This window comes from Mus caroli, unplaced genomic scaffold (assembly GCF_978045245.1).
Source record: "Mus caroli unplaced genomic scaffold, Mus_caroli_1 scaffold_4, whole genome shotgun sequence".
Taxonomy (NCBI): domain Eukaryota; kingdom Metazoa; phylum Chordata; class Mammalia; order Rodentia; family Muridae; genus Mus; species Mus caroli.
The window spans coordinates 45,504,400-45,621,518 of record NW_028227259.1 but is presented as its reverse complement, the minus strand read 5'-3'; the positions used below and the strand labels follow the sequence as shown (position 1 = coordinate 45,621,518).

The following is a 117,119-nucleotide window of genomic DNA, read 5'->3' as shown; positions in this document are numbered from 1 at the left end:
AATGTTACACTATTGCCAGAGTTCACCTCTGAACACTCCAACCACAACCAATCTGGTCCAGGGCACCACTCTTTTTCCCCTAGATTGGTATTCTCATCTTCTAAGTCTCCAGTTGGAAGAATGTGATTGAGTGAGCTGCAGTGTATACTAGTCCCAATACTCTAAAATTATAATCCCACTGTAAACATTAGTCGAAATGCCCTTTTCAAGATGGAAAACATCATGTCAATCCCATTAAATATACTTTCTCAGAATAAGTGAATGCTTTTAATAACCAAAGGTTCCTCCTGATTCCCCTTACCTCCTCCTGACCTAGAATGGGGTGATTATTTTAAACAAATCAGGCCAAGTCCTCATTGACCTTGCAGTCTCCATTGTCTAGAGTATCAGCCCCCTAATACCAACAGGTTCACTCTGTCTTTTCCAAGCCTCTCTTTCACTTATTATAAGTCTCTGCTTGTGATGATTAATCTTGGTTGTCAACTTGATTGGACCTCGAATCAATGAAGAGACAGAGCTCTGAACAAGCTTAGCAGAGTATTTCCTAGAAGGCTTAAATGAGGGCAAAGACCCTTTCCCAGAGTAGGCAGTACCTTCTAGAAGTGTCCTATATATAAAGAGTTCAAGAGCAGTGAAGGGTGCTTTCCACCTGCCCCCTATGCTTGTGCATGTATCTGCCCTGCTCCCGCCATGAGACTACTGTTCTGTCTTTCACAAACCCTATCCCAGTGTCTTCAGACTTCCCACAAGCACAGGGCCTAGCAACTCTCCAGGATTCTCTCACCTTCAGCAAGTAGATTAGGCATGCTGAGGTGGCACCTCACCTTGTGTACCAAACAGCTAACTACCAGGTTCTCAGCATCTCCAGACGGCAAACAGCCATTATTGAACTACCCATCCCATATCAGGGAAGCTAATCTAACCATCCCCTCTGTTAACCATGTTTACTCTATCCTTCCTGGCTCTCTAGAGGATTCTGACTACTGCTCAGGTTCATTACTCAGCACTAGCCTCTCTGCCCCCTCACCCCAACATGATGTAAAATTATATCCCCTTTCAGGCTCCCTGTTCCTCATAGGCTGTGTGATTTGTTTTTTCTATGCCTGACAAACTACTTACTAACATACATTTCTGCCCTTTACATTAGACCTGAAACCCACAGGGAAAATACACTATCAGGTATGTTTACTCCAGCATCCTCATTTCCTAAACAAGGCCCTGATACATTGAGAACATGCATTGAAGAAAGGGTCCCTTGCTTTGATGAAGACCCGCATAGGAAATAACAGTGGTAGGTAGAGACGGTGGACTATGTACCTCTCAATTCCTCATTTGCTTGTAAGCAGCTTCCCAAATGCCGCACTAATGCTACTTAGGATCCCAAAGCAAGCGAAGATAATTCTAGGCATCAGTAGGATCAAGAACAACTAGATAAGACATCTTAGGATTTTTAAGCAGAGAAAAGATAACCGTGAATCCTAGGAACCCAGAGCTGGAACATCAGCCTTCAGTCATAGGAATATTGAGATGCTTGAGCAAGAGGAGGAGTTGAACCTAACTCCCAGAGTCCGTGAGCCAGTTCAGGAAGAATGGCACATGCCGGCTCAGTGCCTTGTCTCCACATGCTTGTTTCTCATTATAAGGTGTCCAGCAGCCAGGTTCATCCTTTACATGAGCCCGATTATTTCTGTTTTGGGATTAAATAAGCGTCAAATGACCACAAACAGCTTCTGCTCTACTGACAGTCTCCAGACTTTCTCTCTCCAACTGTAAGTTCTGATCTCCTCTCACGTTTTAGCCCTTTCTTTGATTTATACCGTCTGCCTTTTTCTCTGTGCATCTTTTCAGGCTGGAATTCCGTGCTGTTTCTCTTACCTCTGTGTACTTTAAATGATCCCATCAATGCTCCTGTTTTAAAATATCTACAGGCTAATATTTTCCAATCTGTTTAGCCTTGAGATTAAAGACATATTTTCCACCTTCCTGTTTGAATTTAGTTTATTTCGTTTTCTGGGACATTTATGTTCTGGGACACAGAAATGCAATGTGTGTCCATGCCTACACTAACATCTTCCCTCAACCCTGACACTCTTCAGTTGGTCTGGGAGGTCTGGGCATATGTCATCATCACAGCACCAGTTTCCCAAGGTGGAAGCATGACTCATCCTCTTCCACCCGCCTCTCTCTTACCCTCGAGGTTGGTTCTGCTCCAGACATGTTTCTCAGACAAGGCTGTCGCAGCTCATCTCTGCTCTTTGCCTTCACATTTTTTCCTCTGCCCCACCATCTCAGCCTTTCCTTCCACTTCCTATCCTCAAACCATTTCCTTTTATTGCTCTAGAAAAATAACTGCATTCTTGCCAGCTTGTCCTTGTCTGTAACCACCTGTCTGGGGATCTGAACAATAGTTACTTCTTAGTCCTTTGTGATTCTTCTCAGTACCACATTTAAGTTTGTGAAGTGTAGTAGAGCCTTAAGAACTTATTTGCAATTTGTGTCTTTACGCTAACCACTTGTCCCTGTCCATCCTTTGAGTCAGTCGTGGCTTCCACCGTTCTGCTTCTGCACATGGTTGGCACTCTCAGAAATGCCCCTGCTTCCTTTAAGTAGCTAACATTGTCTTACCTTCTGGGACTGGCTCAGGTGCCTTACGCTTCTTGAATCCATGTAGTAGGGTTGAGCCTCTTTCTATGTTCTGACATTGTATAAAAATTATTTTTCTAACAGTTGACGCATGAACAGTAATATTAGCTGTCACAGTACCTGAATCACAAGTGCTTAATAAGTTCTTACTGGTTAGTAATTGCCTAAAGAAACCTAATGAAAGAAGGATGAAAGTAAGAAAAGGAAGAAAGCAAGGTAGGAAGGAAAGAATCCCAAAGCACACTTGCAGAATGATGCATGGCATTACTAGCATACCTCTGATGGAGGAAAACAGAATATCCAGCAGTCCATACAAGCCAGAAGAACAATCAAAGCTCAATAGGATACGTTTTCTTGCTGATCCGAAACAAATGCTTTATTCTAATTGTTGCACCATCCAAATATAAGCTCATTGACAGAATAATCTAGAATCCTTCCCATATTAGAACGTGTAGCTCTCAAACACGATACAAGATCCTTGAAGGTAGGTTGGACATTTAGCTCTGATGCTCACACCCAGGTAACAGGCCTTCAAACCCCTGCAGCAGTTCTGCCAGACCCTGACTAGACCCTCCTCCTCTGTAACTGTCTTGCTATAGTGTTCTCTCTTTAAGTAAGGTCTGGCCATCTGGATTAGGTTGTACATAGTTGAGGTGGTGGGCATGTTTTACATAGTCCTTTGTTTTCATTCACTTATGGATTCATTTTTGTTTTCAGAAACTAGTAACTTAGTTAAGTCAAGTACCTACTCTCTATCAGACATCCTAGTCCCAGAAGTACTCTTGGGGATAGAACTGAAAATGCATGCATTACAGAGCTGTGCATAAGTGTTGTCATTGAAAGAATTATGACAATCCTCACCCCTAATTGTATAGAGAGAGTCATTAACAGTGAGATTCTAGACTGAAACTGGCCTAATAAACTGGAATAGGCTTGATGCAACACAGTCCTGCTTGGCTGGTCATGGGTGGAGTCCATGGTGAATGCAGAATACTGAGTAAAACAGAGCTGCAGGAAGACTGAATGTACCCAGATATGTCTCAATCCTAACCTAAATGAGATGGGATTTCCATCTTTATTCCCTTCTCTTTTGGTAAAATCTTTTGAGTAGATGGAGCAAATAACAGTTCTGTCATTACAGCATGGAGACCCAAAGCTCTGAAACAAATTTGGTTTTTCAGGAAGTTTTCACAGACCAGGCTTATGCCACCTGCTTCCCCTTTGTACTGCTCCCTTAAGTGGTCCTTTGGGTAGAACTCAGGTAGAGTCAAAGAAACGACTATTTCTTAGCAAGAATGAGCCACAGTAATGGGCCTGCACTTAGAAACAATGGTTAGGATGTTTTGTTTTGTTTTGTTTTGTTTTGTTTTGTTTTGTTTTGTTTTGTTTTGTTTTGTTTTTGTGATCAAACCCAGAGCCTTGTGCATACCAGCCAAGCATCCTCCCACTGAGCTATGCAGGTACAGTCCCCACTATCCTAAGGACTTGAAGTCAGAATGTTGAAGACATAGCCACACTCTTAACATTCATTACAGCTTTATATCAGTGCTAAGCCAGGGAATCACCCTAAGTTTCCATCAGTGAACACATGGATGAAGAGGGAAAATGTAGTTAGATATCCACAATGGTATGCTATTGAGCCTTTAAAAGAGATTATTCTAGATGAGACAAGCAGTAGACATAAAAATTAGACACCACATGACCTCAACTGTCCATCTAAATCAGCTGAAGTCATAAAAGCAGAGAACAGAATGTGAGTTCAGGAGGCTAGGTGCTAGGGAAAGATGAAGAGCTGATGGGTAAAGGGTAAAAGTTGCAGGTCAACTTGAAATGATAATCAAATAGGGGGACTGCAGGGTTAACTATCCTGATTGACTCATTCTATTGTGTATATATCATTGTGTCTGATAGTCTCCTTAGTGTAATGAGAACACCTGATATAAACAATTTAAGGGAGGAAGGACTTATTTTGGCTCATGCTTTCAGATAGTTCAGGCCCCATGTGCTTCACAGAGAATATCAGAATGGCATGAATATGTGGCGAGGAACCCCTTTTCAGCTCTCAGTGGCTAAGAAGTGGAGGGCAGGGATGCTGTCATTCAGCTGTCTTTCTCTTCTTATTCTGGGCTCACAGCTTATGGGAGGGCACCATCTGCATTCAGAGAATATCTCGTACCCTCGATTAATCTTTTCTGGAAATGACCACATAGATGTACCCAAAGGTACAGCCCCTCTCCCAGATAAATCTAAATCCAGTCAACTTGACAATGATTAACTAATGCAATAACATCACTGTGTGCCCATAAATATTACATGATTATAATTGTAAAGTAGCAAATGCTTTCAAAACCTTGAAAGGAGAAAATAAAATAACAGTTATTTCTACAATAAAATAAAGATAGAAAGACTAATACTTCAAGCCTTCACAGTGACAACTGACTAAAGAACAGTTGGCACTAGTGACTTTCAAGAGAGCATTTTATTTTCAAAATGTGTATTCCACAACAACTCAGTGATATTCATCAAATGTGCCTTTCCGTTTCTCTCTTGTCTTATTAGCAGAATGAGCCCTGGCAGTATATATTAGATAAATTTCATTTAGTTCTCATTTCTCCCTACATTCTGCAAAGCATTCTCCTTCAATTGTTAAATTATTCTATGCAGAGAAAAATAAAGGTTCATTTTTACTAAATACTCAATATTTAGACTCTATATGGATGAAAGCATTGCATCTATTAGATTTGATCTTAATATCTGAGGAAACCCAGAAGATGGAAATTCCTGCTTATTTTGGAAGCTATGAATAGTCAATAAAAAGGAAGGACATACCACATGTTTAGCAGAGAGCATCGCTAACTGGCATTTGTATAAAGATTGATTATGTACGGTAGAGAGAAAACATTCTGAGCAAAGACTGATGCTGGACCTTGTCCTGGTGAATGTGTGTCCTCATCACTGTCAACTCCAGTTTACTCCCCACCTCTCCTGTGGAATCCTAGAGGGCCCTTCAGGAACGTCTGAAGGCACCTATTGGACATCTAAAATTCATACTCGTGAATCATTCTAAATATGAAGACTATAACCTATAACAATAAGAAATGACTGATTTTCAAGAAGGATAACAGCAAGCTTATATAGAAAAATCATGTAAGCTATTTTCATAATGACATAAATTGTACATAGGAGCATTTCGTTGTTTCTGAAGTCTATGTTTAGCTCATATCCAAAGCAATGTTGTAGATTGTCCAGTAGGATGTAGAACGAAAAATACAACTCAATTGCCATACACTCTATTAATTATACATTTATAATAAATGACAAACCTCAGGGTTGTCCATGGGAGAGTAGTAACAATCTCAACTTAAATGGGAATAATTATGAATATTTAAATAAAGAATGGTCTATATTATCTGACAAGTCTAAATGTTCACATAAGAGAACCAAAGAAAACGACATATGTATCACCTGCCACATAGTTTGTGAAGTGGGGGGTGGTCTAGAAAACCACCTGGGTGAACGCAGTGGTAGGAAACTGAGAAATGAAAATAAAAACAGTCACTAAACAGGATGCGGGTAGATGGTGATCTTGGTAGCAGTGCAGCTACTGTAAATGGTTGAAGGATGAGTCCAAATGAAAACAGACACTAAATTCTTCAGATATTCCAAAATCAAGGAAAACAATTTGAAAAGTTAAATATATCGATGCAATACTTAATCCGATCAGTGATGTAAGTAGGGGAAATTTTATCTATAAAGTCAGATGCAGTCCAGTGACAGTGATATCACCTATATGGTGTTACTGGTTAATCTAGGCCGCTTAACCATTATCTGTCTCTCATAAATAACAGAGGAAAACGTGTGAAAATGCTTCATACAGATGGAACATAGGTCCTTAAAGTAGGAAACTTCTACACCATCATAGTTTGCTAGATATATAATACAAACCACAAGCTGAACCACATATGTAGTGCGAAATTTTCAAGTAACAGCATTTTGAATGTCGTGATATGTTTTGTTAATCTTGTATATAAAATATTATTATACAATGGCTATACAATTTATCACTTCTTCATTGCTTGTAAGTCTATGGAGATGAGTGTGGGCTACTAAATCACCATGTGGTAACAGTATGTTTTGTTTGTTTGGTTGGTTGGTTTGGTTTGGTTTTGGTTTCTCCAGACAGGGTTTCTCTGTGTAGCCTGGCTGTCCTGGAACTCACTCTGTAGACCAGGCTGGCCTCGAACTCAGAAATTCGCCTGCCTCTGCCTCCCGAGTGCTGGGATTAAAGGCATGCACCACCACTGCCCGGCCACAGTATGTTTTAGATTTGAAACCAACCTTGTCTTCCTGGGATAAATCCCATTTGGTCATTAGATTTAAACTGCTATATTTTGTTGGGGATCCTTGTATCTAATTATGAGAGTTCTTCTGATAAAGACACTGTTAAGTGGTTGTGTCATTAGGCAGCCTAGTTGTTTAACCATCAAAGCACATATTTACACAAACTGAAGATGTCCACCCTGTTGCTATGTGACATAGCCTTATGGGATCACTGTTGTACATAGAGTACACAGATGTCTGAATTATCATTACAGATCACATGAATGTACACTCATAAGACCACTGACTTGTTATGGTGTTTCTTTCTTGCGATGTTTTTGTCTGATTGTAGTATCAGGGATATAATACTGACCTCAAAGAATGAGAAGTATTACCATTTTGTAATTTATTTATAAGAATGTTTGAAACATTAATAACCATCCTTAAAGTTTGTGGTAAGATTCAGCAGTTAAGCTACACAGGACAGGGCTCTTCTCAACAAAATATTTTAATTGCTTTATGTCATTTCCTTGTCTTTTTTATTGTACTCATTAGGGAAAATGAGCCATTGATGTTTCCATAAATTAAACCTTAAATTATGAATTTCAGTTCACTTTTTTGAAGACTGCTTTTTTAAGTCTACAAGAGCCATTAGTTTTGCTTCTCAGTGTACTGACCCATTTGCTCTTAGGTCTTTTGTCTGTAGTAACAAAATTTGTCTTAAAGTATATTTTATTCAATATTAATAGGGCCAGTTTAGTTCTTTCAGGTTCTATTTTACATGGATTCTGTCTTCTGTTCCTTAATTATCTCCTTTTATCTTTGAGGCTGAAGTGCCCATTGAAGAGGCCATGGAAGTGAAGCACCATTGCTCTATTTTGACATCTTCTACCTTCTGAATAAAAAGGATCTCATTTTTTTCTATGAGAGGAATGATAATAGCCATCATTTCATAGATTATACATATATTATTATTCACAAATTAGTTAATGAAGACTGCCATAATAACATATCACTTTCTTTATATAATAAGTAAAATGTAGCATTTTATTAGATCTATATTATTTTAATTTTTGTATTCTTTATAGTCTGTCAGAATTCATTTCTAACCTATTTGTCAATATTTTATGTTTCTTGCAATACAAATTAACATTTTTTTAATTGAAATTCCAGAAGTTTTCTGGAAGAAAGTGCGATCTCTCTGTTTTCATACTCATACATATGGTATTCATGAAGTGTCCTAAATACACACACACACACACAGAGGGGGGGGGGTATAAGGTATAAGTGAGGTCAAGGAAAGATAAGGAATATTTAAAATTTCCAAGTTTTACAAAGGATCAGTTTCCTATTTTTAACAGGTTCTCATGGAAACCAAATAGTTATAGGTCATTGGATACCTTTCAAAAGATCCATTAAGTTCATTTAACATAACAATGTCACTATAAAGAGAAAATGATATGTTTTGCAGCACTTTCAACTTATATTTTTAGATGACATAAAGTGTATAATATGTTTGAAAGTATTTAACTACACATCTTTTAAAAATATCTAAAATTTTCTCAGGTAATTTGTAAGGAAAATACTCAAAAGTCATAGAAAATAAAGGCAATTCAAATATCTAGTTGTCTTCTTTATTCTTTGTTTTATTTTTCAATCCCTATCACTCTTCCATAATTGAGAAAATGAATGAATGAATGAGATGCTGTGAATGGTATCAATACATGATGTACTTGATAGCTAAGGGAAGAACAACCCTGGAACCATGTTTTTCCCTGGCTTGGCTAGCTCATTATTGGTTGGTTGGTGGAGAAAACTGGGTCTTGGTGGCTATGGGGAAGGGAAGAGGAACCTTTCATATCTATAGTTCTTCCTACAGAAGACAGTCATAGGTAGCTAGTTTTAATTTTGTAAGACCTCAAAAAATAAAGAAAAGACTAAGCCAAGAGTACCTAAGTGAGCTCCACATGGTGTTAAGGCTCATTCATAGCCATATTTAAGTTCTACAAGCATTTCTTCACTGTCTTCTTGCCTGGTACTCTGCTAGGCACTGATTGTACAAAAGTTAAGGAAGAGTATATGTCTTAACTAGTTAGCTGTTGTTTTTGTCAACTTGTCACAAGCTAGAGTTTCCTGAGAGGAGGAGATTTTTAATTGAGAAAGTACCTCAACTTATTGGCCTGTGGTGCATTTTCTTGGTCAGTGATTGATGCAGGGAGGGCCTAACCTACTCTGGGTGATGTCACTTCCGGGTAGGTGATCCTCCCCAAGTTACTTTAATTATGGTGTTTATCCCATAGATAAAATTCCTAACATACACAGTGTTTAAGAAATACACTTCAGCCGGGCGTGGTGGCGCAAGCCTTTAATCCCAGCACTCGGGAGGCAGAGGCAGGCGGATTTCTGAGTTCGAGGCCAGCCTGGTCTACAAAGTGAGTTCCAGGACAGCCAGGGCTATACAGAGAAACCCTGTCTCGAAAAACCAAAAAAAAAAAAAAAAAAAAAAAAAAAAACATTTCAAAAGTATCTTTAGTGAAGTAGAAGGAATATATTTTACTGAGGATAAATTATTTGAAATGACGACTATTTATTTTGATTTTGGTTTGCTTTGTTTTGATTTTTTTGAGACTGTCTCTCTACATAGCACTGACTGTCCTGAAACTCACTATGTAGATAGAACAGGCTGTCCTCAAATGCAGTCTCTGCCTCCAGAGTGCTGGGATTAAAGGTGTGTGCCAGCTATTTGTTCATTTTGACCTAACCAAAAAAAAAAAAAAAAAAACCTTATTCATATGGCTAAGTAAATGTTAATACAGGTAAGAGACAGTAATTCTGGAGAGATTCATTAACCAATGAAAATGACCAAGAGCCAGCAGCCATTGAGCCCATTGGGGAAGGACAAGGAAAAGTGAGTAGGTAGATAGTGACAGATAAGAACTGGGTTAGTAACTGTATCAACTAGAGTGAGACTAGGGAGAAAGGCAAGGTGTAGGTAGACTTTGGAAAGAAACCTTAAGCTTTTATGTATAGATGTCTAGGAGATGTGGATGAGGGTAGAAAGAGGCCTGAGGCTTTTGGGGAAAGTTCTGTCAGATCAAAAAGACATAGTTGAGCAGGCAAGTTAGGCTGCTGGAGGTTTTCTGAGGCTGGGGCACTGCGAATGCATGCACACAGGCTGGGAAGTGGAGTAGAACGTTCCACATGATGATTCTGTTTAGGCAAAGGACTACTTCTGAGGGATTAGTTGAAAGACATAGAGGTTAGAGAGAGAAGGTCCTCATATAGTGTCCTCAGTGGTCCTTGTTGGATCACACGCCAGATTTCAAGGAGGGTTTCTAAGGTTCTAGACTTCATGCTCAGTGCCACACAGGTACATCTCTGCTCTGTCCTTCATAAGAGCACAAAATGTGGGTGCTGTTGTTATCTGGACCCTGAACCTGCTTAAGGTCACAACTGAACCTAAATATAAGTGTATGTCACGGGATACCAAAGACTACCAGGCAACTATGTGATAAGTTTAATTCGATGGATGAGTCAGAGTGACTTCCACTTGGTACTCTGCCGCTTAGAATTACCTTTTGAAAGACATTGATGCCTTCAAAGTGACTTCATTAGCTGGAACAAGAGATAGCATTGATAACCATGTTTGGTTAATGACAGCTGGAATTAAGTGAACTCATAAAGACACATGGTTTCAGCCTGGTCTACAGAGTGAGTTCCAGGACAGCCAGGGCTACACAGAGAAACCCTGTTTCGAAAAAAACAAAACAAACAAACAAACAAACAAACAAAAAAGACACAGGGCTTATATGTGGCCAATCCACCATCTTTGGAGTTACAGCTCAGTGAGCCTGCAACTATTCAGTCTTGTCACTTCTATTGCATCTTGTTTGGGCCATGGGGGGCTGGGGAAGAATCTCTATGGAAAAGCTTTGGCCCAGCAAACACGTTTCCTCAGTTCTTAGCTTTATGCTGGTAAGACTCCAAGTGCCCTGACAAACTCACTTGAGAATTCTAACATGGTCTCTTTTATTAATAATCAAGAACACTCAGAATTCCTATATGGAAAAAAAATGATTGGGTTTTGTATTTTTTCTTTTTTTCTTTTTAATTGTACCTGTAAACAGAAGATAGTGTATTAACAACTGGTTATTCATTCATTCTTGCTGGGGACATAGCCTGGAATGCCTCTCTAGGCACAATGCCAGGGGTCAGTCTGCAGCTCGCCGGCCTCAGGCTGAAACCCTCTGTAGTTCATTTACTGGAGTGGATAAGCTGTGGCATCTTAATAGGCAAATGGAAATGAGAAAGACAGGTTCTGCACTTCTGTAGAAATTTAATCTAACCCACAACCACTCACAGGCTTTTCATTGATAGGAGAGCCTCACCAGAGATTTTAAAAGGAACCAAATATGAGATTGATAATAAGCCTTCCCCCACCTTGTGTTCACCTAATTCTTGAGTAGAAAAAAAAATCCTGTAAGTAGATCTAGCATTGGTTGAAACGTATGCATCTTAGGAAGGTCTGTTTGAAGATTTCTCTGACATTATGCAAGGTTGGCCTGTCTGCCAAGTTTCTCCATTGCTGATAGAGAGCATGAAGCCGCTGATACTGCAGAGGATTCAAGGAAGAGGAAGGTCCTGTTCTGTAAGTTTAGCTTTGTTTGTTCATGTAGAAGGAGAAATTATATACCCCGTGTGGCCAGTATACCTTGTCCTTTCCAGTCTAAGTAAGATAGGGCTGTTGGAACTAAGGCCGAGGAACTAAGGCACTTTATTAATGCTGGAGGAAAAGAGGACGGAGTAAAGCAAAGAAGGGGAAAGTCAGCAAATTTTGCCAGCCGGGCTCAGCATTAACATTCATTATGCTAACAGTTTGTTGTAATGTAAAAGGTTAACTTCCTTTGTTCTGTCTTCAAGGCACTTATCCCACTTTGCAAGTCACTGTGACTAATTCTGTGGCTGTCCTCACTTCACAGAGGCAATTGGGGATGAGGGGTGGGGGGGGGGGGGCATAGAGCTCACAAAGGGTCCTCAGAGCTCCAACCCGCACTCCCTAGTGCTAGAACCCCAAACTGGTAAGGCATTGTGTGATGGCTATTCCCAGTTGTCAACTTGACTATATCTGGAATGAACTACAATCTAGAAATGGAGGGCACACCTGCGACCCAGATCTTGAGCCTGGAAGACATGTGCTTTTACTGGGATGATCCATGCTTTTGATCCAGATCTTGAAGCACAGTGGCCCTGAAAAGCTTTGGCTCAGACAAGGTGGTACACGCCTTTAATCCCAGGACACAGAGACAAGCAGATCCCCCAAGCTAATGAAGTTAAATTAGTCAACTCCATAAAGGACTCTGATGATGAAATAAATATTTACAGTAAAGTCTCTGAAATATAGTTCAGTGACCGAGCTCTTGCCTAGTAGCAAGTGCAAGCTGTGACTTTGACCCCAGCATGGTGAAAAGAAAAGTAAATAAACAAAACAGAGGTCCCTGGGCAGAGGTCAGGGGATAGATAGGTAGGTACAAAAGACTGACTTTATTCCAGCCTCTGGGGATGGGGGCAGGGGAGCAAACAGGAGGATGTGGTGGGGACTGAAGGGAGAACAGCTTGAATGGAACTCAGGTATGAGGAAGGTCATTCAAGCAGGCTGGAGATGAGGAAGGTGTGCCAGAACAGAGAGGGATTCATCCCTGAAGACCCACCTCCAGGAAAAACAATTCAACATAGCATCTCATTTCTTGGTGCTCATCCTAATTTAAAAATTTCCTTCAACCTGTTATATAGCACCTGAGACTGAGGTTTTCACAAATACTTTTCCTAATGTAACTCATACTGTCTTATACCACATCCTGGAAAAAAATCAGCATGCAATCTTAGGTTAAAGCGATAGATGGATATATTGTTGAAAGTTTGTTGACTACTTTTTTAATTGGCATCACATTATACATATATAATTTACAATATACAAATACGATATGCCTACATATTATTACATGTACTACTTATTATGGGTTAGCACTACTTGCTGGTTATACAATAGAATCCCACTGGATCCTTATCAAGTCCACTTTAAGAAATTTTGATTTAGTTTATTTGGGTGGGGCTTGAACATCAGTTTTTCAAAAGCTGCACAGAAGATTATAATATTTATTGAGACTAAGAAACACACATACACACACATATATACATATATATGTATAATGTATTAGTTGCTTAATGTATGAAGCTGCACATTATTCAAATATTGTAATTTTGTCTGAAAGATAGGTTAAAATAATTCATGTTTTATATATGGAAAATTGAAAACTCAAGATTATATACTTTTTCTCAAGAATATGTTGAATATGGAGAGAAAGCATCCATTTTCTTAACCATAATTCTCATGCTTACCACAGCATAAAAGTAAGTTATCATGTTCTCTTGAGAAGAAAATACTAGAAAATGAATTAAACATATAAGAATATTCATGCAAAAGATTAAAGTTAGACTGTGTCAGAAACACACTAAGCACAAGCAGCTACTTCTGATTCTAATGCTGTGTTTGTGTGTGTGCGCGCATGTGCATTTGTGTGTGTGTATATGATAGGTGTTTGTGTGCATGTTTGTGTGTATGAGTGTGGACACATACTGCCTGTCCATTTTTCTCATGTGGGACCTGGGGATTGAACTCACGTCGTCATACTTCTGTGGCAACGTTTCTATCTACCGAGACATTTCCCCAGCCCCTACTTAAAAATTTCTGAATACATTTAACTATGTGCTGAGAGACGGGCTTATACTTTTTGTGTGTCATTTCATGCTTCACACTGTATGACTACGGCATTTTTGTGTTTCGAACTCCTAACGCCTGCAGGTTTAGCTTACAACTTCCTTCTGGGGTTGATGTTTGTTTGTTTGTTTGTTTTCCCACCACTCAGCTGACATTTTCACTCGAATGTTTCATAGGTACCTCAAAAGTAAAATGTCCAAAACGAAGCTCTCAGTTGCCCTCATTTTAATTCAGTCTTGCCCTTCTCAGAGAATGACTCTGTCCTTGTCCAGTTGAATATTAGAATGCTATAACTCATTTTTGATTGGTGTTTGTTTATTTGCTTGGTTGGTTGGTTGTTGTTGTTTTTCCCTTTAGAATGAACTTGTTGGGTTTTGCTCCAAGATGTGTTTCAGAACTCCTTCTTGCCTCTGCACTTCCTCTTCCAGCTCTGGATAGCCATCCTCCAATCTGTGTTGAAAAGACCTTGCTGCTGTATTCCTCAGTGACTCTTCACTTCCACTCTTGCTCTCCTAGAGCTCCGAGTCCAACCCACAGTCAGCATTGTGTGCAGGCTCATCCTTACCTGCGTACAATCTGTTGATAACTTCCTTCCTGTAGCTTTAAGGATCTGCACATTCTGTCATCATGCAACTCAACCTCTTAGTCCCTGTGCTTACCCACACCAGACTTTAGGTTTTATGAGTAGTAACTGCTTCCCCAAGATGTGGAGCTTTTCTCTGTGACTCTTGCTTCAACCCTTATGACTTTCCTCCCAACCGCAGGACATGATCTTCATCAAGGCTTATCTAGGATATGACTTCCTTATGAAGATCTTTATGAACCATCCACTCCAAAACATTACCCTTCTAGGAAAATCCTCTATTTCTTTAATAATGTTCTTCTCACCAATAGCCAAGGTTTATTTTTTATTTTATTGTCTGCCTACCTTGTTTGAACAAGACATGTGTAGGCTGATATCAGTCCTTTTTGAATTTACTTTCAGTTGGTCCTGCATGTGCTTGTGGCACTGAAATGCTTGTGATATGTGTATGTTCTATACTAAATAAATATAAATATCATGAAGCTTTTATCTTTAAAGAAAGAATGGTCTCCTTCTGATATGTTAAGAGAATAAGAGCTGCTTTACTAATGATTCCTATACTATAGTTAATGCAGTAATAAAATCATTGATAAAAAGGTACAGAACCAAAATTCTATTGCCAAAATTCTGCTATTAATTAATCTTTAAAAACAAAACAAAACAAAAGAAAAAACAAAAAAACTTCCTGACTTCAGAGAGAATGATAGAAAACCAAAGACCAAGGAAGTCCAGAAATGGAGGTAATATGATGTATTTAAACAAAACTAGGGACCAGGGAGAGAATGCCAAAAACAAGTTTGAAGAACCTTGATAGGCTTAGTTGAAAGTCTTATGTATTACACAAGAGCCCTGGGATTTTATCACACAGGGAGTAGGAAGATCTATAGAATAAAGAGGCTTTTAGCAGGAAAATGATAGGGTATTCTTTGCATTTAAAATTGTTTTGTGGCCAGTGTGGCATATAGCTTGATGAGGGTACTGTATAAATCAAGAACTCCAATTAGAAGGTGTGGGAATGACCTAAGAGCATGATGGTAGCAAGACTTGTGATAAGGGATAGCCTTGAGGTAAAGGGGCTGAAGCAGGCCTTTGCTGTTAGTTCTTCCTGGACTGGGTCTGAGAGGCTACTACTGAATCCTGGTTCAGTTTGGGCTTGCATCCTCTCTTTACGGACTTTAGAGTGACTGTCCATATTGTCATGGACTTCAGACCTATGTTTTTAAGGAATAAATTTTTAAAGAAACCCACTAAACTATAGTGTTTGCTATGAGGCTTAAAGGAAGAATTGGATGTAAGAACACTTGGCAAAGTGTTACAAATGGAAGCTATTTTTATTTCAAGTAAGTCAATTTAGTTCACAAAGAGAAAATTCATTTTCTAGTTTGTGAGCTCCCATAAGCAAACTCCCTAGGAAAAATGAATCACTCTTAGGACCGTAGCACTTTCTGTACTTCTATCCTAACACTTCCATTAATTATGAATTGTTTATGCATCAGCTTTGCTTCATGGCATATAAATCCTCTGGCGGCAGAGACAAAATCTTATGAATCTTCACAACTTGGTTTTCGGTAGACAGTAAGTACTCAGAAAATGTTAATTGCATTATGTTAAGAGGAATGATTATTTAACAGGAGAGGAAAAAAGTCAGGCAATAGGGAGCCCATGTGGGCTTCTAAGATAAAGTATAACAATAGGGACGACATCTGTGCAAAGATTGAGAGTGATTGGAGGCCACATATTTTATTTTAGCCTAGAAGATATGTACAGAGATTTCTGTGTTCTCCAAAGGCTGTCCTAGTTTGGTTTTAAGTCAATATTGAAGCAGAGGGAAAATGATTAATTTAGCTAATATTACTGAGTTTGGAAGGGATTGAGTCACGCAGGTTAAGCCTTGTTTAAAATAATTAAAAACCAGGAAGAGCATCATACTCACTTTATATATTTAGAATCTGAATCTTGTAATGGTCATTTAAAATTATAAATGGTAAGGATAAGATAGCATCGGCGGATCCATGAGATGATAAAGAATTACAGGGGTACGATTTTGTGCTTATGGAGTTTGGGGCTTCATAAAATTTAGAAAAATGTACAGAATGTACACATAGCCATGGTACCCGTGGAGTTACTGCAGTTGTGCTTATCTGCACAAAGTCTGTACAAGATTGGGCCAGTTAACATTTCATCCAACATGGGGTAGGAGGCCTTAGGAGGCCTTAACTCCCCGAGGGGACTGTTAGCAGTTGACAGTTGTTGGAGGAGGGGTGTCCTTTTTTTTTTTTTTTCATGGTGTAGTCACTGATAAATTGCCCTTCTTCCAGTAAATAACCTCTCTCACACTGGGACAAAAGATTCTAGTGAAACTCAGTGAATCACATACAACAAGTAGACACATAAGGAGAAGGACAAGTTGAGGAGAAGGGATTTAATGTGTAGGAGGGGCAATAGAATGCGGAAGGGGAGCTGGTCGTGGTGGCACACTCCTTTAATCCCAGCACTCTAGAGGCAGAGGCTGGTGGGTCTCTGAGTTCGAGGCTGGCCTGATTATTAGAGTGAATTCCAGGACAGCCTGGACAACTAGGGCTACACAAAGAAATCCAGTCTTGGGGAAAAAAAAGTTTGGGGAATGAAAATTAAAATTGTGAAACTATCAATAAAAATGTTTTTAAATTGTTATGGGAAAGCAGTTTCTAAAATTTATAGACTTAAGACTAAGAAGTGTACATACACACACACACACACACACACACACACACTTTGGGATGATTTGGATTATGTTGGCCTGGTTCAAAAGGTTTCAGAGGGGAATATTAGCAAGTAGCTCAGAGACATTCTTGTGATATTTTGGCAACGAACATGGATGCTTTTTGTTCCTGCCCTAAAAATCTCCCTGAATCTAAATTGAAGAGTTTTGGATTTAATGTTATTGGCAGAGGAGATTTCAAGACAGCCTAACTAAGGTGGTAACTTTTTAAGGTGGTGGTTATACTGATCAGTTTTATGCAGATCTACAATGAAAAGGAGCAACTCTTTCAAGATGAAATATGAAATGCACAATTGAGGAGAAAATGAGCACTAGGAAGTATTCTGTTGGAGCTAGGTCCAGAAAGTGATCAGGAAGGTAAAATGTTTAAGGAAAGGCCTAATTCAAAATGCAACAAAGGGAATGGTGATTCCCCCCACCACCAAGATCACCCCCCCCCCCCCACCAAGATCACACCCATTTCATTTTGCCACTTGTAAAAGGGAGTTAAAGGAAAGCTGAGGGCTCAAAGGAAACACTTAATGTGAATGCAAATCAAGGAGCCACCCAGGTTCCAGCCTCAGCAGGCAGAAGAACTTAACAGGATAAGCCAAAGTGGCTCTGGCTTTAGAGACAAGGATGCAGGAAAGGGAGTTACAGAATCTTCTTCAGTTAAGGAAAGCTGCTGAAACCAATTGTGTCAGGGCAGTCCCTGCATGGAGAAGCTATTGCTTGAAGAGGAGCTGTAGCCTGGGTTCTGTTGACGATTTTAGGATGTTGGAGATTCCAGAATCTGGGATATCTGCAAGGAGAGCTATAGAGCAGTAGTAGAATCAGCCCAAGATGAAGAAATGTGCGGCACACAGTCAACAAAGCCAAAAGAGCTGAAGATCTAAAGAGTGCTTTGACATCAGACTTGGAGATACAGAATTTGGAGTTTGTTCTGTTGGGTTCTGGTATTGCTTCGGTCCAGTATTTCCTCACAGTGCTCCCTTTCCTCCTTTGTGGAATGTTAATATATATTCTGTGCCACTGTATGTTGGAGGAATGTGAGCTGCTTTTTTATTTTGATTTTACAGGGGTTTAAGATGCAAAAGATTGTCTTGAGTCTCAGAAGAGACTTTGGACTTTTAAACAGCATTGAGACTGTGAAAGACTATGGAGGACTAAACACATTTTGCACTATGATATGGCTACAAGTCTATGGGGAGCATGGAGTCAAATGTGGTAGTTTGAATGAAAATGGCTCCTATTGGGTTATATATTTGGATGCTTGGTCCCTAGTTGATAAACTGCTTGGCAAGGATTAAAAAGTGTTTCCTTGAGGTGTGTCACTGGAGATGGGCTTTGAGGTTTGAAAAGTCCATGACAAGCCTAGTCTGTCTGTCTGTCTGTCTGTCTGTCTCTGTCTCTGTCTCTGTCTCTGTCTCTGTCTCTGTCTCTGTCTGTCTCTGTCTGTCTCTGTCTGTCTCTCTTATTCTGTCTCTGTCTCTCTGTCCCTCTCTCTCTCTCTCTCTGTGTGTGTGTGTGTGTATCCTGGTGGAGTTATCAGCTACTTCTCTAGCACCATGCCTGCCTGCCTATTGCCATGCTCCCTGTCATGATGATGGTAGACTAACCCCGAAACTGTAAGTGAGCCCCCAATGAAATGTTTTGGTTTTTGTTTCTCCCTAGAATCCACTTGGTCATGGGGCTTCTTCCCAGCACTAGACATCCATGCAGAGAAGGCATGGTTGCTGTGGGTACTTGTTTCATGGCTCCAGAAGTTCACAGTGTGGCTAGTTCACATCTTGGTGGATCAGGAACCGTAGCTGTGGATGCAGAAGCAGCAGATATGATATGTGTAGTCTACCTCAACCTAGCTACTTCTTCTAGTAAAAAGATAAGATCTGAGAACTAAGCATTCAAATACATGAACTCTTGGGAAAACTTCTAGTCTCAAACTGTAACAGTTTAAACACCGTGGAGCACACATGGAAAGTGATTTCTAATTCACTCATTGAGCAGATATGGCACTTGTCGCATAATAGACTAATCAAGAACTTATGCATCTTAGCTCGTGAATGGCTGAAGAAGACCAGGTAAAAATCAATGAAACAGAGAAGACATACTTTACTCAAGTTCCTGTGAAACACTTGTCAGTAAATATTATAGCTCAGTGTTACACAGCAGAATTTTTCTCATTGTTTAAGGTACAATTATGTATGTAATTATGTTTGGGGTAAGAACATATTTTGGTGTTGGTAAAGTGGTCCAGTAGATAAAGGTGCTTTCTAATGAGGCTGATTTCAATCCCTGGAGCAGACAAGGAAAGAACTGACTCCTGCAAGTTGTCCTCTGACTTCTACACACATGCGCTAGTATGTGTGCAAGTCCCCCAAACATGCATAAAGTCAATTTAATAAACTTTTTTTTTTTTCAAGACCAGGCTGGCCTTGAACTCAGAAATCAGCCTGCCTCTGCCTCCCAAGTGCTGGGATTAAAGGCATGTGCCACCACTGCCCAGCTTAATAAACCTTTTTTTTTTTAAAGTTGGTATAAAATACCTTGTATTTGTTTGGCTCTATTTACTATCTGCTTATTCCTCTTTGCTGGTGAATATTTGCAGTATGTCCTTATAACTGTGCTCTGGAGTAGTGCCATCCATTCTTCATGAACTCAACAAAGACCATGATATATGCTAAATGGATAAAGCTTCAACTTGAGAATGCTAGCTAGATGTGTTCGGCACGAGCCAGGGAGGATTTGTTTGAGGAAGGCTGTGCCATCTATCAGAGTAAAGCCACATGTCCACTGTAGAGAGTGGACTCTCTTGTGTGCCATATGGATGCAGCACATGCCAACAAAATGCTGACTGGTCTGTAAGCTTCGGCAAGGAATACGAGGTGGGACATCTGCAAGGGAGATTGAAGGCTGGCAGAGAGAAAAGTGTGGGAGGATTGTCCCTGAAACATGGAGGAGGTCAAAAGGATGGGAGCTGAGCAGAGGTAACCAGCCATGTGGCAGAACTTAGATTAGAATAAATGGGATATTAAGTCATGTTTTAGTCTGGGAACAGCCAAAGCTTATGGTCTAGGCATTTGTTAATGTATTTGAGTCTCAGAGTCCCGGAACCTGGGGCATGGAGGAAAAACTCCGTTTTACAGTCCTTAGGCAACTATTTATTTTCTCACCATTAGTCTTTAACTTTCATAGTTGATGTAGTTGTTTGAATCAGAACGGCACCCCATAGCTTTATAGATTTGAGTACTTGGTCACCAGGGAGTGGAAGTGTTTGAAAGGATTACCAGGATTAGGAGCTATGCCCTTGTTGGAGTAGATGTGGCCTTGCTGGAGGAACTGTGTCACTGTGGGTGGGCTCTGAAGTTCCAAAAGCCTAGCCAGGCCTCCACAACCCCAAACCCTGCCTCTGTCTCTGTCTCGCTCTCTTGGCCTGTGACTCAGGATGTGGCTATCAGCTACTGCTCTAGTGCCATACATGCCACCTTGCTCTCCACCATGATGAAATGGACTAGATCTCTGAAACTGTAAGCAAGCTCCCATGAAAGGCTTTCTCTTATAAGAGTTACCTTGATCATTGTTCTGTTTTCTTTTCTTTTGTTTTGTTTTATCATGACTGGGTTTCTCTGTATAGCCCTGGCTGTCCTGGAACTCACTTTGTAGAACAGGTTGGCCTCGAACTCAGAAATCCACCTGCCTCTGCCTCCCAAGTGCTGGGATTAAAGGTGTGTGCCACCACCACTCGGCTCATTGTATCTCTTAATAGTAAAGAACAGTGAGTAAAATCATTGGTTATATATCTATACACAGTATTGCTAGGGGTATCACCAGGACCACTGTAAATCTTAATCTTATATGTAAATGCAATGATATTAATAAACATCACAGTGATGCAATGGCTTTAGTAGTTCATTTCATGGTAACTGAGCATACTTTTTATAACAAAATATTACTATAATAATTGTTTAGATCCTCTGTTTCCAGAAAGATGGAGGTGATTTTTGCTGACTTTTTCCGAGTGTGGACAACTAACACACAAAACATAAATTGACATTAAAGTTATGAAATCATCTCAGCACGTTAAAACCCAAGGAACAATGAAATGAACAAGTCATTGGGCTTTCTTTTTGCCTTATATGTATCAGAATTGTATCTGCCAAGACTGAATCCTTTAATACTAGCTAATTATAGACAGCCTCAACAAAAACATGTTCTTCATAGTCAAAGCACAGAAAAAGAGTAGTATAGTTCCATAAAAAACTAGATAGTGACCATTCTACTGCCCGACAGATAGATTCTACCTATCCTTACCCATCAGCAAAAAATAAATAGACAGCCTAATGTTTCATTTTTGCCCTGCTCTTATGACGTGTTTCCTCCACCACATTCCAAGCCCTAGATAAGGTTAGAGAAGGCTGATCAGAGAGGCAGAACTATTTCTACTGAGAAGCAATGATGCCCTCACCGAAGCATCTGACAAGATGCAACGTAAGAGGGAAATGGCTTATTTTAGCTCATTATTTAAGAGAGTATGGTTCATCGTGGTGCAGAAATCATGGCAACAGAAGCTTGCAGCATGACCTATCACATCTAAATGGATCAGACAGCAAAGAGGTGGGGGGAAGGGAGTGTTAGAACTTCGGCAGGACTATGAACCACTAGGCTTGCCATCCCTGCCTTGCCTTCCCTGTTTAAGTAACCTGCTTTCTCTAGTTGAGTCCCACCTCTCAAGGGTTCTACAACCCTCTGGAACAGCATCAGTAGCAGAGCACCAAATGTTTAAATACATGAGCCTGTCAGGGACATTATAACCTCAATGTATAATACATCCCCAGCACTCACAGCGACAGCTCTGTCTCTGTGTGTTATAGTTCCACCATAACCAGAACTGGGTCTACTCTGTCCCCCACTGCCTCATGTCAGAGGATATAGTAGAGCTTCCAGCCTTCTGTTGCATCCAATAAGGATGTGGTTGGATAACCACTGAAATGAGAAATGCTAAGTCAGTCCTGCAGCTCTCATTGGGTCGATATAATATAATATAATATAAATAAAATAATATATAATAATAGGAGAGAAGCCTATTGAGGAGTTAGAAGTCTTACTTTTCTCTCAGTGAAGAGACTGGTTCAGCCAGAGGGAAGCAACAGGGAACTAGAGAATAGGAGACATTATTTATTCTGTGGCAAAATATTACAGAAATCCAGGCAACACAGAGCATTGAAATAAAATTATCAATTTCTTACCAAAACACCTTAAGTGTTCAGGTCCAACTTGACCTTATTCATGACACTAGGACCCAAGAAAATATCACATAAATAGACAAAGAAAATGACATGTTGAGAGCAAGATGATGGTTATGTCAGTCTTCCGAAAGCTTCCAGTCACTACAGTTTTAGTTTAGTCAATTTTTTTCTCTATTCTGCCAACATAAATGTTAGAGCCTTTATTTTAGTCATGAAGTCCCTTGCCTCCAAGTTTCTTTCTCTTATGTCATTTTCTCTCTGTTCTGTGGCAACTTTTATTGTTCTTTCTTTCAGTGTACTGACAATATTTTTCCATCCTCTCCATTCAAATGAAGAGAAACCTAAAGAGGCTATTGTACAAAATGTTTCACTGAGTGACTGGAACATGCTTTAAATAAAGGGAAATAAAAATAATGCTCACAAAGGAACAGGAACTACAAAAAAATAAATAAATAAAACAACTTTTAAAACTGAAAACTAAAATAATCTCAAACTAACAAAATAATTCCAGCAGCACCAAAAATCCTCAATAGAATTCAGTTGCTGAATGAAAGAAAAGAAAGAATCAGTAAACTGAAAAGAGAAAATCTAGAATCTTAGAATTGGGAACAAAACACCCATGGAAGGAGTTACAGAGACAAAGTTTGGAGCTGAGACCAAAGGATGCGCCATCTAGAGACGGCCATATCCAGGGATCCATCCCATAATCAGCTTCCAAATGCTGACACCATTGCATACACTAGCAAGATTTTGCTGAAAGGACCCTGGTATAGCTGTCTCTTTGAGACTATGCCGGGGCCTGGTAAACACAGAATTGGATGTTCACAGTTAGCTATTGGATGGATCACAGGGCCCCCAGTGGACAAGCTAGAGAAAGTACCCAAGGAGGTAAAGGGATCTGCAACCCTATAGGTGGAACAACAATATGAACTAACCAGTACCCCGGAGCTCTTGTCTCTAGCTGCATGTGTATCAGAAGATGGCCTAGTTGGCCATCAGTGGAAAGAGAGGCCCATTGGTCTTGCAAACTTTATATGCCTCAGTACAGGGGAATGCCAGGGCCAAGAAGTGGGAGTGGGTGGGTGGGGGAGTGGGTGGGGAGCGTGTGGGGGACTTTTGGGATAGCATTGGAAATGTAAATGAAATAAATACCTAATTTAAAAAAGAGAGAAAATTTAATCTGAACACTAGAGAGAAAATAGTCTGAAAGGTAAAAAGATACTGCAGATGTGTCTGGCTACCGATAAAGGCCCACACTTACACTCTATAGTACTCAAGGAGAAAAAAGAGACCTAGATGGAAAAATATTTGGAAAAATAGTAGCTGTATTTATGTCAGATTTGGTAAAATACATGAATCTACAGGTTTAAGAAGATGAAAAAACTTAAAGAGATACATTCAGGACACATACTTATACTTCTGAGTATTGAAGGCATAGAAAAAAATCCTGAAAACGAGTGAACCAGCACATATTACCTATAAAAGAAAAGCAGTAGAAACTTCTCTTCTGAAATCATGGAGGCCAAAGGAAGCATAGTATACGTCCTGAAGGAAGAGAGCTGTCAACTTGAGATCCTGTGGCCCTAGAAAGCATCCCATAGGACTGAAAGGGGAAGTCCAGACATTACAGATAATGGAAAGCTAAGATAATCTGGTCCCAGATAAAATTTCCTTCGCATAATGATTGCAGAAAGTTCTCCAAACAAATATAATGATAAAGAATTGAAACATTGGAGAGGAAGATGAGGGAAAGCAAAGACCATCTTTAAGCAGGGCACATCTTTACTTACTTTTGACATATCTAAATTGTGATTGACAGTTCAAGGGGAAAAATTTAACACTGTCTGATATGGTGAGGACAGCTTGTAGATGGAATATATAAATAATTTCAATGTATATGTAAGAGGATAAAAATGACAATATTTGAGTAAAGTTTCTACACTTTGACTGAACTGATACTATGTCAAGCTAAGTAATTTTGTGTTGTGTGATGTAGAGACACACTTGCATAGCTATTTGTACAAAATTACAAGGGGAAGACATCATAGATGAATCAATCCAGCATGAAGGAGCAAAAATAGACAAAAATCTGAAAAAAAAACCACAGGAGATAGAACTTAATAGCAAAATAAGTATTTTTCAATACCCCATATATAAGTGGCCTACTAATACCAAGGAAAGGGGATTTGAAGACGGCTTTAAACATGATTCAACTACAGGCAACCCACAGGAAGCTCAGGCCAAATATAACAAACCTTTTCAAAAGGATTTAGCTGAAAAAGAGCAAGCCAATATTCTGGGATGCACAAAGAACAATCAAAGCTTACAAAGAAATACTTTAAAAAATACAAATAACCAACACAATTGGAAAAATGGGCAAAATGCTTGAGCAGACATTTCTCCTAATAGGATGTAAATAGAGAAGATAAACATATGAAATATGTTCAATCTCCCAAGTCATTAGGGAAATTCAGATTAAAACTACAGCGAGCTGTTAGCACACACATCGGAATAGCTCAAACAAAACAGACTGTGATGCCCAAAGCTGTTGAGAATGTGGGGGAAATTATCTATGTGTTGCTGGGACTCTATGAAAACATGAAACAGAGAAAGAATACTGAAAAATTCTTTTATAAACTAAAACATGCAACTCGCAATAAACCCACCAGTTTCCTTCTGCGGCATTTATCTCAGGGAAATAAAAAACAATCTTTGCTCAAAGACTAGTATAAACTAGTCAAAGGTGTTTATTTTTAACAGGAAAAATTATAAACCTCCCACATGTGGTTTGATGGGTGATTGATTCAACAAACTTTCATAAGTCCGTGTTTCATTCACATTTATTTGAGGTAGGAACTCCACAAGGTACTTAAATACATTTGTCACTAAAATAATGTAAATAGTATTATTTTTACTTTTTAAAGGTAGAAACTTGAAGCTCAGATCATGTAAGTGGCGTTTTTATGGTCATTCAGGACAAAGGCTAAAATGTTGAATTAGGATTTATTTACCCATTTACTTTCAGCAGCTATTAGGGAGGTGTAGGAAGTGACTCTGAATAGTGCATAAGGGTCCACATGTTGTTATACTCTGGAATCTAGAATGATCTCATTAAAGTATCATGCCCTTGTTAAAAACTGCTTCTTCCCAGCAGAACTTCAGTACAGTTGAATTCCCAAGAGCCAACCTTTCTTTTCCACCATGCACATAAACTGCTTTCACCTAACAGATCTGTAAAATTATGTCATGGTGATTATTAGTGACTCTTCCTTCTCCAAGGAGAGTGCATTCAAACTTAAGCTCTTCCATTTGCTTGTTCTTTCATTTGCTTATATCTTAACCTTCCTTATATGTGACTAGCGTATTTTATTTTGTGAATAGCATTTCTTCATTCTAAAAAAAAGCTGCTCTCTCATTCTTCATCTGGGAGGTGCCACATGATATGAATTTATCTCGTGGTGGAGTGGCTTGAGTTAGGTGTAGCTCTAGACTCAAACTGAGAATCATGACTCTGTGATTATCAATGATTGGTTCCAAGATGTTCATTGGATGTAATCATGGCCAAAACTGCCTCCTTTAAGATTTTGGAACTCAGGGAGCCTTCAAATTGCTTCAGTATCTTTTTGTTAGTGAAAGCCTCTTGATGTAAAACTCAGAGTGGTTTGGGGTCTATGTTTTGCCTACAAGTGGAGAAAGCTGTTCAACAATAAGAAGTGTGAAGCCAATGAACAAAGGAAGACCCCCCAGAATATGTCCAATTGCAATGTGAGCACCTGCTTCCCAGTGTTCCTATAAAGACTAGGAGATGCTCCAATGCCCTTATAAGGACAGTAATAAGTTGGGACACTTTCCTGTTATTGTCTAAGCATTTCACTATTCTTATTTGTGTGTGAGTTGATTCACATTGGCTTCCACCCATATTTGGAACCGTAATGGTGAAACATAAGCCATAATGGTGGAACTTAATGCACTGTTGGCACCCATACACAGTGTTCTCTCTGCTCCATTTGAATGTACCATTTGCCCATTTGTCATTTGTCACTTAATGACAGATCTAGCTTGAGAATTACGTAGTTAGGCTTTGTATTATACAAACACCAGACTGTATTCTCACAAACTTCGTTGCTATAGCTTTTATGTATCTAAGCAATATTTATTATAAACTCATGGAACCACTCTCCCTTATGTAGTCCAGCTCTGACTGAAAGTTTGTTGTTGTGCATATAACTAGATTTGCCTATAAAAATAAAAATATTTATCAATATTTAAAGTATTCTGTCTGTGTGTTAGTTGAAAACAGTGGTATTATTTTACTGATTATAGCTATGTTCCTTAACAGGCAAGTAAACTAGGAATTTCCTCTCTGTCTCTCTGTCTCTGTCTCTGTCTGTCTACCTGTCTGTCTGTCTACTTGTCTGTCTGTATCTATCACACACACAAAAATAGAAGGAGCTATATTGGGAAGATTGAAGGGATAGGCAGTGGGCTAGGAGAGGGTAATGAGTAGTGAATATAGTCAAAGCACATGACATATAATATAACATAAATATAAACACGAAATCCACTGCTTAGTACAACAAATATAATCAATCATTTTAAAAACCAAAACAGCTAAATAGAAAATATTTTTATTGGCTACTTAAACTTCCTTTGTTACTTTCTGCTGTATAACATTTAAATATTTTTTCTGTGAGCAGTAGTTTTCTTATTAATATGAGAATTTAATCTATTATGTTCCTTAAAAGTATTTTTAGGGCATAACAGTTGCATTTTTAATATTTTGTTTATACCCTTTTTTGTCAGTAAAATAAGTCAGTCACAAAGTAGAATCACATAGTCTCATTTATATGAAATTCTAGAACAGACTAATAGCTTATATTGATAGAAAACACAAGTTGTCATTGTCTGAGCTAAAAAAAATACAGAAAAATTAGGAAATCAAAATATTATGTATCTCCATTAGGTTTTTATTGCATATGAATTTTATCTTGATTCAGCTGATACAAATGGAAAGAAATTTTGTGCTGTATTTTATAACAGTGAATAGTTCTTCTGTACTGAAATGTATTGATCTGTTCTGTTATATTTGTATACTTGAACTTCTTTAGAAGGAATTCTTGTCCTGTTGAATTCCTTTTAACTCTAACTTTCTTTTTCCCATGTCTGTGTACATTTTCTATATTCCATTTGATGCTCTTCCAGTCACTGTACTTTACCCTTTCCCTATATAAAACAATACATATTTCACAAGGTAAGTATTACTGTCACACTTTTTTCAGATGATGACAAGGAAAATGAAGTCTGTAATTTCTAAATCATACCCATGGTGAGTGTTTACATCCTGATCACATAAGACACAATCTCAACCTTTCCGTGACATTGCTGCAAAGTGCCTGAGACACAGGGTAGCTGGTAATTACTAGATTTTACTATCTTCTAGCATTTCATTTGTTTTTGAAATGTTTTACGTCACTTCCTACTGAAAATTAGTACAGTAAAATAGACACTTTCTTATAGGAGACTGTCTAGTATAAACTAGTACTTACACACTTCATATTGAACATGTCCTTGACCAAGGAATGGATGTGTGAATAAAGGACAGAAATGGGGTGGCAGGCAAGAGTCACAATCAGTTTATCTCTACTGGAAGAGCCAAGGTTACTCTTGAGGCCAAATTTTGGAGCATGATGAGCATTCTGGCTCATCTCATATGGAGGGGCCCTATGAAGGCAGAGATGACTGTCCTGAGATCAGGCTAATCGTGGTGTCTTTTACAACCAGTATTTGTGGCTCACTTCTCTGGGTTTTCAAAGTCCTATCATACATCTTTCTTGTAGTTTTGTGTAACAGACTGAATCTTTCCAAGCCTTGGCGCTGAATCTTTCTGTTCTACACCCTTTGTGTCCTCACAGTGTTGGGTGACAGACATGCTGTCAATGGACAGGCCAGGGGTTTAGCTGGAACTGGTGAGCTTTAGGACATGATCTGTGATCTTAATGCAAGATGAAAATTTTAGAGTTAGTTGCTTCATACTGGGTGCTTTGCCGAGAAGTCTTTTTTTCTTTTTCTTTTTTTTCTTTTTAGTAACAAGTGTATTTATTGGTGTTTCTTTGTGTGTGTGTGTGTGTGTGTGTGTGTGTGTGTGTGTGTTTGAGGTAATTTTATTTTTTATTTTAATTAGGTATTTTCTTCATTTACATTTCCAGTGCTATCCCAAAAGTCCCCCATACCCTCCCACCTCCACTGCCCTACCCACCCACTTCCACTTCTTGGCCCTGGCATTCCCCTGTACTGAGGCATATAAAGTTTGCAAGACCAATGGGCCTCTCTTTCCACTGATGGAAGCCATTTTCTGATACATATGCAGCTAGAGACATGAGCTCTGGGGGTTACTGGTTAGTTCATATGGTTGTTCCACCTATAGGATTGCAGACCCCTTTAGCTCCTTGGGTACTTTCTCTAGCTCCTCCATTGGGGGCCCTGTGATCCATCCAATAGCTGACTGTGAGCATCCACTTCTGTGTTTGCTAGGCCCCAGCATAGCCTCACAAGAGACAGCTATATCAGGGTCCTTTCAGCAAAATCTTGCTAGTGCATGCAATGGTGTCAGGGCTTGGAAGCTGATTATGGGGTGGATCCCCGGATATGGCAGTCTCTAGATGGTGCATCCTTTCATCTCAGCTCCAGACTTTGTCTCTGTAACTCCTTCCATGGGTGTTTTGTTCCCAATTCTAAGAAGAGGCAAAGTGTCACACTTTGGTCTTCGTTCTCCTTGAGTTTCATGTGTTTTGCAGATTGTATCTTAATCTTGGGTATTCTAAGTTTCTGGGATAATATCCACTTATCAGTGAGTACATATTGTGTGAGTTCTTTTGTGATTGGGTTACCTCACTCAGGATGATGCCCTCCAGGTCCATCCATTTGCCTAGGAACCAAGAAATCTTAATAACTGTTTTGGTGATTGGGGCCAGCAGAAACCTTCTTCCTGACCTTCTTCTAAGTGACAGGAAGGTCATTCAAGTTTCAAGAGTGCTTTTTTTTTTCTCTGAAACTCAGTAAGGATCTTTTTGCATGTGGAAATATGACCCCTGACAGATACTACACTCACACACATATTTGCACATGGTCTTAATCCACTTGCTGTTGTAGAAGAATGACCACGAATAAATGAATTATAAGAAAAAAGGGTTTCTGGAACACAGGTCCAAAAGCAAGAGCTACCTGCCCAGTACTAAATCAAATATGGTGGGTGGCACCACCAAATGGAGTATGTCAGAAATCCATGAGTGGCTGTGTGCAGGAGAGGGCACAGTGGAAGAGATGCTTTATAACAATTTGCTTTCTTGAGAATGAGTTGCCTCCTACCAGAAATATAGATAGCTAATACCTCTCACAGGCCCATCTCATTGCTATTTTGGTAATCAAATTTCAGCATGTGTTTTAGGTTGGACAAACTATATCCAAACTATAGTACACACACACACACACACACACACACACACACACACACACACACACATGGCATTAGTTCCTAGACACATTCAACCAGTAATGTGTGTACTTCTCTAGTGAGGTTTTCTCATCACAGCATGGCCACTGACCTCAGAGGCTTACTCACGGCTAGTCTCCAAGAACACAAAGATGGGTAGTAATGTCTGCCATATACCCAGTTCAATGTGCACTTCTCAGCAATGGCCTAAATGAACATGTTTAATGGACATCACATTAAATGTGTCTCTGCCCATCTAAATGTAGTAACAGAGTAGTTTCTGAGAAGAATATGGACGTCCCAGCTCTGTGTCTGAGGAGCCCACTGTGGAAAGGTCAGCAGACACCACCCATTGAGCTTTCATCCCCACATGCTCTACCAAGGCTTTGCTCTCCTGGGCTCCTCCTGCCCACCTCTGGGCCCAGGAGAAGTATTGCAACTGTCTTTTTCCTTTACTCACTTCCACAGGAAGTGTGTAGTCTGCTCTCAACTCCCCACTGGTCCAGCTGAGGCTGCCTGAGGGGAGCACTTTTCTCTGAGGTAGCTCCTGGCAGTTCCTGCGTGCTTGCTCTCCTCACAAGGGTTTCTGGGAAACATCACAGCTTGGGGGCTTGTTGTGTTCACTTACAGACCTTCATCTCTTATGAGGGTTACCAATCTCCAGTGTCTCTAACTAGTTTCTTGGTGCATGCTTCTCAGAGAACCTAAATTGACAAAGTAGCCCCCCCCTTTTAAAGTATGGGATAACATAGATGTCCTTCTTGAAGACCTAAAGTTAGGAGGGAGACTAGTTGGGACAAAGAAGGGGGTTAGGGGGTTGGGGGACAGTAGAATAGTGGTAATGGAGGATTAGTGTAGCCACAAGTAATTGTACCAGTAAAGTATCAATTAAAAGTTTTAAAATGACAACTTTATATAACAAAAGATCCAACCCAATGTGTTGTCAAAAACAGCTCCTGCAGCCAGGTTCCCTTTGCTTCTCAAAGTCCTCATTTCTATTCACAAGTGATTTGGTAGCATTTCCAGTGCAGACCAGACATCATTCTAAATTTACACTTGTGCTGGGTCATTCGAGACTCACATTAGTGCTGTGATGAGAACACAGAAGCACAGTGAGAGGAAACGGCTCAGTGTCAGACTGTGCAGGGATGCATGCCCACTGAACAATGCTGCTCCTCTGATACGAGTTCTTTGTTGTTTGTTGTTTTGATATGCTGTACCTTAATCAATACCCAGGTAAAGAAATAAGGCTGTTTTTGTTTTGTTTTGTTTCATTCTGTTTTGTTTCATTTTGTATTATCTGGTGGGAGGAATGCTTCCTCTACTTAAATGGTTAAAAGATCAAGTTTTCAGGTCTTATTTAAATAGCCATATTGTTGAGATCTCATGGACTGACATTGTCATTTCTAGCATAATTGCACAGCAACTTCCTGGTTCTCTAGCTCTCACAATCTTCTGTACACACTTCTGTGACACTCCCTGAGCCTTAGCTGCAAGAGTTGTGGTAGACATATACACTGGAGCTGGAATGGCCCTTATCAGTTGATCTCTGCATTATAACCAGTTATTGTTTTCTCTAGTGGTCTCTGTCTACCACAGAAGGTTTATTTGATGTGGGTTTAGCACTATATTTAACTGTGGGTATAAGGATGCCCTTTAGAATGTAGTTAGGATTATCCTTATCTACTAGAATGGCAGTATAAGCTTCAGTAACATCTATGAACTCACTAGGCCCGCTTAGTTGGATAGCTTTCTAGTACCAGGAATGGTTTCTTCCATGTTGAGAGGGCCTGAAGTCCAATTAGACAGTTGTTGGTTACCACAACAGTGATCACACCAACCAGTATTGCACCTTTGGGTGTATCCTTGCCACAGTGGTCACTGTTGTGCTTCAAACATGGAAAGAAGAAGTCTCATATGGTCCTACCCCTATAGAAAGAACCACGGTTAACTAATGACTGCTGAATGAAGGAAAATTAGTCTCTATAGGGGATTAGCCTTCTAACTGCTTATCCAATACAAAATGGTCAGCCTTGGTATCATTTACACACAAGCAACACTAAAATTCATTATATATATGAAAAAGAATCAATTTGAGAGGGAAGGAGGGAGCATAGGAAGGATTAGAAAGCAAGAAAGGAATAGGGAAGTGATGCAATAATTTGGTTTAAAAATTTAAAAATAATAAAAATATATCTTTAAAAAGATCATGTTTTCAATGTGCCAACTTTCCAGGGAATTTTCACGGTGTGTATTGATCCCAATGTAAATACTGAGTGATTTTCCAGTGTAAGGCCAACTCTTTTTCCTTCCTTATTTCATAACTCTATTGGAAAGCCTTGCTTGGATCATGCAAATAAGGGAACTATCATTCTAAATAGTTGACTTCTAAAGACTGTCTACACACAATTATCAAAAACAAATAGCTCACGATAGGTAATGTTTAAGATCATGTATGTGCACCTAAATCTGAAACCTCACAACCCCTGTGAAGAACTCATAGTTTGAGAAGAAACCAATGCTAATTATTAAGTTGCTCAAATCAGAGCTAATAAATTAGCAGACAAAGAAAATGAAAGCCAAAAGTTAACTCTTTGTGTTGTTTCTGGTATTATTATTTCATCAATTTCAACTGTCTTCATTAACTAACTAGAGTTTTAATGCATTTTGCAGCTAAGATATATTTTATTTTTCTTTATTCCTTTTCTATTTCATTCTTTATGTTTATCAGTGCTATGATTTGAATGTATCCCTAAGTTTCATGTGTTGGAGACTTTACTACTAATGCAACAGTATGGAGTACAGGGCCTAGTAAAAGATGGCTGGGTCATTAAGGCAAGATAAATTAATGAATAGATCAATGAATGAATTAGTCACTATTTCAGAAGCAGATTAATTATGGCAGGAGTATATTTACTATAAAAGCGAATTTGGGATAAGATTAGACTCTAGTGAAGATACTAGATGTTTTGTTGTTTTGTTTTTCAACTTGAAACATACCTAGGCATACCTGGGAAAAGGGGATCTCTGTTAAGGAATTGTTTCCATCAGATTGGCCCATAGGCATGTCTGTAGGGGCATCTTCTTGGTAGACATGGGAGGGCCCAGCATACTGTGAGCAGTATCATTCCTGAGAGGTGGGACTGGGCTTTATGCTAGTGGCCAGAGAGTGACCAGTAACCATTGTCTTTCCATGGTTTCTACCTTAGTTCCTGCTTCCAGCTTCCTGCCAGGACTTCCTTTAATGATGGACTGTAACCTGAAGCTCAAACCCCAAATGACGTAAGTTCCTTGCAGAAGACTCTACTTCCTAGTAGTTTAATCTCCTCCCAAAAGTTCTACAGGCTGGTGACAAAATCTTTAACACATGATCACTTGGGGGACATTCTAGCTGCAAATTATTGTGGGTCATCAGTGACAGAATCATTATGCTCATTTAGAGAGGAAGAATGGCTTTGGGAGATTAACAGTGTTTCTAAGTAGAAACTAAGGGCCTGGAAAAGGGCCCTTCAGAGTACTTAGCTCTGTTTTCTCAGCCTTCTGCAGGATGGGGACAGCGACTTTGTCTTTTCCTGTTGGATTATATTAGAGAATGGCCTGATAATGTCTTGTATTTAATACTCTGTGTCTCTGCAAGAGAACCTTCCTGGGTTACATATGTTTATGATTATTTTTTATGGTCTTCTTGCTTCTTAGTCTAATGTTAGAATGACAGCTATCAGTTCTCCTTAGCATTCGTGTCTCTGTTTGGAGAGAACTGACCAGCTGTTTATTTCAATCTCATCAAACATTTTAGGATTCAAACCTGAATTCCAACAGTGTGGTGGGAATTCCTAATAGAAACTCATCTGTGTTCATTGGGACTTTTAACTTGTATACCACGCTGGGCCCTGTTTAGTAGTTGAAATGGAGTCATTCTATGTAATATGTTGTTGACCTAGGTCTGAATTTTCTTGCAAAAGTATTGAGGGCTTTGAAGAAACAAACGTGCTGATTTCGCCCAATCCAGTCATCAGAAATGGACTTGTGCCAACACAATCTCTCTCTAGCTAGTCCTGGCTCAAGTGGTAGCTTTACTCTTTAGAAAGCAATCGCTGGAATCTAACAGCTTCACATTTATCATTGAGACACCACCCCCTCTCTTCTCCCCGGCTTCTGTTTGATTTTCCCTCCTTGGCTTGGTAAAGAACACATAGTTACTGAAAAGTGATGCAGAAAAAAATTAAACAATGAAAATTAGAACAAAGGAGCATGGAAAAACACATTTGTAAGATATGGAGTTTGAGTTTACACTTAGACTAATTTGGTGGTGTGCATTGGAATTAAACACATTTGTTTAAGTGTAAACCTTACCCAGAGTTTATAAGTAAACTCAATGAACCAGAATTGTTTTTTAATGAGAAATTTAAAATGCCAGTTTGGATGTGTGGTTCATGTGCATACACACACACACACACACACACACACACATACACACACACACACACACACTGTATTTCTCCTCCTGACCTGAAATGGCATCTATTTATCATCTTTCTTTTTTTCCAAACTATCTCCTTGACCTTCTAAATAGTGTACAAGATTGTTAAATTATAATATTAAAGGAAAATGCCTTAACGTTGTATAGCATTTAAGAGCCTACTCACTTTCTTGGAGAGGAAATCTGTATTTCAGTACAAGCAGAACAAGAAAGCAAAGGGAGTACACTGACAGCTTTCAGACTCTTTAATATGCATTGGAGGCCAGATGAGGAGTTTCATGTCTAATGCCGTAATTTAGACTTTCATAGATTCTTCCATTTGTGTCTTAACATGAGGAGACCCAGGTAGTCTAGTCAACTGGTCAGAATCATAAGCAAGTTAGCATCGGAGGTTGTATTGTAAGATGGATGCGTATGAGTCTGTTTCACACAAGCCTGGGAAATGGGGAGAAAGGAGCCATCTTTACTGGAACAGATGTCAGACTCCACATAGGTATGGCCTTTGTCACCATAGCATGGTTGCTGACTAAGGCAGTGTAGCCTTCTCTGTCCTTATAAAGCCTAGTGAGGAAAACCATATTTGTAGAAAGTGGACCACCGAAAGGATCTTAAGTTCACTGCAGTGACTAGGTTAAGGCCATTTCATAAAAGGAACTAAGATTTGAAACAACAGGAACTTCCTGTCTGGCTGTGTGAAAGACACAAGAGTGAGATCAGACTGTTCACAAGGTTCCTCCAGAAGTCTGGGAAGGAAGCTGCCTCTTCCAGGATTGTGTTCATACCTGACTCTTTACACCTTGGTTTCTCCAAATATGTTTCTACATCCAGATCTTCATGCAATCTCATTTTAGCTCAACTACTCTAAAAACAAGCCCTTATCTTGGTTAGGATTTAAACATTTTGAGGGCATATAATATGGTCCCCAAAGTCCAGACTTCTGTAGTGAATTAGCTTATTGATTATTTTTCCATACTGGACCATGTACCATACCAAGAATTGACATGTCAAAGAAGCCAGTTTTTCATCTTTCCAGCAGGGAAGTCAGACATTAAACAATTACAATAAAATGTGCTGTGTTGTTTATTTTTCGTATGGTCATGACCAAAAAGGGAGGAAAAGACAAAAAAAGGATACTTAAGGAGAGAGGTACATAGTTTCATAGGATCCATTTCATATTCTAGTTTTGTGGCACAGTGCACTTGGGCAGAACAGTATGATGGTAAGAACATGTGGCCAGGCTGAATGGGAAGCACCGAAAATGGGGCACAGGAAGAGACTGGCACAAGATATAACTACCAGATGCATGCCACCAGTGACCCACTCCTTCTAGCTAGGCCTGTCCCCTTCCTTCCACCACTTCCCATAATACAGTGTTATTGTGAACCTATCAAGGGAGTAATCTATTCATTAGGTCATAGAACTTCTGATCCAGTCTCTGGAGAGTACCTTCACAAACATACCCAGAGGTATTTTGTTAACTCCTTAAGTGTTTTTTAACCCAATCAAGCTGAGAGACAAACATAATTGCCTCCGGCACGGGCACACACACACACACACACACACACACACACACACACACACACTAGGGTAACTATTATGTGCAAATATGTGTGGCATTTAGCAAGGGACAATGATTCAAATAGGACTTTGTTCCACGAGAAATGATGGTGGAAGACCATGCAAGTGGGGCTCGTGGGGGTTAATATATAATTCAAGGTGATTGACACAACTGGTTTATCCTTTCATGGAGGTTTTCTGCTTTTTCTTTCAAAGCATTATTAATTTTGTTTTCTTGCATTATTTTTCCTCAAGAAATAAAATAACCTTTCAATGACCAAGACAAAGTAACTTTGAGATCATCTCTTCTTATATTCCTTAGGATTCTCATTTTATATGTAATTCTAGAAGTTCTACTTTAATCAATTCATAGTGTCTGTGAATTGCTTTGGTTTAATCCCAATATCTCAAAGCAATCCAAGTATGCAAGGATACTTTTTTTTTCTTTTTTTTAATTGGGTATTTATTTCATTTACATTTCCAATGCTATCCCAAAAGTCCCCCACACGCTCCCTCCCCAACTCTCCCCCCCCCCTTCTTGGCCCTGTCGTTCCCCTGTACTGAGGCATATAAAGTTTGCATGACTAATGGGCCTCTCTTTCCACTGATGGCCAACTAGGCCATTTTCTGATTCATATGCAGCTAGAGACACAAGCTTCAGGGGGGTACTGGTTAGTTCATTGTTGTTCCACCTATAGGATTGCAGTTCCCTTTAGCTCCTTGGGTACTTTCTCTAGCTCCTCCATTGGGGGCCCTGTGATCCATCCAACAGCTGACTGTGAGCGTCCACTTCTGTGTTTGCTAGGCCCTGGCATAGTCTCACAAGAGACAGCTTCAAGGATACTATTGATAGCTCCATGCTATTACACTAACTGAACATCTTAGAAAAAGTGTGGAAATATATTTTCTCTAGAAATTCTGGTCCAGTAATACCTTTGATCTTCTAAGATACATTGCAGTCTTTTTAAATGACTATACTTTTTGTTGTTTTGTGTTGTTTTGTATTTTGGCTGTCAGGAAGCTTAAAAGTAAGTTAATGGCTATCCCATTTCATCTTTAACTTGGGGTTTCTACTGTTTGGAATCTACCTAGTAATGCATTGTTCTCATCTCACTAATACCTTAGTTTGGCTTTCTACTGCTGTGACAAACACCATGAGCAGAAATCACTTGGAGAGGAAAGGTTTTATTTCATCTCATAGTTTATACTCCATTATGAAGGAAATCAGGATAGGAACTCAAGTCAGGAACCGAAGGCAGGCACTGGATCAGAGAACATGAAAGAACATTGATTATTAGCTTGCTCTGTACAGCTTGCTCAGCCTACTTTCTTTTACTGTGCAGGACATCAGGACCAGAGCTGGCTCCACTCACTTCCTACATCAATCATTAATCAAGCAAATTCCCTAAAGACTTGCCTATAGACAATCTGATTCAGGTATTTTCTCAATTGAGGTTCCCTCTTCTCAGATGAGGCTAGCTGTGTCAAGCTGAAAAAATTGTAACCAAGACAACAATTTTACCTTTATTATACAATCACTTTTACTATAGTAATACGCATAGTATTTATTGGATTTTACTTCCTATCAAAAATATTGTGAGATTATTATGTGGATTAAAGTGTGTCACTTTTTATTGTATTGTAAATAGTTATTGCTGTTTATCCATTATTATTATTATTTTTTTAACCCTCCATACCCTGCCCCAATGTTCATTGAGCAAGGTGTTTACTTTCTTAGCTCTTGGTCAAGGAGGCTTGCACCATCTTTAGCATGGTGTTGTCTAGAGATGCCCTCTGCTGTCATGGTGTTCCAGGAGCCCAGACCCAATATGGTGAGCATCTGTAGGTTCTTGACTTAGGGGCTCATTTGATGATGGCTACATGGCCAGGTTAGATGAGAGAGACAAGTAGGAAAGCTTCTTTGGGCAGTGAGTCAGACAATCCCTAAATCTGAAGAAGAAACCACTGGATGTTGGAGGAAAATTGTGCACTGAGAAAAGGTTCATCATGGAATATAGGCAAAGCAGGTTGGAGGCTCTTTATTGATAAAGTCTAAAGTCTAGCTGATCTCCAGGCTTCTCCTTTCCTGAGCCAAACTGTTTAAACCAGTCAGAATTTGTATTGTTTTGTTGTTACAACTCTCATTTCAATGAACTGCCTGAAATATTTTTGGGAGCAACATTAAATCCAAATAAAAGAAAAGAAAGTGATAGCAAATTTGTAATGACACACTATTCGTGATTGGATTCCATCTTCTTGATTTGTATGACCTATGTATAGTGCCTTATTTCTATCCATTCACAAGGGTCAGCCCAAACATCCCTCTGTAATGAAGGCAATTTGAAGTTGCTGACTCAATTATCCAATCAGTTACTGCCTTCTGTGTACTTCCTTCATTCCCCTCCATTTTCACAATCAGAACAGAATTGTGTTGATGCTCATATGCCTCTTTAGGGATGATATATTTCTTAAGGGCAGACACTCCTACTATATTTTCTGCTATCTAGCAGCTATCAGTCCGACCACATAGCTCATTGCTATTCGTAGGGAGTAATTGAAAATTGAGAAGCAAGAATGCATTGGCTTCTCTGTTGACAGAAGTAGTTTGTTTTTGAGTTTTTGAGTGTTTGTGTGTGTGGTTGTTTTTTTTTTGTTTTGTTTTGTTTTGTTTTTGAAAACAAACAATAACAACAACAAAAAACAGATAATCTGGGTGTGTTTGGGCCCTTGAGTTGACCTTCTCAATTCCTAAGTAAAGAAACGGAGACTCAGAGAGATAAGGTGACTTGCCCAAAGCCATATAGATTAAACTTGTAACCAGGAAGGGAAACCAGGATGGGAACTGCCCCAGTCTACTCCCACTCCTTCCCTACTCATCTCCGCTGCTCTGATTCTTGTGTGCCCTTGGCCCTTGGCCTGACCCCCGTTAGAGTATTTCTCTGAATTCTTCTCTGTTGCAAGAATGAAATGATTCTCACTGGATTGTTGGCCAGAGGCACATCATGTAAACACTTGACAGCACTCTGGGCACCATTAAAATAGGACATTCCATTTTTGCCTACTTTCCAAGCCTTGGTACTGTGCAGGAAAAGTCACTCACTTCCTTCAGTGACAGGCAAACATTATAGAACCCTGCACTCTGGCATGGCTACAAAGAGTAAAATTCTAGGCATTATAGAGAGCATCCTTTTTCCATTTGTTTTAGCAAGCATTGTTTCATTTTAATAATCTGTGACAAGATGTCTAGCTAACATGAAACACCTGGTAAACATATCGGAAATATCGAAATGCGGTTACCACTCAAAAGCTCTCCCAAAACACTTGGCTATCTACCCTTTCAGTTTACTTGTTTACTTTTAAATTTTGTACATGCATACATTGCATATAAAGACCATTTCCCCCCATCCTTCCTCTTAGGCAGCTTTCTCCTCCTAGATGATTTTACTTCTTGTTTTGTACCATGTGTACATGCTTGCTTGTATGTATCTACATAAAATTTAGGAACCACAAATGAGATAAAACATATATTTGTCTTTGTGAGGCTGACTTAAGTCGCTTAATATAACTATCTCCATTTATCTTAATGTAAGATCTAAGATTGCTAGAGGGAAGAAGTTGGTAAAACATTTTAAGATACAGGCACAAGCTATCCACCCTCGTGTCAATGGAAGAGTGATACCCTTGGCTCAGTTGGTGTTACTGAATGGCACATGGAGGCTTTTCTAGCTGTAGACATTCACAGAAAGAGATTGTTTTCTTCAGTGTGTTTAGTATATGCAAAATAAATTTATAGACATATAGACAGACAGACTGTAACCAGGTATGGTTTTTTAATCCCAGTACCTTGGAGGCTAAGGAAAAGGAACATGAACTGGAGACCTGCAGAGAGCTGTGTCTCAAAGAACACACACACACACACACACACACACACACACACACACACACACACATATGTGGAGAGAGAGAGTCTAGAATGTAGATTAATTTGGACTTTGTCAGGTATCTGAGTTAAATGAAAAAAACATAAAAAACTATCTTCTCTTCTTTCATATTGGGCTAGTGCTAAAGAATAATTATTTAAGGAAGTTAAGCAAGTTCCATTTATTTTCAAACTATGGTGTGCTAGGAATAATACTTGGCAGGAGGAAAGGAGATATGTGTGTAACAGGATAGATGAAGATAAGTCTCTGGCTCTGCAGGCAAATGTACTGTAGTCACACGACCACAAGGGCTTGACTGAAATATCCGAGAGTACCTCTAGGGTAGTTTTAGAATCTAATAGCTAGTCTCCAACTTTCTACTTCAAACTTTCAAGGTGGCTTTTTATCCTATCTCATCATAATTTATCACTATAAATGATGTTAACTCAGCAGTTGCCATGTACTGGGTACCAAGTGTCAGTTTCTAGGTAATACCTTCTACAGATGACAATTCTTAGACCTTTAGACAAAGCTAGGATCTCTTGGGAAGCAGCCTTTAGGTTTTTTTTCTTTCTCTTCTTCTTCCTCCTCCTCTTCTTTTTCAAGACAGAATCTTATTAATCAGCTTTTGCTGTCCTAGAACTCACTATATAGACCAAGGTGGCCTCAAACTCACAAAGATTCACTTGCCTCTGATTCCCTACTGCTAGGACTAAAGGCATGCTGCTTTATCACCATTGGGCAGAGTCTCTTTTAAAACATATTCTTCATTTGCTGATTGGGTTTGCTCATTTTGTTTATTTTAGCAGTTTCATAAGTTGAAATTTGCCTATTAATGCATATTTTATACTTAAGTAGCGCCGATGTTTGGTTTTGGCCAGTTTTGCTGGTCATGGAGCTAGCTCTTCACAAATCACCAGTTACTCTGTACTTTACAGATGAGGAAGCAGAGCTCAGAGAGTGCACATTTCTGAAGAATAAGGTCTGTGTCCTTCTTGATCTTGTTCTTGTCAGCTGAGCACTGTGCTACTTTCAGATGGCTTCCAGGAATCTGAGGATCCTAGACTTGGGGATTTCTCTATGCTTTATGCCTCTTGGGAAATCAGCCTGAAATCCCCATTCTCTTTATTCTCATGTATTTAACTTCATTAGTTCTTTTAAATTGACCTTAGGGTTCCAGTTAGTCACAGTGTGCTGTCCGCTTTGACTGATCTCTTCTCCCTCTCTTGTCTTTTAAAAACAATGTCAACAGAGCACAAATTGCAATCCACAGGGATGAAACTAATAGCTGGAGACTGGAAAGTGAAGAAAAGGGCTCAAGCACTTTCCTGAGAAGAAACTGACCCAGGTATGACTGACAGCAGAGTAGAAAAGATGCCCATGTAGATGCCTGTGAATGTTGTGCTTGTGGCACCCTTGAGAGGCTCTTCAAGGAAATACTAGGAGCACTGGACAGTCAGAGGCACTAGCTAGCACAGGGTGAGTGGCAGACTTCTGCCTCAAGTCTGTCTCCAACCTTCCATAATCAGAAGTCTCTCATCACTTCTTATTGTGAGCTTTTGGTCTTAGGGATGCCAACATCTGGGGAAAGCCAAGTCATCTGACACAAGATCAAAACTAGAGACCAAGTAGCATCTATATAAAACATTCTGACATATCAGTATCCTTCGACTGCTTAAGATCGCTAGCAACTAGGGATCTACCCATTCCTATGGGTGTGCATGAGTGTATACAAGAGAATGTGTATATGGGTGGGTGGGTGTGAGTATGTATGTTTGACTATGTTCAGGCCAGGGGTCAACCTCAGTTGTTGTTCTTCAGGTACTAGGCTTCTTTTTTATTAGAGGCAAGGTTTTCTACTGGCCTATAACTTATTGAGTGAGACATATTGCATGGCCAATGATTCCCGAGGGGTCTGCCTGTTTCCATTGCACCAGCAATGAAATTATAGGTGTGCACTGCAACACCCATATTTCTTTCCCTGTGTTCAGGAAATTGGACTCATGTTCCCATTCTTATAAGGCAAACTCTTTACAGATTGAGCTATCTTCCCAATCTTCCCAATCTGCTCATTTCTATTTCTAGCAGTAGATTGGAAAGCCATTTTTTTTAAGAAATAATATATCTCTAGAGATCTTCATCAACCAGAATAACACTCTTCCACTACCACTAGCAAAACCCAGCAGTTAAATCCAAGCCTGGAATCATATTGCTTCTAATAAAACATCTGTATTCTTTACTCTTTAAAAAGTTGTATCAAAAACCCTGAACTAGTTAGTTCATGAAACTCTTTCAAATAAAAGATCGGAGCACACAAAAGTTTAACCAACCAATAATTTAAAAAAAAAACAATTATGAAAATGACTGTGCTTAAATGAAACTGGGAAAATAGGGAAAGCTTTGAAAAACATGTTACCGATAGAGTCACAAACACAAGGAAATTTGTTTTCTCAATGTCCCACCAAAATGTTTTCATAAAGGGAACATTGGAGCAATTAAAAACCTCTACGGGAAACATATTTTTATTTTGCTTTATCCCTCAAAAATTTCAAATCACATATAAAATTTAGGAACTAACTGTTGAAGAATACAAGTAAAGATGGTGGACAAAGAAGGAAGGAAGGAAAATTAGACACTTGTTCCAGGCACTCCTACAGCTAAACATTAGGGAGACTCAGAAAGAGAAGATAGAAAAGTACACCCGTGGGCTGAGAGGTAGATCAGTGAGAGTGCTTGCTGCACAAGGATGAGGGCTTGGGTTCCAATGTGAGATTGAATGTATAACGCTAACACTGTGAGGCTGTGGGGTTGTGGTACCTGATGAATTAGTGGTGCTTGGTGGCCACCAACCTAGCTGTGGATACCGTTAGAGACCCTGTCTCAAAGGAATAAGGCGTATGGTGATAGGATAGGACATCAGACATCCTCCTTTCACTTCATCATGCCCATGGGTATTTGCATGCCCCCATACAAATATGTATATCACACACACACACACACTAGTACACACATACATACACTCCATACATACTTATACACAAAACAACTAGATAATAGATAATAAAAAGGATAAAGTGTTAAAAATAACATAGGGATGACTCTCTTATTCATGTATGTGAGACTGTATACTGACAGGCTCCAGGTTTATTTACCTGTATATATTATTTTTCATCAAGGCATTATAAGTTCTCAACTTCAGGATATTAAGAACAAAGGTAAAGGGAGAAAGGATGTCAGATGGCTTCAGCCAACACAGCAACATTGGATGGTAAAACAGAGCAATATAGTCAAAGGTTTGAGGCATAGAAATCACATGTTTTGTACTTAGGCAGTCAATCATTGAGTATATAATGTAGTACGTAGGCATTTTTGACATAAAGGGTCAAGCACCTTACTCACTAGAAATTGTAGTAAGCTTATGGAAAACAAGCTTTATAAAATGAAGTTTTGCTAGACATGGTGGCGCACACCTTTAATCCCAGAATTTAGGAGGCAAGGGCCAGCCTGATCTACATAGTGAGTTCCAGGATAGCAAGAGCTACATAGCAACACCCTGTCTCAAAAAAAAAAAAAAAAGTGAGATTAATTGATTGCTTAAATAATCCAAATACAATGAATTTTGTGTGGCAGGCTTGGGCATTGGTCAAACTGGAGCATGGTGGTAGCTACAAAGCAGAAGATAGAGAATGGGAAAGGAATGTGGAAGAGAAGGCAATATTCGATCAAGTATTCATAAATTGTAGTAGAGCATTTGCAAAATTAGCCTATAGGTTTGAAGAGGTCAATGAAAGAAGTAATGATAAACACATTGAAAAAAAAAAAAAGGAAGCCAGGCGGTGGTGGTGCACGCCTTTAATCCCAACACTTGGGAGGCAGAGGCAGGCAGACTTCTGAGTTCAAGGCCAGCTTGGTCTACAGAGTGAGTTCCAGGACAGCTAGGGCTACACAGAGAAACCCTGTCTCGGGAAAAAAAAATAGGGAAATAAAACAAACAAACAAACAAACACCCCCATAAAAACAAACAAACAAACAAAAAACCCAAGGGCTTATTAACAACTGTAGGAAAAACCAGAAAACATGAGGAAAGACACAAAAACCCAGTGTGCTTGTTGCTGAGGAATAAACAATCTTTCTCTGGTCAGAATAATGCAAACACCTATTGCTGATTAACTCAACATTTTATGCAGAATTAAATTCAGGGATGAGGGAATGTTGAAGGCTATGTCCATACCATGTGTAACAGGAAGAATAAGTAATGTCTATAATTTGTAGAATGAGATGTGCTACTGTAAGTATCTTGTTTGTAAGATATACTAGTGTAAGGATCCTATTTGCAAGATATACTAGTGCAAGAATCCCATTTTCAAGATATACTAGTGTAAGGATCCTATTTGTAGACAGGAATATAATTACAAAGAGAAGTAAAGTAGCTGAAAGTAGTTGGCTCAGAGGCTAGATATCACAATCTTTTAGTATAAGACAATATACTTTAAAAAAAAATTAATTTAGAAATAACATTTCATCCAGCTTTAAAAAATTCTGCTTCCTGGGTAGTTTTGCTTGCTCTCCTACTCACTTCATCTAAGTGCATGTGAGTAACCATCATTGCCAGCCTCACCAGCTTTAGAATCAGCCAGGAGATACACCCTGGCAATGACTTTGAGAATGCTTACTGAGGGAGCAAGACCCTCCCTGAAGGAAGGTGGCAGCATTCCATGGGCTGCTGTCTAGGAATGAGTAAAAAGAGGAATGAGGAAGGCCAGCTAAGGCCTAACATCCCCACCTTCTCGGCCTCCTCATCCACCCATCTATGAGTAAGCATCCTGGCGGAGAGGCTCTCCTGATGTCATGAGGGAACATAAGGGACTTATCTTGTGCAGAATTCACACTGGAGAGGCCATCATTTGTGTCCATCAAGAAGATATTACAGTTCCCTTATCCCTAAAATGATATCAGTAGAACAGCTAACCACAGTAACAATGGGATTGAAATATTAAAAGGGAAAATATCAATCAAGAGTTCTGCTACTTATCACCTCACCTCTTTTCATTTTCCTGCTCCTATCTGGCTGCTGTCTATGTGCAGACATGATATGCTCGCTGTCATTGGTGAAGAAGTGGTTTTCTGTAATGATTCACTCATACATGCAACACTCTGACACATTTTCCTTTGTGGGCACATGGTCTTAATAATGGTTATTATAAACAGCTGTATAGTATTTCACAAGCACTACCCTTCTTCATCCTCTAAATGGCCATATTGATCAAATCTTTCTTACTAAATAGTTGTCATGGTCATATGTATCTCTTAATTTTTTTGATCATTTATCTAAATTATTTCCTAGTAGATGCTAAATTGCTTATTGTAGTGGTTTAAATAAAAATTATTCCCTAAAATGCCCATGGGAGGAGATAGAGAGGCAAAGTGTGGAGAAGAGACTGAAGAAAAAACCATCCAGAGACTGCCCCACCTGGGGAGTCACCCCATATATAGTCACCAAACCCAGACACTATTGTGGATGCCAACAAGTGCTTGCTGACAGGAGCCTGATATAACTGTCTACTCAGTGCCTGTCAAATACAGAAGTGGATGCTCACAGCCAACCACTGTACTGAGCAGAGGGTCCCCAATGGAGGAACTAGAGAATGGAGGACTGAAGGAAATGAAGGAGCTTGCAGCCCCATAGGAGGAACAACAATATGAACCAATCAGTAACCCCCAGAGTTCCCAGGGACTAAATCACCAACCAAAGAGTACACATGGAGGGATTCATGGCTCCAGCTGCATATGTAGCAGAGGATGGTCTTTTGGATATCAATGGAAGGAGAGGCCCTTGGTCTTGAGAAGGCTCAATGCCCCAGTATAGGGGAATGCCAAGATAGGGAAGCAGAAGTGGGTGGGTTGGTGAGCAGGGGGAGGGAGGATGGGCTCGGGGGTTTTCAGAGGGGAAACCAGGAAAGGGGATAACATTTGAAATGTAAATAAAGACAATATCTAATAAAAAATGAAAAGAAAAGTTGTTCTCAATAGACTCACATACTTAAATATGTGCTCCTTGGTTAGTGGTTCTGTTTGGGAATGTAATGGAACTTTTAGGACATGGAGACTGGCTTGAGAAACTATGTCATTGAGGGGCACATTTTGCAAGTTTATACCTTGTTCTCCTTCCAGCTTCCTCTGTGATTCCTGTGTGTCAGAATGTGATCACCCATCCCTCTGCTCCAGTTGCCTGCTAGGCTATGCCTCCCTTGCCATTTTGGGCTCCCTCTCTGAAACTTACCATAGCCCAAGTAAATGTTCCTATCTGTAAGTTGACTTTGGTCATTATATTTTATTTCAGCAACAAGGCATTGATTTTTTTTGCAATTTTAAAAGGTAGAAATAAAAAAAAAATCAAATCTCAAAATGTAAGGATAAAATAACCGTGTGTGTGTATGTGTATGTGTGTGTGTGTGTGTGTGTGTGTGTGTGTGTACTCTTGTCTCTTTTTCACATCCATCCATTTGCTAACCAAAATTTCTAAAATTCCTTTTGACTGATTACTTGGTTACATTTCTCATCACTATACACAAATCCTGGCAAGGCTCACAGAATGTAAGCCCATCAGGGTAGAGAAGGCTTAGCAGTAGGGCCAAGTCATCTGTGGTAGCAGGATCAGGAAATGACTCCTCCATTGATGGTGGGATTGCAAGCTGGCACAACCACTCTGGAAATCAGTCTGGTAGTTCCTCAGAAAATTGGACATAGTACTACCTGAGGACCCAGCCATACCACTGCTGGGCATATACCCAGAAGATGCTCTAATATGTAAAAAAGACACATGCTCCACTATGTTCATAGCAGCCTTATATATAATATCCAGGAGCTGGAAAGAACCTTCAACCGAGGAATGGATACAGAAAATGTGTTACATTTACACAATGGAGTACTACTCAGCTATTAAAAACGATGAATTCATGAAGTTCTTAGGCAAATGTATAGAATTAGAAATTATCATCCTGAGTGAGGTAATGTAATCTCAAAAGAACACACATGGTATGCACTCACTGATAAATGGATATTAGCCCAAAAGCTCCAAGTAACCAGGATACAATTCACAGACCACATGAAGTTCAATAAGAAGGAAGACCAAAGTGTGGGTGCTTCTTCGAAGCAGAACAAAATACTCACAGGAGCAAATATGGAGATAAAGTGTTGCGCAGAGACTGAAGGAAACACCACCCAGAGACTGTCCCACCTGGAGATCCATCCCATATATAGTTACCAAACCCAGACACTATTGTGGCTGCCAAGAAGTGCATGCTGAAAGGAGCCTGATATGGCTGTCTCCTGAGAGGCCCTGCCAGAGCCTTAAAAATACAGAGGTGGATGTTCATAGCCAACCATTGGACTGAGTGTGGGGTCCCCAACAGAGGAGTTAAAGAAAGGACTGGAAATGCTGAAGGGGTTTGCAACACCATAGGAAAAACAACTATATCAACCAACCAGACCCCCCAGAACTCCCAGGGACAAAGGAGTACATATGGCTCCAGCTGCATATGTAGCAGAGTATGGCCTTGTCATGCATCAATGGGAGGAGCGGTCCTTCGTCCTATGAAGGCTCAATAGATGCCCCAATAGAGGGTGAGGAGGTGGGAGTGGGTGGGTGGATGGGTGGGTGGAGGAACACCCTCATAGAAGCAGGGGGAGGGAGGATGTGAAAGGGTGTTTCCGGGAGGGAGGGAAAGCAGGAAATGGGATAACATTTGAAATGTAAATAAAGAAAATATCCAATTTAAAAAAGAAAGAATGAAAGAGAGAGAGAAAGGAAGAAAGAAGAAAGAAAGAAAGAAAGAAAGAAAGAAAGAAAGAAAGAAAGAAAGAAAGAAAGAAAGAAAGAAAGAAAGAGAAAAAGGAAAAGAAGAGAGAGAGAAACTACTTGCTCTTATCTTGAACAGCCGGGAAGCAAAGACAGGACAGGAAGCAGGTCTAAGCTATCTATAAATCTCAAGGTCCATTTCTGGGAACCCACTTACTCCACTGAGGCTCTCCTCCTAAAGGTTTCACAACCTTCTATAACAACATCACAAACTGGGGACCAAATGTTCAAACATATGCGCTTATTTTTTTTTTTAAGCTGAAGGACAATTTTATTGGAGTTTAAAAGAACCCCACCCCCACCCCAGGGCAGGCAAGCTACAAATCTCAAAATCTGGAGAATGGAGGAGGGAAGAGGGGAATAGCCTAGCTGTTTAAGTTGGCATGGAGGTCAGGCACATGGCCAACCAACAGCCACATGGTGGGAAGGCTTCAGAGAAAGAGTAAGGGAGCCCATATGCGCTTATAAGAGACATTTCCCATTCTCATTGTAACACCTGTGTTTGAGCTTCATATGCATTATTTACTTCCCTCTATTGGCCCTTACTCTGCCTTGAGGTACTGTGCAAAACAAATGTGCTCTCTTCTTCCACATGACAGCCTTTTAAATATTTGAGGATGATAATCACAGACAAGTTGACCTTTGAACAGTCTTTCGACTGAAATATTCCCCATCCCTACTTGTGAGTCGTCCTACTCATTCACCTTTGCTGTTTTCTGCCCCAGTTACCCAACTTTCTTCTGCCCTTGCACACCATCCGCAGTTCTCTAGCCTCCTGGTACTTGATCCATGCCTCTGCATCCTGTTAAATTAGAAATTCCATCAATTAGAAGAAGCACCGTTGTTGCTTATGCCTCACTAAGAATAGCAGACTGAGCAGCACTGACAATTCCGTTGACATGATGTCAACTATTGAGGCCTACTTCATCATCAGAGATGTTAAAATGTGAAAGAAATAAGTGCGAGGTAGGATCAGTGAAATATGAGAAGGCAGTTATTTCTTTTTAAGTTAACTTCAGCATGTCAGGGCATGTCTTTCAGTGTGACCCCTGGAGCTGGATAGATTATTTTTATGGATTTTTACTTTTCTGATGGTAGTTGTTGCTGCCTGGGACTCTCATACTTTATGATCTTGAGAGTGAGTGAATGGGGACTTTCTGACTGTTTTCTCTCTCTCTCTCTCTCTCTCTCTCTCTCTCTCTCTCTCTCTCTCTCTCTGTGTGTGTGTGTGTGTATGTGTGTGTGTGTGTGTGTGTGGCCCATGACAAAGCTTTATCGATCCATCCTAAAGATAACAACGCAGTTTTGGTTCAATAGTCACTGATGGGCCACTTGGTTATATAGCACAAATTCAGGAATGGGAATAAAGAAATTGCAGACAAAGTGCTGGTGATGGGTTTTATGTGTAACCGGCTTAAAAATAAACCAAGACTGAAGAACTCTTAACTATCTGTGGTCACAGACCCAAATAGCAATGACATAGATCAACACTGTCAAAAGAGTGATTTAGCAAGTCCAGTGTGGGAAATGGTAGGAAGATGTATAGATCTAGGGCTTTAAGTAATAGCATTGTTACATTAGAACATCTGTGAATAGCATATAAATTTGAACCATAGTTTAAAGACACAATAACCCTAGCTTTTTAGTAAATTCACAATCATCTTCATTCAAATTCAGCAATTTAGGCACATTGTTTAGTTGGTGTATCTTCTTGGGTATTCTTTTTTGAAATTGAGAAATTTCAAAACTGAGTATTTTTGGCAATTCCTTTAATTATGCATGACTTGTACTATTTATTCAAGTAAAAATAAATGTAGGACTTTTAATAGCAAAATTCACACTATGATCCATTCAAAGTCTTCTTTGTAAATGTTAGAAAACACAATCCATTTTGCAATTCCTAGTAATTTTGTTCTACAAAATTCTGAGGGAAATTAACCTAGCAGATACTAAAGGATTTTGCACATGAGAGATTCTTTTGTAAGGCTTGATTCCTGCTAGCTTCTGGGGGCAACATTTTCACCCACATGTCAATCTATAATGCTAAGCAATGGATGTATTTATTTAAACAGACTCTATTTAATAAATGTTGCTGACTCCCTGGCCCTGAGCCCTAGATCTCATTGAGCACTGAAATTCACACATCAATGAAAACATCTCTGACAAAGACATTTTTTTCCATGATACTTCCTTGTGCTTGAAAAAACTAAATAGAGCTTCAGCACTGTTCCTGAGGGTCACTCCACACAGCAAAATACCCAGCCGACAGCACCTAAGTGTGCATGATGTGGCACCTAATACACTGCAAGAAAGGCCTACACTTACAGTATACGCAGTAAAACAGGAGGACAACATACTGCTGTGTTATAGGTTGGCTAATAATGTGAGGAATGGTGGCCGAATGCTGGCCTATTGGCTTCAAAAACTTTACAAATACCAGCTTTGAGACCAAAAATATGTTTTAGCATTAGGGAAATTGAGAAATAAAGACTCTGCCAACAATGATGTATGCTGCCTAGACATAGTGCTCACACTTTTCACTGTTCTTCTTGCCTCTCCTCTTAACTTTCTCACAACTTTAGAAACTTAGCAATACAAGGAGTATATGATGGCACTATAAATAATTCTATATTATCATCTGAATCATGTCAATCAGAAATAATATGTATATATTGCATGTACACATTTTTATGCATATATATTTACAATTCTGTATATAATTTATTTATTAATCCAATGTTTCTGATGTCTAAAACATTCCAGGCATTGCCCTAGACAATGACAGCACATCAATAACACAATAAATCACCTGTGCTTATGAATCTTTCCTTGTCATGTAGAGATAGACAGTAGGAATAGTGTATGCATGTAACACAGACCATGATGACAAATGCCTTGACTTAACTCAGAAGTGTAACATAGCTTTCCAGTTTGTGATCATTCTCTATTTTGAGGATTTTAGCTTCAAGAAATGTGATTAAATTTTTCTAAAACGAAGCCTGAAGAATAGAATATGAATGGAAAATTCAAAACTTAAGGTGGAGATGTTTTTTAAATACCAAATGGAGACATCCAATTGATACGTTACAAATCTGTATTAGATAAGAAGTCAGGTCTGAAACTGATTTGGGAGGCACTAGCTTATGGATGGTACATAGAGTCACAAGATTATATGCAACTGTCTAGCTAGGGAGGTCATGTTTGCATGCATGTCAATGTTGAGAGGGAAATTGGGAGATGTGGTGGCACCAAAAGAGAACGAAAAGCAAAAAAAAAAAAAAAAAATGTGTAGAAAGGAAACCAACAAGAAAGACTTCTACTCCAGAACCAAAACAAAAATTCAGGGTTCTGACCCCCTAGTGCTGTGTCCTTTGCTGCTCCTGAAGGTTTTCTGACTGATACTCCTTTCTTTTCAAGCTCATGACTCTTTGTTTCCCAGAGTGTTGTTTAAATAATAATGGAAGTGTTGGGTTTGCCAGATGGTAATTGCTAAGATGGCTTTCCTTACTCTTTAAGTCTTCAGGGCATCATTCCAGTGTTTTGTAACCTTCAAGCATATGTGTAAATAGTTCAATGACTTCATTATCTAACTCCCTGAACAACAAAGCCCAGAATCACCCAGAATCCACCTCCCTTTCTCATAAAATGAAGCAATGAGCCATTTACCCTAAAGGACCTTTACAAGGAGGTCTGGTTACTTCCAGAGTCCTTCAAATTGTGTGCTTTGTTGGTTTTTTTCATAATTTTACTTTTCCTTAGAGGGATAACATTAATATAAAAAACAAACGAATTTTGAACTCAATAAAATTTTCACTTCTTTCTCAGGCCCTTTTTCCCAGATCCAGGCAAAAAATTTCAATTCCAGCTGCTACTTCCATACCCACTTATACCGACAGCTGTTTCTTCTGTCTACCCCTGCCCACATTATATCTTTCATTGATTTTTTTCTTTAATTAAGTTTGTATCTCACTGATAAACATATTAGCAATGTGAGTCAGCTCAACATTATCATAGTGGTACCTCATGCTCTACAGATTTTTAAAAAATAATTGAAATTTAATTATATCAATTCAGTTACCATTTCTTCTCTCTAATCCCTTCCATGTAATGTCTCTTGTTCCCCTTCAAAACAAGAAAAAGCCTCTTTCTTTGTTATTGTTACACACACACATGCACGCACGCCTAAATATGTAAATATGACCTACTCATTCTCTTTAATGTAACCTATGTGTATATAACTTTAGGACAGACCACTTGGAGTTGGATAACTAATTAGGGGATTTCCCCTGAAGAAGACTATTTCTCCCCTTTCATCTGTCTTTAGCTGCCTGTGATTCTTTATCTGGGTGTGGGGCCCTGCGAGGCTTCTTCTTTCCTGTCAGCTTGTCTATTGATATTGTACTTCTCCACGTGTTGTTTAGGAAGGCATGATGTGGAGGTATCATGGGTGTGCGTGTGTGTTTTTCTTCTCATTTCTAGGATACACAATCTCACATCACATATTCTGACTCTTCCAGTATTGTTCTCTTCACTTTGACCCATGTGGTTTTCTGTAATTGTCTCCAAGTTTTCATTAATTTTACTTACCTGTCCTGAAACTCAATTTTCAAAAATAATGGAATTAAATGCTGCTTTATATTGTGTTCTTGACCTTCTTTTTCGTGTATGAGAGAGACATCCACGTTGTGGCATGTAGTAATGGGTCATCCTTTTATATTTCATTCTGTAGTATTCATTTACACACACTTCAAATTATGTTCTCACTCCACTGATGAAAGACTTCTAGAGCCATTCATATTACAAATAAAATAATTCTTATGGACTTGTATTTATTTCCCTTGGTTATATATTTATGTATGAGTTAGTGGAAGTATACATACATTTTGGAGAGGAATTGCTAGATTATAGCATGGGCAAGATAGGGCTGAGATATCTTATCACTAGTGGTTTTATGGATCTGTTTGAGCAAGATTTCCAGGGCCATTTTGAAGGCAGGGTTCAGGGCCCTCAGTACACAGGTGGCTATGTATGGGCCCACTTGGGCAAGGTTCTGGGACAGGTAGCAGAGCATGGTGAGGCCAAAAAGGTCTTACAAAGGGCATTCATCTTTGTTTGTTTTTTTAACATGGGTTCTAGAAATTAAACTTGGTTCTTGTATTTTAAAGGCAAACACTTTACTCACTGAGCTATCTCCCCATCTCACTAACAGGGTTTTTTCTTTTTTTTTTCAACTCTTTTTCTTTTTCATACATTCTAATGTTAAAGTTATTTACCATTATATTTTTAAATTAACGTTTTTAACATTTTCATCAAACGATACAATGCTCACTTTTGGGTATTAAAACTCAATGGTATATGAGTCTTTTGGAAGTCTCATAACAAAATACAACAGGTAGGTTCTTTAAAACAGAAGACAGAAGTTGAGCATTTCACAGATTTGAGTATTCAGATATCCAATTCAAGGTATCATCTAGGTCATTTTTCCTGTAAAAGGGCATAGGTGAGGGTACTAGTATCTTCCTTCTCTTGCTGGCTCTGGAGGATTTGAGCTTGCACCAACCTGATTCTGTCTCAAATTGATGTTCCTATGTAATCTTGCCCCTTCCTTCCAAGGATGTGAAAGACCCTATTTACAAACAAACTCCCATTTTGATGTTCTGGGTTGCCAAGAAATTTGACGGGAAGGGCATCATTCAATCTTCTACACTTAGTAACACTTGTGACTTTTTACATTCTCGAGGTGACTGATAACTATATAGTTTTGAATATGTGTATATTACATCAGGTTAAGTATAAAATGTAGACAGAACCCCAATTATTAATAGTTTCATTTTGAGAAGTGTGACTGGAAAAGGTTAAAGAGGGTACAGGGAACTTTCGGGATAGCATTTGAAATGTATATAAAGAAAATATCTAATAAAAAAAGAGTCATGCATCTAAGATGCTTTAGGCTCTGTTCTGGAATCTTCAGAAAATGTCATATATTTTCAAGAACTGAGCTCTGCAAACATTAAAGCTGTGGCTACTGGGAATTTACTGGGAAAGCAGGCAACAGAAGAAGCTTCTGCCCATAGGAAAGAAACTTTGTTCCGGGTGTCACTTCTGTTGCTCTTGTAAGATTTCTGGCAACACACTAGCCATCTTGCCTGCCCCTCTTTCCAGTGTTGACTACGATGCCTTGTTATTCTTGTTGGTTGTAGGAATAGATTTCCTAGGAATTGAAACCTCTGAATTCTGATGTCAATGAGGAGGGAAATTCCCAATGCACTTGCTGTCAAATAAACATAAACACATAACGATTGCATTCTGTCAGACTTTGTTTTGCAGCTTTTTATAATTTTGTTAATTAAATTTAATTAAAATTTACAAAATTAGTCTGGTTAGTTAACACACACGGGAAGAGGGAAATTCAATAGAAGAATTCCCTTCTATTTGCCTGTGGCCGTATCTGTGAGGACATCTTGATTTTTAGTTGATGTACACGAGTCCTGATCATACAGATACCCACAGCCAAACGTTATGCTGAGGGAGAGTCTAAATTAGAACACTCCATTGAGCCTCAGGGAATCCCATGGAAGAGGCTGGAAAGATTATAGGATTCAGAGGGTATGGAGGATAGCAGGAGAACTCACTAAATCAACCAAGGAGAGTACATATGAGCTCGTAGAGACTGAAGTGGCATTCCCAGGGCCTGCAGAGGTCTGCACCATGCTGTCTTACATATGTTGTGGCTATTCACTTGGTGTTTTTGTAGGATTTCTAATTGTGGGAGCATGTATGTCTTTGACTTGTCTGTCTGCTCTTAAGATTCTTTTCTCCCTGTTGGACTGCCTTGTGCGACTCGGTGTGAGGCCTTTTGCCTTGTCTTTACTGTATATTCTGTTGTGTCATATTTGGCTGTTCTCTCTTGGAGGCCTGCTCTTTGCTGAACGGATATAGAGGAGGGATGTATCTGGGGGAGAAGGGAGGTGTGTGGGAGAATCTGGGAGGCATGGAGGGAGAGGAAACTGGTTGGCATGTATTATATGAGAGAAGAATCTAATCTCCATTTTTAAAAGCATAAAACAAAGAAATGGGGTTGGGTCAGAAAGGCAGCTTACCTTGTGGGTGAGCAGGTTGGCCAGACTGAGGTGTGTAAGAAAGGTAGCTGAACATGTGAACATGGACCTAGGAAAAAAACATTAACCTGCAGTTTCCTGTCTCTAGATTCCTGCTCTGTTGCTTGTACCCTGGACTGCTCACCGCCTGAGCCTACCTGCCCTTGTGGGGTTGGAGGTGAGGTGTCACAAAGTCATCAACACAGACTCTGGAAGCAGGTGAGAAATGCTGCAGCAAGCTCTCTGAACACTGCTGTAAGCTTCTTTAATACCTTCCACCCGCGCCTCATTGGTCCCAAGAAAGCATCTCTTCTAAACAGCAGTTCCTGATTGATGGGCATTGTCTATGCCAGCAATCCTTGATCTATCAGGCAGTCCTCAATTAGGTCATCCTGCAGGAGATGGTTTTGCTGCTGCACCCCTCCCTCTTCCCCGCCCCTGGCATTTACATAGAGGCTGCCCAGGTTCCAGAGATGATGGACTTGAACCTGTAAGCTAAAGAAAACTTTTCCCCTCCCAAGTTGGTTCTGGTTAATGTTTATCACAGCAACAGAGAAGCTAACTAGAAACAGACCAGTAAGGGAAGCCTTTGGATCATAATGGTCCTACTCTACCTTGGCCAGATCGCAGTGTCAGTGTTTAGCACAATGCCATCGGACAAATACTGACTTTCCTTTATCATTTCTTAAAATACAGTTTTAAAATACATATAATCTTGCTTTATATGATGTGCTGAGCCATATATTTGCAAAATTACCTAATTAAAGCCATGCACCTTCCTTCTGGGACATCACACTCTTGAGGCAGAAAAACAAGAACGAATAAACAACCGTATAGGATGGAAATAGAGATGGGATGCAGAGAGATTAGGGAGACATTTTCAAATGCATGCAGCTGGGGCCTGAGAAATGGGCCCCATCTCTGAAAGTACATAATGCTCTTGCAGAGGACCGGAGTTCAGTCCCCAGCACCCACATCAGGTGGTTCACAATTTCCCATGAGTCCAACTCTAGAGAAATAATATGCCTCTGGCCTCTATAGTCTCTTACACACAAATTTACACACCTCACAACACACACACACACACACACACACACACATACACACTTAATCATAATAACAATAACCCTCTTTTTAAAAACAAGCAAACATAGACTACCATAGAAACCTTATACAAGCAATGCCTCATTTCGTCTAAATATAGCGATATGAGTGTAAGAAGAGTCATGGTAGAAACGTTGACTAAGCGGAGATCCGTGGAGCTGGTGGACACTAACGGTTACTCAATAAACAGATCCTTGCCAATGAGGAAGTCAAGGAATGTCCCTATGGCCTCCTGTGCCTAGGAGGAGAGCATTTTGAGTTTTCTTCATTTAATCGCAGTGTGACTCAATAGGAGAACATAGTTGCCTTTGTACAAGTAATCAGAACATATGAAATCTTCCAGGATTCACAGGCTTAAACAACAACCAGTAAATTGGTGTGTAAAGAGTATTTTATAATATGAATTGTTTAGGATAAAGCTTTCTGATGAACCGTCATTATGTAGTTCACCTCGTGTTAGTTATTAGTTACATACTTTTTTCTTGAGTAAATGTTTAGCTTCTGAAGCAGGCTAACTGCCAGTCTTCACCTCTGCTCCAGCTCTTCCAAATCTACTCTCTTAGTCTTACCCTGCTGCATCTCCCTCTTCCTCTTTACCCACATCTTCCCCTCCTCACTTCCCTCGCCCACTCATTGCTTTGCTTTATCTCAGTCCCCAACTCTAGCAGGCACTCCCTGGGAACCCACAGGCCACTTTGGCCAGGGAAGCAGCTAGGCTAACGTTGTTATTGGAAAGGAAAAAGAAAAGAAAACTTCAAACTAGAAGTCAAGGTGTATTTGAATCCACAGACAGTGGGCTGACTACTGCTTTTTTATTTTTGATAACAGAATTGTGGCAATAAGGTATCAAATTAACCTTATTTATAAAGAGCAAGATGCCATGAAGTGGTTTAATTGAGCTGAGGGCTGGCCAGGATACATTCCTTATATTCTGTAGAGAGAAGCCTGCCATGCATTCTCTCTGTGCTCCTTTGGAGGGCTGTCTGAGCATTAGCGTACCTGTCAGTCTCTTTGGTACCAGGAGAAGTATTCTATGACAATTCTATTGGAGATAGAAGAAATCATTGAATAAAATGTAATCTTGCCTTTATTTTGCACATGAACCTCTTGGAGGACAAAACAAGCAAGCCTATTATTTCAAGAAATACTACTGGATAAGAAAATGTTTCTCAGGGTTTTAAAAAAACAATCCTTTTGAGTAAATATTCTTGATTTTTATGCAAAATGACATTTTCACTTTTTTTTAAAAGCTTACTTTTCTTATAACTAGCTTGTGAATATATATATGGGTTTAGATAACATTTTTGTATTAACTAAACAAGAATTGTGCAAGACCTGACACTTTGAAATCAAACTACATGCCATCCCTGGGGAATATATACTTGCTGTTCTAGAACTCAGGAAGCTAAACCAAGAGTATTGCTGTGAGTTCAAGGTCAGTTTGGTTCATATAATATGATTAAGCTACTCTTGGTTACCTGGAATAAAAATATTAAAAGAAAAAAAAAGGAAAGTAACCCAGTTATTAATTATGTGAAACAGTTTAAATGTAGAGAAAATAAAAATAAATGCTAGAATAAGTATCTATAGATGGCCCATCTAACTTTGCCAAGTCTTATCACTTTTAACATACAAACTGTGTAACATTTCAATCAATAATGGACCGTATATAACGACAATATATATTATATTGTCTGGATCACAGCATTTAGATCTGGTCAAGTGTCTTCTGGGATGTCTGTGCAATTATGAAATGGCCTTACAACTCCTTTTCAGAATACAGCTCTGTTCTTACATGTAACTACCTTTGTTTACAAAGTCAGAGTCTGAAGGATCTGAGGATACAATGTTTCTTAGCCCTTTTTTATGGTTTATAGACCTCAGAATCATACTGATAACAATACAAGATCCTTTCTTTTATAAAGGAGATGATGAATTATATACATGTGCCTGTCTTCTTTTTTTTTATCAGATATAATATGTTTAAACAAATGTGTGGTTCTTTTATTTCACGTCATGTTTCCTACAGAGCAGATAAACCATTACCCTTGGACCTTTTTTCTATGCCTTCTATTTATCTTGTTTCCTTCCTCTGTCACCAGTGATAATTGCTAAGTACCATAAGGGTGTCATCGTAAAATGGACGACCACATCACATAACTGCTGACTATAATCTAGGTCTTCTCCCTTTGAGCTGATAAGTCTGATGGTATAAATTTTAGTTAAAATATAGTATTGCTTGTTTGTATATAATTCATGGGCTGATTACTTGCATTTTTGGATACCCAAGTAAGGGACTCTTCCCCGGGGAAGACTAATTCTGCCTTTCTAGCAGCCAGCTCCATGTATGGGGCCTTTTGAGACACCCCATTTCCACATTAGTCTGTTCCTTGGTGTTGCCATTGTCCTCCTCTTGCCTATGCAGCCATATTATTCCCTGTCATTTTTAGGAGTCACTGTTTCACGGGAGAGTGCCTATCTGATCTTTTGGTTCTTACAATCTTTTCCGGTTTTGCTCCCTCTTCCTGAATGTTCCCTGAGCCTTAGGTGTAGAAATTGTGTTGTACATGTATCAAGTAGGGCTAGGTTATCTGTGATCAGTTGATCTCCTCATTATGATTATGACAAGTTTCGGTTTACTGGAATAGTTTCTGTGGCAAAGTATACTTCCATACTTCTTTGAGTATGGAAGGGAACTAGACTTATATCTGAAGATCTGGAGTTGAATTTTATGGGCATAAGTAGATAGGCCTAGGTGCCCATGTAACAAGCATGCTCCCAGCATGAATATTTGGCCATTAAAATTAGGTAGCAGTAGTACTATGTCTAATTACTAAGAAAAAAATACTTAAAAATAAGGACAAAGAACTAGAGAGATGTCTCAGTGGTCCAGACTGTGTACTGCTCTTGGGAGGAGCCAAGTTCAGAAACTCTATCAGGTTTCTCACAGCTACTTGTCTTTCCAGTTCTATAGGATCTGGGCAGTAGATTCTTGACTCAGTGGGCACCTATGCACATGTAGCACAAAGAAACTCATTCAGGCACAAAAATACACATCAATAAATAATAAATTGTTTTACAAAGAAAAAAATTTTAGAAATCGTTGCCTCTTTTCTCTCTGCTAATGAATTTTAGATATGATACTTGGTGTTATAGAGATAGCATCTTGGGACTTAGGATCAACCATGTTCTTCTCTAGAAGGGCAGAAAGAAATCTAGATGGACCCTAGTACCTTGACTATTAGTAGATCAGCCTTCGAGGATCCATCTATCTGCAAAATCTTCCAGCTAGAAAGATACAGAATGTCATATTGTTATTTTCTTACTATCTGTGTCTATCACTTGAGTCTAAACCTAATGTGCAGAATGCATTATTAAAATTTAAATAAATCCCATCTTTTAGTCCATTTAGTGTTGCTCATGTGTATATGTGCTTAGGGTTAACTGCTTGGGGTTGAACAACCTATCATGGTTCTTGTCCTGCAGAAAACTGATTCTACTGTTTACAAGAGCCATTGATCTCCCCTGCCTCTATTTCATTATTGGAAGGTACTTCTGTATTTCTAGGCAACATGAAAATACTACTATATTTTGCTTTAGTTTTTTTTCATATTATCTCTTTACTTCTTGCTCCAAAATCAAGCTAATTTTCTTATACTGTCAAAATAGTTATACCTCACCTTTTGTTTAAGTAAGGATTGTACTTTTGTGTGTTACAGTTTCAATCTTATATATCCCTCTAAGGGCCCATGAGTTAAAGACTTAGTGCTGTCTTAGTGCTTTTGGGAGATGATGAAATTTGAGGAAGTGGAGCATAGTGGGAGGCGTCTGGACCACTTTCTGGGTGGGCATTTGAGAGCAGCAGTTTGGATGCACATTTGCCATCATCATGAGCCACCTTTGCATCTACCAAGAGTCACAGCTTTGGCAGTTCTTTTGCTTCTCTTTCAGATTTATTGCCTTGTTTGAGGAAAAAAAATACTATACATCTCTCAGAACGAAAGTTCACTGGACAGTAACTCTTAAAGATGTCAGGTTGGAAACACATTTTTCTTCTTTCTCATTTGATTTGCCCAGGTATGAACTTCTAACCGGTTCTCTGCATGATTTCCTAGAATCAAGTGCCAGTTAAGTTCATGTAGCTTTGAGGAATGAATACTTACACGCTTTTCGTTTTTCCCTTCTTGTGTTCTAAAGTTTTACTCTGATATGCCTTGATGACAGTCTGTGTTAATTTCTTAGAGTCAAATATAATACATCCCCTATGGGGCCTTTCAGTCCCTGAACTCTAAATTCTGGGAACTTAAAAAAAAAATTACTTTTTTTTTTGCTGTGTTTTCTTTATCTTTTATATCTAAAATTCTTAATTTTTTTTTCTATTTTGAAGGAAGCTCTAATTAAATACTGGCCAGGTGGAAGAACTCTGGCCTGGTCCACACCCAGGTTCTCGGGAAATGGTCGTTCCTTGCAGAAGCTTTAAAAAGCAACCACAAGGCCACTGTATCTCCAATCAAGTCTAATCAGGGGCAACCATATATCCTGACATAGTTTCTGCCTACATATGTTCCAATCATGGGCAAGTGTACAAACTGATATAGTTCCTGCCGACGTATCTCCTGCCCACGTGTGATCAAACACATCTGGTGCAGATGGCTCAAACAAACATAGGACGAACAGGAACTTCTTAACTACAAACAGAGCTCTTAACCGGCAAGGTATATTTTCCCTGTTTTGGTTTCCCATTAACTGGCAAAGTGTATTGTTCTTGTTCCTGTTTTGGTCTCTCACTACCCCAACCCCCTTGAGTTGTATCCAGAGTCAAATCCTTGACTATGTTATAGGTACCTATTTATATTGAAACTTAATAACCATCAGCTTAATGGTACTCAGACAAAAATTATCAGTTAGTTAAGGCATCAATGATGCAAGATCCAACAGCAATTAGCAGAAGCAGAAGGGCCAAAGGCCTTGTAATGGGTGGCGTCAGAGTTATTATGTATGAGGAGCCTGGAACTAAAAATGGAGACAAGTCCTTTATTTTATCTCAGGTCCCTTTTGACAATTTTTATTATTATTATTATTTTTTATTTTTAGTATAGTCAGATTGTCTCTAATGATTCCTGAGTGGTTTATATAGAAACGACATCTTTCTCTTAAGGCCACACAATACCTCCTTGTTCTGCATAAAGCAGATCGACTGCCCTATCGTATTGTTGAACTATTTTAGTAAATTAATATACCTGTCGATAGATCTGGGCCCACTTTCCTGATCTGTCAATGTCATTATAGGTTAACATTTTGTCCCCTATGCCAGGGAGTTTCCTTTTGATCTAACATTTTAACCTGTTGTGGGACAAGGGGCGATGTATTCTCTTGTGCAACTACTTCTTGATGAAACCAGGCCATCAGTGTCAGGGCCAAGAAGCTGGAATGCTAGCTGAAGACCAGGGAGGATAGGATTCTTAATATTTACCTCTTTTCTTCTGCACAGATTCTCTGATTTCTTTTCTACGTTTAGCTCTTTGAACTTTTGTCTCAGTTTCTTTAGTTTGATTGTCCAAACATGTTGAATTTTTAAACATTTATTCTTCAGATCTTATAATTTTAATTTTGTTAATTTCTTTCTTTTTTTTTTGTTGTTGTTATGTTCCCTTGAAATAGAATTTGTCCTTCTTCCTGAATTCAGTAACTTTAATCTTTCGGAGAACTTATTACCATTGCTATTGTTATTTTGTAAGTGCCTGGTGTTTGTGTGGGATTCATTATTTTACAGAATGTATACAGAGGTCACAGAACAACTTTGAATTATTGGCTCTTTCCTCCTACTTTTCTGTGGGGTCTTGAGATGGAATTCCCATTGCCAGATGTGAGGAGTTTCTAAACACCTACTGAGCTATCTAGTTAGCAGTCACCTTGCCAGCCCTTCTCAGAGAAATTTTAAAGTTCATTTTGCTTCCTATTTGTTCTCTATTTCTTTGTTCCTTTAAAGATAAAATGTGTTTATTTGCCTATTGCAAAGGAGATATTCTTTATAAAACATCTGATTCTTTGTGGATATTTATACTGTAGAAAATAAGACAACTTAAAATTTTATTGTCATGCTAACCTTGAACCAGAACTCTTTGAAGGGTGAGTTTCAGTCTTAATTGATTAAGCAAGTAACTATTTCCTTACTCAACTGAATCTCTAACTGTCTAAGAGCTATCTGTTGTTGCTCCAAATTTATCTTTCTCTGATGGCGTTCCAAAATTCTCTAGTCTCCTGCCTGATCCTCCTGATATCCTTCTAACAATTGAATGTCCTCCTTTTGAGCATTTTTAATTTGTATCTTCCTGTATGATGTGCTAGCTCTTCTTGAATCCAGCATCTTCTGATACAAGAGTTTCTTTTATGACCCTGGACATGAATGGTAACAGGAGAATACTTCTACAGCTTGGGGTATATACATGTTATGGTAGAATATAACTGCTTTTTGTGCAATTAACCTGTTCTTTTATATTTACTTTACTATACCTACACTGCATATCTATATCTAGAACATCTGATTCCTGGTTTTTAATCTAATTAGAGGTAGGCTACAAAATAAGAATAGGACTAGGTTTTGAGTTAATGTTAATGAGTTAAGAAAGGCTTCATTATATTCATTCTGCTATACATAATAATTTGATCTTTGCCATCCTTTCCTCAGGCCTGAGCATTGGATTCCTACCCTTTCTACACTATCCTGGATCCCTTTTCTCATACATTAGTAATGTTATAGATTAAGTCTTCAAGTTTGCTATAGTTTGGCTCCATGTATAGCTTCAAGCTTGTTTTCTGTGAGTTCTAAGGTCACTCAAGTTTGAGGCTGGTAAAGTCCACGAAGGCAGATAAGGAATGCAACAAGAATTCATTCTTCAGGGATGAGAAAATGCACTATAGCTTCTGAGCAGTGTCTGGTCCTGGCTCCCCATCATAGATGATGTAACCTTTATGATAGTCACATTATGGGAGGTCTAAAACATCAAACCTATTAGATGGACTCCTGCACCAGATCCACACTTTTGCCACAGCCCCCTCACTCATTCCTGTCTGTTTTATTTCTCTTCCAACAGAGGTCATTTCTCCCTCTTTACTCCTGGTTGAACCCATGCATACATAAACATACACACACAATATACATCTATGTATATTTCTCCATTTCACTTCTGTTTGAAACAGAAGAACAAAACGTAAATGCAATATGCCATTTTCACAGAAAATATAAATATAAGTTCATTAAAAAAATAAGATGGCAATGCAAACAAAGCCAATACTGCATAAAACCCACTTCTTTTTTTAAAAGATTTATTTATTTATTATATGTAAGTACACTGTAGCTGCCTTCAGACACCTCAGAAGAGAGCATCAGATCTCATTATAGATGGTTGTGAGCCACCATGTGGTTGCTGGGATTTGAACTCAGGATCTTCGGAAGAGCAGTCAGTGCTCTTAACCGCTGAGCCATCTCTCCAACACCAACCCACTTCTTTTTTTTTTAATTTTTAATATTTTTATTACATATTTTCCTCAATTACATTTCCAATGTTATCCCAAAAGTCCCCCATAGCGCCCCCCACTTCCCTACCCACCCATTCCCATTCTTTTGGCCCTGGCATTCCCCTATATTGGGGCATATAAAGATTGCAAGTCCAATGGGCCTCTCTTTCCATTGATGGCCGACTAGACCATCTTTCGATACATATGCAGCTAGAGACAAGAGCTCCAGGGTTCTGGTTAGTACATCATGTTGTTCCAACAATAGGGTTGCAGATCCCTTTAGCTCCTTGGGTACTTTCTCTAGCTTCTCCATTGGGAGCCCTGTGATACATCCAATAGCTGACTGTGAACATCCACTCCTGTGTTTGCTAGGCCCCGGCATCGTCTCACAAGAGACAGCTATATTTGGGTCCTTTCAGCAAAATCTTGCTAGTGTATGCAATGGTGTCAGCGTTTAGAAGCTGATTATGGGACGGATCCCTGGATACAGCAGTCTCTAAATGGTCCATCCTTTCATCACAGCTACGAACTTTGTCTCTGTAACTCCTTCCCTGGGTGTTTTGTTCCCAATTCTAAGAAGGGGCACAGTGTCCACACTTTGGTCTTCATTCTTCTTGAGTTTCATGCGTTTAGCAAATTGTATCTCATATCTTGGGTATCCTAAGTTTTGGGCTAATATCCACTTATCAGTGAATACATATTGTGTGAGTTCTTTTGTGATTGTGTTACTTCACTCAAGATGATGCCCTCCAGGTCCATCCACATGGCTAGGAATTTCATAAATTCATTCTTTTTAATAGCTGAGTAGTACTCCATTGTGTAAATGTACCATAATTTCTGTATCCATTCCTCTGTTGAGGGACATCTGGGTTCTTTCCAGCTTCTGGATATTATAAATAGGGCTGCTATGAACATAGTGGAGCATGTGTCCTTTTTACCGGTTGGGACATCTTCTGGATATATGCCCAGGAGAGGTATTGCTGGATCCTCCGGTAGTACTATGTCCAATTTTCTGAGGAACCACCAAACTGATTTCCAGAGTGGTTGTACAAGCTTGCAATCCCACCAACAATGGAGGAGTGTTCCTCTTTCTCCACATCCTCGCCAGCATCTGCTGTCACCTGAATTTTTGATCTTCGCCATTCTGACTGGTGTGAGGTGGAATCTCAGGGTTGTTTTGATTTGCATTTCCCTGATGATTAAGGATGTTGAACATTTTTTCAGGTGTTTCTCTGCCATTCGGTATTCCTCAGGTGAGAATTCTTTGTTCAGTTCTGAGCCCCATTTTTTAATGGGGTTATTTGACTTTCTGGAGTCCACCTTCTTGAGTTCTTTATATATATTGGATATTAGTCCCTTATCTGATTTAGGATAGGTGAAGATCCTTTCCCAAACTGTTGGTGGTTTTTTTGTCTTATTGATGGTGTCTTTAGCCTTGCAGAAGCTTTGCAGTTTCATGAGGTCCCACTTGTCAATTCTCGATCTTACAGCACAAGCCATTATTGTTCTATTCAAGAATTTTCCCCCTGTGCCCATATCTTCAAGGCTTTTCCCCACTTTCTCCTCTATAAGTTTCAGTGTCTCTGGTTTTATGTGTAGTTCCTTGATCCACTTAGACTTGACCTTAGTACAAGGAGATAGGAATGGATCGATTCGCATTCTTCTACATGTTAACAACCAGTTGTCCCAGCACCATTTGTTGAAAATGCTGTCTTTCTTCCACTGGATGTTTTTAGCTCCCTTGTCCAAGATCAAGTGACCGTAGGTGTGTGGGTTCATTTCTGGGTCTTCAATTCTATTCCATTGGTCTATTTGTCTGTCACTATACCAGTACCATGCAGTTTTTATCACAATTGCTCTGTAGTAAAGCTTTAGGTCCGGCATGGTGATTCCACCAGAGGTTCTTTTATCCTTGAGAAGAGTTTTTGCTATCCTAGGTTTTTTGTTATTCCAGATGAATTTGCAGATTGCACTTTCTAATTCGTTGAAGAATTGATTTGGAATTTTGATGGGGATTGCATTGAATCTGTAGATTGCTTTTGGCAAGATAGCCATTTTTACAATGTTGATCCTGCCAATCCATGAGCATGGGAGATCTTTCCATCTTCTGAGATCTTCTATAATTTCTTTCTTCAGAGACTTGAAGTTTTTATTATACAGATCTTTCACTTCCTTAGTTAGAGTCACGCCAAGATATTTTATATTATTTGTGACTATTGAGAAGGGTGTTGTTTCCCTAATTTCTTTCTCAGCCTGTTTATTCTTTGTGTAGAGAAAGGCCATTGATTTGTTTGAGTTAATTTTATATCCAGCTACTTCACCGAAGCTGTTTATCAGGCTTAGGAGTTCTCTGGTGGAATTTTTAGGGTCACTTATATATACTATCATATCATCTGCAAAAAGTGATATTTTGACTTCATCTTTTCCAATTTGTATCCCTTTGATCTCCTTTTGTTGTCGAATTGCTCTGGCTAGGACTTCAAGTACAATGTTGAATAGGTATGGAGAAAGTGGACAGCCTTGTCTAGTCCCTGATTTTAGAGGGATTGCTTCAAGCTTCTGACCATTTACTTTGATGTTGGGTACTGGTTTGCTGTAGATTGCTTTTATCATGTTTAGGTACGGGCCTTGAATTCCTGATCTTTCCAAGACTTTTATTATGAATGGGTGTTGGATCTTGTCAAATGCTTTTTCCGCATCTAACGAGATGACCATGTGGTTTTTGTCTTTGAGTTTGTTTATATACTGGATTACGTTGATGGATTTCCGTATATTGAACCATCCCTGCATCCCTGCGATGAAACCTACTTGGTCAGGATGGATGATTGTTTTGATGTGTTCTTGGATTCGGTTAGCAAGAACTTTATTGAGGATTTTTGCATCAATATTCATAAGGGATATTGGTCTGAAGTTTTCTATCTTTGTTGGGTCTTTTTGTGGTTTAGGTATCAGAGTAATTGTGGCTTCATAGAATGAGTTGGGTAGAGTACCTTCTGTTTCTATTTTGTGGAATAGTTTGTGAAGAACTGGGATTAGATCTTCTTTGAAGGTCTGATAGAACTCTGCACTAAACCCATCTGGTCCTGGGCTTTTTTTAGTTGGGAGACTATTAATGACTGCTTCTATTTCTTTGGGGGATATAGGGCTGTTTAGATCATTAACCTGATCTTGATTCAACTTTGGTACCTGGTATCTGTCTAGGAACTTCTCCATTTCATCCAGGTTCTCCAGTTTTGTTGAGTATAGCCTTTGGTAGAAGGATCTGATGGTGTTTTGGATGTCTTCAGGATCTGTTGTTATGTCTCCTTTTTCATTTCTGATTTTGTTAATTAGGATGCTTTCCCTGTGCCCTCTAGTGAGTCTGGCTAAGGGTTTATCTATCTTGTTGATTTTCTCAAAGAACCAGCTCCTTGATTGGTTGATTCTTTGAATAGTTTTTCTTGTTTCCACTTGGTTGATTTCGCCCCTTCGTTTGATTATTTCCTGCCGTCTACTCCTCTTGGGTGAATTTGCTTCCTTTTGTTCTAGTGCTTTTAGGTGTGTTGTCAAGCTGCTAATGTGTGCTCTCTCTAGTTTCCTTTTGGAGGCACTCAGAGCTATGAGTTTTCCTCTTAGAAATGCTTTCATTGCGTCCCATAAGTTTGGGTATGTTGTGGCTTCATTTTCATTGAACTCTAAAAAGTCCTTAATTTCTTTCTTTATTCCTTCCTTGACCAAGGTATCATTGAGAAGAGTGTTGTTCAGTTTCCACGTGAAGGTTGGCTTTCTATTATTTATTTTGTTATTGAAGATCAGCCTTAGTCCATGGTGATCTGATAGGATGCATGGGAAAATTTCAATATTTTTGTATCTGTTGAGGCCTGCTTTGTGACCAATTATGTGGTCAATTTTGGAGAAAGTACCATGAGGTGCTGAGAAGACGGTATATCCTTTTGTTTTAGGATAGAATGTTCTGTAGATATCTGCCAGAACCATTTGATTCATAACTTCTGTTAGTTTCACTGTGTCCCTGTTTAGTTTCTGTTTCCATGATCTGTCCATTGGTGAAAGTGGTATGTTGAAGTCTCCCACTATTATTGTATGAGGTGCAATGTGTGCTTTGAGATTTACTAAAGTTTCTTTAATGAATGTGGCTGCCTTTGTATTTGGAGCATAGATATTCAGGATTGATAGTTCCTCTTGGAGGATTTTACCTTTGATGAGTATGAAGTGTCCCTCCCTGTCTTTTTTAATGACTTTGGGTTGGAAGTCAATCTTATCAGATATTATAATGGCTACTCCAGCTTGTTTCTTCATGCCATTTGCTTGGAAAATTGTTTTCCAGTCTTTCATTCTGAGGTAGTGTCTATCCTTTTCTCTGAGATGAGTTTCCTGTAAGCAGCAAAATGTTGGGTCTTGTTTGTGTAGCCAGTTTGTTAGTCTATGTCTTTTTATCGGGGAGTTGAGTCCATTGATATTAAGAGATATTAAGGAAAAGTAATTGTTGTTTCCTGTTATTTTTGTTGTTAAAGTTGGCATTCTGTTCTTGTGGCTGTCTTCTTTTAGGTTTGTTGAGGGATTACCTTCTTGTAGTTTCTAGGGCGTGGTTCCTGTCCTTGTATTGGTTTTTTTCTGTTATTATCCTTTGAAGGGCTGGATTCGTGGAGAGATAATGTGTGAATTTGGTTTTGTCGTGGAATACTTTGGTTTCTCCATCTATGTTAATTGAGAGTTTGGCTGGGTATAGTAGCCTGGGCTGGAATTTGTGTTCTTTTAGTGTCTGTATAACATCTGTCCAGGATCTTCTGGCTTTCATAGTCTCTGGTGAAAAATCTGGTGTAATTCTGATAGGCTTGCCTTTATATGTTACTTGGCCTTTTTCTCTTACTGCTTTTAGTATTCTATCTTCATTTAGAGCATTTGTTGTTCTGATTATTATGTGTCGGGAGGTATTTCTTTTCTGGTCCAGTCTATTTGGAGTTCTGTAGGCTTCTTGTATGTTCATGGGCATCTCTTTCTTTAGATTTGGAAAGTTTTCTTCTATAATTTTGTTGAAGATGTTTGCTGGTCCTTTGAGTTGAAAATCTTCATTCTCATCCACTCCTATTATCCGTAGGTTTGGTCTTCTCATTGTGTCCTGTATTTCTTGGATGTTTTGAGTTAGGATCTTTTTGCATTTTACATTTTCCTTGATTGTTGTGCCGATGTTCTCTATGGAATCTTCTGCACCTGAGATTCTCTCTTCCATCTCTTGTATTCTGTTGCTGATGCTGGTATCTATGGTTCCAGATTTCTTTCCTAGGGTTTCTATCTCCAGTGTTGCCTCATTTTGGGTTTTCTTTATTGTGTCTACTTCCCGTTTTAGGTCTAGTATGGTTTTGTTCATTTCCCTCATCTGTTTGGATGTGTTTTCCTGATTTTCATTAAGGACTTCTACCTGTTTGATTATGTTATCCTGTTTTTCTTTAAGGATTTGTAACTCTTTAGCAGTGTTCTCCTGCAATTCTTTAAGGGATTTTTGTGCTTCCTCTTTAATGTCTTCTACCTGTTTAGCAGTGTTCTCCTGTATTTCTTTAAGTGTGTTATTAAAGTCCTTCTTGAAGTCCTCTACCATCATCAGGAGATATGCTTTTAGATCCGTGTCTAGCTTTTCCGGTGTGTTGGGGTGCCCTGGACTGGGCGAAGTGGGAGTGCTGGGTTCTGATGATGGTGAGTGGTCTTGGTTTCTGTTAGTAAGATTATTACGTTTACCTTTCGCCATCTGGTAATCTCTGGGGTTAGTTGTTGTCGTCACTGTTTAAAGATTGGAGCAGAAGCTGTGTTCCACTCACCAGCAGTCTCAAAATCCTGTGGCGGGGGTCGTGCGTAGCTGGCGGGTGTCAGCCGACCCTGCACTCTAGCTACACCAGTGCTGTTCTGGCCAGATGAGGCCTGTGGCCCTACTCAGGCCGGTTTCTGCTTCCCTAACTAATGCAGTCTCAGGTCCCGCGCCCACTTCTTTTTATTTGGAACAAAATAAGTACCTGCCTCCTATTGGGTGGATTAACTGCTGTAGCCAGCATGCCTGCATCTCTATTATTTACAATCTGTCATAAATATTAATTACTTATTGTGAATAAGTGTCACCCCATCAGGAAATCCTAAGGTTTTCCTCAAGTGGGCTCCATTTTTGGTGGTGTTCCAATCATAAATGAGCTTGGATCAACTTGGGTTTTCCTTCTGCCTCAGATGTCTTCACCAAGATTCTGATGCAAAGAGAAAAACATCTGCCCGTCTCTGGGGTGTTTGAGCAATGTTTGGCTGAGAGGCACACCAGAAGAGGGTTAGAAGGTCATTCTCAATGGACTAGGTGAAGTAGAATGGTCTCTTTGCCACATGTGACTCTCCAGCGCTGGAGCACAGCCAGAACCACAGGAGTTTCCCAGAAAGACAAACAGTGAGAGTTCACCACACTTGGACTTTCATTTGCTTCTTAAAATGCTGCCTTTCTCCGACAGGACTCGTCACTTCTTCTCTAGTCTTTCAGCCTCTAAGCTGCATGGCATTTCTTGCTAATAATCTTGTCCTCTGAACTCATCACTTCATGCGATAAGTGTTAATCAGAATTTATCAGTCGATGTTAGGTACAGGGAATACATTGGTGAATACAGCAGAGTTCTGGCCTCGGTGATCTCCCTGTTTCATGCCAACACAGACAAACAGTTCAACCAACCTGGAGATTTAGCAGAGGTGGCAAGCCATGCTTCAACCTCTGGCTGCTTCATCTCATATGCTCAGGGCATGGTTCTCTGTAAGGCCTTAAACGAGATATATGTGTAGACATATAAACATACATAATATGTGTAGCTAAGCAGGAACCCCAGAAGAGTGATTGGAACACCTATCCACCCACAAAACCTTTCACCCAAAACTTATTTTGTCTACAAGAAATATAGTGATAGTGGATGGAGCAGAGGCTGAGGGACTACTAGGCCCAACTTAAGATCCATCCCATGGGCAAGCACCAGTCCCTGACACTATAAATGATACTCTGCTTGTCCTACTCAGCAGCTGACTCGAATGAATGCAGAGACCCACAGCCAAACAGTGAGTGGAGCTCAGGTTCTCTTATTGAAGAGTTGGTGGAAGGATTGAGGGCTCCAAAGAGGATAGGAACTCCACTCAAAGACCAACAGTGTCAATTAACCTGGACCCTTGGGGCTTTCAGAGACTGAACCACCAACCAAAGAGTATACACAGCCTGAGCATAGACCTCCCTCTCCCTAAACATATGTAGCAGATGTGCAGGTTGGTCTTCATGTGGGCCCTGAACAACTGGAGCTAGTGCCATCCCAAAAACTGTTTCCTGTCTGTGGGATATATTGTGTAAAATGTACGTGTGTGTATGTGTGTATATATTGTTATATACACACACATATATATACATATAATCATACATTACTTATATATAATATTCACATATATGTACATATACATATAGATATAAACCACTATATTGTGTGAGTTATAATATATGTATAAAGAAATAAAAAATAGCACATCAGTTCTTTATTCTTCTCTCATATGCTACATCCTAATGGCAGTGTTTTTCATTCTCTACTTTCCCCAGTTCCATATTCAACCTCTCTACTTCCCCAGATCCACTCCTCAATTTCACTTCACAAAAGAGCAGGTCTCCCAGGGATATCAACCAAATACAGAATAACATGCTACAGTAAGAATAGGCACAAACCATCATATCAGGGCTGGGCGAGGAAATTCAGCAGGAGAAAAAGGGTTCTAAGAGCAGGCAAAAGAGTCAGAGACAACTCTACTCCTACTGTTACGGGCCCCACAAAACAGCATGCTAATAACCATAGCATATTTGCAGAGGATGTAGCACAGACCCATGCATGCTCCATGCTTGCTGTTTCAGTCTCTGTGAGTCCCTATGAGCCCTGCTTAGTTGATTTGGTGGGCCATGTTCTCTTGATGTTTTTGACCCCTCTGGCTCCTCCAATTCCTTCCCCTCTTCCATGGGGGTTCTCTATGAAGAAGCACTTCTTAAATGTTAGCATCTATTACCCTGTGAGATACCTACAAAAGATGAAGAAAACATTGATGTAGCAACAGCTGGAACAGAACATGAGCTTTAGAGTTAGACAGGCCTAGATAGATTCAAGCCTTGACCAACAACTTTATCAACTTGCATAATGTTTCATGTGAGCTCTTTGGTCCATTTGACAAGTAATGCTCATGGAATTTAGCTTATTATTATTAATTATTATTATTATTATTCATTAATAGTTTTAAAAGCATTAAGTTCTCCCATCTCAAAAGCAAAAATTCAAGTTTGGAGAAATGCTTTACTGGTTAAGAGTAGATTACTGCTCTTATAACCTGGGTTATGTGCTCAGCACCCACATAAAGGCCTCTAACCATAACTTGAATTCCAGGAGATCCAATACTCTTTTCTGACTTCTATGGGTACCGGGTATACATATGGTGCACATACATACATATAGGCAAAATACACTCATAAACTAAAAGTAAATTATTAAAGATAATGAGGATTATTGCTGGTATAGCAGATGCCTGTAATCATAGTACTTGGGAGGTAGAAGAAAGAACCACAAGTTCAAGGTATTCTGGTCTACCCCGTGGTCAGTCAGAGTTAAATAGAAAGATCCTATGCAAACAAACAAACAAGAAACTGTTGTATTTATAGTGTGTATTTATATACATAATGTTTTACTTTGAGTTGAAAATTATAGCTATATCAATATGAGCTGTATCTACTTGTAATTCCCAGCACAGAAAGCATACTATAATGAATGGTCAATTTTTTTTTTTAACATTTTCACCTCTAGCTCTATCCATGCCCCATTCTGCTTTTCTTTCTGTAACATTCTAGAGAAGACTCCTGGAAGGAACTGCCCAGCTGAGGACTACACCTTCTTTTTGTTTTGGTACAGAGAGAGACCAGCTGACTGGTTTTCAGAATGAAAAGTGAGTATACAATATACATAGCCAAGTCATTCTATCATGTTTTTATTTCTGTGGTGAGAAGCAGAAGACTCTACTACAAGTTGGCAGCGACATGGTAGCCCTGAACCCCGATGTGGAGTTCCACTAAGAGAGAAAACCCCTACTACATTCACATTAAAGAAAGAAACTTTCACAGTGTTAATCCATCAAAATATGGGGGCAATTTGTGTTATCTAATCAAGCAGAATAATTGCCAGAATTACTGGAGATGAACAATAGGCAGGGGAAAGTTAGAGCATGTCAAATTCAAGTCATTATAAATGTCCAGTTGCAAGTGCTGTATGGATTTGGAGAAGAGAGAGAAATGTCCAGTTAGGTTGCCATTAAGGAGAAGCATTTGCCAAAAGCCCTGAAGGACAGTTTAGGGCAAATACCATATATAGAAGAAGCCAGAGGCAAAGGGGATAATGTCCCATAGAGGGTGGCTTATCTTCTTAAACATACATGTTGAACCTATAGAAGGGAGTAGTGAGAGCCAGAGATAGAGAGTATATAGAATCCAAATTGTGGAGGAACTGAAATGAGAAACAAGCTTCTGATTGCATCCCACCAACAGTGGAGAACTGATGTCCTTAGAGAAACAGCAAGGGAGATCAATGTTGCACCTGACTAAGAGTTACAAAAGGTGGATTCAGAGATGAAATAACCAGAGACTGAGATGGGAATTCGATGGACTCTACAGTTTAGAGGTAAGGTTGCTAGAACTAGAGCCACAGAACAGCATCTTTGGCTAGAAATGGAAAATAACTGGTATCAAGTATGGACTCTATGTTGTTGATTGATAGGTTTTGAAGGATAGAGAGAGACCCCACTCCAAAATAGAATCCTGAGTTTGTTAACAGGTTCCTGGGAGGATGATGGTGATGTTAATAGAACTGAGAGTGGCAGCATGAGGATAGAGGAGGAGATTGGGGATATGGTTCTCTTTTGGCCAGTGCATTCTAAGGATCAACCCATCCATCCCCCAACACTAAGTTTACAAACACACGACCTCTACATCCATTTATCTTCCTATGTGTGTTCTGGAACGTCTAACTTCATCTCTTCATACTTGCTAGGCAAATACTTTATGACGAAGCTACCACTTCAACCTCAAGATCATATTTTAATAAGCTTTTTAATAGTCTCTATTGGTTCAGGCTATTAAGAATCACCATAGACGTCACCCTTTTTCCTGGGTCCTCCAGTCAGCTCACTGGAAATTTGGCTGTGCTTTAAAAATGTGTACTGAGTCCAGCTACTTATCATTGTCCACTAATACTGCTGTGGCCTGTTGCATTGCTGTCCAAGTCATGTCTCCTCAGTGTAGCTGTGATAGTCATCTCCATGTTTCCCTTGGGTTGATATTCACACCTTTAAAATCTGCTCATGTGGTTTTGAGTAAATCTGTCTATACATGATAGATATCATGACACCCCTCTGCTAAGCCCTGCTGTGGCTTTTCACATAATCTAGTAAGGGCGGTAACCCTCCATGGCTACAGTGCCTCTGAAGGTCCTTCCCCGAGGTTTGCCTCTCCCCTGCTCCTCATTCCTTTGTTTTTCTGTGCCTACCTCCTGGGTTTCACTACTGACCATGAATGAAGCAGGCATGGCTCTTGCCTCGTAGTCCTGTCTTTAACTGTAATGTCACTCACTATGTAATTTCACCTTTTCCTCCATATGTAAAGGGCCCGGGCCCACCCACCCTCACATCCTCCTTAGTTTCTGCTCATATGAGGCTTTCTCAGTGAGGTCTACTTTGATAAGCATACATTAATGCTGTGGTGTATCCAAAGTCTTCTATATTCTCTAGACCCCTTTCTCTGCGACACCCCCCCCCCCCGCCCAGTACCCAACACCCCAGCACACCCTTTAATTTAGTTGTCACGATTACTGTCCACCTCCACCGCACCAACACACACACTTTCTGCTTTCCAGCCACTGGTGACCTTGAGGAGAGAGAGGGCTTTGACTCCCTGCCGCCCTACTGCTTTTGAGAAGTGCCAGACAATTAGTGCCGACTAACATGCACTGATGAAACTGTCTCCTATTTCAAGGCTACCTTTGTTTTAGTTTTGCTTTCAGACAGGGTGCTGCTATCTACCCAACCCCAGGTGCCTTTAGTTCAGGGGCCTCTTCTCCCAACCTCCTGCTGGGTGGGATTTGCAGGTGTGCACACCTATCTAGCTCAAGGCTATATTCTTAATTACTAAATTATACAGCCAAAGAAGTGAGAGATAACATAAATGAATGCCCGGAATGCGTGATGCTTCTAGTAGTTTTGGAGTTTGTGGGGGCTGGGCAGTCTCTGCATCACAGGGGTCTGCCTAAAATAGAACAGGTGCATCCTAGAATTAAATTACATCCTGCACTCACCAACGCTAGGCCCCTGTTACCACACAAAATGCTTCCCTCCGGTTTTGGCCCATAGTGACCACAATTGCTTCTCTTCGCCAAAAAAAAAAAAAAAAAGCCCTTTGTGTCTTGGCTGAGGTTCAAATCCCACTGCTTTCAGTGAGACTGGGCCACAAAAAGGAGCTTCAGAGGGAGGACAACAGTCACTCTCTTCCCCTGACTCTTCCCAGGCTGCTGCGCCTCCTCCATGCCCCCGGTTTTGAAACCTTTTTGCTTTCTTCCCTTTGCAGGAGTCTAGCTGGCAGCCCAAAGAGGTGACTGAGAACTGGCTGTGTAAGAACAGCAGAGCTTCCTGGGAGAAACAGGCTTCATTTTTCCTGCTTTAAAAAAAAATATGCGAGAACTCCAATGTTCTGGCAAAATTAAGGAAACCTGCAATCGGTTGCTTGGGAAAAAGAAACCCAGCAAACCTGTCTGTAGTAAATTACATATGGGGACAAAGCCCCACTGCCTCCCGAGGCTGCCTCCCTCCCTGCTGCCATCCTTAAGGTAATGTCTTCAGACTGCACAAGCTGCATTTCAGAGACCTGCAGTCCAAACTTGACACCTAAGAACTGTGTCCCTTTAAGTAAGTCTCATGGCTTTTTGTCTGAGTTTCATGATATTATTTGTAACATGACATTAAATCTGTTTCTTCATAGTGATATGAGAAATAAACACACTTTCATCAGCTTTGTGAGTTTTTAAATTGTCTTTCACATTTCAATTTTATGTTTAAAAATCTCAGTACTATGTAGGTATGTGTACATAGCTCTCAGGCACACACATGCACATGTGTGCTCACACACACACACACATACACACACACACTGCATGTGAAAGCAGATAAGATCTGAGTAACTGCTGTAGTTAAAACTGACTGTACCAGGGAAAGCAGCAACATGATAGACAGAGACATAAAATATAGATCTATGAGTGAGGATTTATTAAGGAATCTGGCTCATGTGATTATGTGGAGAAGAACCATAATAGTCCATTGGAAAGCTAGAGCTCAGCTGGTGCGGGTAGCATGGCTTTATGTCAGTCCAAAGACCTCTGAACCAGGGAAGCTAGTGCTGCTGTTCTGTTGGTGACCAAAGGTCTTACGACCCAGAGACCTCAAGTACTGGAGTCCAAAGGCTAGAGAGCCTAGAGAGCTGATGTCCAAAGACCAGAAGAATGTGGGGGAGACAGAGACAGGCAGGCACACACACACACACACACACACACACACACACACACACACACAGAGATAGGGAGAGACAGAAAGAGAGAATATGAGGAGAGAGAGAGAGAGAGAGAGAGAGAGAGAGAGAGAGAGAGAGAGAGAGATATTGAATGAATATGAGAAGAAGAGGAATCTTATGTTCCATTCATCCCTGGCCAACTGCATAGTGCACAGGTACCCATTGACACCAAAGGCAGATCCCTGCCCTCCTATTTCTCCCAACTCTCATCCCAATCCTGTCTACAAACATTTCCACAAATGCCCCAGAAGTAGACTTCACTAGCAGGCTAGCTAGCTCTCAATTCAGGCAAGTTGACAGCTACAACTCGCTACCATACAAACAATGGCAGGCCCTGATTCTGTTGCTGCACTGTGGGTGTGTAGGATTTTACCACCAGGGGAAGTTGGGTGAAGACTGCCCAGGTCCTCTGCCTTGTTGGCAGTATGTCCTCTGTCTGGTTAGTTCAAATATGCATTAGAGAAGTGTGTCTGCTGGTTCCTTCCTCCTATACCTTCTAAATACTTCTCCTGGGAAGTGTAAACCATAACCATTGGATCTGTTTCTCTTAAGGCTTTGTTGCTTCTTTAGGGCAGTTACCCTCTGTCCAAGAGGGCTTCTTGGGCTCAGTGCTGAGCTGGTATTTACAAATGTTTATTGATTCTTTCTGCTGAAAATATCAAAACAAGCAGATTTCTTTTCTAAGACATGCTAGTACCATCTGTGAAGTTTTGCAACAAAATTCACATTTTAAAAATTCTACTTTATGCTAGAGATTTCCATATACAATTCTCTTAGTGAAGCCTCATACCGATTTTATGAGGGACAAACCAAAATTTCCCACTTTCGGTATGAGAAACATAAGCAATGGAAAGCTTGATCTATATACTCAAGACATGTAGGTCATAAATAGTTGGAATTTAAGCTAGGATTTAGACAATTTATTAATTTATTAATTATCAATTCCTGTTTGCCAGGAACTGTTCTCAGAGCTTGCCAGTGGTGAAATAAATGTGGGTGATTAAAAAATAATAAAGCATACATCACCACCAAAATAATAATAAATAATAAAGTAGCAAATGCGATGTGTGAAGCAGAATTCACAGGGAATACTGAATTTGTCCAGTGTTCAAAGAAGGAGTAGAGAAATAGGATCTTTGGAAAAAGAATACTCCATGAACAGGGCCACTGGGGGGAAAGGGTCCTATAGCAGACATACACCTGATAAATGTAAGTAGATGGCCCAGGCTAGAACGGTAAGCACACGTAGCAGGCCAGGTCCCAGAGTCCCAGAGAGGACACTGCAAGAACCCTGTGACAAATCTGGCTTCCCCCTGAGTGATTCCAGAACACAGCAGTAGGATTTGGAGCAGATGGATTCTGTGAGCTGACTCATGCTGCCATTGGTTCTCTGGCTGCTTAGAGAAGACAAGGCTAAAGGCTGAAGGGGGAGGGGGGGCATGTTTAAAGGTCAAAACCAGGCAGATTGGGTGAGAGTCAGCAGCAGTATTCTAGGAAGAAGAGGCTGGCTGCCTAGACCCTGGAGTGGTAGCAGGAGGGCTGCCTATTCTGTGAGGTCTCATCTGCATTTACCTGTCACTGATGATCATACCTACTTTGAGGGTTATAGATTCTCTGATGTTTGGTTTCTCATGTGCAATGGCCTTTTCTTTCTCCCCTTTGCCCAGCTGGTTCATAATCTAATGCTCTCTCCAGATGCTTTGCATATCCACCCCATGCTTCTCTGCAAACTTCCTACCTCCTGCTCCTTCTATGGTCTTCTTTGTGTTCAAACCTTAGTGATCTTACAGCTCTCTCTTGCCTGCCTATCCAGGCTAGTGTTGTGATAGTCCTAGATACATCTTTCTCCTAATATATTTTAGGGTATATGACCAAGGGTCCAAGTGTACTAGCTACTGTATGAGTTTGGAATGGAATGAGTCTCCCTCCTATCGACTGCAAAGACAAAAGGGTGATAACATGACACCCAGTGTCCTTGTCTACTAACAGATCAGAACTCATGATTGTGTCAAGGCTTTGCCATGTTGTTCAGCAAAACTTCACGCAAGAATTTGTGTTACAACCAGAGAAGGCGACAGAGAACAAGATGGCAAGAAAGTATGCCCCAGGATATTGTGGAATCCTTGTGCAGGTACTAACATTTCTGTTTCACAGATGAAGAAAACAACTATCAACAGACTGCCCTGCCTGTCTCCTACCTAAGCCCCCAAGGTGAAGAATGTTTGACCTCTGGAGAAGACAACAGATTCTTTGTTTTAAAACAACAAATATAAAACAATAAAAAGAAGCCTGTTTCGTTTCGTTTTGTTTTTTTTTTTTTTTTCAGGCCTAGACACGAGTGAGTCAATGAGTCAAACAGCAATGTCTCCAGAGGATTGGTCGGTGCCAGGCTGTAAGATGGATGCATCCCAGATGGGCTTTCCCACAGCCGATGCTGGGAGCTTCCCCTTGGCCCACATAGGGAAGGGGTGTGGGAAAGCTTTCCCATGACATGCGAGTACAGCTAAGCACGTGACTTGGGGCTGGGAAGAGATTAACAGCAAGCAACCTGGCAATGGAATGGCCCAGTCCAGCCAGGAATGGCATGCTAGAACAAAAACCCGCATCCTGGGATGAAGCAGCCAATTTGCTTTGAATGTGTTTAGAGAGTCTTTGGGCTCCTAAGGAAGTGCAGGATGCAGGAGCTGCTGGCTCAGAACTGGGTGTAAGACTGCACTAATCAGGTGCCATATTCCTACCTGCAAGAGTAAGGTAGAAGACCATTACTGGCTGGCTTGCACCCCATTAGCACTTTATATACTTCCAGTGATCCTACCTTGACAGAATGTATGGTCCCTTGCCAGAATATGGTAAGGGGCCAGAGAAATTGGCTCTTGAAAGCTAAGTTCCCCTTTGTATTTATCTACCATAAGAACTTTCTATAAGATCATATAAGGGAGCCCCACATTGGATAATTTATGTACAACTTTGATGAGACTGTAGAGGTGAATTATTTGGGCAAATAGTCATTTAGATATTTCAGTAAACATGTAATTGCAAAAATATAAATAGTATATGCACACACACATATAAACACATACACACACATATGTATATATGCATTATATACATCATATACACATATGCATATACAATGGTCAGCTTATTTGAAATGTAGCAGATGTAATGTGCTATGTAGTGTTATGGGAGAGCCTTGGCTAATCAGCTGAAGCTCTCAACAGCAATGGCTAAAGTTTTATGTAAGGGAATTCTGCTTTCAGAAAGTAACATAGAAATCCTGCCTGAGTTTCCATCCCTCAGACTGCAGCTACAGTATCAGCTCTTACTTGAATCTCCAGCCTGCTCCTGGCCATAGATTTTGAACTAAACAACTTCCACACAGATATGAACCAGTTGCTTAAAATCCATTACGTCCCCCGCCTCTCCTCTATGTGTGTGTGTGTGTATGTATAGATGTGTAAACATATATACATGGATGTTCCCACTTCAACCACTGAGATAGTCTAGAGACTGTGAAAGCTTTCTCTCAGGACTCCTCATATGCACAAATCACCCATGCTGGAGTTATACTTGGAGACAGTGTAAAGCACTGAGTCAGGAAGAAAGATGAGGTTAGAGAATGAGGCCAAACTCTGCACTGACAAGCTGCACCTCTGGAACTGTGGCCCCAGAGGACAATTCAGTCTCATCTCTGTGGCTGGTTCTTCCATGTAGACTCCCAGCTGAGGTGATGGACTGCCTGAGGTGCTGTGTTGTTTTTTTGAAACACAGTATCTATGAATTATCCTGTAGATACAACTAACCCACTATCCAACAGCTCACCCAGCCAGCCAGCCACCTACCCATCTCTCCTCTACTAAACATCTAGGACCCACATCTACCAGCTCCTGTCCTGAGTGATGCCAGGGGAAGGCACTCGGATGCACACACTGGAGGTCTGTGGTCAGGGTAGAATCCTAGCTACATGAACTGTAAGGGGGAAATCCCAAGCCTTTCTTTGGACAGCTTCAGCTTATAGTTGTACCACTTCAGTCTCACCTTTTCCCTGGGGCACATGGTCTGCACTTTTGTGGCTGGCCATGGTTTCCATCCTTAGCTATATGCCATCTTACTCCATCCTGGATTTCAGGGCCTTGGAATTTAGCACCCTTTGATGATTTATTTCCCTCCTCCCCATTCATCCCAGAGTCCTATCTGTCAGAGAAGACAGATACTTATTCATCTCCCCCGACCCCAAGCTTAGACAATCTAATCATGACTTTATTTCTCCAAGGATTCCTTCTTCCGGAATCCTCAACGTCAGTCATCACCAGGTCTGTCTATATCCTGGAAGCTCGCACAGAGTTTTAAGATACAAACATCTTGACAGATCCACCTGTAATCCTCAATCTCTACTGTTACCACGATTCCTCACCCTGTTCTAGGCCCTAGCCACATGCCACCTTGTCTACCAAAACCTGAAGGTTGTAGCACAAACTAAACTTTATTTGTTTTTATTTTCTTTTTGAATATGATTGCCCATCTCCCCTTTGTTAAAGAGATTGAGATTAACATGCAAATGGAAAACAAAATAGTTTAGTAGGTGTCACGATGGGTCAGCTGCCTGGGTCAGGATTAGGACCTGCTTCCTGGTAGAAAGGTGTGTAACACCGGTGCTGAGTGTTTAAGAGAGGTCAGCAGGTGCTGTGGGGTGGGGAAGAATCTTTCAGACACAGGGAATATCAAATATTGTGTAGGACATTTAGTTGTACAAAAAAATCAGGGCAATGGTCCAGCATGGTGAATATGATGGAGAGAATAGTATAAACAGGTCAGAAAGTTAGGCTAGACCTGTTTCTCATCCTGTAGTATTTCCAGTCCCTACAAACAAGTACCCAGATGGCCACCACTTCCTCAAAGAACAGAGACTTCCGTTCTGGTTGAAACCTCTAGGTTCCCAGGCAGGTGGGTCATGTATGCTGGAAATGCTCCAAACTACTTCCTCTTTTGACTGGCCTCAAATAATAAGCCAGCTCCTGGAAATTTGCATTGCAAAATCTGACAGCTAGTCATCCTTCCCGCTCTGCACACACGTACCCGGGAGGAACCCAATGTACACGGGAGGAACCCGATGACCAACGCCCGGTAGTGTGCGTCATGGTGGTTGCCTTTTTTCTTCTGGCCTCTGTTTTCTCTGTCCACTTTTCCTCTCTTTTACTAATTTTAAATTACTTTTAAAAAAAATTATATTTGACTCATGTTTGAAAAAGTTTTGTCGACAAGCGATCCTGGGTTTGATTTCTAGAACTCCCCATGAGACAGTCCTCTGCAAGTGAGAGTAATGCTTGTGGTAGAGGCTATAATAGGACATAGTAATGCCATATACCGAGGTCTCATGTACCAGGTGACTTGTTTGCTTTTGACTAAATCATTTGGCTTTTTGTATGTTTTTTAATTTGGAAAAGGAAAGAAAAACTCAGCAATATTGTTTGTGATGTTGCTGCAGAATTCCCTGTTGCCTGAGGGTTCCAGAAAGCTGTGTGTCCAGCATACAATATCCTTTGTTTCTAAGCATCTGCATCTGTCCTCCAAGCAGGCTGTCAGTGAGGCAATCATGTCCCACACTCGTATGCAGCCTGGGAATTGAAGGACAATTTGGCTCCTTTGTCATTTTCAAAAATCAAATATGCCCAGGGACTGAGTCCCAGCACCAGCTGTTTTTGCTTTATGTTTTATTTAAAAACATTTAATTTTGAATCTCTTATGCTTCCAATGCTTTTTTCCTCTTGTTAGAGCAATTTGTACACATATATAAAGTATCCTCAATTTATACAAAGTGGTCATTCATTTATTATTAGATTTTTAACTTTTCATCTTATTTTTGACAGTATTTGATATGTTAAAATGACCGGTAATTGTTATAATAATTTTTATTGAAAAATAATAGCAACTATACAATGAATACTACATATCAATTTATCATTTTGTGACAAGTGTTTGTTAGCATGGTTTATATATATATTATCACTGACTTTTCTAAATTCTTATGAAACAGCCATGGGACCTAAAATCTCTTTATAGATAGAGTTTCAGAGAGGGGACTCATTAAGTAAGTGACATGCCCAAGGGTTTATGACCAATGAACTTCTAAGCTCAAATTTTAGCCAGGTATGTTTGACTCCTCATAACAAAGACTTAATGCCATCTGTCTTATGTTACAAGCATAGGTGGTCCCCAACTTTTGATGTTTTGAATGCTGTTAATCAAAACGGGGTCAGGTTGTGTCATTGAGGAAGGAAATTCTGTTCATTGAATTTTCCTGTTAAAATGAGGATTGCCTGGTGTGACTAACTAAAGCCTTAACTGCCTATTCTCAATATTAGATATGCAGATGGTCCTTGTGTTATGATAGCTCAGTTTTATGATGGTGAAAAACTGGTACACATCCAGTGGCACCCGTATGGTGAATCACCCATTTTGATAATCCCCAGGCTTGCACCGTGGAACAACTCTTCTCTACTTTCAGCATAACATTCAGTAATTTGCATGAGGTATTCACAATGCATTTCTACTTAAAAGAGAGTCTTTTGTGTTAGCCGACTTTTTGAAGATTGTTCTAAGTATTCTGGTTGTGATTAAAGAAGACCAACCTTAGCTTTGATATTGGAAAGATTAGGGGTAGTTAATGAAATTTTATGTGTGTAGTGCTAATTTCTGGCATCCCAGTCACCTGTTCCTCACTCATCTATATCTCTAAGCCCTGAAATATATTTTTTATTGTATTTTGAACTTAGGATGCATTTATACAAGCATAAACCCTTCATCCATTGGGGAGCAACTAACTGTTTTTGTATATAAACTTACTAGCTCTAAGTCTAAGCTGTTTCTCTCTCTCTCTCTCTCTCTCTCTCTCTCTCTCTCTCTCTCTCTCTCTCTCTCTCTCTCTCTCCCTCCCTCTCTCTCTCTCTCTCTCTTTCTCTGTCTCTCTGTGTGTGTGTGTGTGTGTGTGTGTTTTACTCATTTCTTCCATCTCTAAGGCTTTTTGCTCCATCTGTGATTGACTTATCTTTCTGTCGTTTGTGGAATGTGATCTGGAAACAAGTGCCATTGCATCTCCTCTGTTAAATGAACTTGGGAGCTCTTAGGCCATCTGTGGGCTGAGCACCAGATACTGGTGCCAGATGACTTGGGTGTCTTGCTCTCTTTACTGACCGAGTTTCCTTGGAAAAATATTCTCTGAGCTTCTCTGAGTGTCAGTTCCCCCCTCTCAGCCAGTTGATTCTAAAGGGTTGGAGGCCTACTTGTCTGCAAAGGTGACTATGCGGATTGAAGTTAGGTAGGAAGCAGGTGTTACCAGCAGGTTATAGGACAGGTACTTCCCAAAGAACTGCTGTGCTCTCTAGGCTCCAGGTCTTCTTGGTCACTATTTCCTTTTCAAAAAAGGTAATAAAATAGGAACCACTGGGGATTCAGCCTCAGGTAAACAAAAGCTGGAATGATCTTCAGGAGCAGCAAAGCCCCAAGAACCTTAGTGGGAGGATTGGGAAAGGGGCATGTTTTTGGTGAAATACACCAGGACACCATCGTCATATCTCTACCCCTGCCTCTGCTTATTCTGAACCTGCTGTAACTCATTCCCGTTACCATCCCAGCCTCCACTTGTACTATGGCTGCCTCTTACTTTTTGTGTCTCCTCTCTACTAGCTTCTCATGGTTAATTTTGTCTTTATTCTTACCGACTTCCTTCACAGGCTCCACTCTCAGAATTACAATGTAGATTGGTGGTGGTGGGGCTGGGAATGTATAATGTTTAACTTCCTCAGACATTTCTGTGGACAGGTTGAAGTCTACAGCTTGTAACAAACCTTCTAATAAATATGTCTTGCTTAACTCTCATCTTACAAAGTTCTTGGCATTCTAATGAACTGAGGTGGGGGGAGAGGAGTGTGAAAGAAGTTGAGTATAAATACATACAATCTAGGAAATGGTTGATACACAAGAGAGGTGTAGAAAAATGTGAAATTGGATTCCAGAGACAGGAAATGTCAAGTCCAGTAGGGAGCCAATAAGGATTTATGGCACAAATAACATGATTTGAATTAAGTCTACAGGGAAGACCAGATTTGGAGGTGTCAAAATAGGGAAGGAGTCCAAGAAGCAAAGAACAGAAGTGTGAAAGGAAGTTTAGACTGGAGGAATTAAGGAATAGCCATAGAGTTAGTGATGTCTTCATTTTATTAGAGCAGGCAGGATGTTAACAGTGGATGCTGAGTGACCAAGGGAAGTAGACCTCAAGATAAGACGGTAGGTATAACCACGCTGCTTTTCTTTGGCAAAAATATAAATGGAATATAATTTATAAGTCTTCATCTGTTTCATTACATGGATCTGTTGGATGGAATACTGCAAACTCACTGGAATGAGATTTTGCTAAGTCAATTAAATGGGTTCTTGACTTTCTCCCTTCTTTCGAAAAGACAATGACACTATTAGTATTGATTTGTTTGCATTGACTACTGCCCCCAAGATGAAACAAATCACTGATAAGAATAGGGCTGGAAAGACTCTGGAAGAATTCCCCATTTCCTTAAGGAATGACCTGGGGCAAGTCATTTTCTTTGTCACTCTTGGTCCAGGCCTCATGTCTATAATCTTGCAGGGTAGCTAGTTATTTGACGGCTGCTTTCCCAGCCTTTCTGAGTCTATAATCACATACACTTGACCTCTTCAGCTTCATTTCCGATGAAATCATTCATTATTTGAGTACTAGCAAAGAGAAAGGCACTCGATGCTGATGGCGTGGATAATCTTCCTTATGAAGAAGCCTCAGCTGAAAGCTGTGCTTAGATTCATGTGTTATACGGAGGAGAATTCTGGTAAATTGAATTATCTTATTAAAAGATTAATTAGCATATGACCTATTTAAACCCTTGCTGTTAGCAACACATGTCAGGTATGTAGAACATTTTTCATGTAAGAAATCTAAGTCCTAAATTAGGAAAACAAGATCTAAGCACCATATGTGTGTAAACCTCTGCGATATTGTCATTAAGTACTGTGGCACTAGTAACAGCTGTCACTCACTGAATATTTAGTGGCAGCCAGGTACTCCTGAAAGTTTTACATGTGTTGCTCTTCTTTCTTTTTAAGAGTTACGAAAACCACAAAAGCTAAGCAGGATATTGCTTGTGTAGGTTAACCCTTCAGAGAAGTTGTGATCCTGAGAACCTGGGAGTGTGCACGTAGATAAAAGAGTCTTTGCAAATGCGATTAAGTTAAAGATTTTGAGATGGGCAAATTATCCTAGATTACTGAAGTGACCCCAATATCTAGGGAAAATCATCCTTGTAAAAGGATGCACCATGAGCCCAACAGAGAGTGGAGTGGTGCAGCCACAGAGCTGAAATGCCCTGAGCCACTGGAAGCTGGGAACACATGGCCTGCTCCAGGGTTTGGAGAGGAGTATGCTCCTTCTATCCTGTCAATAGAAGACTCGGGCATCTAGAAGTACGACAGCATACATTTGTCATCTATTTTAAGCAACCTAGTTTGTGGTATCTTACTACCACCTCAGAAGCAACTACTACATATTCCTTTACACATATATGAATAAGGTATAGAAGAATTAATTAGCTTGCCTCTGTCAGAATGCAAAACTAGTAGCCCAGACACCCTTAGAATTTCCTTTTAAATCTAGTAGAATACTACACCCTGTATCTGTCACTGCCTCCAAAGAAATACACAGACAGCTGTAGGTGGGGATATGCATCCTAGCTTATGGTTAACAACCAGGAATAGTGTCCTATAAGAGTTGATACTGTTCTGAGTTTTAATGATAATGCTGCTGCTGCAGATGATAAAGTATTTTTCTAGAGATTAAAGTGAGGAAAACTTTCTAAGCAGACCCAGCCTCCATGGAGGGGAAAATAAAACAGGGAGCCTATAGAGAGCTGAAGCTGGTGGCATGGATCTGAACGTTTCTGGAAGGGGAATGGAAGGTGACGCAGGATGCATAGGTGAAAAGAAGCTAGTGGTAGACCATCTGTGCCAGAGAAGAGATAATGAATTCTGTGGCTAAGTCTGATCATATATCTCTTAAAGGTTTGCTGTGGAAAGCACTATGGGGGCTGGTTAGAGTGGACTGAGACTAGGCAGTGCACAGGCAGTCTCCCTGGAGTCAGAACTGTGATACATATAGCAGAATTAGCCATGTCTGTGCACAGGAGAAAACAGCTTTGCAAGACACTTTAGGGAGGTAACCTGAGTGAGATGCAAGGACCAGTGGATATCAAGGGCAAAGGGAAGAAAGGAGGGGGCAGGGGCTGCATTGGAGACTTTCAGCTCAGAGAACCGGGTTGATGGTAATTTCATACGGTTGGTGATGGTATATGCGATCTTATTGTTCTGTATGTTGACACATCTCTATGTTAATCATGGCTTTGTGAATTGAGGCTGGTACGGCATGCCACACACTGCGAGAGAAGGAAGCAGGTGACTGATCCACCTCCGTACTGCAGACAGGATATCTATTCACATTTTCTAAGTAAGGCAGCCATGTTAAGATGATTTGATAACTGAATGTCTAGGGATCGATGTCTTATAACCTCTAACCTCAGATTCTAGCTTTCTTCTTGCTGCTTCTGAGACAGACAGACAGGATGCTATCTATCTCTTTGTATCTGACCTTCTCCATTTATTAGCCATCTGACCTTTCCAAATTTACTTAACCATTCTGTACCTTGATTTCAGCAGCTGTCATAGGGGGACAAAAATTACAGTGTCTGCTCTCATTATCTCAGACAAAAGCCTGGGAGTAAAATCTCTCGAAAAGGCTTAGAAAATATGAGTAATTATTTTTTATGACAAGCCCCAGGTTTTCCCCTGCAATTGTGTTTATTGAACTAGTCCCTGAGTTCATTCAGAAAGTTTCCCTGTGCCTTGCTGATTTTCTCTAACATGTCTATAACATGAGTTCAGTAGTAAGTGTAGACTCAAAAGTCTAGTGTTACTTAAAACTGTCTAGCTAGGGAGGGAGAACAGGTTTTGTGTCGGGGAAGAGTAGAGAGAGATGGGCAAGAAGGAAGAGTAAGGAGAGGGGAGATGATAGAAGCATGGGGGAAAGCATTAATGTAACTACTACAACAGAAGCATTAATCTGTGTGCCTTATGTGGTTGGATAACATTTCTACCTGCTATGCTTTCTTGTGTAAGGTTTCATGTAGGCTAGACTGGACATGAAGGTCTTCTTGATCCTCCTGCCTTAACTTCTGAATACTTGGATTTTATATCTAAGTCACCATATCCATGTCAAAGAATAAGTAAGTAAGAAAATAAATAAACAAATATATAAATAAATATATATTTCTATCTAAATAACTTCAACCACATATCAAATATGCTTTTCTAAAGTTGTATAAAAAATACTTACTTCTTTGGCAATGGCATTTCATTGTCCTTGTGACTCCCAGACAGAAGGTGTTTGGAGATAGATACATGTTTCCCTAAATTTAGATCTGATCTTAACAAAAGCTTGTGACCACCTCAGATTCACGACCTAGGTTTTGGTTCATGTTACAGTTCCATAGTTAGGTATGGATGATGGTTCATCTTGCAAACCCTGGAGTCTAGCACAGCCGTGTCTTCCGTGAAGAAAATGTAGATATTTCTCATCTTATAGAACTACATCCCTGCCCCCCTGCAAAAACATAAACAAAATCAAACACCAAACCAAACAAAACCTCAGGATAAGAAGAGAACAAGAAACAAGCACAGGTCAAAATCAGGAACACTCCATGTGGAATGGGCAGAGATGTACGCAATGCAAAGTAATACCATCTTGGATCTATCTCTTTAAAACAATGCACAAAGTTGTGGCAAAGCAAAAATGAAGAAATGGTGAGCGGACAGTTGTGTAATTAACAAAACATATCTTTTCTCAGAGGGGAGTTGCTATCTGTATTTCACAACTCTGCTGAAGTCTCTACAAGGGTGATAAGAGTTAGTCGGGTATAGTGGGAGGAAGACTGCCCTGGGAACCAGGTTAAACTCTTTCTCTGTCTTAAGCTCTTAAGCTAGTTGGCATTGAGTTTTATTACAGACAACTGTAAGACTCCTGGGAAATCTTCAGTGTGTGGGAGTGGGGTAGAAGAGGGGAGAAGGGGGCGGGAACCTTGAGCCCAGCTCAACACAAAAGACTTATCATGCTTCAGAGTAGATCAGCACAATATTTTAAAAGATTCTAATCAGATTTCTTTTCTTGATTTTTCCAGATTTGAACCAGCTACTACTGAGGCCACTCTCATGTTAGAGTTAATGCCTAAGAGTACAGCCACTGTTACTGGTTTACCATTATGTGATTAGAGAAGAGAGAGATGGTTTCAGAAGAGAATGGGAGCTGTGCAAACAAGAGATGCATGTGCACGCCCCTCCTTTCTATCTTACCGTCGATCTTGCATGACGGAGATCACATCTTCCCACTGGAGTCCTATGCTGGACACTTTTTGTTATTGAGGACTCAGATTCCACCTCATCCCTCACCCTCACCCCCCCACCCCGCATCGTCTCTGGCGGCTCTGATCCATAAAGGCCATTTTCTCTGATACAGCACAGTGCTTTACGGATCACCAGCCTACTCCAGCCAGTTGAATTTGAATCTCACATAGTCGCGTTTCCAGGCCATTTGCTTCCTTTAATGTCCTTCTCATTTCTTTCTCCTTCTGCCTCCCCATTACTAACTTAGCTCACACTTTCATTTCTTCTCACTTGGATGATCAGATATTTTCATAACTTTCTTCCAGTGATCCAATTTTCTTCAGAGGAATCATTCCAAAGGCACACAGCTCTGACCATGACAACAGACCATTTGTACCTGAAAGGTACAGTGGGGAGGCAGATGTAATAGAGACAGAAACCCACCATGGGTTGGAGGCCCCTTTCTGAAAAGCAGACATTGTCTAACAGGTCTGACAAGAAGTATTTTGGCAAGGTCAAAACCAACTGGCAAATATTTCAGTACATGTGCTGATAGGATATAACAATGGGACACTTCCAGACTGAACTGAGGTGAATTGAGGTAATGATAAAGCAGCTATCAAAACAAATGAGAACATTCTGGGACTGTTGTTGCCCTAGTAGAGTTATGAACGCAGCCCAGAACAAAATCATAAAGTTACTTAAAACATTGCTTTCTTCTTTTTATTCGTTTAGTATTTGAAATGTAAGGTTCAAAAGTATGAACTTTGTGGATGACAACATCATATTGCAATGTCGAAAGGTTGGACACATGCCTGGAGGAAACACACAATTTCATACTAATGGTCTTTGAAATCCTAGCCAGGATTTCACCAGTGTGAACTGTTTGTAAAGACAGAGATATAGCTGCCTGCTGGTTACATCGTATGCCTTTATCATGCTAATAGACACGTCTATATATTCATCTAGAACATAACTACTATAGACTGAGCATCATAGACTACAAGAGACACATGGTGATCATGTTAGCAGAGTGGATGGGGCAAAAAGAAAGGAATGGATTTTTTGAGTTTCATAGGTTCCAACACATCCAGCCATATGTTTTCTGTCCAGTAAGTGCTCAAAGTAGGTTTACTGTATTGAATATCAATACATTCCACTGAACCTTGTTACCTGACTTCATGGAAACTAGAGAAGAATAACCAGAATCTTTAGGGAATAAGGAATAGGTTTGCAGCCAAAAATATGATTTGAGTTCATCTGATTTGCTATCTTGCCCATTAAAGAAAATACTTCCTTACATGTTTTCTTTCTCCCCAGATTATGTTCCTTGATAAATGAAGATTCCATGTTTCAAGAGACAAAAGAGCCAAGTGGTGTGTGTGTGTGTGTGTGTATAATTGGTGCTTGTTCAAATGTATGTCCCTCATTTACCTTCCTGCAATATGTCAGTTTGATATATACTCTCTGTACCATAAGGAAAAGGAAGAGATGTCTTAGGGCTACTCTCTTGGTAACACATCATGGGATTGTAATCTTAGGAAGGATTGAGTTTTTTTTAGAATTTCTGCCAAGAATTTCAGAAATCTAACTAGTGGGCAAACGTGACCTACTAAGCCCTTGCTAAGGGACATGATGATAGGTTGGTTCAGCTCTGCACCCTGTCCTCTCACATATCTGCCACCATTACATGAGATATCCTCCAAGATCTCTTGATGTTCGGGACTATGGTCATCTATTTCCATTTTCTTTTGACCTTCAACCTTCACAAAAGGGTTACATAGATGCTTGTAGACTAAATAAGTACTTCACAATCTTTCTCAATCTTTCTCCATTTGATGTTGACATTGTCACACTAATTATATCTTTAGCACCAATTCAATAAAAAGCTGCAACAAGCCAAATCTATTCTGAGCTTACCACCTGTTAAATTAATGCCTGCCATTATAGCAAAACACCAAATGTCTAACACTTACTTGACACTTTACAATAGGCCAGCAACACGTTTAAGCACGTCATAGTGATTCTTTTTCTGGTGCTTGAGGTACCTCTCATAGATAGGAAAGCATCCTGGAACACAGGACAAAGTAATATATCTAATAAACAAGAAAGCAAGGGTTAAACCTATCCAGTATGTTTCCAAATTATGTCAATGCTGTTTAGATGCTCATTTAAAGAAAGTGCAAGTCTGTTAGCCAGTTGACAGATCCTAGTTGTTAACTGTAGTTTTGTCATGGTGACAATATTATATTGAGATAGTGATGCAGAGAAACTGGACAGACAGCTATGCCCACTCAGGAAATGATACAGCATCAAAGACTGATATGGGAATTGTCAAAGGTTTTGCAACACTGACCTTTGTCAAAGGGTGAGCCAGCTGAGGGTGTGGGTATGGTACTGGGACCACCGCCATTGCCATTTTTAGTTCTTAACGTTAGTATTTGGGCCTTGGATAACAGTAGCAGCTGCAACAGCAGAGGGAGCAGGAGAATATACCGATGCCCGTGTTGAACTATGGGGACAAGAGAGTCATTTAGGTCATCAGGTACTCGAAGTACCATGATCTGAAGAAGAAGACAAAGCTAAATAACACAAAGATGGTCCATCAAGAGTCAAGCACAGAGGGAAAGGCGCTCAGGTGTTCCTATTGAACTTTTCAATTCTTTGCTGAACGCTTTGGTACTGATAGATTCAGGGAGGAGGGGGTTGTTTTCTTAAGTTGTGTACCCATTGGTTATACTACCATACACCAACAGATAGTTGAATCCAGTGTTCACACAGATGGCCCTGGTTAATTAAATGAGTCACAAAACAGCAACAACGACAAAAGGATTTGGGAAAGGAGCTGTTAGGGATGGAAGCAGACTTGCAGGAATGGGAGGGAGATAAAACAGGTGTTGGGGGAGAAAGTAATCCTAATATACAATAAACATGTATGCAATGTCAACAGAATTAATAAAAAAGACTTTTAGTTAGGCATATTTCAGCGTACCTCTGTGAAATCCCCTAATGCCTAGAGGGACTTTCCATTAGAGACACAGGACTGACCATTTGAACTTGACCTTCCTTTCATGCTGCTGTGACTTAGGACACAGTCATTTCACTTGTGGGGATCTTTGATATTTTCTATGACCCTCATCTTACAGCCTTGTTGGGGACAAGCTTGGTGGGAAGCTCTTCCATGGTGGGAGACGGATATATGGAATGGGTCATAGAACTCACCCATAGATTTCTAAACTCACAAGAAAGTAAGGAGCTTGCTAAACACTGTGACCCTGGGCAAATGGACTAAGGCAAAACCTGAGAAGTGAATAAGTATGAAGGCTTACCATCTCAGATCTGATGTATGTAGCCAGCATGAACCTCAAAAAAGTTTATTACTTTTGAACTAGACACATAGAGGAGTTGATTGGGTGGATATTATTGCAGTATATTTTCATGCTTTTGGTTAGTCAACACTCAAACTTTAAATAATAATGAATGAAGAAAAAGGAATTGGCTTGACTTATCCCAAACATTTTGAGACATTTTCTCTTGCTTTATAAAATTCCATTTTCATGTAAATTTAGAAAGCAAATGCATATTTATTTGCACAGTTATAATTTGATCCTTCAAAACAACATTGAATGGCATTTTGACTGTCTTGAGTCATAAAATAACAAATAACCATCATAGCTTAAGAAGAACATGTTTCTAAGATATCCCACACCCAATGTTTTCTATCATGTTGTTTCTGTTAAGCCATGACAAATTAGGATACTATTAGGGGCTGATTTGATAATAGCTATTATTAAAATATCCATTTGGTTAGAATAACTATTATTTATGTCCTCTTAGAGTTTAGTATCACAGAAAAACAATTCCACGGTAGAATGTGGCCATTAAGTTGAATTGTTTGGGGAAAAAGTTAACAAAAAGAGTCAGTTACACACAGTAGTTACTTACCTACCACTCTCAGTGTTTGAAGGGCACAGAAGCAGTCTCTGGCTTATTTAAAAATAAAATGAATTAAGTAGGTGGCAAAATGGGCAGGCTCACAGAATTGAAGCAAGGCCAACAAAACAGCCTGGGAAAAGAGATAGCAGTCAACGGAAGTCATGTCTACCCACTGTCACACCAGAGACCCAGTCAAATGGAAGCTTTCCATACCATCTCTGGATACATACCATCTCTGGATACGTACCATCACACCAGTGACTTCATGAACCAGACGTTTGGACCAATCATCTCTGCTACTGTGAGGCTTTCTGTTACTGCTTGAAGGTTAAAAGTTCTCTGGGTGATAGGAGCTCCCACTTAACATGTATATGTCACATGCAAATTCCCTAATTATTAGACTATGGAGAAAGTATCTGACCTCCTATGACTTCCAGATACAGATACCAATTCAGTCAACAGAACAGTCCCTTCATCATCATGTTGTCTATTATGTTCTTAAAATTAGAATAAGTAAACTAATTGTTAAAACATGTATTAAGAGGTATTTTGCATCTTAGTTGGGCTCAACCACTTGAATATTTTTATGTTAATATTTTAATGCACACACACATACATGCATATTCATTCCTATAATGTGACTTCCTATAGAAAATACATAAAAGTTTCTACTGCAAGAAATGTTTTTGCAGCATTATTATTTACCTGGGAATATATCCAAGCAGTTTTCATACACATTGACTTCTATTATTTTTGTATGCATGGCTTTAGTTCTTTATGGACCCCTCCCTTTGCCACTCAGGCTGTGAGCTTCTGCCAGTCAGTCCATCCTTGCTGCATTTGTAGCACTTAGCCTCTGCCCCACACATGGTACTCCCATTATTATGTGTGTCTAGGGTGTCTGGAAGTCCACACTGTTCACAAAAGCAAAGAATAATACAGCTGGCAGCATGGCGGTGAACAGGAGCGATAGCTTGCTGAGGGCAAGGGCTAATGTGCTAAGGATCAGAGGTCCTCCATTGGGCACTGTGAGGGCCTGGGGGGAGGAATGAGAAGTAAATCTATATTTCCTCTCTAACTGCCACATACTGTCCCCTTCCACAGTCGGGAAGGGGAAGTCATGCCTGCATTGGTATTCAGAACTAGGCCTCTTGCCTTTCCCTCTCACCCATGAAATGGCAAAGCTTTCTCCTTCTCATATTGAGTTGCACTGTCACTGGCTCTTCAAGTGTAATTTGAGAAAACAAGGACTGATATCAAAGATGCAATTTCATCTTGGCACAATTCCACAAACATTTGCCCTAAAGCCTACTAAGCTGCAGTAGTGCTGATGACACAGAAGTGTCTTAACCACAGGGAGCAAATTAATAAGCATCTCATGAGTGCCTACTGGCTTTAGTGAAGACAAAACAGGTCATTCTAAAGTGAGTAAGGTATCCTTGCTGTTCTCTAATAGATGAAAATAACTGAAGGAGATATAAATAGATTACTAAAAATATCAAAATAAAGTTGATACAAACAGCTCACCAAAGTGTAACATGCAGAGGAATATTGAGGCACCAATTTACATAAACAATACTTTATATATGTAAGGATGAAGAAGAGTTATAACAATTTACCTACATCTATCTATTTATCATGTATCTATCTATATCTGTCTATCTGTGTATCTATCTATGTACCTATTTATCTATCATCTATATCTATTTATCTATGCATCTATCATCTATCTTTGTCTATCATTTACCTATCATCTATTCTATGTTTCTATATGTCTATGTATGTATGTATTTATCTATCATCTATCTATCTATCTATCTATCTATCTATCTATCTATCTATCTATCTACCTATCTATCATCTACCTTTACCTATCTATCTATCTATCTATCTATCTATCTATCTATCTATCTATCTATCTATCATCTACTCTGTGCTATCTCCTTCCTCCCCCAGGCCCTCACAGGACTCAGTGGAAGATCTCTGATCCTTAGCATATCTAACCTATCTATCATCGCTCTACTCAACCAATTTCATTATTGTGCATAGAAAAGAGCAATTTTTACTTGTTTGTTTTAGAGAGAGGAAAGAAATGGGAACAGTTGGCTTTGGAGTGAATGTGTCCTTTGGAGAGAGTTAATTGACAACAAAGATTCACTTTGGAGATCAGGGATTATGAGAGAACAGCAAGTGAAAAAGAAAGAGACATGTAATACAGGAGAGTTTGGAGGAAATTTCAAGCAGTGTGGTGTTATTGGCATATAGATATGAACTACGGATAATTATACACCCCCAAAATGCTCATTTGGAGATTGAAGGGAAGAAGGTAGTTGTAGTACTTCCATTAAACTCTTTCACCATTTCTGTAATGCAGGGAATCAAACTGAAGGCCTTCTGTATGACAATCCAACATTCTGCTCTACCACTGAGTTATGTCTCTTGTCCTCAGTTCTGATATTGATGACATTTCATAGTCATAATAACAAACCCTCCTGTCATTCAAGATGTTTCCCATATGCTACTCAGTCTTGTGCTCACAACATTGTATGATCGTGTTCTGCTATTACATGACATATGATTTTCACTTTTACATATGTATAGCATGAAGAGTTAGCGATTTGAAAGGTTTGGTCAAAAAACTGGTTAGTAGCAGAGGAATTTCAGGGTTTTGTCTCTCTTAGCCACTACTCTCTGCTATTGTAAAGGAATGGGCCATATGCTAGAACACAGAGCTTGCAGGGAGTATAGTTTCATCCTATCCTAAAGACAACCAAACAACCAAACAACCAAACAATAAAAAGCAAAAAAGAAAACAAAAACCTGAAAATCTAGAAATTCTATGCACACATTATGATGGCTAATTGTTAGGAGTATTACAGGCGCATATGTCAGAGTGTGATCTGTGTTTTAGACACGTTTTACATTTCAGGAAGCTCACTTGAAATGTGTGTGCGTATGTGGTGTGTGTATGTGTATGTGTGCGTGTGTGTGTGTGTGTGTGTGTGTGTGTGTGTGTGTGTGTAAATGACTGCAGTAATAGTGGTAACTACAACCACAGTGGCTACAGGAATGGATTGAGGTACAAAGACTTAACAAGGTAATTTGGAAGTAGAATCCACAGGCTCTGGCAACTGATTTTACATGGGAGTGTGGAACTGCCTAGAAGGAAAGTTGATAAACTTTTTTTTTTCAGGAAAATTTGAAGAGTAAATATTCTGGGCTCCCGCCAAATGGTCTGTTGCAACCACAGGTTCTTCAGCTGTGGTACCATAGCAATCATAGATTGGCTGCGATTTCATGAAGCTGTCCTCAAACACAGGGCGCTGGCCAGATGTGGCCCATGGGCCCTGATTGACTAACTCTTGGTCTAGAAAGTGTGAAGATGACTGACATTTGCTAATACTGGCCTAGGCAAGTGACTGGCCACATTCTAGATTTCTTCTTCATGACAGAACCTTTCAGGTCCTTCACTGGAGAGGCTAGTGTGTGTCCCTTCATTGTTTATACCCTTTTCCATGATCACAGGACTAGAATGTAGAAATGCTAGTACTAACTCCTGATAGTTAATTTACAAGACTTCCCTACTTCCCCATGCTGCCTTCTATCTGCAGCCCCACCCCCCACTACCCCTAGACAATGGCAAACATTTGTTTTGCAAGATTATTTTTCAGTTTTACAAAAGTTTTTTTTCAGATTATTGCTTTTAAAATCCACACATAAAAGGATAGTGAATCACACACACACACACAAAAGTCGTCGTTGCCTTTGTTCAGTACAATAGAGTTTATATTGCTTTGTCCAGCTTCTACAAAGTGGGGCAGAGAAGGTTTGTTTTCAAGAAATTAGCATCATATTTTTCTCTGTGTTTTTTTTTTCAACTCCCAACACAATTTTATCTTGGGGATAAACAGTGTTATTTTCATTGCTTCCACTGGAGCGCCACATCCAACATTTTCTATTAAAATTTAAATAAGCCACTTCAGAGACAGATGAAGATGTGAATCTAAAATGAGCTGATTCACTAGAATTTGTTCCTGAGAATATGTTATTTGCTCTTATAGCTTATGCAACTGGGTTTCATAATAGAAGCTTTAAAGTGGGCCAGCCCCATGCCTCCACAGCCATTTTATTCAGCTTCCCCCTAGAATAGCCAGGCACAGAGGGAGGAAGGAAAAGCACAAACTCTTGCCCACCCTCCATCCTGTGGAGATCTAATTATTATTCTAGAAAATCGCTGGAAACTGACACTGTGTTGAAGATACATTGGGTTCTGTTTGGGATCTCCAGGTAGTACACAGCGACGTGATTTCATGCTGCTATCCTAGATTTTATGCTGTTCTCCTATTACTGTGTGCAAATTTTTCTCTATTTGTTTTTCCTTTGTAAGAAACAGTTATCACCAAAGTTGGAATGCATGCTTGGAGTAGGGTGGGTCATACAAACAAGAGATGATAGTGCCAGATAGGACAAGTGCTAAGGAAAAGCAAAAGCATATTGTACCATCAGTTTGGCAAAGTCCCGAGAGCAGAGACTAGACAGATACAAGTAAAGGGTCTAAAGCTGGGGCACTGAGTAAATGCTGTCAGCACGAGTCAAGTGAGAAAACTATCAAAGATAAAGAGTAGAGTCATTCTGAGTGATTTCAGAGAAGGGTATCATCCAAGCTGTGCTCTTTACTTAACCAGTTCTGAGAAAGAAGGGCTTGTTTTTTGTTTTTTTGTTTTTTTTAGGTTGAACAATGATAAGCATAGCTCTCTTTCTAGGTACACAGTCTTGCATTCCACACTTTCTGCAACCTATGGTTAAGTAATGCTTGAAAATATTAGATGGAAATTTCCAGAAATAAACACAATTTTGCACTTTAAATTGCAAGTAAGGTTAGAGAGCCAGCTCAGCAGTTAAGATTATTTACTGGTCTTAGTCACTGTCCTATTGCTGTGGCGAGACTCCATGACCAAGGCAACTCTTAGAAAAGAAAGCATTTAATTCAGGGCTGGCTGAAACTACAGTTTCAGAGGTTAGTTTATAATCATCGTGGTGGGGAGCATAACAATGTGTAGATAGACAAGGTGCTAGACACATAGCTGAGAGTTCCTTGATTTATAGGCAGAGAAAGAGGTGAGGGAGGGAGGGAGGGAGGGAGGGTGGGAGGGAGGGGAAGAGGGAGGAAAAAAGAGGATAGGAAGGGACAGCTTGGTAACACAATCCAGGCTTCACCATCAGAGGTTCATGAAATGGCCTGTCTGGGCCTGCATGCAAGGGCACCCCTGTCCCACTGCTAGCCTCAGCTGCTTTCCTTAGTTGCAAAGGAAGATTCAACAACCCTCTCTTGTATTCTTGACTCTAAATGCAGAACCACGTGCTCTTCCATAGGGCTGGGACTTGGCCTTCTCTTTCAATTAAATCTGTGTGAGCTTTTCTGTTGTTGAAGGTCCCCTTCTCCCCTTAAGCTTTTCTTTAATTCCTTTTCACAAGTTGGGATCTAAGCATGGAGGGGTCTTGCTCTGAGGTCACCATTCCCTTTATTGTATTTAGCAGCATGCTTTTCTTCACACTTTTCCTCTCTTTGAACACTGGACCTGGATCCAGTGTTAGCTTTCCTGGTGCTCTTTCCATCCTCACACTGAACATTTTCTATTTCTCTTTTTCCAGCTTGCTCTGCATAAGAATGACTACTAATAACCACATGACAGAGTCAACACTAGGCTGTCTTGAAATCTCTTCCAGACATTAATCTCTTCTCTTCCATTAATTCCAATCTCATCAATCTGATCTCAAGCTAAGTTTGAGGACAAAGACAAAAAGCAGCCACATTCTTTGCCAAAATATCACAAAAAATGCTCTCTAGGCCACTTACTAATTAATATTCTTCACCTTTGAAATTTCTTGGTCCAGGACCCCACAATTTAAGTTGCCCTTAGCACAGTCTCTCATTCTCCTACTAGGATGGCCTATTAAGCTCTTCTTCAAGTATCCAACTACTTTTCTAATCCAGTCTTCTTTATTCTTCCAACAAACAGCAGAATGAGCGGCCTGTTATAGAAATACCCCATTCCCTGGCACCAAATTTTGTCTTAGTTATTGTTTTATTGTCGTAAAGAGACACCACGACCCATTTTATAAAAGAAATCATTTAATTAAGAACTTGCTTACAGTTTCAGATGTTAGTTAGTCCATTATTATCATGCTGAGAAAAGCATGGCAATATGTAGGTAAAAATAATGTTAGAGAAGTATCTTAGAGTTGTACCTCTTGATCCATAGGCAGAATGAGAGAGAATGAATGGGCCTGGCTTGTATTTTTTTTTGTTGTTGTTGTTTTTGTTTTTCGACACAGGGTTTCTCTGTGCTGCCCTGGCTGTCCTGGAACTCACTCTGTAGACCAGGCTGGCCTTGAACTCAGAAATCTGCCTGCCTCTGCCTCTCAAGAGCTGTGATTAAAGGCATGTGCCACCACTGCCCAGCTTGTATTTTTGATATCTTCACAACCTACCCACGTGATACATCCCCCAGTAAATCCACCCTTCCTCATCCTTCTAATCCTCTCAAAGAGTTCCACTCCCTCTTGAGTGACTAAGCATTCACATCTATCCTGGCCTTTCTTTATGAGCCTGTAGTGGCTATTCTGATTCAAACTACCATACTTGGGTTTCTCTTTACAGCATCATCATTATACAGCTCATAGCCATCTGTCACTCTAGGCTTTGGTGATTTGATACCTTGTGGTCTCCATGGGACTCTGCATACACACAGTGCATATGAACTCACACAGGCACAAAAACATACACAAGAAGATAAATACTTTTATTGCATGGCATTTTGAGAACCATGATTAAGTCTTGAGTTGTCCATTTTGTGTCATGCCCAAGATATGACTTATCTCTTGGTTGAGCATATCCACACTGTATATACTATCTGCCTGGTAGATATTTACTTACTATTTTATTATAGTATTGGCTACCACAGCATAATAGTGCTTACATTTAATTACCCATCATTTTACTTAATAATTGTTCCAAAATGAAAGAGCAATGATGCTGGTAATTTGAACATATGAGAGAGAAGCTGTAAGGGAAATGAAATTTACCAACTCAAGGTGGAAGAAAATAACTATGTGTATAGATTGCTACGAGTCATTGTGAGAACCAATCTTCCTTCTGTAAAATTGTGAATCAAGAACAAACTCATGCTAGTTTTGTTGCTGCAATTCAACCATCAGAAGCTGTAGTCACTCTGTGTTTTAACTTCTGAGTTAGCTTGAAAGGGCATTTAAATTTGTGTTAAGTATATGTATGTATAGAAGAAAGCAACATATACAGATTTTGAGACTCTGTATGGTTTCAGATATCTAACAAGAACTTGGAACATAAATACCCTTTGTATATGGGAGAGGTGTTTTTCCAAAATCACTCAGAATATGTGACTTTACTTATAAATGGGGAATTCACAAACATTATTAAGAAAGACAAGTATTGAATGTGGATATTAAATCTGCATATATAGATATGTGTGTGTCATTAGAAATATATACAGATGTTAGTGTTGTGAGCATCAATGTAACATTCCTGGTATTCTTATAGAAATGGATTCTGTGCTAGCTCTTGGAGGTTGGGGTATGGTTAATTAGGAAAGAATGCTACTTTGTAAACAGACCCCAGCACACATGTTAAAAAGCTGGTATGACAACACATGTATCCATGCCCTAGCACTGGGGTAGTCAAGACACAGGAGAATCACTGGGACATTCTGTCTGCCAGTCTAGTTTCAGGCTAAGTGAAAGACCCTTTCCTGAGAGAATGTGGTTTATTATGATGGAGCAGGACGTGGCCTTCATGCATCTACACAGAGAAAAAGACATGAGATGAATGCAGTGATCAGGGTCATTCATTGCCTCTAGAGGCCAAAAGAAATACATGGTACTGAGATTATTTTCCAGTATTCAGAGGGAACTAATACTGATGGCACCTTGATCACGGACTTGTAGCTCATCCAAGATATGATCTGGTTACATTTTCTAGCATCTCTCAACATTATGCCATCTAGAGACAACAAATGGAATCTGGAACCTTCCCAGGGCTCTGAACATGTTGTTGCCTATTGTACATGCTCTTTGTCTTGTCACTTCCATGTGACACTTTCAGAATTATGTCATTTGTCATCTTTTTGGTGCCCTGAAGTCCTCTGTACTCAAAACAGGTTTCTTTTCTTCTCTGTCTTTTGATGGAAACCTCTACTGAGTGATTTCTCCCATTGGGCTATAGTTTGTCTTTGCTTAGAACAATATCTTTTGGTCTAGAATGAGAGAAATTCATAGTGGAAATAACTTACCTCTTTTTCTCTGATGTTATGTTCAAGGGGTCAATTATAAGAGTCAACATTCCCTGTTAGAATGCTACTCGTGATCTGTGTGTGGACCAGTGAGAAAGAATGCATCAAGACAGTAAGAATCACTTAGATTCACTTTGGTGGTAATTTGTTGGGAAATCTTGGACTAGTTGCTTCATCTCCCTGGCCTTTGTCTTATCTGTGGTAAGATTGGTCAGACAGTTTCTGTGTCTCTAAGATGACTCAATGCCATTTAAGGTCATCTTCTTACAGGAAATATTCTTTCCTTCTTTGCTTTCTATCTAGGGTCTCATTTAGTAAGTTTGTATTCTAGCTGGACCAGAACTTATTCTGTAGACCAGGCTTGCTTTGTACTCTTGGATGATTTGCCTACTTCTGCCTCCAGAGCACCAGAATTTCAGCTATGTGCAACTGTGCCAGAGAAAGGATTTTTTTTTTTGTAATATTTCCCAATCTCAAATAAAATTATAAATATTAGATGGAAGAATATCTTAGTCAGGGTGTCTATTACAGTGATGAAACACGATGGTCAAAGCAACTTGGAGGAGAAAGAGTTTATTTGGCTTAGGCTTCCACATCACTGCTCATTAGCCAAGGAAGTCAGGATAGGAACTCAGACAGGGCAGGATGCTGGAGGCAGGAGCTGATGCAGAGTCTACGGAGGAGTGCTGCCTACTTATTTGCTCCTAAGGCTTGCTGAGCCTGCTTTCTAATAGAACCCAGGACCACCAGACCAGGGATGGCACCACTCAGCATGGACTGGACCCTCCTCCATCAATCACTAATTAAGAAAATTTCCTAACAGGCTTGCCTGTTTTCTCAGTTGAGGATCAATCCTCGCAGATGACTGTAGCTTGTGCTAAGTTCACATAAAACTATCCTGCACAAAGAATTAAGACATATTTAAGTCAAAGGGCATTTGTTGTTTCTTGCCCAGGTTTCCCAATGTCCCTGTCTGGTAAGGCTGGTTGGAATCGCTGCTGTGCAGGTGCTACTTTTACCATTTTAAACTGAGTCCATCTTCAGCACACTGGCTGATTTGCTTAGGGGCATCTCTAATGTATGGCAGGGACTTCAGGGAAAGTTCGAGAGAAGACTGAGTGGAAACAGAATGGCATCTAGTAAGATACTTCTACACCCTGGCTATAAAAGGACTGTTCCACCATTAGTTGTGAGTTGGCCTGGTGTTGTTTGTTTTCTGACGTTAATTCTGCTTCCTTAAGAGGGCTTACCCCCACCCCACACCACACATACTAGCAATTCATCACTTACTTAGGTGATCTCGTGTAAACTTTATCCCTAATTTTTAACTGTTCAATAAAGGCTAGAGCAGTTGGAGGGGAAAGGTGGGACTGAGATTTGAGAGTGAGGGCAGGTAAAGAAACAGAAGAGGACTAGAGGAGAAGGAGAGAGGATGGAGGAAAAGGAAGCCATCATGGACCAGAACCACGTGGCCAGGAGAAAACCTTGGTTGCAAGGGGTCTTATAGCTGGGGAATAAGTCAGTATAGTTTTAGATCTGCCCAATCTAGGAGTATAGCTTATAATTATAATAACTGCACTGTGTGTTTGTTATATGAGCTTATTGGAGTTGGAGATTCCAGCAACACACTTTGTAAAATGCTGCATAGTCAATCTACCCTTTGCCCTTTGTTCTTCTCTCTCAGTACTTGCAATATTTCTTCATGCAATGAAATGTTCAGTTGGCAAGTTGTGTGTCTCCTTTGCTGGCTCTCATGAGTTTTCAGACTCCCGTGGAGTGACAGGTTTGGATTGCTGCTAATCTTGATTTTGTGACAGAAGGCAGGAATCATCATTTCTACAATGGTGCCAAAATGTATTGGTAACAGACAAATTTTCACATGGGAAAATCTTGGCTAGTTTTGCCTTTCGTGAAAGTTCCTGTCCCTTCAACAGTATTCACTGAGAGATTCATATCTTCATAGCCTAGAGAAGTCAAAGAAATTCTTATCCTCTCCAGGAGTAACTAGACAGGACGCTGTTCAAATCATATTGACGTGTTTTGCTCTGCTTCGCTTCACTCATGTTTAATATATTTGCCTCATAACTTTCTAGTCTGTACAAATTGCTTGGTCTCCACAATGCATGCTGTAAAATGGGGATAGCGATGCCTCAGTTACCTTGATATTTTATTTCTACTAAATCCGTTTGTTGTTATCATCTGAAGGCTTCTATTCAATAGTATTAATTTAACTTTAAAGACATGGAATTGGTTCAAATATGATTGTGGCTTGAATGTAGCTTTACAAAGAAAAAATTACTTTATTAACTTTAATATAGAGAAGTCCCTAATAAATTTCATTGCCATAAGTCTGGTCATGGCAGCTATGGAACTCTCAAAGCCTCTGGTTTAAATAATTTCATGTTACTCCACTGGAGACTGAAAACTCATGTGGACCAACAGAGGAGACATACAACTTGCCAACTAAGCATTTCATTGCTTGCGTATCTCCTTTAAGTGAGTTTAGCAGACATGAATTTTCGGGAAAGGAAGAGAATGTAAGTAGAGGACATAAGTAGGCAGGAATTGATAAAGTGGAGTATTCCCACCACATACATTTAGAGCTTCTCCAAAAGTGGTTCCACAAGAACTACAGGAAGGGATCATTTCTAAAAAGAATCAGGGGAGAGCAGGTTCCATTGTGGGTAGTTGGAGGGTGTAGTAATGAGCTTGGATTTGTGGACAAACAGGGCACTATATCGTTGTCAAAAATATTAATTATATGCAGCTATCTTCTAAAGAGATGGTAATGTTTGTGCCTTCCTTGTAGATGTTAAAACACTCCTTTAACAAATGAGAAATTAATGTTCAACAAAGTTCAGTGATTTACCCAAGACATTTCACAAGTAGCAAATTTAGTCCAGCCCTGTTTAACTCAGAGCCTAGTATTTTCTGTTCTGCTGTTTCCAAACTGTGTTTATACCATTGCCACTTCCAGCTGAAAACTCACCTCCTGTATGTAGGTTATGCCCTTCTGCCTGAAACCACAGTACTAGAAAAATGTTCTTGTGGAAATGCAATTGCAGAGAAGGCTCTTCAATGAACCTGTCCAATGTGTGTGTGTGTATACATATACATATATGTGTATATGGATTATTCACACAACACTAAAAACTGAGCTCAGCTGATGGACTCTTCCAGACAGTCTTCTCGTGATGGTTGACAGTTGATGGTTGGGTGACACTGATTTCAAAGCTGTCTTAGACATGAGTCTAAGATAACTATCTCACATGTAAGTTGATATCAGTAGTTGAATGGAATATATATATATGTATATATATATATATATTTCTTCATGACTCACTACCTACATGATCCCTAGTCCACAGGCTATGGCGGGCCACAGCATGTTTCAGAAGCTATAGAGGCTCATGGGAAAGAAAAGGTAGAGATGCTAGCTCAATATTTGACACTAGCAAAGTTTCAGACCTAGCTGACTTCAGTTACTTCAATGAAAAAATGATGGGGATGGTGTATAGTCAATAGAGAATTGCTTGGCAATTGGTATTAGTGGTCAGTGTATCAGAACTGACCAAAGCATAGACAAGTGTCAGTCCTGCTTCAAAGTCTGCATGTGCTATGCTGAGGATGGATATGCATCATGTCCTCTGACACTACAGGGGAGAGACTGGGAGAGCTGCTAGAGAAGTTGTTTTGGGGGATCAAGATGAGAACTGTAAGGACTGAAGGGAACGGAACAGGATAGAATGGTTCAAAGTGGGGGGCCTGCCTATCCTTGCTGGTCACCACATCTACTTGTCAACAGTAAGCAAGGTAAAAAATTTATGTGGTCATTTTAAAATGGGACACATTATAGATTCCATCCAGTGTAAGCTTAGAAAACAGTAAGAACAAAACAAAACAAGAAAATAAGAGAAAACAAAAAGGCCGAAAGCTAAAACAGTCTTACTGTATCTGTATTTTAGAATTTGACCAAAATGTCTGACATTCACAGAAACACTTCCTCTTCATTTTTCTCCTCGTCTGACTTCTCTCTTCTTTCTCTCCTATATCTTCTTTTGGTCTAAAAATGTGGGAGAAATTATAAATATGTAGCTAATTTTATCACCCAAAGATGATAGCCTCTATTTTTCTCTAGGTTCACACACACACACACACACACACACACACACACACACACACACATACACACACATGAGTGCAGTTTGCTTCCATTCAACTACTGATATCAACTTTCATGTGAGAGTTATCTTAGACTTACGTCTAAGACAGCTTTGAAGTCAAGGTTACCCAACCATCAACTGTCAACCACCACAGAGAAGACTGGAAGAGTCCATCAGCTGAGCTCAGTTTACTCATAGGACTAGGAGAACATCAAGTAGTAAGTCATCTTTATTATTCTTATTGTTATTCTCACAGTGAAGGGTTAGATAGCAACAGACAATCATAGTGGTATATTTACTTAGGATGAATTTCAAGGTTTAAGTGCTTTTTTCAGGATTTTATTTTTCCAGAAAAAGGATTATTTGCTTGAAAATCCTAATTCTTATGTGGGATAGGTTGCCTTTGACCATTATATAACTTCCCACATCCATTAGATTATTTTCTTTTGCATGTATATTGGCAAGAATTTCCATGTAGAAAGACTTTTCAATAGATTAAAGTTTGGCAAATCCATGACCACATTTATAAAGGCAGAAAAATGCAGTGTCCGGAGTCAAAGGACTTGTGAAGATTCCTGGAAAACCATGAAAAACTACTTAGAAATACCAGGAGTAGATTAGGCTGTGGAGTGATATGCAGTGCTGCTGTTTAAACAGGCAAGTTACACTGGCCTTCTGTAGTCCCTCCAAATGATAACATTCTGGGTTGATACAGAAGAGGAAGCAGCCTTGCCTTCCTATCCGAACCTGTGCTTTTTTGTGGCATGATTATTCTTTTACACAGCATGCAGCATGCAACCTGATATCTTAACTGCAGTCTGTATGGACTGTCTTTATGTAGAATTAGTGATTGTTTATTATTATTATTATTATTATTATTATTATTATTCCGTGTTTGGTGATATTTCAGTGATAACACGGAGAATTTTCAAGTTTAAAATTTCAAGTTGAAGATCTGAGCATCTGAACTAGTAATGGAATTCCTTATCTCCAAGTCTTGGGAGAAGGAGTAGCCCCCTCAGAGTTGTGTGGGGTGTGTGGTATGTGTGTGTGTGTGTTAGGAAAGTGTGGGTATAAAGAAGTATCCATGATGACTTTTATCCATGATGACTTGCCAATTTTATACATTCGTTTGGATAGTATACCATTGTCTAAAAATGCCTCTTGGGGAAGGCTGGGTTTCAGAGAATAAATCATGTGTTTGATTTTAGAGAAACCAAAGTGAAGTGGCACAGTGGTAATATTCTTGCTAGGAAAGGATGACCTAAGGAAGTGGCATAGAAACTGTTTTTCAGCACTGTGTAAGTTTTGTGTAAGTTTTCTAATGCTGCTGTGAGAAATAAGACTCAGACTCAAATTATATGGATAAGTACCTTGGCCATATAGCTAAGGCTCTTCTCTGACTAAATTGTTAACTAAGATAGCCTGTTTATTTTAACCTACATTGTCCATGTGGCTGGTTACCTGTGCTCGGGAACCATGTATTCTTGTCACATCTTCCCTAGCTGATCTCCCTCTGGCTCTATGCCAGAATTCTTTCTGCCTCCCGGATGCCCCACCTTCTAGTCTACCCTTTCTAATAGGCCATAGGTATTCGTCATTGACAGGTGATGCATCCATCAACACACAAGATTTTCTTTTTACAATTGGATAGCTTAAAGAATAGAAATCTACCTTACAGTCATGGAGGCTAGAAGGCTAAGATCAAAGTTTGGGTCCTCCTGTCCCTGGTCTAATAGTTCCTCAGATTGTGGAAGCATGCACCCGCACACAACACCTGCCTCCTCTCTCTCTCTCTCTCTCTCTCTCTCTCTCTCTCCCCTCCCTCTCCCTCCCCCTCTCTCCCCCTCTCTCCCCTCTCTTCCTCTCTCTCTCCCCCACCCTCTCCCTCCCCTTCTCTCTCCCCTCTCTCCCTCTCTTCCTCTCTCTCTCCCCTCCCTCTCTCTCTCCCCTCTCTTCCCCTCTCTCCCCCTCTCTCTCTTCCTCTCTCTCTCCCCTCCCTCTCCCTCCCACCTCTCTCCCCCTCTCTCCCCTCTCTCCCCTCTCTTCCTCTCTCTCCCCCACCCTCTCCCTCCCCTTCTCTCCCCCCTCTCCCCCTCTCTTCCTCTCTCTTCCTCTCTCTCTCCCCTCCCTCTCCCTCCTCTCTCCTCCCCCTCTTTCCCCCTCTCCCCCTCTTTCTCTCTCTCTCTCCCCTCCTTCTCCCTCCCCTTCTCTCCCCTTCTCTCCTCCTCTCTTCCTTTCTCTTCCTCTCTCTCTCTCCCCTCCCTCTCCCTCCTCTTCTCTCCCCCTCTCTCCCCCCTCTCCCCCTCTCCCCCTTTCTTCCTCTCTCTCTCTCTCTCTCTCTCAGCGTGTTGTGGGTCCGTGTGTTTCTGAACTTTTAATTCTTATAAGACTAGTTATATTGGTTTAGAACCCACTCTAGTAGGCATATTTTAACTTAATTATTTCTATAAAGTTTGTATGTCAACTCATGTCTGATACTCTTAGTCTCAGAACCTTAGTGCATGAATTTTCCTGTATTTTTGAGAGGTACATTTTTATCCCATAAGGTATACAAAGAACTTTGCTTTGGGTTTCCTTTTCATTTTAAATAGCTCCTATTTTGAGGATAATGGGAACTGGGGAAATGTCCTCTTATCAGCTACTCCTTGCTGCCTTGAGTGAGGCCTCTACAACATATTAAAAGATAAAACAACAACAAAAGCAAACAATTAAATTCCAATGGTAAGTAAAAGAAGTCATTGACAGAAACCATGTATTAAATGGATCTATTAATAGATATCTGGTCTTGTCTGGTGGTTTATCCCTATAATTCCAGACACTTGAAAGTATGAAGTGGGAAAATGGTAAGTTCAAAGCCCACTTAACTCAATCTCAGACCAGCATGTCAGCAAGACCACGCAGAGCTTGGGATGTAACACCATGTGTATCTGGACATAGGGTTTTGATGAGAGGGGATGGGATAGCTCTTCAATTCATTTACGGTGATGGACATATCTCAGGTGAATAGATTAAAAACCACTCAATTGTAACTTTAGCTAAACAAATTGGGTAGCACACAAGTTACAGCTGCATCATAATGTTATTAAGAAAACAGCTTTGATAGCTGCTGGATATAAACTTGTTTGTATTAATTTAGATGTCTGTTTTAGCTACGATGGGGTTTTTTGGGTTTCGTTTTCTTTCTTTTTTTTTTTATTGGTTATTTTATTTATTTACATTTCAAATGTTATCCTTCTTCCCAGTTTCCCCTCCACAAACTTCCTATCCTCTCCCCCCTCCCCTGCCTCTATGAGGGAGCTCCCCCATCTGCCCACCCACTCCTGTCTCAGCACCCTAGCACATCCCTACCCTGGGTCATTGAGCCTCTACAGGACTGAGTGATGCCCGATAAGGCAATCCTCTGCTGCATATCCAGCTGGAGCCATGGGTCCCCACCATGCGTACTCTTTGGTTGGTACAAAAAAGAAGCTTTGGGAGCTTTGGGGTGTCTGGTTGGTTGGTATTGTTATTCTTCCTATGGGGCTGCAACCCCCTTCGTCAGGTATGATGTCCACCTTTTCTTTAAATCTTATTTCTGATACTTACAGAATAAAGAGGTATATGCTATTTATTGGGGGGGGGGTGTCTTTTATAATTCAAGTAGCCTGATTTACCTTATTGAGTCAAACTTATGCCAAGCATTGCCTTGGAAGCTGCATACAGGTCTGGATTTAAATCTACATTTTCCAATGACTTGCTTTGCAACTTTAGGCAAATTATCACGCCTCTCTGAGGCCTCATCTCCAAAGAGGGATACAGAGCGGGAATATTATAATAATAACAACAATGACAATTTCTTCCTTGTGAGGCCGTTGAGAAGATTTAATGTGATAATATCTGCAAGAGCTCAGCAAACTCCTAGCACGTTGTAATTTACCAAAAGCCAATGCTTCATTATTATTGGCATACACTTCCAAAAGTCAAGATTAATAGTTCCACTTCAGCAGAATGGACCAGATGAATTTTAGTCAACAGGAAACAGACCCACGGATTTGTCCTTTCATTTCGAAGCTCTGTCAATGGCAAATCCTACACAATTTTTAGTTCTTAAATAATTTAATGGAGCAGCATCTGTGTTAATCCAGAAATTTTTTTTCTTTTTTTTTTGCTCTGTCCCTTCCCCCTCTCTCTGCTGTCTGGTAAGATGCTTGTGTTATCAAATAATCAGCTTGACTCTGTGTCCAAGAAGCACCAACTGTCATGCAAAACGACACATCACCATCATCCTTAGAGATGCCTATTGATGCAAATAGTGTTAGTATTAGTTGGTGAGGACCTACTTCGTTAAAAACAAAACAAAACAAAACAATGTGCTGAGCAAAGTGGAGAGGCGGAGATGAATTTGCTATATAAAGATGAGACTTTTATGAATACCTGAGTTTGGTGGGTGAGACATTCTGGCGTGCCTAGCTGGTGGTACATCTGATACTTTGAACTTACTAGGTCTGGGAAAAGCATAGTGTCCTGTTCTGTATAATGTTGAATCCTAAACTAGATGCAGGGACTTACTCCCTGAAGAAGGGAACAGAAGTGGTTAAACCAAGCAGAATTGACTTGTGGGAAGCAAAGTAAGAAAGACATTCCTAGATAAAAGTTGATAATACATGACACTTTTCATCGTCCATCACCCAAGCCGTGTATTTTCTTGACCTGAGTTTCTGATTTGGAGACAGGACAGACTTGTGGCCCAGGCAGAGTTGCCTCTGGGTTCAGATGAGATGTTGATGATGATAAGGAAGGGAAACTTGGGTTGGGCTAAGGAAGGCCTCAAAAACTCTACAGTGGGAATGGCAAAACTAAAATGATCCTTAAGAATGTACATGAGAGACAGAGAGACAGAGACAGAGACAAAAAGAGCCGGGGGTGGGGGGTCTGGGGGGAGCTGCTTTTCTGCCTATATTTTGCATAGTGTTCTCAAGTTGACGTTTTTTGTGTGCATTGATCAAGAACTTGTCTTATCGTTTTGCAAAACAAGTAGGAATTTGAGCAACACAAGAGCATTTGGTTTCAACATCAAGCCCAGTGCTGACTCATTTGTCGCTCACCAGCTGAGCTTTTCATTGTCAGTAACATTAATTATGTCTCTCCCTCAGTCTCACATGACCTCCGTTTTCCCCCTTATAGCATTCTCTCTGCACAGGCTCACATCTGGGTGCCTGCAGACTGGTAACATCAGCTCTGAGCCTTGACTGTATGACAATTAGAACTCCAGGAGTTCAACTCAGACATGCAAGCTCATGTGCTGATCTTTCTCTAGCTTGACATGCCTGAACTGAATTATGGAGCATTCTCTCCTACCAGGGTATAGAAAAGCAGGTTTTCCTGATCACCAAGAAACTTTGTTCAGTTCAAAGGCTTTCGGCAAGTCTTGCAGAAGAGAGTTGGAAGAAGCACACATTTATTAAGGCATTATTTGATGAGTATGGATCTTGGGGTCCAAAGTCTCAAGTTTGAATCTTGAACCTACTAATTATCAGACAATTTTGAACACATGTCTTCCTTGCTCCAGGTGTAATAAAGGTGGTAGTAAATACAGTGCATTGTGGAACATGACTTGGATGAAGTTCAGACCCTGGCATAAGTTTGACCCCCCACCCCCACCCCACAACATCCATTCCTAAAGAGACATGACATCAGTGAGGTGCAGTCAGTTCTTTTAGGGTTGAGGACGCTAGTACGTAGAGGAAGAATGGAAGCTTTCTGTCTCTGCTTTCCCCTCTCTTTGTGTGTGTGTGTTTCTCTGTCTCACACTGTCTCTATATCTCTGTCTTTTTCTCGCTGCACCTTCCTCCTCTCTCTAGTCAAAGGACTACATGTATGATTTTATTCACAGAAAAAAAATTGATCAGATTAGTGGCTAGGCTATAATATATGACTGAAGTGGAAACTTAAGGGTTCTTTGGAAAGTCAGTTGTGTCGGATGGAATTTTGTTGGGGTGAACATGTGAAGGAGTGTCATCCCGAAGCAGACACAGGTGAAAGGATGTTTTGCTAAAGCAAGCACGTGAAAAGACCTATGATGAAGGATTCATTGCTAACAACACTCATGTATTGGTTCACCTTACAGTGCGTAGCTGAGTTGATTGTTGTGACTCCATAGTGAGAGAAACACACCAAGAAAAAACCTTTCTGGTGGTGCTCTGGTGGCTTCCTGCTGCTATCTTGGGCCTATTGGCAGAGTGATGTCAGATGGTTCAGACTCATGTGGAGTTTTACTAAGACAGACTCATGTGCTGAGCCAAGACACATGGAGGACACATGATGTTTGGAGGGAGGATAAATAGGACTCAATGGACTGTGAGAGGGGCTTGCTTGGATATCTTTGCTTCCTTGAGGGAGGCATGCAAAGAATTTCTCTTGGTGTCTCTTGTGGTGGTCATGCTGCTTTCTGCTGACTCATACCTATTCGGCTGAGGCCTGGCTGTCTCTGCTAGGTAGTGCCACTGCTGCTGACTTGTGGTTGCTATCCCAACTCTACTGAACTGGACTGCTGGTGTATTCGTGAAGTATTCATATGTGGATCAAGCTGCTGCTGCTGAATCTTGCTAACTGAACTGCTGATTTCCTAACAGAGCAGATGGGATTTGCTCCAAAAAATGATTTCTAATCAAGTTCATTTCCCCTATATCCTACCTAATAACCATTCTTTTCTACTACCTCCAGGTGGGTGGTGGGCTAGAAAGGAGGTTAAAGCATTTAAAAACAATTATTAAAAGTAGGGTTGGACCAACAAATGAGTTAATAAAGAGAGTATGGACATGCTGCCAAAAAAAAAGTAGGGTTGAGAAAAAAATTTAAGCCTACATACAACCCCCAAGTGTACAGGCATATGTTTTAGTTCTACAACCATGCTTGTCATATAGCCTGTTCATCACTCTGCAGATACTGGGCAACCAAGGTCCACTGACTAAGGTCCTCTGACAGATACTAGGCAACCAAGGTCCAATGAAAGTCACATTCAGGGCCAGCATCCTAGTGTTCAACCTAAGCAGTTGCAGAAGATCCCTGTGCTATCCCCAGGATACTGCCTTTGAAATTTTTAGAAATATTTTAACAAGGGCTCTCTCAATTTTACTTTTCTCCTAAGTCTCCTAAATGATGTAATCTGTCCTAGTCATATCTTTAGACAATTCTTGATGCTCCTTCTCACCGTTATTTGGTATAGTTAAACATGGAATAAGGGCATATATATCACTGTGGTATACTAACTAGTGCACAGTGTCACAGTGCATGCCTAGAGATTACTATAATTGTCCCCGTTGGGCAGATTGTAATTTTCACAAGGTCACATGATTAGTGAGAGGTCAGAGCAGCATCAAAACAGCTGTCTACTCTTTATATGATGCTGTGATGAATAAGAATAATCTGAATGGTTATAACCATTCAGAATAACCCATTCAGAAGAACATACAGCATCAAATTCCATTGAAAGGCACTGGAATAGTGCCGACGTGGAAGACCACTATACTCAGTAGCACTATTTCTAGGAAATGTCACCAAGCATGTGTGACATGGTATCTGCAAAGCTTTATTCACCGCTGTTCTCCCAGCCGCCCGTCCCCCTAGGGGATCATATGTGTCTCAATAAACAATTGTTGAGTGTGTGATATTCCTAGCCCACTCTTCACTCTGAGTGCATTGTGCTTCCTTCCTTTCAAGTTCATACCTTTGTTCATCATCTTCTTTGATACTTCCTTTGTTTGACACAAGAGTGTCCTTTGACAAACTTGATGACTGATTATATTGGGCAGAAAGATTCAAATTTTAGTATTTGCCATCTATTCCTTTGGTATGATTTTTTTTTGTATTATCTGTTTTAATGCTGCAAGAACATTCCCACCAGCATTTGCTTCTCTCCTGAGAATGCCTAGATTTTCTATGTTCTTACTGTTAGCCAAGCTACCATTACTCTCTCTCAAGTGTTTCTGGGAGTTAATGCAGTTTCCTCTTGACACTGTCCCACCATCCCTCTTTCTGTTTCTACAATCAGTATGCCACGGGTGGATACCATTGCCTAAATTCTCTCTGTGACCTCTCCAGGGTAGGCAGTCTGAGTCACCAAGAAGCTGACCCTGAGGCTTTCTTGTTGAGGTCACCAGCTTTTACTGTTGAGAAGACACAGAAAAAGTTACGCTAGTACAGAATCAGTGGCGGTCTGTGCTCTCCCCCCTCAGACAGCTGAAGTAAGAAGGTGCCAAAAGTGTCTCCATTTAACTCCAACAGCTAAGTGACCACTCCCATCTCAGCTAGTTCTTTCAGAAGGGCTGCCCTTGGAATAACATGACCTTGGGGGAAGGTTATAGACAGCACCACTCTTGAGGAATGACAGTGGGAGGTTCTTGCCATTGTGCTCACAGCAGCTGGGGATACAGCTCTCCGCACCAGAAGGAGAATACAAGAAGATAGCACAATCTCTCTTCCACTCACCCCACAGAGCTTTTCTCTCCCTTTAGTGGTTGCATGCCGGGCACTTGCCTTTTCTTGTGTTTGAAAGGCTCTGCGCCTGTCTGCCTCTTTCTCTGTTTGATCTGAGTACTTTCGGTTTTCCTTTATGACTGGTGTCAAAAGTCAAGTCTTCCTGGGGCCTCCACGAAGACTTGACTTTTGCTCTCTATGCAGAGTGAGCTGCTGGGTCACGCACTGAGTCAGTGCCCACTGCTTCCACGCAGCACATTGCAGTCTCTGAACGAGTCCCTTAAGATGACTGAGGTGCATCCCTTTGTGCCTGATGTGCTGAGGAGACAGGCCTCTCCTGAACTCACAGAGCTGTACTCTTTCCTTTATTATAGTATTAGCCACATAGTTACTTGCCTGCTTGATCATTCCTTTGTCCACTGAGTTGTAGTCAAGCCCCAGCTGCCCTTATGACTGGTATTCTACTAAACCCTAAAGATAAAATGACAATTAGTTTTGCTAAAGGATAAGTGGTAAGTCTTCATCAATGGATTATTCATAATGCATACTTCTGACTTGGATGGAGTATTTAGAAGTCTGTGAAGCACACAGTTTTACAGATACAGTGTTTGGCCTAGTAAGAAAAGTGAGGGGAAGTGGTTGGTTGAAATGTCCAGTTACAATACAATTTGGTAAATTTGGAAATACAGACCATGTTCAAGGCTAGGGTGGAGGGAGGAAATGGAATGTTTGAGGATGGAAAGGAAGTTGGATGTGACAGTGTTCATCAGGTAAAAAGAATACTGGAGAATGATGTCCTGTGGTTGTGGATGCTCCTGTGAATACTCATGGCTTGTGATTACACTCAGAGCTTTGGGAAGACATTAGCGGGTTTTAAGCAAAGTGTCAAAATGGCCAGATCAGAGATCTGAAAACACGAGCTGGCTGCTTTTTGGAGAGCAGATTTTAGGAGGCAAGAAAACCATGGGAAGCCTTTGGGAGACTGTTCAGTTAGCTGATGAGGCAGCGTGAACGGAGGTTGATGATGGAGGGAAAGGATCAGGACTAGAGCAACAGGGGACAAAGTGAGAACAAAACAAAATACCTGGCAGTTCTTGGTGATGATTTCATGTGAAGAGGGGAAACAGCAAAGGAGGATTTCATCTCTAGCGAAGCGTCACCTTTTTTGATTCAGAGTTTGATGAGAATTATAAAATGTACACATATTACTTTGCAAGGAAACAGAGAATGTCTGAAGCCCATTTATGAACCCTGGGTGAAAAAAAGAAACCAAAACTCTTACTCCTTAGTGACTCTATTCCAGAAATTCCTGTAGGATCAAACCTATGGGCCATGCTTGTGGAAGGAGAGCTAATGAGGAAGGGAGCTGGAGGGCACAGAGAGGCTCTTTATGGTCCAATCTCTGCTTTCCCTTACAGTGTGGATGTAAGAGTCTAGACAGCAGAGCTTACAAGTTGCTTCACTATGAACAGCACACTCATTAGTTTTCAAGGCAACACAAGGTGGAAACAGCCACAAATGGACTCCCGAGCCTCCAGGTGGTGAAAGGAATCCATTCCAAAGTATTAATGTTCCAGAGACCCAAATTCCGTCTGCAGCAGATGTCTCTCCATAATGCTAAGCACCATGGACTGAAGAATAAAGCTGTCATCTTCTATTTTATGTGAGGGGGTTGCATCATTTAGAGATAAAAACAGGCTGCCTATGGCTGGGCAGGTAAGTTAATATCTTGCATCTTGTGATTTCCTTTTTACCTTGTGGAAGAAGCAGACATGGTAATTGTGTCCATAGACAGAGATTTAGAACAGAGTCTGCCTTTGCAGAAAATGCATTCCAGGAAGCCAATAAAGATAAGAGGGAGGCAAAATGCAGAGGAGGAAGTGTGAGGGTAAGACTTAGTTCACTGGTGTTAATCACATACTAGGTAGGCATTTTCTCTCTATGCCTGTATCAGGTGCAGTTCAGAAAAGAGGAATAACCTCTGTCTGGGTTGCCTTAAGGATTGTCTGGTTTAAACTCTAATTAAGGAGCAACTCCCTCTGGAGAACCTTAACAATGTCTGAGTCTCCCTCTGAAGCTGCTTCAGTGACATTCCTCCCATTTTGAAGACTCTGACATTAAGTCCTGCATTGCTGATTCAATGCGTTCCAGTCAGATAAATAGGCTTGGCTGTGCTTGACCAGTCCAGCTACTTGGTAGTGCTGGCCAGAGTAATGGGCTGAGGAATGGCAAGGCTTAGTATAGGTTTAAAAAGAAAAACAAAACCCAGCAGGGTGTAATCCCACCACTCAGAGGCTGAAGCAGGAGGAATGTCCTGAGTCTAAAGCCAACATACTGCATTCCAAGCCAGTCAAAAATAGATAATGAGATCCCATTTCAGGAGAGAGATGGAGGAGGTAGAAATTAATTCTTGACACCTGAATGTCTGTCACGGACTCAGGCAAGGAGAACAGGAAGGGGTAGCCTAGAAATAAAATGTTCTATATTTCTCACTCCTGGGGTACATCCTTCAGTTAATTAATCCAAATTCTACTGTCTACTCCAACCATTAATCCATTATCCTAGGTGCTAGCTATATAAACTCTGTGGTCACTTCCTAGTCCTCACCTTATCTGCTCTATCTGTGTGTTGGACACAGTTGTCTACTTCTTTTAGTAAAGTGTGTTCCTTTTACATACCTGAAATGCCACCACCCACCTGGGCCTTTGGCTTCCTCAAACCACATTCTCTTATGTGTCCACCTTACAAGCTCTTCCCATCCTTTTTGTCTTCTGATTCTTGTCTATCTTTTGATGTCAGAGGTTTCCTAATTTGGTCTTACATCTTGTTTCTCTCTTGTTCTTTGCCTTGGCGAGCACATCAAGTTTCATGTCTTCAACTGCCAATGGTAGACATACTTTATGTATCCAGTTACAAAGTAAATTGTATAAATCATTGGCCACTTCTTACTTCCACTTTGAGAGCTGAAAAGACTCTAAAACACAAAATATTCAAAGGGATCTTGATCCCCACTATACCCCTGCCACACCCATCACTGGCTTATCCTGCTCAGAATATACATCATTGCATATGTCAACCAGACAAGATTTCTTTCCTCCCCTTAGCGAAGTCACCAGCTTTTCATATTTAGCTTTGCCTCCCAAACATTAATGTACCCTTTACCCACCAGGCTGCTCATATCTTAGCCCAGTGATCTTCTTACAATATCAGTTGTCTTGAGCACCTCTCTCAAAATAGGTCCACGGTGCACCCATTCTGAGTCCACTTTGGTGGTTTCAGGAGCTCAGCTGGGAAGTTGCTAGGGGAAGTGTTTACCAAGAGCATCTGTTTACCTACAGGCCCAAGTGGCCCATCCCTTATGATTGTGGGCCTGAAACCATAAAGCCATAATCACACAGCAGGATATCAGTGCAGAGAAGCACTGGTCATAATAATACAGTGTGGTTCGAGCATGGGGGTAGTACGTTGGAGCTGCCACACCCACCCACACCCTGCTAGCCCTGCAGCATTCTATCAAGGTTGCATTCCTGACCTCAGACATAATTCTTCTTATGTTGCTTCCAAATCTGGATGGATGCAGTAACTGCACTCTTCTTTCCAACTAACTCAGTCTCTCCAAGTTGGGTCGTATCTGCTCTCTCTGCACCAAGCAGGTTCTTAGCAGCTTAGGTGGCTCACCTGTCTCCCTCCAATAGTTATCGTGGAGGGAGCATTTTCCTCCGAGTATAATATGAAATATCCTCTTATCAGATTCTCTTAACATGTTAAGAAAATTACCTATTAGGCTGGTTACAGACCAAATGAGTCATAATATTTACATTATTAGCA

The 117,119-nt window shown here is 40.1% G+C and overlaps 2 long non-coding RNA genes across 7 annotated transcripts; one reads left to right on the top strand and one right to left on the bottom strand.

The window, feature by feature from the left end:
* Positions 1–11,240: 11,240 nt before the first annotated feature.
* LOC110295223 (uncharacterized) lies at positions 11,241–78,193 on the top strand. Of its 5 annotated transcripts, XR_003836736.2 has the most exons (8): positions 11,241–11,611; positions 33,006–33,078; positions 54,818–54,927; positions 59,764–59,847; positions 60,200–60,527; positions 72,203–72,297; positions 72,893–73,025; positions 74,963–75,402. It is a non-coding gene; the product is annotated as an uncharacterized LOC110295223 (long non-coding RNA). The 5 variants fall into 5 exon arrangements; XR_002378030.2 differs by lacking the exons at positions 59,764–59,847; positions 60,200–60,527 and adding an exon at positions 78,113–78,166 and having other exon boundaries at positions 74,963–75,300; XR_002378029.3 differs by lacking the exons at positions 59,764–59,847; positions 60,200–60,527.
* Positions 37,036–92,468, bottom strand: LOC147005134 (uncharacterized). 2 transcript variants are annotated; one of them, XR_015046928.1, is made up of 5 exons: positions 92,354–92,468; positions 90,765–90,920; positions 90,385–90,478; positions 48,316–48,413; positions 37,036–37,095 (listed from the first exon to the last, which is right to left on the bottom strand). It is a non-coding gene; the product is annotated as an uncharacterized LOC147005134 (long non-coding RNA). The 2 variants fall into 2 exon arrangements; XR_015046929.1 differs by lacking the exons at positions 37,036–37,095; positions 48,316–48,413 and adding an exon at positions 70,815–71,385.
* Between the last annotated feature and the right edge of the window lie 24,651 nt (positions 92,469–117,119).